Source organism: Neltuma alba, unplaced genomic scaffold (genome assembly GCF_004799145.2).
Source record: "Neltuma alba isolate B1F8T4 unplaced genomic scaffold, ASM479914v2 tig00011441_pilon, whole genome shotgun sequence".
In the NCBI taxonomy this organism is placed as follows: domain Eukaryota; kingdom Viridiplantae; phylum Streptophyta; class Magnoliopsida; order Fabales; family Fabaceae; genus Neltuma; species Neltuma alba.
In genome coordinates, this window is record NW_021636123.1 from 268,381 (window position 1) to 412,559 (window position 144,179).

At 33.9% G+C, this 144,179-nt stretch overlaps 1 pseudogene; it reads left to right on the forward strand.

Moving 5' to 3' along the window:
- Positions 1 to 29,281: 29,281 nt before the first annotated feature.
- On the forward strand, positions 29,282 to 116,724 carry LOC114713630 (putative leucine-rich repeat receptor-like serine/threonine-protein kinase At2g19230; annotated as a pseudogene).
- The last annotated feature ends 27,455 nt before the right edge of the window (positions 116,725 to 144,179 follow it).

Here is a 144,179-nt window from a genome sequence, read left to right on the forward strand (position 1 = left end):
ATGAACATCATCAAACTCAACATCATCTAAAATACAAACCTCAACACACCTCAGCTTAATATTTTATTCAGATCACATTTATATAATTCGTATCTCATTAAATCTACGCTTAGCCTGAACTACGCTTTATAAGTTTACTCAAAACCCTTGATTCATTGGGGACTTGAACTTCATATCTTAGTACGCCTTAGTTCTTCTCTAAGAATTATAACAAGTCTAACATATAACAAGAACATAAGCAGAGCATTCTGCCTAAAGCCAGAACCTCATGCTCTGATACCATAAATGCAACACCTCACTTTTATATACTAATAGGATCATTTTTAACGCCTGTGAATCACTAACACCAGGTTTCCATCCTGGGAAAAGACAGGGAATTTTTTTTTCCCTTTAACATTGGAATCCGTTGATCAAATATTTCAAACCTTCAAATAACTGATGAGTGATCCAATATCAACCCTGCTTTCAACTTAATCTATTATCACCTAAAATGATTTCATTCTGTGCAATCTCTATTATGTTGAAAATATAGTAACCATCTTGGTTAATAGTACATGCTTGCACCCGGCAGTGCTCTCCTCATTCTTCTAGAGGATACAAAATAATATTTCCATAGAGCAAGTAAAGTTACTTGCCCATATATTTTGCTATACAATTTACAGAATTATAACAGGTATCTCTGATCTTCAACCAGCCCATCTTCTTCTTAAATAACCTTCTTGTCCTTCTAGCTACTAGCCTTCACTGTTCATCATAAATTGGGGGGTGAGATTCCGAAGAATCCCCGTAGTAGTAATTTCCATCAAACAAATGTGCAGATCACATAAAACATGCAAAACAAGCCATATGGAACAAAACCTTGCAAGCTAATGCAATTAAGCATTTATGCGCAATGACAGATAGACAAGCTGAATAAATAATGCGCAAATAATAGGCAATCACTGCCGCGCATATAATTGGCAATCACTGCCCCATGTCTGTTAGACAAGCTGAATAAGTAAAGCGCAAATAATTGGCAATCACTGCCCCATGTCTATCAGCTACACGTGATCACGGCTAAATAATCCTGCAAGGAATTAAGGATTACATGTTCTCATGCTTTTTGAATAGCAATATGGCACAAACAGACATGCAGCAATCATACACAAGTGTAAGGGAGGAAAGAACTACTACCTGGTCTGCTTCCCTCCAAACCAAACCTTACCGTTCTCCTTTCTTTCTGCTTCTTGGTGGGCTTGACCAGATATCAAACCTATCATATCCATAAGGATAGATTAACTCTTGATCCAACTGTAATTCATAAATTAAATAACTCTTTAAATTCCAAGTCTTCTTTAATCTCTACCCTTACATAGCAATGGATCATCCTGGACAATTTTTCTTATTCAAACTATTCTCATTGGAATGTTTCCTTCCTTATCTCAACCCAAACAGTTACTTTACTTAGTAACTAGTTATCTTAGTCAAATATATTATCTTTAATTATTGTATTTAAGGGTAACGCCATGTCTCCCTATTCCAATTTCAACTCCACTATTAAGTGGTTGGTATCGTGGAAAAAGAAAAATATACACACACACATTTATTTGAATTTCATTCATCTCTTTAAATTTTCACGAAACCTGACCAATCTTTAGCAAACTTGAAAATCATAAACAATTCCAAACATGTACCCGTTGTTCGGACAGCAGCACAAATATATATTCATACTAGGCTCTAAACATCTCCTTTCCATTGAACCCATAGCTTCATTACAACCAACAAATATACATATATAAAACCCAAACCGATCCCTTCTCAGTGCTTCGCTCGAACTTGCTCATCAGTTCATTAAGGAACGGATCTAATTGAAGAAGGACATCGTTTAAGAATGACCCAAACACTCCAAATGCTCCTATATGACAAATCTGGAAATTTTCCAGATTCAATGTCATTAACTTCCAGCTCCCATGTTCAGTACACAAGCACTCGAATATGTGTGTGTGTATCACACTTCATTCTTATCCTTCAACCTGAACCAACTGAACCTATATAGATATATATATATATATATATAAAAGCAAGAGACAGCAAGTTTGGATCAATTTTGAGCACTGCACTTCATCTCTATCGAACCCGATACCCTTGATAAACTGAACAACAAAGTTCAGTCTCACAAAATCATCATTAACAGAATCAAATATCAAGCAGATTCATATTTAAATAAATCACATCTTCTTTCTTCGTTTCCTTTATGATTCAACACTCATGCACACCCACGCACATCTATATATATATATATATCTATTCTATTACTTTAGATTATAAAATTCCAATCCCATGACAGCACTCAAAGCGACACAGCCAAGAAATATTGAGTCTGTTACAGCACTCACTTCACAGCCATAACATGCTCTGTCGGGGGATTCAAGAAACAGAGACGAAGAGAAGGACCTTTAGACCGAATACACGCACGCAAAACATATATATGTACACACTTATATTTATCAGTTTCGGCCACCAAGAACCAGAGCACCGACACAGCCTTTCAGATATCACATGCAGATAAGAAGATCAAAACGCAACTCTGTTTTCTTTCTTTCCAAGATCTTAGAAACCGACATCCATAGCTCCAAAAATTAAGCCCCTGTTCGGTAATCTCAAAACAGAGCATCAACACTACATGCAAGCCCAAAAACTGGTATCATACACTTCAATCGGCCATAAAACACTAGCTCACCGAAGCTCTTCTCCTTCTACTCACTTTCTCTCACTACCCGTCTCTCACTGTCCCACTGTCAAATTCCATAACCATGCAACAGAATCCAGAAACAAAGACAGCAAAGGAACACATGAGGCTCACCTGAATACTTGATCGGTTTGCATGCAGTTGAAGTATCTCCGATCACCAAGATTCAGTACAGCTTCTCCCGTGCTCTCCCTCTCTCGCTCGCGCTCTCACTCTGATTCTCTATAGAAACCGAAACGAATGAAGAAGTGGGTGAGTGTCTGATGGTTAAAAGGGCAGGGTACACGTATGAGGTGAGAGATATTCTTGGACCAAATTTCCCCTCTAACCATTCTTACTTCCAATTTCATCCTCTCACTAAATTTCTGAAATCATAGAATAAATCCAAAAATTTTCCATGATGTTTTGTTTGGATTTTCCTTCTCCATTATCTTCTTTGACCCATAAAATAATTTCTCTAAAAATTTCGGGTCAAAAGTCAATTCCTAACTGTTTTTCTAGAATTTTCAAGAAAATAGTTCTTAATTTCAGAAATTAATCCTTAACCCATTTTAAGGATTTTATGCCTCAACTATCTTCTTTACTATCTCAAATGATCATCCTAAAATTTTCAGATTAAATATAAATCTCTAAGTATTTTTCCATAATTTTCAAAGAAAATAAACCATTTTTCTCTTAAAATTATCTATTAAAAATATTTAAGCTATTTTTGGGGAAATACCTTTTCCAATATGTCTCTAAATCTTAAAAATCAATATTTCATAATTTTCCCCACTTTATTTTGCAAATAAATAATTTTAATGAATTTCTCTCTTTTCTGCTCATCTTAAATCATAAAATTCGGGGTGTTACACGACTTAAATATTGCTTCACATGAGCCAACCCGTGGTAGCCACCCGACATCCATAGTTTTCCCTACAAAGCCATGGCATAGCAATTCATCAATATGGACGTTATGAAATGTAATGCCAAGATTTTTACTCTGACCCGAAGTCAGTCATAGTTATGATGGAGCATGACAGAAATGGTCACATCGCTACTGCGTGTTGGCCAATGCACCTACATAAATTGTACGTATTCAAAATTTCAAACCAAACAAATTAAAATTTATTGGTTAACACTGAATGCTGTGCGATTTTCTACACCCCCATCTTTTACGCATAAAATAATTTTGACTTCAAATCGAGCAGTTCAGGGCAAAATTGAACTGTCCCAATTTAATATGTTTTAGTTTGTTGTTTTTATTAACATTTTAGTGTTTTCAGAATTTAAAGTAAAAATTATTTCTTAACTAATCAATTTTTTAAACAAAAATTGTTAGTTAAAAATTTTAAAAATTATTTGTTCGACCTAATCCTTGACATTGTAACTAAGCATATCAAAAAAGAAATTCATAAGTGTATGCTTTTTGCTGATGATATAATTTTATTGGCCGAGTCAAAAGAAGAGATTATCGCTAAACTTGAAACATGAAGAAGAATCATGGAATCAAAGGGTTTTCATTTCAGTAGAAGAACAATAGAATATATGGATTATAATTTTGATAAGAGACAAGATAGAACAGATATGAAGATTAGAATGGGAGACCAAGTCATCACGCAAGTAGATAAGTTTAGATATTTGGGATCAATTATACAAACAAATGGTGAAATTGATGGTGATGTTAATAATAGAACTCAAGTTGAGTAGTTTAAATAGAGAAAAGTGACATAAGTTATTTGTGATTGAAAAGTATTTAATAAGGCTAAAGAAAAGTTTTACTGAACTGCTATACGACTGGCAATGTTATAGGTACCAAGTGTTAGGCTTTAAACAAGAGCACATAGTGAATATAACAATCAACAAAAAGCTTTTAATGACAAGATACATGAACTCTAATCCTTTTATTTTTTCTAGGTAGATGTATCCTCTAATGGTAATCCTGTGTCACTGTCAGGCATTAAATATGGGTGTCTCTCCCAACAGAGATTCGAATGTTAGTTTACGATGTTGTGAAAGACTAGTCCCTTCCACAATTTTTAAAATTTTCTTTATAACTCTGAACAATTTTCAAAATTAGTAACATGCCCTTGTTGCTGAAGAAAGAATATAATTACAAAAAAATCTAAATGACAAGTAAATTGCATGATCTTAAGGCTATTTCATATTTTCATGTATTGAGACTTAGTTATGAAGCTTTTTAGTAATTATATTCCTTCTTTGATTAAGGCTACATACTTTTTTTTCTAATTAGTTTTCTGATTTCTCCATTTTTGTACCAAGTTTTCCCACCTGATCAAGACCAAAGGTTCAATCACAGACAAGTCGTCATTCTGTTGGCAAAAAAATATTACTCACCCTATTTTTCTGCTTCCGAATGCAGTGATAATCCTTTAATCCACCCCACTCCAATTCTCTCTTCCTCTGTCCTGTAAACACAAAAACATGAAAATTTAAAAAAATAGAGCCATCATCATAAAAATAAACCGTATGCAACTGTTTCAATATATCGGTATTTAAAAATTTGTAAAATGGACATTAATTTTTCTAAAACTTGATGCTTAGTGAAATATAATAAATTTTTAACAATATATATAGTTAGTTAATGAAATAATATATTTTAATAAAGGAAAAACTAATGTATTTAAACTTATATAATTTATTTTTTTAATTAAATTATAATAGGGTAAAGCAGCATCTAGCATGCACCCTGATCCTATTTCCTGTAACATCCTAATTAGAAACCCACCAATACTTAGCACACCAAGAGATGCTAACGCCAATACCATGGTAATTAAACAAACAAGTTATAAAATTTTTCAAGTTTTCTTTTATTTGTCACATAACCATGATATAAAAAGAATGAAGTAACATGTCCATAGTATAATATATTATGATTATAAAAGAATGTTGCTTACGTCTTGCATATAACCATGTTAGAAAAGGAATAGACCCCTAACATGATTATAAGAAACTCCCCTATACCTAATTAACACAGTTTATAAAAGAGTAACAGATGATTTATAAAGTAAACCAAAATTCCAGGTCCACTTGTTTGTGGATTTCAATAGAGCCTTCAAAATACAAACCCTTGGCCCGTGGACTCCTTAAGACAAAAAAAATAAAACACAAAGAAAGTGGCAGTCCAAAACTTACAGTCGCAAAATAATCAACTAACAAATGCCTAATGAAGAATCAACACATGCTCAAGATCCTAGGTGGCAAATAAATCATAGAACTAAACATAAACAGAAAAAAATTATGAAGTTGAATCCCAGTAACATAAATTCATACTTACCTCACCTACTTGCACCCCTAAGAGGCACCAGGTGGGACTAATGGTTAAAGCAGCCATTAAATAGATTATTATTCCATAACAGATAACATATATTCCAATGTATTAACCAGGAGAAGAGATCAATAGATAGTATGCCATAAACATTAATCACTACTCGTTAATCAATATTCAATTTCTACGTTATATCCTCTCTACATCTACTGACTTGATCCCCATGGGCTGAGCTTGACCATGTGATTGGTAACTCCTACGAGTTTTCCACATATGTGATGTGGACTGGTGAAAGTTGGCAAAGTACATGCAGGCCATAGGCTCCTCTTGAAAATGGTTACATTGCCTCAATGGGTTTACTGTACAATATCCTAGTGAGCATGCTACTTTCAGTGTATATTGCCTGAAACATCTCAAATGTTGAATACTAGGACTTAACATGTATGGCTATGAATTGAATAATCATGAGCAATCTTTGATGGTATAATTTTCTTTGAATGTAGCTTAGAAACACTAAAGATAATGATTGAAAATACTAGGATGGAAGTTGAGAAAGAAAACTTATTAAAACTAAATAAAATTAATGAATAGACACTTAGAAGTCTTTCTTCATTGTCATATATGTAGCTTTCTTAAGCAGTCTTTTTTCAATTTTTGTCAATCGCGACCTTAACTCCTTCCTATTCGACCATTGACTTTACCTTCTTCTTAGTCTAGGAACCAATCAACTAACCTAGAACCTAAAGCTTGCAATTCCATCTTTTTCAGCCACTAACATCTTATATTTTAGACCACAATTTTCTTCTAACTAACTTCTTATGTTATGGGCCGAAGAGAGTATGGTTTATATTCTTTCTTGACCTTGATAGTGATGATTGCTGGGTGATGGTTTTCTTTTCTATCAAGGTTAGTAAGTGAACAACAACGTTTTCATTAATCCTGTATTATGATACGTTATAGTTGTCATAAATTCAAGTAATTTTTAATTTTACTCTCATTAACTATGATAATTTCGAACATGTTATTATTTTTCACTCTCCTACTATCCTTATTAAATATGGACATATATGGAAGACAGACATTTAGTGCTCACTGAAGCTACTATAAGGTCTTATAAAAAGAACCAAAAAGTTCTTCTTGAAGGGATCTTATAATCAAGACTAGAGGGAGTACTACAAAAAATATAGGGTTAAAGTGCATCTAACATTCTGAAATATTTTTTAAGGTACATCAAGTATTTTCAAGTATTTTGTGGTATATCCAGTACCATAAAATATTTTTTTAAGTGTGTCTAGCACCTTGAAACATTTTTTGGGAAAATGACCAGAAAATGATTGTTGAAATTTGAAATGACAATATGGGCATACAAATAATGAAAATCACCAAATGGGCCTGAGGTATGAATCTGGAATTATTACAATTCGATGGAAAGACTAAAACACCCTTGAATATCTGTGAACTCGTGAGTTGAAACAAGACATGTTAAGAGAGAGAGTGGAGAAAAGGAATTTGGAGCAAGAGTGAAAGTCTGAAAAGAAGAAAAAGGTAAGCAATTTTTCTGTTAAAATGCCACTATCGTACTCCTCCAACTATTACCATTTTGCAAACCTGATTTATTACGGTGGATTTTACTTGTGGCCAAGTTGGTGTGTAGTAAAAGAGAGGTTGAACATGGGTATTACATAAGAGAGTCAAGGTTAATGATGGGTTTGGGTTCTTAACTCGCTTTGCTACTGCATACTCAAATGGGGATGGGCTTACGCATGTAGAGGGTTTAGATGAAGAATTTGACTAGGATGAGAGAGTGATGCATCGGAAATGTAAAAAATGGTGGCAACTAATAATGTGGGCATGGAGTTTGAGGGCAAACAATAAGTAAGAGGTAGTTAGTGTTGTTAAATTCATTAGTGGTATTGTGAAATCCTATATTTAAGTTGTTAATGGAGGAAGTGAGTGTGTGCATTTTTTGGGTGTTTTGGAAAGTAAATGAAATTGATTATTGGGGATCTAAAATATTGATTTATGCTTATTTGCTGTAGGTTAGCAAGCTTTGATGACATCTAACACTGGGTCTAATATTGAGGGGTAATTTTTTGGTGTGAATGGAATGACTTTTGAACCTTTCTTAATTTTTTTTGAAGAAGGGTTGATAGGTAGGCTATCTTTTTTGTAAATGAGGTTAACTAGGTAGGATATGCTTTGTAATCTAAATGACAAGAAAACATTAGGTGGTAATTTAATCTTAATGTTAACTTGTCATTTGAATATAAGTTATGCAGCTTCTGTCATAGGCCTACTGGTTTTTGGTAAATATTGTCACTCCAGTGGTCAATTCCATTACACATGTAGTAAAGTCTGAAAGTTAGTGTAAACATATTATGATATTTTTCAAGTGTACTTGTATACTGTTTTGTCAACACATTTTACTATTTGTTTAATTCCTCCAGAGAAGATGGTGGAAGTTGCCAATAGGCATGACTAGAGTGGTTAATTTGATTACAAATGTTATTATTCACAGTACAAATGTTGTCATTATCATTACCGGAGTAGTGTAATTGGCTAAAAATAGATGTTACTTGGGTTTGAAATAAATGAGTTGTAAATGACAATAGCAAGACGGTAACTCTCATTACGAAAGTTATAATTCACATTACAAATATTGTCATTATCATTACCAGGATAGTAAAATTGGCTCCAAATACATGTTACTTGGGTTTGAAAGAAACAAGTTGCAAATGGTAATAGCAAGATAGTAACTCTCATCATGAAAGTTGTAATTCACATTACATATGTTGTTGCTCGATCTCCATAGGTAGATGGCAAGCCTTGCCATAGAGCAACCGGAAGGGGGACATGCCTATAGGGGTCTTGTAGGCAGTCCTGTAAGCCCAAAGAGCTTCCTCAAGCCTTTCACTCCAGTCCGTACGGGACGGTTTCACGATCTTCTCGAGTATTCGTTTCACTTCCCGATTAGAGACTTCAGCTAACCCATTTGTCTGAGGGTGACAAGGAGTGGCCAGCTTGTGATTGACTCCATGTTTAGCCAATAGAGACTTGATGGTCCTGTTGCAGAAGTGTGTTCCTTGGTCACTGATGATTGCTTTTGGAATGCCATACCTGCAGAATATATGAGAACGTAAAAACTTGGCAACAGTAGAAGCATCATCTTTCCTAGTTGGCACTGCCTCTACCCATCGAGACACATAATCTACTGCAAGTAATATGTATGAAAACCCAAAAGATGAAGGGAAGGGACCCATAAAGTCCATGCCCCACACATCAAAGATTTCACAAAAATGCAAAGGTCTTAGAGGCATCTCATGCTTCCTACCCAAACTCCCAAACTTCTGACACTTATCACAAGACTTGCAGAAAGAATAAGCATCCTTAAATAGAGAAGGCCAATAAAAACCACACTCTAAAACCCTCCTAGCAGTCCTATTAGCACTAAAATGCCCCCACATGATAAAGAATGTGCAAAGGTAAGGATAGAGTGGATCTCATTATTTGGAACACAGCGTCTGATGATTTGGTCACTGCATTGCTTCCACAGGATTGGAGCATCCCAGATATAGTATCTTGCCTCCCTCTTCAGCTTATCATATGAAATTTAGACATAGAAGGAGGTACAAGGTCAGTGACAAGATAATTAACTATATTAGAGTACCAAGGCTCATGAACAGCCAAGGCAAAAAGTGCAGAATCAGGAAATGAGTCAATAACAAGATCAGAAGAGTCAACTCCCTGTGTGCCTTCAGGTAACCGACTAAGGTGGTCAGCTACATGATTCTCCGCTCCGGCTCTATCTCTAATCTCAATATCAAACTCTTGTAGCAGCAAAGCCCATCTCAGCAGTCTAGGTTTAGACTGAGGCTTCTTAAATAGGTACCAAACCGCTGTATGATCTATAAAGACAAACACTCGAGAGTTTATAAGATACTGTCTAAACTTATCCAAAGCAAAAATAATAGCAAACAGTTCCTTCTCCGTAGTGGTATAATTCACTTGAGCGGAATCAAGCGTCTTGGAGGCATATGCTATGACTCTGGACTGTTTCTCCTCCTTCTGTCCAAGCATGGCACCTATTGCAAAGTTAGAAGCATCACAAGACAACTCAAAATGTAAATTCCAGTTAGGTGCAGTGAGAATAGGAGGTGAAACAAGCATAGGTTTCAAAGCGTCAAAAGCATGCCTACACTCATCATTAAATTTAAATTAAGTATCCTTTTTCAATAAGGTAGAAAGAGGCAGAGCAACTTTACTAAAATCCTTAATAAAGCGCCAATAGAAACCTGCATGCCCTAAGAAAGACCTCAAATCTTTTAAACAGGTAGGATAAGGAAGGGATGAAATAACTTCAATTTTGGCCCTATCAACCTCAATCCCCTTTTGAGAGATGAGGTGACCTAAGACTATACCTCTATCAACCATGAAATGACACTTTTCAAAGTTTAAAACCAATTTCTTATCAATACACCTCTTAAGAGCCTGCTCTAGGCTATTCAAGCACTCATCAAAACTCTCACCGTAAACAGTGAAGTCATCCAAAAAAACCTCTATGTTCTTCTCTAGAAGATCACTAAATATCACCATCATACACCTTTGAAAGGTGCCTGGAGCATTACACAACCCAAATGGCATCCTTCGATAAGCAAAGGTACCAAAAGGGCATGTAAAGGTAGTCTTGTCCTTATCTTCAAGAGCGATAGGCACTTGTAAATAGCCAGAAAAACCGTCAAGAAAACAATGGTGAGACTTTCCTGAAATTCTTTCCAACATCTGATCTATAAAAGGTAATGGAAAGTGGTCCTTTCTCGTAACATCATTCAACTTCCTATAATCTATACACACTCTCTAAGCATTTTTAACTCTAGTTGGAATCAGTTTATCATTTTCATTTCTTACTACTGTGATACCGCTCTTCTTTGGTACTACCTGTACTGGACTTACCCACTCGCTGTCTGATATGGGATAGATGATCCCAGCACTCAACAACTTTGAGACTTCCTTCTTAACCACATCCAGAATGAGAGGATTCAATCTCCTCTGTGGTTGCCTAACTGGCTTGGACCCTTCATTCAAAAGGATCCTGTGTGTGCAAACTGATGGATTAATTCCTGGAATATCCCCTAAAGACCATCCTATAGCCCCTTTATGACTCTTCAACACAGAAATCAATCTTTCTTCTTCAGAACTACTCAAAGAACTGGAAATAATAACAAGCAATTTAGAATCAGCAGCAAGAAAGACATATTTCAAATTAGGGGGGAGGGGTTTCAATTCTAAATCAGTAGGTTACACATTCTTTTATGTCAAGTGCATTCAATGCAAGTGGCATGTCCATGTGGCTTGGGAAAGGAGATATAAGCTCATCATGATGTGTATGTCCTCCACTTCCCAACTCAGTGCCATTCTTGGATGACCTACAAAAAGAAGGATCGGTATCAATTTTATCAACAGAAACATTAAGTAAATCACAAGCAAGAGTGGGATTAGAAGTGACTAAGTAAGTAGCAATCTTGTTGCTAGCCTCTTCTAATGTTCCAGCACCACTCAAAGGAGAAGCTACCGGTGTAGCTTGTGTAACAGCTCCTTTATGATCAGCACCTGCAAAATCAACAAACTCCCCTTTCTCAAGGCTATCATCAAGTGTAATGTTCAAAGCAGAATCACGGTTAAGACAAGATGATGCATCAAAATCATGAGAGATAGAAAGGAGGTGATCAACTTCCAAACAGTTAACACACACCACGTCACCATAACATGAACAAAAAGAAGAAGAATAAGGGGTAGATAAACAACTAAATGTATCATCATGCTCAACAATCTCGTCATATCAGTCATGTTCATGCATCTCAGATTCATGCAAATCATCAACATCATTAACAGCACAATCAATCAAATTAACACCCAAGTAAGAGCAATCTGCATAACCTTGACTCATAGCATCAGAAATGTTGAAGGTAATCTGTTGGTCCCTAAAGGCCATGGTAATGACCCCGTCTTTCACATTAATTATGGTTTGGGCGGTTCTAAGAAAAGGTCTTCCTAGAATCAAAGTGCTATCGGCTTTAATCTCATCAGTCATATCTAGCACATAAAAGTTAGCTGGGAACACAAGACCCTTCACTTGCACAAGAACATCCTCAAGAAAGCCCTTAGGATGTCTCACAGTCCTATCAGCTAGACCTAGCATAACACTGGTGTCTTTCAAGGCATGAATACCCAAACTCTCATAGATAGAGGTAGGCATAACATTTATGGCTGCACCTAAGTCTAGTAAGGCATGTGAAATGTTTGTTTTGCCTATGGTACAGGGAATAGTGTAGGAACCCGGGTCTTTACACTTAATAGGTAGCTGTGGCTTGAAGATAGCACTAACACTAGACCCCAGTTGGATTCTCTCACTATGCCTATACTTCCTCTTGTTTGTCTTTCAAAAACTTAGCACACTTAGGCATCTTCTTAATCAAATCAAGTAATGGCACATTAACCTCAAGTTTGCTAAACATTTCAAAAAGCTCATCATTATCTTTCTTTTCAACAACTTTCTTACTCATGAGATATGAATGAGGAAAAGGCAAGTCAGAAATGTTTACCTCATCACCTTTGGAAGTTGATTCTTTCTCTATTGGCTCTTTGGATTGAATGGAGGTCTCTTGAGTAGTCTTGGGAATGTCTTGAGTGGTTTTAGAAGGAGGAGACTCAACTTCTATCTCTTCATCAACCGGTTCTTCATCCTCTTCATCTTCTTTGAATTGCACTTTCTTAGGACCAATTTCCTTACCGCTTCTCAATGTAATTGCATTCAAAGATTTAGGATTTATCACCGTGTTGGAAGGCATTGAACCACTAGCCTTAGCTTGTTGTTCACTCACACCATTTGACAACTTAGTGACATAAGAAGTCAAATTAGAGGTTCTAGTTTCCCATTGCTCCATCCTATTCTCTAGGGCTGTAAATCTAGCTTCATATTTAGCTTCAGACTTAGATATGTGCTCAGTCATTGCCTCTATGCCCTTGAGTATTCGAGAGAACCGCTCATCATCCTTAGATTGTGATTGCTGTGGGGTAGACATGACTCTAGAAGATTCTCCTTGTAACCCTCCATAGTAAGATTGCCCTTGAGGAACCATATTCCCTTGAAACCCTTCTTGAACCTGCCTATTATCACCTCCTCCCCATCGAAAATTTGGATGAGCTTTCCATCCTTCATTATATGTGTTTGAGTATGGGTTCCATTACTTGGATTGATTAGCCCTTCCTTGATACATGGCAGAAACTTCCTCATATCTATGAGGGCAAGCAGCAGAGATGTGCATAACAGAGTTACAATGCTCACAACTAGGTGTAGTAATCTCCATGGACTTAGGATTCCGAGTGTCAGTAGGGGGAGTGTGAGATGCAAGCTTATTCAACTGTGTAGTCAAAGCAGCAATTTGAGAAGTGAATGCATCCAATTAAGGAATGTGGACTGAAGAAGGATTAGTATGCATTGCATTGACATGTTTAGACTCCCTGATGTTATACTGTTGATAGTTCAAGGCCATTTTCTTGATAAGTTCCCATGCCTCCTCAGCAGTTAAATCAATGAGAGAACCCCTAGAAGCAGCATCCAACATTCCCTTATCTTGGGTCTTAAGTCCATCATAAAAGTATTGGACTAACTGCTCATCTGGAATCTGATGGTGTGGACATCTAGAAAGCAAGTCCTGAAAACGGTTCCAATAATCATAAAGTGACTCATCATAGTCTTGCTTTGCAGAGTAGATCTCTTTTCTCAATGTAGAAGTCCGGGAAGCAGGGAAATACTTCTCCAAGAATGCTTTTCTGAGGTTGTTCCAGTTATGATAGGCATCTGTCATATGCCTCGGCAAGCTCATATACCATTCTTACGCTTTGCCCTCCAGAGACAAGTGGAATACCTTCCATAGAACCTCATCCAGATTAGCTCCAACCGGCTTCATGCTAGCACAAACCATAGAGAGAGATTTCAGATGATTGTACGGGTCTTCACCTGTCAAACCATAGAATTTAGGCAAAGAATTAAGCAGTGGACCTTTAATCTCAAAATTAACATCAACATTAGGGCATGCAACATTAAAAGGATCATAATTTGCATCAGAAGTAGTGGCTTCCCTAATGGTTCTTCTTCTAGGGTTATCTCCATTATTCTCTCCTACTCTATCATGCTCCCCATTATGTCCATTGCCCCCTCTGTCATTACCATTAGAATTATTAACTGTTTCCATTATGTCATCTAAGTCAACCACCAAATCTAGACCAGTTAAATTGTCTAGTTCAACCTCATTAGTCCTTTCTACCCTTTGGTCTTGTCTAACTTCTCTTAAAGAACTTTGAAGCTTAGGATTGGAAGGAACTAGGGTTTTAGACCTATCCCTTCTTGGCATAAACAATCAACCAACCAGAAGCAATTAAGCAAAAGAAAACAGATGAATGCAGTGCAATGCAAGTGTATGTGTATGAGAATGAAAAATGCAATGAATGAAAAATCAAGATATTTAGTTGTGTTTTTGAGAAATTTTCTATGCAAAGGAAAGAAATGCTATGAAAAATCAAAAGAAACAAATGCAAATTACTAAAGAAAATGCAAAAACTAACAAAAATGAAAACTAAAAAGGCTCAACAAATGAACCCCAATCAAGGCTTCTTGACACTTAATTACTAGGGAACCAATTTCTTGGCTCCCCGACAACGGCACCACTTGAAGTTAACTTACCCTTAATTTGTCGTTTTGGGGTTACTCCAAAAATTAACTGAATTAATGCAATATAGTGCACAATCCGGGTCGTATTCACTTTGAGGCGCCGAAAATGAAATTAAATCATAGTAAATAAATGCAAGTAACCTAAACTATAAAAAAGGATTTTTTTTATTTGATAATTGCTAAGTAAACACCTTGAATTAAATCGAAATTAAAATAGCTTTTTTTGTTTTTATATAAAATGATTAAAACGAATGAAGATTAAAGAACTGAAAATGAAACACACAAATAACAATGATAAAAATCAATTCTCCAATTCAACAACGCAGGAAATCCTCACTCCAAAAGATACGGGAGTTAAAACAACGAATTAAGAATTATAATTAAGCTTTTAATCCAACAACCGAGCCACCTCGAATTGCCACAAAATATTTTCCCAAATTCCTAATTTACTAACTGCAACCAGAATAGTAAAATAGAATTAAGGATGCTAAAAACCAATGCTTAATTAAAATTCTTAAATCCAAAATAATAGAATTAAAGCTAGCAAGAGACAATATGATTCAAGATTCCAAGCCACCTCAGAAAATCACAATATATTAACTCCAAAATCAATACAAATGTCATAACCACAACATCATAATTGAAATCAAAGCTATAAACAACCCAATATCAAATGCTAAACAATAATCCAGCCACAAAAATCTCCACAGATAATCAGATTTAACAATACAAAATTTTCTAATAATTAGAATAACTATCCTAAGACCTAAGAATTGTTAAACAATTATTACACAGGAAATTAAAGTAACTAAACTCGCCTTTGATGATTCGAGCTCCTGCCATTATTGTTAAATTAGAGAATTATGAATTTCTAGCCACGCTTAGCCATGAAAAATGCCACAATCAATGCTCTTTTACGGTCTGCCATGGAGGATACGTGACGGAACAGTGCAAGAGATGATTAAGGATGACACCATCGCTCCCTGTTGCTGCCTCTGTTGTATTGCTGGTTCTGTCACGCCTTTGGTTGCTGTTGCGCCTCACTCTCTGTTCTTCAGTTCACGCCGCCTAGCTTTTGTTTCGCTTCACGTCTTGCTTTGTTTTTCCAGGTTCCCCGCGTCGTCTAGCTCGCCTGGTTTTGCTACGCCCAAGAGAAGAAGAAGGTGAAGGCGCCGGTGATGATGGACTGGACCGATAGAAGGACCTCTCTGTTCGTTCACGCTGAATCTCTCTCTTTTTTTTTCTTTTTTTTTTCATCGCTAGCTCCCTCCGTTCGCCTCGTGTCTGTTCCTGGAGAAGATGAAGAATAGTTGAATATTAGGTTGGGGCAAAACGTTGATTATTATTTTTATTTTTTTCTTTTATTTTAAATTTATTTTTCTTTCCTTTTTCTTTTTCTTTTTTTTCTTTTTATATTTTTGAATCTTCCAAGAACCTGCAAGCAAATTCAAGGATAAGGTAGCATTAATTGTCCTAAAAAATCAATTAGTCACAATTAAACCAAAATATGACAATTTTGCCCCTATAAAATAATAATTCAAAATAAAATATATTAAATCAATTAACAATCAATTAAGGCAAAAAGAGACCAATTAAGTTGACAAAATCCATATAAAAGATATCAAAATATATAACAATAATTGAGTTTGTCAGTTATCATTATCATTATTGATGTGGTGAAATTGGCTAAAAATATATGTTACCTAGGTTTGAAAAAAACGAGTTGCTAATAGTAATAGTGAGATGGTAACTCTCATTACAAAAGTACTAATTCAAATCACAAATATTGTGATTGTCATTACCATTACCAGGGTAGCAAAATTAGCTCCAAATACATTTTACCTGGGTTTGAAAGAAACAAGTTACAAATGGCAATACAGAAGTAGTCACTTTCATTACGAATATTATTAATCCCATTACTTGTACCGTGAAATTGGGTCCAAGTAGATGTAATTTGGGGCACAAATAATCGAGTTGCGAATGCCATCATGGAAGTGTCATTATGCATGTTATAATTACCATTACTTGTTCAGTAAAATTATCCCAAAAAAGTTTTAAATTAGGCCAACAAATATCATAACTTGCATCCTACAATCATAAGTCAAATATCTTGACAATATCTGAACATTGCTTTCATAAGTACTGATTGCTTAATCTACTAATCTTTACTACTATCACAGATGTCGTCTTTTGGTCAGTGTGATGGCTTCATTTGATGAAAGCAAGCTCAATGCTTCGTCATGTTTTGAATTGAGGTTATGATTCACTAGCCATCACATTAAGGCATAATTGAGTAACTTGAAACTGATTTTTCAGCTTCTACTTTGAGCTCACAGGCTATAAAACAATCTGATTCAAAGAGCACAACCGTGATTCACCACTTAGAGACATAAATCATTATGTCCATATCAGTTTTTAATCTCTAGCTCTTCAATCCTTAAACCAGCAAATTTGAAAAAAAAAATCAGTTTTATGCCTCGATAATTTAGCTCCACTAGCATCAATTCACAAGCAATGACCCACATACTCACACACATACAATTACTTTACAAGTGTACAATCAGCTTTTAACCTTCAAAACATTTCAGGTAGCAATAATATATAATCTATAAATTATTTCCACTTTCAGAACATGCTAATATATAATTCAGATTCATTAAACAGTCTCTTAATACCACCGTATCAGCTTCTTAATGTCCAAAACTTGAATCCCGCAACCTCAATCATCAACCGCCCCAACAGCAATGAACACACACATGCTTGTAAGATGATATACCATTGCAAAGATAACCAAATTCCCATGATTTTCACAACTCAGAGAACTTCAAGAATATTGATTTCGGAATCTGTAGACATCCTTTATTCATTTAGCATCAGAAAACACAGTCCCCAAATGACAACCGATTAAACCCCCTTCTGAAATTGAAAAAAAAAACTCAATCTTTCAACCATATCCAAATCATAAACACACATATATATTATATCTTGCAACATTACAGCAACACAGTAATCAGAGGGAAATCTCATTAGGTAGTGACTATGACTCAGAGGAAGGGAACAACTCAAATAATATGTACACACATAGAAGCAGCAACCCCTTCTTCAAACTTCACAATTCAGAGCAATTCAAGTACTGATTAACATAGCTATAAGTTTTAATCTACCTTTAGATTTTATTTTAAGCCTTTACCATTGCTTCCCCCACTTTGGAACCAAGATTCTCCGTTTTTTCCAAATAAGACCACTCCAATTAGAGAAGTAAAAGACGGAGAGATTTTAACAGAATGGTGATAGTTGGAGGAGTACGATACTAGCATTTTAACAGAAAATTTGCCTACCTTTTTCTTCTTTTTAAATTTTCACTCTTGCTCCAGCTTTCTCTTCTCCACTCTCTCTCTCTTGTGTGTCTTGTTTCAGCTCATAAGTTCACAGATATTCAGGGATGTTTGAGTCTTTTCACCGAATTGTAATAATTCCAGATTTATATCTCAGGTCCATTTGGTGATTTCAGTTATTTGTATGCCCATTTTGTCATTTAAAATTTCAACAATTATTTTTTGGTCATTTTCCATATTTTTTTGATACATCTAACAACTTAAATTATTTTTTTGGTACATTCAACAACCTAAAATATATTTTTTTGTGCATCTTGCACTGAGAAAAAATATTTCAAAGTGCTGGATATTTATGAAAAACACTTTAGAGTGTTGTATGCATCACAAAATACTTTAGGATGCTCAATGCATCTGAGCTGGATGCACCTTAACCCAAAAATATATTATATTTTATTAGAATTTGAATTATAATTTTTTTAAAAAACTATTGTTTAATGTTATATTTAAATAATATTTATCTACAAAGTATGCAGTCTCACGTTGAAGCATGTAATTTTCTGAGAGAAAACATTAATGCAAGTCTTCAGACGTTCTAATTTGACAGTCAACTTAATTTATTTTACAATTTGCTCTCTCTTTTTTTTGGTGAACAAATGCAGCTTGTTCTTGACATATTAAGATATCAATCAAATATAAATATAAATTTTCATTCAATTAAATGATCCTGCAAATTTGAAATCATCATATTCGACTTTTAGTTATCCAGCTCCAGCCAATTCGTTTTTCTTCAGTTTTATAATAATATCGTTCGTCTTAAGCGCTTGTTTGGATTTGTGTTTCATAAGTACTTATAGGCACTTTCATATAAATTGAGATAAAAATCCCTTCACATACTTATCTCATATTCTGTAAATTAAAAAAATTATATGCTATTCTATTCCTATCTATAGGTCATTTATAAGAAAAAGGTTTGTTCTCAACACAAGTCACTTGTTGGGTGATTAATGAGTTTTTTTTTTTTTTTTTAAATTTTACCTAACTTAATAAATGTAAAGAGAGATAAAGTAAATAGGGGAGATGAAACATAAAACATATTTTAATATTCTTTTTTTAATAAGAGTATTTGAAAAAATTATTAATTTAATGTATTTCATATTTACGAGCTTGAAGTATAAGTTACTTAAATAGAAATATAGTGGTATACTTGACAACGATATAATAATCCACACAACGACTAAAATTCGAAATGACGAAAATTGCCCTAGCCAAATCAATTTTATGAGAAGCAGGAGAGGAAGAAGACTTCGCACGTCAACCCAGAAGCGAAAGGGAGACGCAGGCGACTGCTCAGGTGCCGTGCTGAGGGCGTTAAATTAGTGCGCGGTACCAGACTAGTCAGTTGTTTGATTTCAACGTTATTTGCTGCCTTGCCAGAGCAGCGCCCTAAAGACGACTTAAATATGGTCCCACAAAGTTGGAAATGATCAAAGCTTGAGTAAAGTCAATTTGTCTTTCTCTGATCCCAAGTAAAACGCGAGAAAAACAATATAGCGAAAATTCCATGCGGGTCATTTCATTTCAAATGAATAGACGGGAAGCTGCCAATCTTTTGTGAGAAGCCGTCCACTGATTTACTCTTTGCAAATCGTTATTTGAAAAAACTTAACCTTCATTGATTTTTTTTTAAAATTTAATAACTTTTTAATTGTATTCTTAGTTACTGTATATTATATCTCATATAAACAAAGCCAACATACATCAATACAAAAAGTTTCTTTCAGTTATCTATAAATAAGATCAAAATTTTTTTTTTTCCTCTTGTCCTATAAATAAATCTAGGGAAGTATTGCTCTAGTTCTATTTTATAGGGCATTTTCAATATATTCATATAGATCAAAAAAATTTTAAACTACATTAACTCTCCTTTAAAATATAGTAACTTTTCAACTTTACCCGTATTTAATATATATACATTTTTAAAAAATAACTATCTTAAAAGAAAGACAAAATAATACATTTATGCTTAAAAATTAAACAAGGTCATTTATAAATAGGACTAATAAACCCTAACAAAAAAAAAAGGATTAAGAAAAACTTTTTTCTTTATGCCTTATAAAGAGGACTAGATGATTATATTATACGAAGTCTTTTCAAAGATATTTTTTAATCCATTTCTTAATATTCCCTTTGATTCTTATATATTATAAGTTTCAAATAACTAATTTGTGGATAACAAACAATTAGTTAAAAGTAATAAATAAGTTAGAAATATATCTTTGTTTCTAATATATCTTTGTAATAAATGAGAAAAAGAATGAAAGAAAATACGTGGAGAAATATGATAAGAGAGGGTATGACAAATATGAGAAAATAAATAATTAAGGGAAAAATTAGAAAAAGAATATTAAATGTTAAGATAAACCTAAATTAAAGCTTATAAAATGGACCATAATTCTTTTTGATTTTGAAACTTATAAATAGGTCTGGAAGGAGTATATTTTAATAGTTTCGATAAGCATTAAATATTTTTTTTTCATATATACGCATACCACTTTGTTTCTGTTTATAATTCACTTGTAGAGAAGAAGTTTGTTCTAAATATAAGTCACTTGTAGGATAATCAATGAGTTTTTTTCAATTTTATCTTATTGACTTAAATTTGTGAGAGAAAATATATAACATGTGTTTTTAATGCCCCTTCTTTAATAAACGCAAATGTAAACAAGATTATCAATTTAATACAGTTATTAATTTAGGGGCTTGGGGTGTGTATAAGTGAGTTATAAATAACAGCAGAATGGTATTCAATAAAGATAGTGAGAAAGAGTGAAAATTAAGATAATGTTAAAATTTAGTGTGGTTAATAAGGGCAACACTAGGAATTACTTAAATTGTATGACAAATTCAATCATTTTATAAAACATTATTTAAGTTTTTTTTTACAAATTTAGTTAAATAATTAAATGTGTTTTAAATTGATAAAAGTTAGCTATTTTATCCTCATTAAAGAATGTCATTGGGAACTTTTCTTTCATCTCTAGATCTCCTACATTTAAATCTCTATCTTCTTTGTAACAAAAGGTAAAAGTAAAAAGCTATCATTAATTATTATGTCAACCTCTCATATTTTGGATCAAAATTTTCTTCTAAAAATTTTCTTATATATGAATAAGAGAGAGTATTTTTATAAGTTGGTGTAAATCAGTTACAAAGGCACATTATAGGCAGGAGGCTTATCCATTAATGCTCCCAGATCACCTAACCTTTTTTTCGAATTAAAGAGATAGGTGGCTTGAGATTATAAGTGGGAGATTCTCACTTACAAAGCACTAATGCCACTACACTACAATACTTTGAGCTTCCTGATCACTTAACATAAAGCCATCCACAGCCGGCGAGTTCTTCAAAGTCTTTGATCAAGTCAAACCATGGATTTATGAGCTAAATAATGAAGTGGAAAATGCACTTTTTTATTTTAAAAAAAGTACTTTACAATATAAGAACGCTTAAACATGAGATATGGGGTTTGAATGGGTATAAAATGAATATATATATATATATATATAATGAAAAACTTCCTCCTTTTTGGACAATTCTTAATGCTGTTGAATATCCCAATAGATGGACAATTTTTATGTAACAAATCCCAATAAACTTACTTCTTTGACTCCTCCTCCGAAAGGGCGAGGAAGAGAATTTCATTAGAAGAATTATAATGAGGTCCTAAGAAAAGAAGATAACTATTAAAAAATCTTAATAATGAGTTAAAATTTGTCATTTCTTATTCTAAAACTGGTTGTAATTGGGATTTTTAATTTTCATTTTTCTATTTCACATTTTGATTCTTCAAGCATATATATAATTCGATCTGATAGTTTATACATATTCCATAACTTTTACAATATTTATTCCACTGACTATGCTTGTGATCTTAAATGAATAAATAGCTATACTACCTTTTGTTATTAACATAAGAACTAATTGAGGATTGGATTTAGTTCTAAACATAAGACCACAATTCACTTTATATCTCAATTTTATAATTTGTTTTTTAAAATATCCTTCTTGATTTTACACACGAGTTTCCATCAAGGGGCCCTTCCAATATGCACATGATTAAAAAGAGAAGTTTAGAAAAGTCAACTCACATTTGTTACAAATAAACCAACTTAACTAATTTTTTTTAATATTCTTAGATTAGTTATCAGTTTTTATATTAAGGATAAAAGGCAGCGTAATTAAAAGGTGCAACACCTACAATGAAGTTATACAACAATTATGAAACAGATTTGCAGAAGCACATTTTCCTATTAGTACATTTCAGTAATGAGTTTATGATTTTCGTTGTATTGTATGGAGCTAGTTGATTTAAACAACTATTCACATCCTATCTCCAAAAAGGCAAAAGAAAATGAAATAGTAATAACCGAAATAATAACATTAGCTTTCAAGTGTTGAACTGTTCTGCATGCACAAGAATAAAGATCCGAACTCATTCCCCAAAACATATTCAGTCCGTTCTTTATTTTACAAAAGATAACTAATCAAATTACATTGTTTTAAATGTTAGCTAAAATTAATTGAAAATAATGAATGAGTGAAAAATGTAACGTTGTTCTGTCAAAAAATAAAAATATCCTCATTTATGTAGTAGAGAAAGAATTTGTGGGAATTAAATACAATTACATGAGTAATATAATTAACTAAATGGGATAAAATAGGAAATCAATAAACAAAATTTAGGACAATTTCTAAATGTCTCTTATAAAAAGAAATACCACTTTGGCCTTTTTTAATCGTTACTTTTAAGAATTTTTTGCATACTAAGGAGAGTATTACATAGATAAAATCTTCCTGTTTTGCCCTTAGTAGAGGAGCAAATGAAACACTATCTCAATTGATTAATTTTTTTTATTATAATTGATAGGGGCAGAATTGAAAATGAAGCATTAAAAAAGATATAAGTAACAAATAAAAAGGAAAATAAAAAGGACCAAAATCCTTCTCTATAAGTGATGATTAAAAAGGATCAGAGTGGTAAGCCGTACTTCACAATTGTCTCCTATGGAAAAGAATGAAGCGAGTATTTAGGGATCAATGAATACATTAATTAGTGGATTTGTGAATGATCCAACTGAATTTGAAGTAATGGGAAAGTAAAAATATTAAGAGAGGAAAACCAGATGTTAATCAAGAAGGACCATCTGCACTTTCCAAAGAGGTCAAAGGGTTTTTTGGTTTACGACCAAGTCAATTAGGGGTTTTACGGGGCCCATGTTATTTATGGCTGATGTACATGTGCATGACACATTTAACACAATTAACCAAAATGGGTCGACCATCATACTTTTTTAAAATTAAGGATGTATCATTAATTATAAATTAATAATGGTTTAAGGTATTCACTTCAAAAAAAAAAAGGTTTAAGGTACAAATTTATTTTGAAAGTTTTCACTCTAAAATGTTGGGCTCCCGGAATTTTTTTGGGTACAAATTTGTCATGAAACTTTAAAATTGTAGCAGTTTTGCCCCTACTATTAAAAAGTAACATTGTGTTAAAATAGTGACATTGATTATTAATATTTCTAATTGTATAGGGCCAAAAATACTACAATTTTAAACTTTCACTAAAACAAATTTATACCTAAAAAGACTTTTGCTTGTCCAATCCTCCTAAGGGAAAACTTCATATTGAAATTACACCTTAAGCCATTAATAATTCAGAAAATACATCTAAAGAAACAAGGAATGGAGACTACTGTAATATCCTAATATAAAAAAAAATTCAAAAAAATAATTGAAAAATAAAATAATATAATAATATTTTATGATAATATTTATTAAAAAAAAAAGTCTAACTTTCCACCGATATTTCGGTGGAAAGTTGGGGGGGGGGACCATGGGGGTGGGGGTTAAGTTTGAAAATCCCCCTCCCTCAATAAATGTGCGGGGGGTGTTAAATACACCCCAGCAATTCATTCCCCCCCGGCGCAATTCATCCCCCCAGGCAGGCACAAGAAGAAAAGAGGCGCAAGAAGAAAAGAGAGAGAGAGTTGGATTGTGCGTGAGAGAGAGGAGCATACTGGTGAAGGAGAGAGCAAGCTTTGAAGATATTTTAGGTATACAAAATTACTTCTTTTTATTAAACTTTCTTTATGAATATTTTCTATATATTTTGAGCTTCCTATTTACATTATTACTGTAGTGATTGGAGAAAATTTTGAGACTTATATATGATATAAGTATTGAGTTTTAATAAAAGATGACTATAAAAATTTAAAAGTAAATGAGTTGTTAATTTTAATAGGTTTAAATTTGTCTATTTATTAATTTTAATATTTAAATCAAATTATTTAGTTGAAAATCTGCTATTTATGGGATATATCATATTTTTACCGATTAAATTCAAGTTAAGTAATTTATTTGGGTTGTTTGACATATTATTAATATTTTAATCGGTTTAGTTTTATTTATTGGGTGACTGGAGATTTTAAAATAATTATTGTAGCTAAAAAGTTTATTATTTATGGAAATATATATATATGGTAGTTATACCATTAAAGTTTTGATTAGATTATTTATTTATAAATACTTGAAGTATTAATGAATTTTTGATAGTTTGATTTTGAGGTTTAAACTTAAAATAGGATTTTTAGAATTTAGAACATAATAATTTTATATTTGGAAATTATGGAAAATCCTTTTTATTAAGGTAAATAATTTGGAGGTGGTAGAAAAATACTTTGGGTTGTTAGAAATTTTAAGTTGTTTCTAAAATACTTAATAATTTTTGGGTTATGAGAGTTACGGGAATTGGGAATAAAAATTTAATTAAATTAGAAATTTAACTAATATAGAGAAGTGTAATTAATTAATTAGTTTATATTAATATGTGGTTATATTAATTGTGTAGATTAATTATTGGTTGAGCAAAAGATTGACCTTGTGGTAATCCTTAGTATTGCTTTGGTGAGAGGTAACCACTTTCCACTTGTTATATGTGCTAATATGTTGTTTGTGAGCATTTTGCTATTTTGGTATAATGATTTGTTATTTGAAACTCGAATAGATAAATTATATCTTTTGAGCTATGAAAATTGTCTTGTGGGATTTTTGGAATTGTTATTGAGAAGTTTGGAAAAGATATATGGTTTATATCTTATGGATTATATTGGGAAAAGATTGAGACATTTTTGTTATATTGTGAATGGTTGGTTGTTATTTGGATTTTGAATTGAACGCTATCCTACCACGTGGTAAGGTCGCCATTAGTGCACATTAGTTGGCTTCTTCCTTCATCCCTAGAGTAAGGGATAGACCTTTGTGGCTTTTTATTCGTCTCCCAAAGTGTGAGATAGGCCTATAATAAGGGATGGACCTTTGTGACTACTTAATCGTCCCCCAAAGTGTGAGATAGGCCTATAGGTCGGTTTGATCCCCTATAGTGAGGGATAGACTTATGTGGCTTGTGTTTTAGTCCTCGTAATAAGGGTTTGGATGATTGAGATTATTTGAATATACATATTTGTATTTTCATTGATATATATATTGAGATATAATAATTATCCCACTTGACACCTCACAAGCACATGTTAGTATGTATGATGAGTTGGACAGTTGGTTACTGAGACGTTTGTCTCACCCTGTGGTTTTTACTATCTTTAGGTGATAGTTCAGGTGGTGGCCCATCAAGAAAGGCTTCGGAGGCATAGTGTGCTGTTGTAGCTTGTATAGCCTCCCTGCTTTTGTTTTATGTGTTGACTTTTTATATATTGCCACATAGGACCCATATACTCTAATGCTGTAAACTAATACTTTTAATTACTACTATCTAAGATGGGAGGTCATTGGAAGGCCAAAGATATTTAAGACTTTGCGTATTACACTCATTTGATAGTGTTGACTTTTGACTAATGGGCTCTATGATTTATATTAAAATGTTTTATCAGTTCATGTGTTTGAAAGTGTAAGTTTGGTTTGGGCTAACGGTTGAATGATATTTCTAGACTTTGAAAGTCCAAGGCCCGAGTGAATGATTGATGTGGCTCGTAATATTAGTTTATTTCTTTTAACCATGATAGCGATTTTAAAATTTTAAGGTTTCTTCTTTTCTATCATGGTTAATCGTTCGAATAGATTGAAAATTTTGATCTAAATGAGTTTTAAAAGAACGGTTGTTACAACTACGACCTCTCATCAATCCACCGAACCTCTACAAGAAAATTAGGCAGTTGATTAGAGCATAAATAGTCGTATCCATGGTCAATGCGTGTGGAAAAGTGAAAAATAATTCTTCTAGAAAAAATTAATTACTTTCTAGTTATATAAACACCCCCCTCACACAAGCCTCTGCCCATCATCTTGGTTTGAGTCTGAGATATCTCAACCTGCACGGTTAGATCATTTCTATTGTTTTTCTTATCCTCTACTTAATTATTAACTGTTCCTATTTCATATCTATATCTTCATAGAATTCAACTAGTCTCATGGAGATGGCAGCACAACGGCTTGTATGGTTCGTCTGGATCCAACTTTTCCTTAATACCTGCGATGCAATATTGTCAGATGGAAGGAAACTCACCACCAGCGACGATGCTACTCACCCTGGTAAGCCCACAAAGTTTCTGTATCATAATATTTTGGGGTTAAGGTGTAAATTTGTTTTGGGAATTTTTACTTAGGATTAGGAGTACTGGGTAATTAAAAGTTTTTTGGGGAGTTATTTTTAACAGTGGGAAGCAATATTGCTATTATTTTAAACTTTTTGAGCAAATTTGCTCTAAAAATATTTTTGGAGATGCAGTGCTCTTGAGTAAAAATTTTGAGGCAAATTTGTACCTTAACCCTGTTATTATATTATGTTTCCACTAAAGTTTATGACACATCCAACCTTTTTGTTTCGATGGTTGACAACTTCAGCTTAAATAATATTCTTCTGGTTCTTATTATAAGACCTATTTAATTAATTTGATTAGATTAAGAAATTTATTTAAGTTAATTAATTATAAGAAATATGATATGTTTTTTTTAAAACACCATAATCATTTTTCTTAATATCTTCCTTCTCTTGCTTGATTATTGTTAAGGAAATATAAATAGAGATCATTTAGAAAAAACTGATAAATATGAGAAATAGACTTTATGTTTAGAACTAAAATCAACTCAATAATTAGTTGTAATATATAAAACTAATCATGCATATAAACTACTGTACTTGGACAGATTTTCCTTACCTACATTTCATAAGCATTGACTGCGGAGCAAGCATGAGATACATTGATCCACAAACTGGAATTTTATATCAAACAGACGAAGATTTCGTAGAAACAGGAACAAATTTCAGGGTGGCAACTGAGGAAAGATCTGACCTAGATTTTCCTCTTTTTGGAAGACAACTCCAAACACTGAGGAGTTTCCCAGAAGGAAAAAGAAACTGCTACACCATCAAACTAAACCAGAGAGCCAGAAACAATCATTTCCTCATCAGAGCTTTCTTTGCATATGGACTTTATGATGCCAAAAATCGAAGTCAAGCATTTGACTTGTACCTCAATGTCGATTTTTGGCGAACTGTGCGTTTTAACGATGACACTCGTGGTTATGAATTTGCAGAGATTATCCATACTCCCATAACCGACACCATCCTCGTTTGCCTAGTCAACACTGGCAGAGGAATACCTTTCATTTCTGTATTGGAACTACGACCTCTTAGCGATTCTAGTTATCTGACTCAGTCTCCTTCTCAATCATTATTAGTCCTTGATGGGAGAATCGATGTCGGTTCCATTCAGTCGACTTCAGGCTTGTTTACAAGGTGACTCTATTCTTATTTGTTGCCAGTGTTTGCATGTGAAAGCATTTATAAATTTATTTCTCTAATACTACAAACATACAGGTTTAAGGATGACATCTATGATCGTGTGTGGCGTGTGGACAATATTTTCAAAGATGAACGTTGGGAAATGTTCAATAGGTCGGAAGATATTGATGTTGAAAGCAGAAACAATCCTTACAAATTACCGGCAGAAGTGCTTATGTCCGCGACCAAATCATTGAATCTCTCCGTTGATTTAAGCCTTAACTATGAATCTGTCCGGACGGAAATACCTGAAATGTCCTTCAGATATTATGTCATCTTTCACTTTGTTGAAATTGAGGAGCTTCCGGCTGGACAAAAGAGAGTAATTAATATTGCTGTTAATGGTAAATATATCAACACAGAGCCGATAACTCTTGAATACTTAAAGCCAGTGACAGTTATTAACGTTACAGATAAAGATGATCTTAGTTTCAAGATAAGTGCAGCACCAGAATCTGATGCTCCTCCAATCCTTAATGCCATCGAAACTTATAAACTCATATCACCACTAACATCTCCAACTATCCAAACAGATGGTATATTAATTCCTCAACCAATTAGTATTTTCTATTGTTTTATGATCTCTGAATCTGTATGTGTGAGTTGGCTTAGACTTCTGAGACCCTCTTTAATATTGGTAACTATAGCGGATGCCATTCGGGACATAAAAAACACATACGAAATCTCTAAAGTAGAGTGGCAAGGTGACCCATGTGTTGACGAGGAATTTGCATGGAAGGGACTTGGTTGCAGATATAGCACCAACAACATTAACGCAAGGATTACCTCACTGTAAGTATATTTCACTTATTGAATTAAAGCAGACGTTCCTTGAAGCATCTCACTGTAATTAGATTTAGTTCCACTCATTCCATAATATTGGCATGTTGGACACTTAAATGATGTGAAATTGACTTGGGTTAATTTAATGTTAATTATTCAAATGCATCGGTCATTTAAACTATATACTTCTTAAAATTTTACCGTCTCCTCCCTTAGTATCTATTGATCATTATCAAAAACAGAAACTTGAGTGCCAGCGATCTAAGAGGACAAATAACCGCTTCATTTTCAAAACTTACGGAGTTAGAATCCTTGTAAGTATATAATTAATAATTTCAACAGGAAAAAATCTCAACTATAATTAAGAATTTTGTCATATAAAATATTGCTTCTGTTTTAGGGATTTATCAAGCAATGGCCTGTTTGGACCGATACCGGAATTTCTTGCTAAATTGCCAAACTTGAGAATCCTGTAAGTTTTACAAAATGCATTAATATTTTTTTTAATACCTGATATATGTTCATAACTTGAAGACCCCATGCTAATTGAATGCATTTCACAATTTTTTTGCAGTAATTTGAGTGGCAACAAACTTACAGGTTCAATTCCCAAGGCTCTTAAAGAAAATTCAGATTTGAAAATGAGGTTTCTCACCTTGAATCTGTCATAGTTGCTCAGCCGTGACTGCCTTTTTTCACCCCTTGTGTTAAACTAAAATCAGTTTACATTGGCTCTTGCTTTTCTTGAGGCTATTAATGGAAAAGATTTATAAAACTCAATAAATATTACCGAGTCAAATTCAATTTGTAATTTTACCTCTACCCATTTGACTTATCTTTCAGTTTGGACGATAATCCTGGCCTCTGTTTGAGGGATCCATGCAAGAAGAGAAAGCACAAATTCCCTCTTCTATTAATTGTATCTGTTTCAGCTTTGACGGTTGTAATTCTGATTTCCCTAGGAATTTGGATCTTCAAAATGAAAAAACTGGAAGGTACATACAAAATATTGCTTGTTTTTATTACTGTCTCCTCACGTGCAGCTTTTTCCTTAGCAAGCAAAGGATGAGATGAGAAAGTATGATTAGGATGTAGGATGCACATCATAAAATTAAATAGGGTGTTGGATTCACCTAAAAAATAAAAGTAGGATAGTGGATGCTCATTTATCCTTCATTATATAACATGTTTTGATAATAGCTTTTTCCTAACAGCTTTTTTAATCTCTAACTAATAACTTTATTGACCGTAATTTTGAAGAAGTCATATTATTTGGGAACCAGTTTCAGTACTTATCACTTTGATTGGTACTTTAAACTCATTAGATCTTGATCGTCCATATCTCATTTGAATGGTCCAGATTTGATTTCTTTTTCCTTTTTATTTGTTCAAAATAATTGTTTTAATATGCATAGAATCTAAGATAAAGATAATCTCTTGACTATGATTTTTTCAAAAAATAGTTTTTCCTATTTAAAAATAATTAATTAAATATCTTAAATTCGGACCATCCAAATGAGATATAGACAAGACCTGATGCGTTTGGGGTGCTCATCAAGGTGATGAGCACTAAAACTAGCTCCTATTATTTGTTAAACCAAGTAAAAGTAATAAATAACCTACTTTCTTATTGGAATGAGTTTGGGTGTTCATCATTTGGAATGTGTCGTCTGGAGGTCCAAATCTGATTTGAAAGGTCTAGATTTTATTTTTAAATAATTATTTTAATTGATATAAAATCTAAAATAAAAATAATCTATTAACTATTTTTTTTAAAAATATGGATTTTATTTAAAAATAATCCTTTAAAAATTTCAAATCTAGCCCGTATTTGATGAGTTTGGCATCAAGAGTGATTAGCATCCAAAGTCAGTTCTAATTCTAATTTATTTCCCTCATATCAAGTGACCCTAATTAAGATGTTACTCTTACCATGAATTTCAATATATACCTTTTATATTCTCCTTTTCCTTTTGCGTCAGAATAACTGTCTGTTATTAGTCATACCCCTTTGAAATGCAGAAAAAATATCCTAGTGCTATTGTCCACTTTTTAAATTCTCCTGACATATCTTGTGCAATATTCATTTCCCCAATTCATAACACACACCTGACGTGCAGTTCTGAAAACCCCTATTAACATTTGTAGTGGATTCTACTGTTTCAACAAATCAAGAAGTATCGGAGTATTTAAGAAATCGTGCTTTTTCTTACTCGGAGGTTCTTGAAATCACTAATAACTTCCAAAACTTGATTGGAGAAGGAGGATTTGGAAAAGTTTATTCAGGCACTCTTAAGGATAATACTCAGGTTGCAGTGAAGTTGCTTTCTCAGTCATCAAGGCAAGGTCATAAAGAATTTCGATCAGAGGTGAAAACGAAATCTAACAATGAAATTATATTTTTGTTTTCTCATGGAAGTCTCGCTCTATTTAAGTAGATTCTTATTATAAAAATGATAAAGTTGAGTATAAATTGCAGGTAGAACTTTCGATTGTTGTTCATCATAAACACTTGGTTTCTCTGATTGGATACTGCGAAGAGAGTGGTGCTAGGGCATTAATTTACGAGTACATGGCTAATGGTGACCTCCAACAACATATAGCAGGTAAGAATTATTGCTAAAAAAAAAAAACAAAAGCTTTGGTTTCTTTTATTTGTTTTTTAGACTGTGGAAAAAAAAAATTTTGTTGGTTTTTTAGACATGTTCCAAGTAGTAAACAACTAATACCAAAAGTACTTTATTAATATAAATGTTACTTAACTAATTTGGATAAATCAAATAATTAAATAAATTAGTTAATTATAACAAATATGATATGATCTCTCAAAAATACCACTACAAAAATTGACTTTTAATTAATATTTTTTACGATGACTTTTAGAGTTATCATTGAGAGTTAACTTTCTATAGTAACTTTAAAAGTCACCGCAAAAAGTATGCTCTTTGGTGGCAACAATATAAGGTGCAAATGAAAGTCTGATTTTTTTTTTTTTTTGAGTAAAAAAAATGAAAGTTTGATTTTCAGTTGACTCTAGAATTTTCCTGCTGAAAACGACACCTTCTGCAGTAATTCTAAAAGGTCGTAGTTGAAAGTAAGACTTTCAATAACCAGGTGAGGTGGTGAACACGTGACAATCAGTGACCCATACTTTTCTTTGAGAATAATTGTTTAAAAAACACTTTCAGCAACATTTCTGTCAACAATGAAAGACATCTTCAACGGTAACCTGTTTTGTCGCTCCTGAAACTAGCTTTCAACTGTTACAAATGGGCTGTCAAAACTTAAAAATGCCATCACTAAAATGCACTTTTGGCAGCGATTATCATTGTTGCCATTGAAAACTTTCAGCAACTTTTTGTTGATTGCAAGTTGCCGCCAAATGTTAATCTTTTCTTTTTATAGTATACATTTGTATAGCATTAGATTATATATCAATTCATACGTTAAATAAATTAGTTTGAAAAAATAATAAATATGAAAGATAAAATGATAAATCTAACCCTCAACTTATAAATGGGAGCTCACAAAAATTCTACAATAAAAAGAAGCTCCGTCCCATATGAACAGATATCATATATACCAATATATATCTCCCAACCTGTTCCTTAGCACAAGAGATAATAAAAATGGACACACAATCGACAAAGATAACTAATCAATCATGCAGCTCAAAGCCACCCAACAAACGCAGGTACAAGACCCACAATTAAAAATTGCGAGTGTGACACTCATAAATATTCATTCCTCCATTTCAAGTGCGTTAGTTATTACACAGGATTAGCACCTCTCAAGCACCTGCTAGCTAAGCACCCTCCACATCCCATGCGGGATTTATGGATTGTACCCTTCCGGTTAGTCCATAAGGATCCGCATAACTAGCGCTCAAAATTCAATGCCTTGACCTCTTGTAAGCATGCATGGAGTCTGTAACATCTACATGTCATCTCTTTTCAATACCATTGATGATATCTTGTATTAAAAATGATAATGACGACATATTTCACTAGATCATAAAATTAAGTAGTATCTTCCATTCTTAGCATAAGATCTAGTTTATAGTTCAAACTACAAACTAGATCTTATATCAAATGTTGGAAATAGTAATTTCATTATATTTCACTACTTTAAACACACGATTTAGGTGCAAATTTGCTGCAAAAAGTTTTACTAAAAGTGCTGGGCACCTGAAAGTTCTTTTAGGTGCAAATTTGTCCCAAAAATTTAAAATCGTAGTAACATTAAACTTCACTATTAAAAACATTAATGGTCAACATTAATTTTTTAATAGTAAAAGGCAAAATTGCTAGATTTTAAACTTTCAAAATAGATTTGCTCCCAAAAAAAAAACTTTTAGTTGGTGCCTAGTACTCTTGAGTGAAAACTTTTGAGACAAATTTGCACCTTAAGCCTTAAATATAATGATAGTCTTTCATAAAATAAATCTAACTTCCTCTCCAAAATCACCCAATATATGTAAAATACTTCAAGTAATACAACAATCAATAATATAATTAGAATTATATTATAGTACATGTAAATTATTTAAACCAATTTACTCCTCTATTCTTATTTATAAGGCAGAGGAGGAGATTTTTTGGTCCTATTTAAGTTACTTCACTAAATTTTTAGCATGAATGTACTATTTTGTTTTTCATTTATTATAGTGTAAATAGTTATATTTTTAAAGTTGTATATATTAAATAAGAGTAAAGTTGGAAAGTTATTATATTTTTAACAAAGAGTTAATACAGTTTAAGTTCTTTCTTGATCTATATAAAACATGCTAGAAGTACCTTATAAATATGACAAGAAGAGTATTTTGATAAGAGAAATTTACTTATAAATTAATTAGGACGGTATTCACTCACCTAATGTATTCCCAAATATTGTAATTCACTCCTTATAAATTTCGATAAGATTTACTCTCTTGAAGCATTTGAATGTAAGAAAAACATGGTAACAAATTTTAAATTTATGGTGCTCCCCTTTACACTTTTATTTGCTCCTAAGGGAAGGAAAGGCACAGTTCTTTTTCACACCACAAAATTTTAAAATTTTCCATTCTCACTCCAAAGTCATATACTCCATCCATAATTCAACTTTAACCCTAGCCCATGTTGTAATCATTGCCTACCTTATAACATACTTCTCTGTCCTTAATATAAGACACCATTAACTAATTCTTCACCTACATTAGTTAATATGATATGTTTTTCCTAAAACACCATAATCATCTTTTTTAATTCTCTCTTTTTCTCTCCTACTTGATTACTGTTGAGGAAATATTAATAAAGTTAATTGAAAAAAATTGATAAACATGTTAAATAGGCCTTACATATAGAAGCAACATTAACTTTCAAATTAGGCACCACACTAAAAACTGGAGCAGTACTTTAATGAATCACAACCTTTGCTAAATTCTTTGGTCACATTGCAACCCTTAATTTCCACATCAACTTGTAACCAAAACCCCATATTTAAATGAAAAGAAGTATTTTTCATTATATTTACTTTCATTTACGTATTTAAACAACCTCCTCAAAGTCAAAATCCCTTCCTCCCACATTTATTAACTGCTCAATTGAGTCAAAAACTCTTAATGAAAACATCACCCATGTTTATTAGCTGCTCAATTGAGTCAAAATCCCTTCCTCCCACATTTAATCAAACATGCGCATCCTAAAATCATGTCACAAGACAAGGACGACAGTCAGTAAAATACCAACCAAAATTCATTCCACATCATCACAAGGTTGTCAAGCTTCTCAATTCTATATTTATGGAAGATTTAAATCAAAACAATTCAAAACAGAATCTAAATTCATCTCGACCAAAAAATATTCAAGGAACACTTATCCACATCAGTCTTTTCCTTTCAAACATTTTAGCAAACACTTGATATGCGCTAAATAATTAGCATGCTCCATTCCTCTTCTTATGACGACCCCCAAAACTTATATGCCCTAAATATAAATCCAGTTTTATTCAATAACCAAACTTGGGACAGCCAAAACAAGTACCAATTAGAAGAAAGACGACAATTTTCCAATCCACACAAACGACATGACAAAGGTAAAGACAATGTTCTGCACGCGCACATATATAGCAGCATTATGAAAAAAACAGAGGAGGGAGAAGGGATTTGGACATACCCTGCACAAACTGACGCACGAGAGAAGAAGATGACAACGACCGGGCAACATACAAAGACTCACTCACTCACACACACACACACACATTGGTGACGGGGAGGGAGAAGGACAACGAGCGCGCTGAGCCCAGACGAAGATTGAGCCTCCTGAAACTTCCTCAGTTCCTCCCTCTCTTCCTTGTACTTTGACAGGAAGGGAGGGAAATGAGGGATTGAGGTAAAGAAATTCTGGTGGTTATATTATTAATATTATTTGAAAGACAGGCCTTCACAACTGTTGTTATAATTTTCCTATGGTTTCCTTGCCTCAAATACATTTGTTAATTATAGAATTCATAAAATCATTGGTTGGTGTTAAAGGCAAGCTGGCACATTGAACCTTCCAACCATGTGAAATATGAAGACTTTAAAATGAAAGAGCTATTTTTTTCTAAAAGCTTGTGCATGAAATATTTAACACTCATGTTCTTCACCCAATTTCAGTATCTTTACAATTGTTCCGTTAATTCGTTGCCATGTTATTTATTTTACTAGCTCAACTTGCTAGATAATTCATTTGCTGAGATTGCCTCCAGACATTTTGTAGTAAGTTTTGGATCATTGGTCCTACTAGAACCTATTAATATTATTTTCTAGTGAAAAGAGAAATCAATGTGTGTGACTTCTACAATGTTAATCATTTTGATTCCTATAAATGAATATGGACGCCTGTGTATTTTTAACTCCAGGGAAAATGATTGGTTTATACAATATCAAGTAACAAAAAGTATACACTTTCCAATACCGAATTACATATATTAAATACCGTGTAGATGTGATCTGATTTCTTATGCCATGCCAAGAGTATGTCAGGGGAAGCAGGACTTGATTATTCTCTTACAAAATTATACACTTTCCAATACCGAATTACATATATTAAATACCGTGTAGATGTGATCTGATTTCTTATGCCATGCCAAGAGCATGTCAGGGGAAGCAGGACTTGATTATCCTCTTACAAAATTATAGTAAAAGTAGAGAACATTTGAATTATGAAACAGAGGAAAAGTACATGGCTTTTAATGGCAAGTCTACATGGAAAATTTCTCGAATTTCTACTTGCCATACTCTTTTTAACCCCACTTTTCAGTCTCCTTCTTTTAACAAATTATCAGCGTTGATCCAACCTTGACATTTAGCTTTGCCGCTCATACTGGTCTCGTACCAGATTCATATGTGCGTGCGTCTGTGTGTGTAACTTCATTCAATCCCTACACACGAACCATTATCATCATATGCATGTTTTGGTTCCTAAGGCACTTTGACTAACAAATTGATGTCCACAGAGAAAAATTCAAAAGTTTTAAGGTGGGACAAGAGGCTTCAAGTTGCTATAGATGCAGCAAAAGGTTAGAGGACTAGTGATGTTTTTTCACCTTAACAATCACATACTACACTACCTTACATAATCTAATGATGTTGCAGGGCTGGAATATCTCCATATTGGTTGTAAAACTCCTATAATCCATAGAGACATAAAACCATCTAACATTTTATTAAATGAGCACATGGTAGCTAAGATTGCTGATTTTGGATTATCTAGAGCATTTGAAAATGAAATGGATTCTCATCTATCAACTCGACCAGCTGGTACACCTGGTTTTATTGATCCTGAGTAAGTCACTGCATTTTATCAAATGCAGGAATATTGTTATTGCTTTTTTTTAGGAGGAAACATATCATTATATTTCTTGAAATTCAATTTAATAGCGTTGTTACTGCTTTCTTCTATGCTAAATATAAAACCTAGTTTATAGTATAAATTGCACTATAAAGGAAGTTTTATATTTAGGATCGGAGGAAATATTAAATTAGGAATTTACAAAAGCATGTTAATCCAAAGAAAATAAAGAACTATTATAAACTAATTGTTTGTTGGAAAAATTATAAACTAACTGTTTATTGATATTTACAGATTTCATAGGTCTGGGAACCTAAACCAGAAAAGTGATGTCTATAGTTTTGGAATGATTCTTCTTCAACTAATCACTGGCCACCCACCAATAAGAAGAGAACTTGAAGATATATGTTTTATTATTGATTGGATCCGTCCAAAAATTGAGTGTAGGGATATCCAAGGCATTGTTGATCTAAGGTTGGCAGGTGAATTCAATGTTAGTTCTGCATGGAAAGCTGTGGAGACAGCAATGTGTTGCATTGCGCCACAGTCTACTCAAAGGCCAGACATTAGTTCTGTGTTGTGCGAACTAAAGGAATGTTTAGCTATGGAGATTGGTAACACCAATTCAAATGGCATACCAAGCCATCAAATCAATTCTGGACAGCTTGATCCAATCACTACCCTCTCAGCTAGGTAGTTCATCGTCCTTGAGAGTCACCATATTAACACATCCTATTTGCTTTTCTTTTTTGGCTTTGCATATGAAACAGAAAGAGGATATTCTTCGGTGTAATATATAAAGGAATTTTATGAACTTGTTCCTTAAAAGTTATGTTTTGTTGGATTAAGAATGTCGGATCCCAGTAGTTAAGGGGTAATCCCTTGAAATATGAGAAATGTCGTATTCCTTAAGTATAGAATGATGCATAAAATATCTCGAATCTTTCTATAGATGCAGTACCATACTGAAGATTTTCCATAGATATTTTCCTTCTAGCAAAACTTACAAGTTTCATCATGTAAATGAGACCTCGTGAAATCTCAATAACAACAACATCACCATAATGAAATCAAATTGAAGCTCTGTCACAACTTACCATCTAAGGTGAGAAATAATTTTTCAGGGAATAACTTTGAGTAACGAAAGCATGACAATTATTTTCAACTTCTAAAAATAGAATCATAACATAAATGAAATTATATGAAAAATTATTAAATGAACAAAATTGAATACATACATCATGAAAAAACAAGTCAATTATAAAAAAAATATTTTACAAATAATTCAAAATCTCATTTGTCATATCTCATATTTGGGTCTGGAAACTGAGAATAAACTTAAATCAATTAGATTATTAAGCAAAATGAGCAAGTCTTAAGAGTGCCATAAAAACGTAGAATCTTTCATAGGGACTAAATTACAAAAGTTTCTTTCTCGGGCTAAACACTACTATATATTTGCTTATATTTAGTGGTTATTTTCCCCATATTTAACGTTTATTCAATGAATAACCCTTAAATACAGCAGTAAAAAAAAAATGCATTGCACAAAAAAGTGGCCTTCAGGAGCAGTCTAAAAGTTGGTAAACAAATAGCCTTTCTGATATATGTGATGAGATGTTCAACGATTAGTAGAGCACTCATCATACATGCTGGCTTTTCTCCTTTTCTCTTAACATCCGCTGTCCCTTCTTTTCGCATAATGGCACCGTTTTCCGTTTTGGTACAAAATATTCATGATTGCTAATCACCTTTTAGAGAGAGAGAGACAGAGAGACAGAGAGAACCAATTGCTTTGTACAAGCTGATAGACTCTCAAAAGTTTAAATTAGAACTGATTAAAAAAGGTTGAAAGTACTATTAATAAATTAATCAAATTTTTAAAGGACAGTTTTAGCTGAGATAGTTTTTTGGCTACAAATGTTTTATTTAAATAATAAATTTGTGTCATTGAGAATTAATCGCCTCATCGAGTTTCTCAGAATTTGCAAGAATACTGCGAAATTCAGATATCATTACAAAAATAAGCAACCACGTGATCAATGCTGTGTGAAATCTGTGTTATGCAAAATCTTACTTGGATAGTCCAAATTAAAAATTTTTTAATCTGTAATTTTTCAATGACACTACTACAAAAAGATCTATTTTTGTCTATTCTAGAAGCCTTTTTTCATCTGTTTAAACGGGGACGTAGATAGAAGTTAGATATTCATCTGTTTTGTGATAGATGAATGCACATATTCGTCTGTTTTTACGAATATGTACCTTGCATATTCATCTATTCTGGGCACATATTCGTCTGTTTTACAAAAACAGATGAACATGTGCCATCATATTCGTCTGTTATTTGTCTGTTCTGGCAGAACAGACGAACATAGTGGCCTTTTTAAAAAAAAATGTAATTATTTGCACCGTCAGTTTTTACTATAACCTATAATTCTAAAGTGTATAAAACAAAACCAAAACAGTGCAACAATGATAATAATTCTGCAGAACCAAATTATGTTACACTTTTCATACAAATCATAATTTTAAGAGTCAAAGCAAATAACAACAATAACATCTAAATTAGCTTAGTTAAAAAAAAAAAAACCTTAATTCAGTCACATAACATAAGAAAGTTTAAAACTAGAAAATCTAATGACATCCTAACTTCTTTAATTAGATATTTTAACTTTTAGAATCCCATACCTTTCTAAAACATAATATGAAGATTAAACATTGGGGACACTTAATTAACTATCATATTCCAATAGATTCTCTCCTTTACTTCCTCACAAACACCTTATGTATACAGAGAGAGGACTTATGCAGTTTATCCTTCCTCTACTTTACTTTTTAGTATGAGTATACTTTAACATGCATAATGCCTGGTATTTCAATGTAAGGAGTGCAAGCTCTTACTAGTTGCTATGTCTGTAGCATGCCATCCAGACATCTTATCCCTATAAAAAGGAGCCTCTCTTTCTGTTCGCAGTTGCTCTTGGAAGTCATAGGGAGAGGACTTATGAGGTTCTTCTTCTTTCTACTTGCTCTAGTACTCTGCTAAGCTCAGGTACATCCAAGCTTAGCTTTGTTCTTGGCTAGTCATGCTTCCATTGGGTAAGATCAACTCCGCTTGCCTTGCCTCAGTTGCTTCCCTTTCCTACTCAGATAGGGTATCTTGCTCCATCTTGAGCAACATCAATTCTTACTCAGAGGACCAATTCCCACTTTCTCTAGGAAGATTCCTGGCCAAGACCTTATCTCTTGACAAAGGGTGCCTCTCAACCTAAACTCCAAGTGACTGAGTATCTCTTAACATTAACAGTAACATACCAACCTCTAAGCTAGTTCCCTACACAACCATCTATCTCTTTCTCTTCTTCTTGATCCTTAAGAAATTTCACTAGGGTTGTCCATCTTAACTTCACTATCCCCAAGTTCTTATTGGTCTATTCTAGGACTTGAGATAACTACTCTATCATGGTGGCCCAGCCCTAACGAGGCTGTAAGAGTTTGTCCAGCTTAGGTGGCTACTACACCTTCTTAGTGGTGTATAGACTCAACCTCTAACCATCTTGTTTAACTCCTTATCATTAGTTTTCCTTTTGAAGGGGAATATGATAACTCCTAAATAGTGGCTACCTCTCTCTTTTTGATCTTTAATAATCTTACTCTTTGCAACCTCCGAGAGTCATTGTGTCTCGTTGAGTTACCATCTCAACATCTAAGAGTTATTGTGTTCGTTCGTCATAACTAGAATCCTTGTTTGCAGCAATGAAAGTTACCACCTCTTTTGGTAATCACTCTATATTCATTCATCACCATTAATTCCCTTGGCTCCTCATGACAAAACACATTTTTCTCTTAACCTCTACTAGTCTTACTTAGCTCCATTTATTGTACCATTGCTTGTCTGGGCTTCCATTACGAAGTTCAACTTAACTTTTAGATTTAACTCCATTTCTCTTGGGGGTAGGATCATGGTTTTGTCCTTGCTGTTATGGGACGACAAACAATTCAATCCAATTACCACATCAACTTCATAGAAGGCATACATATCAAGTCTAAGGCAGTATAATAGTGCTCATAACCAACTATACAGTTTAAGCACACATCAGATGTAATTACCCTATTATGTGTTGGTGTGGATACATGTATGTCATAAGGCAACATGTTCATAACCAAGCCAAGTCTTTTAGAACAAACATATGAGATAAGAAAATAACTAGCACCCTAATTAAACATTGCAATCACTGGGGAGTTGTTAATAATGATTGTTCCTTGGATCATTTCCAGTGACTTCTGGGTTTCTTCCCCTGTAAGCATAAATACTCATCCTTGGGTGCGCGACCTTGCCTTCTTTGTATTCTATGGGTATTCCCTTGAGAAATGTCTGGGTTTGCCACAAATGTAACAGACATTCTGTCCTGCTATACATGGTCTATCACTGTGATTCTTGCCACAAGTTAGGCATTCCTTGCCCTTCGGTGGTTTGCCTCCTTTTTAGTTCTTTCAGTTGTCCTATGGCCTCTTCCTCTTTCTGTTCGCATTAGAAGAGGTGCCACCCTGATCTCCCTTCTCTGATTTGGGAGTAGACTTAACTATCAGATAATGGTTTAGGCTGTTTTCTGTAATTTGGTAGGTTTCAACTGCCTTATTAAAGTGCTCGAAATGCATGGGAGAAATCATCTCTCTTAAGGACTGCTTCAGTCCTCTAACTATTTTCTCGGTCATCCGCTTCTCATCCTCTCAGTAATAAAGATAACTGGAGTAGTGAGAAATACAAATAAACTTAGCTAAATACTCGTCAAATTGCTCGCTATCCTTCTGCTTCAGGGTCAAGAATTCGTTCGCCGATTAGCTAAACCACAAGCAGATGGGTCGCAAGTATATAAAAAGTATCGTTCCTTTAGAGACTAAGGCTAGATGAGTTAAAAATCATAATTGTGTTCTTGATTAGGTTAAGTGAGACAAATGTTGTAAAAGAGTTGTGAAATGAAATTAGGAACACAATGATTTAAGGCAGTATAAAATCAACTTGACTTTGAAATAATTAAGATACTAGGGTTATTCTTCACTAAAATACTTCATAAAACTAGATTAATCACTTCTCAAGTAGTAATTAACAATAAGTTCAGTTAGCCGGGGTTTGCAGAATTGATTAAGCTTTCTCAAGTCAAAACCAAATGTTTGCAATCACAATAAAACATAGCAATCTCTTGCATTTGTTTGAAAAGGTTGCACTTTGAAAACCAAAACCCATTTAGTCTATGCTAGGTTAACAGATACATTTCTGTTCTATCAACAAACCGTCTATTTACTTAGTTAAATTTCTGGACTAGCACGTTTTTACCAAAGTTCACATATTAACTTAACTTTCTCAAGTTTAAACTAATCAAACAATCAATCCAAATGATGGCCAACATAAGGAAGCATTAAGCTCAAGGTAAAAACAACTGAACATTATTATTAATACTCAAGAGATAGTAAAACCAAGACTCAATCCATACAATAGATAAAAATAACCCTAGAAAAACTGATTTAGCTATACATGTTTAGTAAAAAGCTATAACTATAAGAATAGCTAGTAGTCATTACATAAACAAGAAGGGAAGAAGAAGGAAACCCAAAAAAATTGAGTAAAAAGCTTCGAATCTCTTCTAGCTTTGAACCCAAAGATTCCAAGCCTCCAAAGCTCCAAACCCTAGCAGAGCAAGCCTCCAAAATTGCCCCAAAGTTGAAGTGTGTCTCGCAAAAACCCTGTCTCCCCCTGTATATGTCCTAATTTTTAAGTTACATCATAAAATGCACAGCTGCGAGGGGTCAGGCATCGTGGCGGATGTGGTCATCCGCCGTAGTGGATTACACAGAATGGGTTTCCTAGAAGTATCTTTGGTGCCGTGGCACGTGTGATCATAGGCCATGGCAGAACAAACAGGGACTTCTTTATGACAGCTTGGGCACCGCAGTGGATGTGGTCAGAAGTCGCGACACCTCAGACAGAAGTGCACTCCTTCCTCTCTGTTAAAGCTATCGTGGCATTTGTCTCCATGTGCCGCGGCAATTGGTCTCTTTTCAGCCTCTCCACTTCTAGTCTTTATTCCTTACTCGCTTCAGGCTTTTTCCTACAAAATTGACTTCCAAACCAAATGAAAGAGTGCTAAAACAAGTTGAATAAGTAGGAATTTTGAGAGGTTATCAAAATTCTACTTCCCTTTCGTCCCTGATTAATCTCAGGAAGTACTTCTCGTAAAATTGCTCCAAGAACACTTTTCATGTCACTCTCATGTTCCAAGCATCAAGAATGAGTTCGGTGTTCTTCCATGGCGTCCTTTTCTAGCTTGTGGATTGCCATCTGTGCTTTCCGCTCAGTTAGATAGTCCAAAACTTTGAAAATCTTTTCCAAACGGTTAATCCAGTCCTTTGCTACTTGGACATCAAACGCTCTGTCAAAGGATCACAGATTGTGCTTGCAACTGGTGGATGCTATCATCCATTGGTAGATGCTATCAAGGTCTACTGTCAGCGTTGCTGGTCTAGGCTGTTGTTCTGATGTTTGAGCTATGAAAATTTCTTCTTCTGGCTACCTCCTATCGAGGTTAGCCACTGCTGCTGCTACTGTTACAGCTAACGCGTCGTCACTTTCTTGTTCTTGGTAGGCTTATGGCGCCCTCAATTCCTTAATGGTCTTCTGCTGCCATTCTAAGCGATCCAAAATTAATTGTAATGGATCGGGAGGGACCCTTACATCATGTCTTGAGGGTCTCTGGTGACACATTTCGTCAGGTTCTAACCGTTACGCTAACTAAACAAATACAATAACCAAGGAACAAGAAATAAACAATATTCTTATATTTCATTTAACAACATATGCATTCATAATACATCATTCAAGCATCAATTATTAGTCACAGCAATACAATTCAAACATACATAGCCATCTTAGAAACATATATAGCAATCAAACATGCCAGAACCAAAACAAGTCCTACATCAGTGCTACAAAGGTCCAACTATTCTAAAAGTAGTGACTCATAACAAAGCTTTCAAGGCTTTGGATATAATCCTCTATGTCTGAACTCGGTATCTCATCCAAGCGATAGAACTCATGCACCCATAAGGAGGTATATGGAAGCATTTCCATCATCATATAAGTCCAATCTTCAGTATCCAGGTAAGGGTTTGCCTGGTCCATGAGTCTGATATAACACCTTCACTCCCTGAAGGTAATCTAGGTAAATGTTTGGGTCTTGCTGGACCTCATCTTGCCTGATATAACATGCCAAGAATTTGAACTTCTCTCTCAGTTGTTCCGGATAGTAGATCTCAAGCTTAGGTGGAATTGGCCAAGGTGCTACCAGTACTGGGGGTACATGTGGCACAGCACTAGGGCCAGCTATGTCACTTAGGTGGGAGCTTGGGAGTAAAGGCTGACTAAGCTTTATAACATCACACCCTTGAACTTTCAGTGCTTGGTTAGGCCCTACGAGTGGGTATCCTAGGCTAGTATCACTCTTCTACTCAGTCGGGTCTCCTTTCTTATTAGGGAGCTGTCTGACCTCACTTGGTCCAGCCCCTTCGTTATCCGATATTTCAATAGCTTCAATCTTCTGAGGATTATTGGAAGCAATTGTGGCTATGTTAGGCGGAGGGTTACTCTCCTATAAGGTATCAATGTGTCCGCTACAAGGCTGTAGTCCTCATTCTCATCAAACCATTGAGGGAAAGGTTCTGCTGGTCTCTTCTTATTAATTGAACCTTCTGATTCACTATTGTAGCCACAACAAGCCATTCTACTTTGCTCTACATTGTAATAAGCGAACCATCCAATAAATAGACAGTAATATTCTTCTGCAACAATATGTCAATTTTCCTTTTAACTGACACATTATCTAAGTAAAGTGTTCTATCTTATGTCAGAACCTCCGCTTTGATATCAAAAATGTTACATCTTACTTCTAGTATCATTTAGAATTTATTATGAGGTATTTTAGACCACATTGGATGGTCTTGTGCTAAAAAAAAAACCAAAAAATGCTGATTTTTGGATTTTTACTGTTCATGTGGTAAAAAATCTAATTTTCTAGTCCAACTTTGAAAAATCATAACTTAATCTAAAAAAATTGAAATGGAGTGGTTCAAAATTCTATAAAAAGAAATTTGAATTCTCTTTCAAGAAAAAATAATATTGTGAACCAATTCCATTTGAAAAAATTTCAGGTTTTTGTGAAAGCCACCTCTGTCTTTTTGATAAAAACTCTTTTTTCAGATTCTGAACCTTAACTTTGAAAATTCATTAAAAATCAAATAGTTGGCCATTTTTAACGTGTTGCATATCAAAATAAAGCTCGTGATGTGAAATTTAAGAATACCAAATTTCGTGATCTAAAGCATTCAAAAACTCAGTCAAAACGTCACTCAAATATGACGGTGTAGTTAGGTTTACAGCATTGATCAAGCAGAATAATTACATAACCAAAAGTCCATGAATTTTTATGGTTTGGCACCATAATTAAACTTCAATATGCAGCTTGCCCTTGGAAGTTTCAGGTCCTAAAATGTTAGATTACATATGGGGGGTGAGATTTCAATGAAATCCCAGTAGTAGGATCAATCAACCAAAACATCAACATACATCAATTACAAGCATTCCAACCTTTTGCTATTAATAGGGAACTACTTTACCTCATACATGTAGCACTCTAACATGCAATAGCCAAGGCACTTAAAGCAAGGAGTATAGCCACACAATCATCATCATCATTTAGCTCAACCACATAATGGCACACGAAATTGCATAGCAATCAATGCAACATTCAATATTAAAGTTAATTAAATCTTACTACCTTAATCTAATGCTCTTTGATTCTTTGACCTTCTTCCTCTTCTCCACAATTAACAAGCTCTAACATCACAATCCATAAAAAGGGCAGCAAGATTACCAGTCAAACCATATAAAAATCAATACCAAAACTCAAGTAACTCCTTAGCTCTTAAAGCTTTAATCTTTGTTCTTCAATTTTGAGCTTTGCTTCCTTAAACCCTAAAAATTCTCTCTTGACCCATTCCTATATGATTTTTCATGTAAAATCCAAATATGAGCTTGGATTTAAGGAAATAAAATTCCTTCCTCAAGAACCAAGTTGGCCGAATAGGGTTTAAATTTTTCCAAAAATCACAACTTTGATTATAATGCTTCCAACACTTGTTATTAGGTTTATCCTACACCATTTTCCATTTTGAGCACAATGGAAGCATAAAAATTTTAAAAATCTCATCCAAGGTTAGAGTTCTCATCTTGGCCGAATCATATCTTTAGAGAACTAACCATAAAATCTTTTCAAAAACACATAAAACCACTTGAAGCTTCCATGATTTAAAGTGTTCTAACTATGTCTAGCAACCAAAACTTCCCTCCCTTCTCTATATTCATTTCGGCCAGCACTCAAGAAAAGGATAAACAGAATTGTCCGACCATCAAACTCAAGAGAATCAAGCAAAGAACAATATAGAATCAACTACTAATCTTAACTCTAAACTTACTTGATCCAAGATGGTTGTTTTCTCCTTGGTTGCACTTCAAGATCACTCTTTTCCTCTCTTGTTCTCTCTTGGCTGAAACTCAATCAGCAAAATGGGGGAGGAAGAGCTCATTAAGTGCACAAAATACCCCAACTACCAACATTTAATAAGTTGCCAAGTGTCACCTTCCTACTTAGTCTTGAAACTTCTCTCTTAATTAAGTAAATCACAATGTAATTAAATTCCAAAGTCAAGATCCTCTCCATTTAATGCTTGACACTTGGAAAGTCTAATTACCATCCATTAGAGGGTTGACAAATGGCAACTTGTGGGCTAAGTAAAGTGTAAGACTTTAATTTACACTTTACTGGTGCATTTTTACTCTAGGTTTAACTTCTTTTCTATAATTATAGTACTTTGGCCTTTGTAATTATTTTCTGTCAAATCCATAAATTATTCTCCTCATTTTTCTCTTCCCAAAATGCTCTCTTTGTCTCAAAATCAATTTCTCAATAATTAAATAAAAAGGAAAACTATTTTCCTCCTATCTAGTGATTTTTTTCACTTTTTTTGAATAATTAAGAAAATCATGGACATTTGAGGGTCTCCTTTTAATCCCATAATGTAACACCCCGAATTTTATGATTTAAAATGAGCAGAAAAGAGAGAAATTCATTAAAATTATTTATTTGCAGAATAAAGTGGGGAAAATTATGGAATATTTATTTTTAAGATTTAGAGACATTTTGGAAAAGGTATTTCCCCAAAAATAGCTTAAATAATTTTAATAGATATTTTAAGAGAAAAATGGTTTATTTTCTCTGAAAATTATGGAAAAATACTTAGAGATTTATGTTTAATCTGAAAATTTTAGGATGATCATTTGAGATAGTGAAGAAGATAGTTGAGGCATAAAATCCTTAAATTGGGTTAAGGATTAATTTATGAAATTAAGAGCTATTTTCTTGAAAATTCTAGAAAAATAGTTAGGAGTTGACTTTTGACCTAAAATTTTTAGAGAAATTATTTTATGGGTCAAAGAAGATAATAGAGAAGGAAAATCCAAACAAAACATCATGTGATTTCAGAAATTTAGTGAAAGGATGAAATTGGAAATAAGAATGGTTAGAGGGGCAAAATGGTCCATGAAATTTTCTTATATACGTGTAGCCTTCTTTATTAACCATCAGCACCATGCGTCTCCTTCATTTCATCCTTTCCGCGGCGTTGAGAGAGCTTGAGAGAGACAGAGACGCAACAGGGGAGGTCGAAGGTTCGGAGTTAGTGATCGGTGGCCGGATTCTTGCATGCAATCCGTGTTTCCACCCAAGGTGAGCCACCTGGACTCTCTTCCATTCTTGTTTCTTTCGATCTGTGTCTTAATAAGGTGCAATAGTTAAGTGAGAAAATCTGGTTTGTGAGAGAAGGAAAAGGAAGAGAGAAAAGAGAAAAGGATCGGTGAATGTACGGTTGTTGGCAAGATTGAATTGTGTAGAAGTAGCTTTTCCTGTTGCATGTGTGTCTTTTCGGTTTGAATGTTCTTCTCCTCGTCTCTGTTTTCTGAATCCGAAACAGGGTCTGTGATTTCTTGGCTTAATGGTGTCGGATTCTGAAGTATAAAAAGGGAAACAAACTACTGATATATATATATATATATATATATCTGAGACTGCATGTGACTCATTAGTTTAGTGCGGTGATGACTTTTGAAACTCCCAAGCTTTATTTTAGTTCAACGGCGGTCGGTTCTCTGCCTCAGGTGCTATAAGCTTCGGTTACTAGTGATGGAAAGGATAGGAGGTTCGGTGAGTTTATGTGCTATGGCAAGACTGAAGTGTATGAAGTTAGTTTTTAAGCTTGCATGTGTTGTTTTTCTTATCTGTTTTGGTTACCGAAAAGCAGAGGTTTGTCGCTGCATGTTGATCTTCGGTGGTTGGAAGCTCATTTTCTCCTCTCGTTCTTGCTGGCCGAACTGATATAGTCTTTATATATATATATTATATAGGATTGCGTGTTGTTGCTCGTTCTGGTTTTAGTGAGAGAAAGTGAAGAAACGAACAGGAGGACGGATGGGTTCGTGTCCTATAGCTAGATTGAGGTGTTTGATGCTGGGTTTTGAGCTTGCATGTTGCTGTTGTCTCTGTTTCCTGAATTTCCGAACAGGGATGGGTTATAGTCGCTGGTTTAGGATGATAATGAGTTAAGAATGGAGTATTACATATGTGCGTGGGTGTGAAAACTGGAAAATGTCCAGATTTATCATATAGGAGCATTTGGAGTGTTGGGTTTATATATATAGGCATGCATGGTACTGCTGTAAGCGTCAAGGATGATATTTTATATATAAATGTGAGTGTTTGGTGTTGACCGAGAGGTTTGGGTATAAAATAATTTTAGGATTTTGGAGAAGGACCCCGGTGTAAATGCTTGAGGTAGTTAAGTATGATTAAATATTTCAGAAGGTTTTAAAGAAAAGTAAGGAATAGACTAATAGTTATAGAATGAAAACAATGGTAGATTTTGGGGATTTAATGACTGGAATTAGAATTAAACTTGGTGGCTGTTTTGAGGATCAAAGAATTTAAACTAGGAAATTGACTTGAAAATTATTGCTTGAGGTTTGTTAGTGGTGGAGGAGATTTTAAATGTATAAGTTAATAGTTATAGTGTTTGGAAATTATTTCAAAGGTATGGGATGAAATTTGTAATGGATAAAAATCTATTAGAAGAGTACGAAGATGAAATTGTTTAATTTGGATTTCAATATTTAAAATAAAGTATATACTTATATCTCGGCCCAGATTTGAGAAAAGATTGAACATGTTTAACCTTGAATGCATATGTGTATATAGGTGTGTCTCTGCTAAGCCACTAAGAATTCAGCTACCTGATTGAAACTCAAGTAAATGAATTGGTAAGCATATGCATGTGTATGCGATTGAGATGTAAATAGTTAGGGGTTGTAAGTTGAGTTGCGGACATTGTCCTTAAAATATAATAAATAAAAAAATAGTATTTTTGACCAAGATGACCAGTTACTAAGTAAAGTAACTATATGGTTTGAAATAAGGAAGGAAACCCTCCAAAGAGAATAGTTTAAATAAGGAAAAATTGTCCAGGATGACCAACTATTATGTAAGGGTAGAGATTAAAGAAGATTTGAGATTTAAAGATAGTTATTTAATTTATGAATTACAGTTGGATCAAGTGTTAATCTACCCTTACCAATATGATAGGTTTATATATCTGCTCAAGCCCACCAAGAAGCAGTAAGAAAGGAGAATGGTAAGGTTTGGTTTGGAGGGATGCGGACCAGGTAGTAGTTCTTTCCTCCCTTACACTTGTGTATGATTGCTGCATGTCTGTTTGTGCCATATTGCTATTCAAAAAGCATGAGAACATGTAATCCTTAATTCCTTGCATGGATTTTTAGCCGTGACCACGTGCAGCTGATAAACATGGGGCAGTGATTGCCAATTATATGCGCGGCAGTGATTGCCAATTATACGCACGGCAGTGATTGCCAATTATACGCGCGGCAGTGATTGCCAATTATACGCGCGGCAGTGATTGCCAATTATAGGCGCGGCAGTGATTGCCAATTATTTGCGCGGCAGTGATTGCCAATTATATGCGCGGCAGTGATTGCCGATTATATGCGCGGCAGTGATTGCCAATTATTAGCGCATTATTTATCCAGCTTGTCTAATAGACATGGAGCAGTGATTGCTAGGTATTTGTGCATTATTTATTCAGCTTTTCTATCTGTCATTGCACATAAATGCTTATTTGCATTAGCTTGCAAGGTTATGTTCCACTTTGGCTTGTTTTGCATGTTTTATGTGATCTGCACATTTGTTTGATGGAAATTACTACTACGGGGATTCTTCGGAATCTCACCCCCCAATTTATGATGAACAGTGAAGGCTAGTAGCTAGAAGGACAAGGAGGTTATTTAAGAAGAAGATGGGCTGATTGAAGAGCAGAGATACCTGTTATAATTCTGTAAATTGTATAGTAAAATATTCGGGCAAGTAACTTTACTTGCTTTATGGAAATATTATTTTGTATCCTTTAGAAGAAGGAGGTGAGCATTGCCAGGTGCACGTATATGCTGTCAACCAAGAGCGTTGCTTTATTTTTAATATAATATTATAAGATTGTATAGTATGAAATTATTTTAGGTGATAATAGATTGAGTTGAAAGCAGGGTTGATATTGGATCACTAATATGTTATCTGAAGGTTTGAAACATTTGATCAACGGATTCTAATGTTTATGGAAAAAAAAAATTCCCTGTCTTTTCCCAGGACGGAAACCTGGCGTTAGTGATTCACAGACGTTAAAATGATCCTATTAGTATATAAAAGTGAGGTGTTGCACATAATCTCTTATAATTTCTTAGGACATCATAAGAATTTTCTTGAGATTTTATTCTTCTTCCAAATATTTATTTGGAATTTTCTAAATAAAAAGGCCTTAAACTAGCTTAAATCAACCTTACATTCCTTTGTAATTTTTTCAAGGGTAATTTGGTCATAAAACTGATTATATAACCTCATATAATTCTCAAATAATATTATCCTTATTTTTTCTTAATTTTCTGAGATTTAAAAATATTTTTCATAATTATTTTTTGACCAATTTTTCTTAATTAGTCAAACTTTCATAATTGACTTGGAAAATCATAATAATTATTTTCCATCATAATTCTTCTATTTTCCCTTATCCTTCTTGGCCCTTGAATATTTAGGAATATCCTTATTCTTAATTGTCATATTACTGGATGTGATACCTTTAAATATTCTGATGGCCGGGGGATGTTCAGTTAAACACATAGAATAGATAAAAGTAATAATAATAAAACGGTGAACAATATGGTTTTGATAGTCTAATCCTTTAGCTAGTGATTTGTTTGTTAAACGATTTGAAAAGTCCTAAAATGATCTTTATATTAAGCATATTTATTTTAACAGTGTTAAGCGTATTTACGGAATGGAATCGACGCTAATCGATTCATCAATTAAGCTCGTATTTTCGCAATCCACTATTCAGATGAATATTGCAATATGTTGATATAATTCCATTGATCAAAATAAACGATTGAAAATTGATTTTTGTTTTCTTTCAGCTCGATTCTTGATCAACATTTAAAATCAATTTTCTACCGAAACCAAAAGGGAAAAAAAATTCAATCAATGTCGACGTCAAATTTAAAGTTCAACAATTCCTCGGAATGACCTACAAGTGTCATTCATGCGTTGTTTGACTTTGGTTCATTAGTTTAAGTTGACGCGTTTAGTTTTGTTGATCATATGACGGACTAATCAATTAGCCATTAGGACTGTTCTCTGATTCGTTTCAGTTGTAGGACTTCAATTTTGTTGGCATGAATGGGCTAATTAATACTTAGGAGTGTTATCAAATTTAGACATTTCAATATTTTTTTTTTTGCCGACGTAGACATTTCTTTCTTCTTCTTTTTTTTTTGAGCTGATTCGACTTAGACATTTCATAATTAATTACAAGAATATATATTACTAAAATGTTTCAATGAAGACAAACAACTTTGTACATTCAAAATTTGTACAAATGCTTCGTACAATAATTGGAGATAAACTAGCAATGGGGATTGATTCTAGTAGTAGAGAGGGCTAGCTGTTCATAATGTGATGAATTAAAATTTGCATCCCTATGAGGATTGGGGATATACTCATATTTAGTGTCTGATAACTAATAGTGGCTTAGGGCTTCTTTGGTATGAGAAGAGACGAGGGGAGAGGAGAGGATGGGGTAGGAGAGATTTTGCTCCCCTTCCCTTGTTTCGGTTGGTAAAAGTTTTAGGAGGGGACAGAAATTTTTTTAAGATTTTCCCTCCTCTTCCTTCATAACCCTCCCCTCCCAAATTAAGGAGATTTGGAGGAAAAGAATAATATTTTAGTTTTCTTTTACTAATATGCCTATAATTAGTTTTTAATATTCCCATGTTATCTTTCTGATCTTACGTCACATGGGGAAGGGATGGTAACTGTTGCACTTTTATCAGATCATAAAAAATCCCTCCCTGATTTTTTTCCCTCATCAATCCAAACAAAATAACATTAAAATCCCTATTCTTCCTTCTCTTAACTTTCTCTTCATTAAAATTCCTCCCTTCCAATCTCCTCTTTTGAGCCAAACACACCCTTAAATAGTTTTTTCTTTAATAGAAACTGAACAGAGACAAGACAAAGTAGTTAACAAAGAAAGTCAAGACATTTATCCTTCATCAACCTTCCCTTCTTGTCTAATAGGTAGAGGTTGATCAAAGATCTTGCCTTGAATAGTATTACTTTCCATAAAAGAATACTTGTAAAGGGAAAAATGGAAAGAATTGGCGATAAGCTAATCGAAGTGGGAAGGTCTGCCGAGGATAGCTAATGAGGGGGGAAAGAGAAAGAGAGAGAGAGAGAGACAGAGACAGAGAGGAAGGAATTACTCAATAATCCCGTTTGATATGTATCGGGCAAGATTAGGAAAGCATTTAAGAACATATATTGAGTACGTTGCAAGGGTAATTTATTTCATTGTTGCTGTTTTTTTTTTTGGGACTTTTTTAATTCCCACAAGGGCAGTCTATTATGTAAAGTTGCACCACTAATATAATCAAGTTATTTACAGTGCTTCTTAATATATGTAAGCTAAAAAAAGAAAAATCAGGGATAAATTTCTCATTGATAAATTAATTGGTAAATGGTCTCTAAGAACTTTGTGTCACTTAACTTCAATGATACACAATCAATATTCCCTCATATTCTTTCATATGCAATCATCTTCCTTTGTATGACTTCTCTTTGTGTTATTGAACTTCCCTTTTCAATCCATCTTCCCTACGCATATGCAAATTAGTTCTCTATGTCTAAATAATCTTTTGGGCAAATTATTCTCTCTTTGTGCAACTCAACTGCTATTGTTTGCAATTTATCTTCCTTTGTGCAATTTGTTATCCTAAAGACCATTTGCTTATTAATCTTTTTACTAAGAATTCATTCCCAATTTTCCCTTAAAACATTAACCCGCACTTGAAATTTGGCGGAGGGGTAACTAGCTTTAAGGAATAAAATCATCCACCTTCGCCAATCGATTTTTTTTTATATATAAAAATTTTAAATTTCATTCTTAACTAATGTATTGATGATTGATATTCGTATTACATTATTGCTTAATTTATGTGTAAGTAGGTATTTCCACAGCATGAATGGCCCAAATGGCTATTATTTTGTTCTTCAATTACCAAATGTTCTTAATTAATTAGCTTATTTTTGATGACAGAATAGGTTATGGGTTCAAATTTCATCTTGGTGACCTCGAAGAAATTAAGTGATAACTGGTGTCAAAGCTCTAGCGGCCGCCTACACTAGCTCTAGTAAGTCATCCGTGTGGATGGATGAATTATTGTTATTTTTTTAAAAAAGGAAGGGGAATTTTAGTAATTGACTAAAACATAATTATATAACAAATTAAAAGTAGATATATGATTAATATTGAATTTCATACTTCCCCAAAAAAAAAGTCCTCAGTTATTTCAACCACCGAAAAATTCCAAAATCTTATCCAATGACCAAACCAGATAATTTCCCAACAAAAAAAAAGCGACAATTTTTCAGTTCAATCTGGCTCCCCGGCTCCTTTACTGGTTAGTGTTTGGACTTTGGACATACCTATAACGAAATTACACAATTCTGTAACACAAAAATAACACATATCCATATGTTACCTCCGGTCCTGAATATATTAGATAACTAATTTAAGGAGTGAAATAATATCCTTAATTTGTCACCTTGGGATTATTCCAAAAATAAACCAAAATTATGCAATATGCACATTTAGGTCATTTCGCTTTGAGGAGCCAAAAATGAAATTTAATCCTAATAAATGAATGCAAGTAATCTAAAGTATAAAAAGGAATTCTATTTGATGAATTGCTAATTGAATGCCATGAATTAAATTAAATTAAAAAGACTTGTTTTTTATGTTTTTATATGAAAATGATTAAAAGAAAATGATGTTAAATGAATTGAAATGAAACACACGAGTAGACAATGATACTAATCATTCCTCCAACTCAATAGCGCAAGCAATCCTCACTTCAACACATATAGGAGTTCAAACAATGAATTAAGAATTATGTTAGGATTATAGTTTTGATGATAACAAAGTCAGAATATCAGGTTAAGTATTTTGATCGATCAACTGATCGATCAATCGTTTATCGCTAAGGTTTCAGATAATTGCTCAAATGTAAATCAGGTTTATAGTAGGTATTCGGATCGAAGAACTATTCGATGAGCAATTAATCGATAAAGTGATCGATTATCGCTAACGTGAAAATTACATAAGAGTATGGTTAATTATCGATAAACTGATCGATAATATCAGATAAACAATCGAGTTACTGATAAGAGAACCAAATCTGAAGTGTATTTATCGATCAAGTGATCGATAAATCAGTCATCAATAACGACTTCGATAAAAGGTAACACAATCTACTTGTTCTGCACATTAATTCTGTTACCAATTTATCGATCATATTCTCGATCATTTGTTTATCGATTACGTGTTCGAACTTTATGCTCTAACTCTCTGAATGCAGGTAATCAAATTCACTGATGGATCGATAACCTTATTGATCATAAAATTATCGATCACATGATTGATAATCAATGTCTTTATCTACTCTTATTCAGTTTTTCCTACAACCAAATTATCGATAACATTATCGATAAATTTAACTTGTTTGCTTAAATAAGTTTTCACATAACATGATCGATAAAGAGTCTAAGGATTGATATATTCGCATTAAGTTATGGTGAACTATTTTTTGATCACCTAATCGATCACTGGTTTTTCGATAATATGATCGATCATTCAATTCCCTGGAACTCATGTTTTCACAAAACGTGATCGATAATCTTTTTCTTTGTCCTACAAGGTTAAATTTCTCTTCTTACTTTATTCGATCATTTGTTCGAATGTTCATTGATCGATCAACTGTTCGATCATTTCAGATAGCCTGTGTCTTTCATTGAATATATACATATCCATGGTTTATTGATGACATTATCCATCATACATTTATCGATAAGATGTTCGATCATCAATGACTGAAGCTTCATTTCAATAACATTTGAATTATCGATAATCTGTTTGATCAAACAAGTGTTCGATCACTTGTTCGATCATGGAACGATTTCCTCTTGCTATGATAATTCTTAGAGTCAATGATCCAACACTTGATCGATAATATTGGTGATCTAATTCGAAAAGTCTTCATTCTGTTTATCGATAACTTGATCTATCATCAAGTAATCGATCATCTTTTCGATCAAACTAAACCAGAATGACTTTCTGTTCTTCTTACTGATAAATGATTTCGTCACAAATCTTTGAATGATAAATTTGTTTTCTCTCTTTGTTCAAGATTAAAGTATTCACCGCAAGACTCTCATTTGTTCAAATCTTAAAATATGCAGATTAATGAAAACGAGTGCAACGGCTCTTCAACGGGATTACGTAGACTGCGACCTACAGTGTCAGAAGCTCAGACGCATTAATGGGGGAGCCGTTAAAACCAGCAAAACACGCAAACGGAGTCATAACGGCTAGAAGCTCTTCCGTCTAACGGCTACTTAACGATATCAACTATAAAAGGCGCGAAGAAGCATTAATGAAGAGATTGAATATCGGAACTACCACCTGCGATTATTTAGTTTAGCATTCAATACTCTGTTTTCACGTTACTATCGAGCATCAGTGGTTATCATTAAATCCACTCTGTAAGAGAGCCAATTACTACTCTTATTAAAAACTTGAGTGACACTCAAGAGTGTGGACTCTTGAGAGGGGTTGTATCCTTACGGGAGTAAGGGAGAGTGATTGAGCGATTCAATTACTGTACCGAGGCACCAAGAGCCCTGAGGATCTTGGAAGATAGTGAAATACTCAGAGGTGTTCTGGGGACTGGAAGTAGGTCACGTGGTTTAGACCGAACCAGTATAAATCTTGTGTCTCCTCTCTGCGGTTAAAATTCTCCATACTCTGACTCTCTGTTTTTATTCAATACTGTCACGCTTTTGATTGTAAATTTTTGTAACTCACCCAATTCACCCCCCTCTTGGGTGAGATTGTTTCTAACAAATTATAATTAAAATTTTAATCCAACAACCAAGCCACCTTAAATTGTCACAAAATACTTTCCAAAATCCCAACTTACTAATTGCAACCAGAATAGTAAAATAGAATTAAGGATGCTAAAAACCAATGCTTAATTGTAACTCTGTAATCCAAAACAACATAATTAAGCTAGCAAAAGATAATATGATCCAAGATTCCAAGTCACCTTAGAAAATCACAATTTATTAACTCCAAAGTCAATACAAATGTCATAACGACAACATTGTAATTGAAATTAAAGCTATAAACTACCTAATGTCAAATGCTAAACAGTAATTCAGTTAGAATAATCTCTAAACATAATCAGATTGAACAATACAAATTTTTCAATGATCAGAGAAACTATCTTAAGACCTAGAAATTGTTAAACAACTAATGGGAAAAAGATTAAAGTAGCTAAAACTCCCTTGTGAGGACCCAAGCTCTTGCCATTGCTACTGAATTAAAGGATCATGAAGCTTTAGGCATTGTTTGCCATGAGAGTCACTGCCACCAGCATTCTACTATGAACGCGAATGAATGACATAACTGTGGAAGCTACAATGGTTAGCAACAGAGATAATGAATTTTGATAGAGCTGGAAGAAGATGATGACAATGGTGATGGATTTCAATGGAAATAGGAGAGATGGTTTCAGTGGTGAACCGAAGAATGGATGAAGTGGATGATTTTGTCGTCAAGCTCCTCTCTTTCTATTGCAAAGAAGACGATGATGATGATGAATGTTGACGAAGCTGGAAGGGACAGTGGTGGAGACGGTGGATTAATGGTTTGGTTGATGGGAGATGAGAAATCGGTGGATAGTGAGATGTGTAGATGTGATTTTGCTATCAAACTCCTCTGGTCTTTCACCAATCCTACTTTCATAGGTTTGCCTAATCCCATGTAACAAGTAATTACTCAAGTTAAAAACTTTTTTGATGATTTTGTTCAATTGTAGTCCTATACTAGTGCAAAATACCCCATTTGGCTTCTGTTAAAAATAGCTTTTCGCTACTGTATACATGCTGTAGTAGAAGCAACAGTAGCGAAAGGTATCATTTACGACTTCTGTTATGAAAGAACAGAAGCCGTAGGATTCAGCACTTATGGCGACTGTTCCGAGAGCAACAAAAACCATAGGTACCCACATATGGTTTCTGTTTCATGTATAACAGAAGCCGTAGGTGACCTTTTTTAAAATATATATATATTTAATTAAATATTAACCTCTTATTCAGGAACCTACTATTATATACAACCAACTATATATAATATTAAATACAACCACTAATGCACAGCATATATGTACAACCATGCCAAATAGATGGTTAACAAAAGAATGGATCTAATAGTAGCATGCTCTACAAAAGGATAAACATGTACAACTTACTATATCTACCCTAATTTTGTTAAAGTTAAAAAGTTCTCTGACGAAATTTTTGGTCAAATATAAAATCTGGAGAATTCTGATTATTCCAGTGGAAAGTGAAGAATTACAACTTCCTAAAATGTTACTGATAGATACAATCACAAAAGCTTTACACACAAGGTAAAGTAGGGATCTCTATGTATTTGATAGCCTAGAAACTTGCAATCATTGCCGAATTCATCATGAACAACATCTGCAAATTGGCAATTAAATCCAACAGAGAAGTGTGAGTACCCACAGTTGTAATAGCAAGCCTCGTGAATATGATAGAATAATTGATGATCATATCAGAACCAAATCTGCTATATGCTCCAAAAATCTTCATTAGGAAACTAATGGCACCTTAATTGAAGTTGAAAGAAAGAATAAATAGCATCAATTGTAAATCAAAATAGCACCTTACCCACATATGTTCAGCAATTTCTTATAGTTGGAGAAATCCATGTATGTGATGCTAAAAATGATTTAACATCAATAATCAGTAAGTACATTATGGTGAATTGAAAAGATTCAGCAAAGAGATTACAGGCAAACATAAAGTATTCAACCAAGGCCAAAAAAGCATTAGTTTTTCGTTTTTCAAGCTATGATTGATATATGAATTAGACCAACAAACTGATATAGTGAAATAGCAGAATGACGACTTCCAAGTGTCCAGTATGTGCAAGTCTCTAAGGGGGTTCGTCCTATCTGTACCCCCAAGCACAAACATATTATGACCAACAGTTGTACAGCTATGGCTGTCCCTAGGAGTTGGTGGGGTGCCTTTGATCACAGGTTGACTCCAAGTCTGCATGATTGCAAATCAGCAACAGGGAATAACATGAACAATGTTCACATTGAGTTGCTAGAGTGATAAAATAAGCCAGTAAATAAATAAGCAAATACATCAAAGCCATTCACATACGAACTAAATAATTGCTATATGAAACCAACCACTAAATGTATCCAATAATTTATTCTCGCATTTCTAAAACCAATAAAATAAAGAAACAATGTCGTCCTTAAAAGGGAGAAAAAGGCAACATTTTATCAAGCTTGCAAGAAACCAAAAAAGGAAAGAAAGAAACTATATTTTCTCACAAGATACCAAGCATGTTGCTGGAATCCATGGGAATGAATCCACTAACAAAAAAATGCCGAAAAGAAAGACGAATATATCCCCTCAAGAGCAAGAAAACTTTGATTCAAAAGCATGACAGCACGCATGCAAGAATTGTTTGAGACCGGGGGGCGAAAACAAAGAGCGAGAGTGGCAAAAAAAACTTCAGCACCTAGATTTATTTCACATTTCATCTTAGAACACCGAGCAAATAACAATGCGAAATCAATGTGCCAGAAATTTCTTATTCCAAACAAGATAGCGTGAAAATGTAGTTGGCTCTGCTCTCTAGCAACTTATGCACGCATACATACATACTAAAGTGTCTGAGATCAAAGTTGATTATTTGTGGTAATGACATGCTAACACTATTGCAGAGTTAAGATAGCGATGATATATGCAAATGAGGCAGCAGGAACCTCTAGCTTCGGAGTTGTAGCATGGGGCCATTGAGACTGGTGTAAAAGCGGATCCACTTTCGGTTATGGTTATCTAACTGGAGTGAGTGGCTTCCTAGATTTTTCTTCTAGCGACATGAAGCGAACACCCAAGACATGAAGTCATAGAAAAGATGTCCATCCTTCTTTTCCCGGATGTGCCTTGTGAAATTGAACAAAGCTCAATAGGCCAATCACCTAGGGCTGGTAGTAGTGGGTAGACGTGTATTTTCAGTTATTGGCATGATGTAGACCTTCTTAAAAACCTGCTTCCCAACCAATGATAGGAAGCAAGCGAGACCTAACGGAGACCGCAGCACACTGAAGAAGCAAGAGAAGAAAACAAGAGCAAAGAGTGATCTCAAACGAGCTCGAGACCCACAGCAAACTGAAGAAGATTCTGGTAAGACCCACGACGCACTAAAGAGGACTCTGACGAGATCTAGGAACAGCCACGCGCAAAAACAGAACAAGAGGAATGGGTGCTGTGAGACAGAGGGAGGAGGGCTCGAGATGAAAAATTTTAGAGGGAAGGGAAAAATTTTTTTTTTTATAATAATAGGCTTATGATATTGGGTCTAAATTTTAAAAAAAATTATAAACCTATGACGACAGGCTTAACTTGGCCCCGACGCCATAGATGAAGAAAACCCACGGTGGCTGTTCCTTTATGGACCAGACGTCACAACCTAAAAAACTAATAGAAATAAATAATTTTTTTATGTAAACTTTTTTCACAAAAAGATAAGCTTTTAACTGGATAAGTTATAGAATCAATTAAGAGAAAATTTCTCATAAAAAAATTTTCACTTTGTGAAAATAAAAAAAATTAAAACGCTAATAAAAATTAAATTATTTGAGTTTAAAAGAACTAAAAGCTTTTAGTGGCATGAATTAAATAAAAATAAAAGCAAAATAATATTATTTCTATTTTATAAAGGAGAAAGTGCCATAATACTATTGTTTGAAATGAAAGATGATTTAAAATTAGTTATGGCCTCTGTTCAATTTTGAGCAGAAGCCATAAGTAAGCTTATGGCATCTGTTCCAAAGAGACCAGAAGCGAAAAACACCTAAAACACATGCAACTTCTGTTCCTTATCTAACTGACACAAAAGATAGTAGTTAATATGGTATTTTGCACTAGTGATATATATAATGCTTCATACCAAATGGAACCTATAAGTTCAATAGCTTTCCATACCTAGACCGATAACTATAGACATTAAGAAGCTTTCCAGTTGGAGAAAGAAATTGCTATGTTGTAAAACCAAAACAACAACAACAATAAGCAATGAATCAAACATATCTGATCAGAGCAATATTTGCGCATGGGAATTACGACAAAAAGGACATAGTTCTAATTGTCAATCTCTATATGAGGGCCAATTATTGGATAACCATTTAACCACCTGATGCGTCCTATTTGGAAATCAAAGAAATTATAATCCAACAGGTTGCTTCTGATCACTTGGTTCAAGTGTGCTTGGTGAACACTGGACAAGGCACTCCTTTCATTAGCACTCTGGAATTACAACCACTTAACAACTCTCCCTATTTTGTAGTTTCACTTCCCTTGTTGCCAAAGTCCAGAGTCAATCGTGGCCCTATGCTTTACTGTTTTACAAGGTAGGTGCTCTTTCCATTTTATGCTAGCTACAGTAATATACACTACATAATTATCTATCTTGTCTCAATATTTTAATGAGATATAAACTTTTACAAATATTATTTATTGCATAACAAGCCCTTGTTATTGATATTATTAATACTGTGAAAGCTACTTGTTCTATTTAATTGAACTATATGAGCCAAGGCTAAGTATCCAAGTCTTCTTCCTTATATAGACATTTTTTTCTCATTTGAAATTAAACTAACATATATGCGCACTATATCACAAGTACAAAGATGATGTATTTGACTGCTTGTAGGAGGCAGATTATGCTAATGGTTAGGATGACTTGGAAGCAAGTGTAGAAGGAAACACAGAGAATTCCACCTATGAATTGCCATTAGAAGTATTACGCACTGCATCACAACCCCTAAATGATTCCATTAATGTCTCAGTTGTGAATTGGAGTTCGACAATACATCTCATCAATATCACTTGTTTCTTCACTTTATTGAAATTCAGAAGCTTCCTTCTGGCCACAAGAGGATTATCAAGGTCACTTTTGATGACAGCAATTCACTCTCTCATGAACTTACACTTGAATACTTGAAGCCTATCACCTTATGTTCCAACAAGATAAGTAATACAGATTATGTTAGCTTCACAGCCATAGCAAGAGCTGCTTCAGATGCTCCTCCTATATATTCTGAATGCCTATGAAATTTACGAAGCGCTTCCACAATTCAATTCCCTCACGACAACACATGATGGTATTTCTATTATTTTTCCCCCTTTTCATTCATTTGCTTTTGGTTTCATTCTATGAGGCAGGGGTCTCTAATGCTTTATTTTCTAATGCCTCTTTTAATGTCCAAAGCTCCTTTTTTCTATTGATCATTGCATTCTACATAAAATTAGCAACATTTTGATATCTTACAGGCATGAAATAATGCAGTTTTAACTTTTTTTTTCAACTTTAAAAAAATAAAATGCACACTTTAAAGTATTTTTCTTTGAAATATTGTATAAAATTCAAAATTGAATACTTTCATACAAGTAAGATATTAAAAAAAAATTATGTAGCATCCAATGATCAATAAACAAACTAGACTGTATATTGTACTTATGATTGGAAACTTTTTAGTTAATACTATGTTGGAAATCAAGCATACGTATGGGATCTCTAGAATTAGTTGGCAAGGTGACCCATGTGTTCCATCTAAATTAGCATGAGATGGCCTGATTTGCAGCTTTGGCAATAGTATAAGGATCCTTTCATTGTAAGTAGTCTCCTATTGCTGCTCTTATTTATTATGATATGTTATATTTGATTCATTCAAGGATAACATCGTCGCATGCAATATATAATTGAGGAGGATATCTCAATCTTATATTTAAACCTATGGCCTTTAGATTAATTCCCTTTGTTTCTCTCTCTTGGTTGGTTAAAATGGTCGATAAATTGTGAAATACAAATTGTAGAACTTGAGCTTAAGCAGCGTTAAAGTTGAAATAAGTGAATTCTTTGCAAGATTGCTAAAATTGGAGTCATTGTAAGTTGTTACATAAGATAGTCTCTAAACTTCAAATACTATTATTGAGCATGCTTTTAGATTTTATGAATAACACTCACTCCTGTTCACAAGGATTTATCAAAGACTGAATTGATTGGACAACTACCACAGTTTCTCTCAGCTCTTCTGAATTTGGAATTCATGTAAGACCTCAATTAAAATTACACAAGAGCTTGACAAACTTAATTATTTTTATATATTTTAATATCTTTTCTATGGGTTTTGTTAACTTAATTAGTCTTTTTGGCATTACTTGATTGTTAATTGATTTAATATGTTTTATTTTGAATTATTATTTTATAGGGGCAAAATTGTCATATTTTGGTTTAATTGTGACTAATTGATTTTTAAGGACAATTAATGCACCTTATTTTTGAATTGTTGATTATAGGTTTTTGGAGAATTAAAAAAATGAAAAAAAATGAAAAAGAAAAAGAAAGAAAAAAATAATTAAAACATAAAAAGAGGGAGCAAAACGCACCCTAAAACCTACTATTCATCATCATCATCTTCATTAAAGGAGACGACAAGGAGACATGACAAGAGGGAGTGTTGGCGAACAGAGACAGAATGAAGGACCAGAGGGCGATGCTGAATCACAATTCTAACCCTCAGCTTCTTCACCTCCATCAATCCAAATTATCATTACCGTCACCTTCATCTTCTTCTTCTGGGCATGACACAAAACAGAACCAGAGGAGCTCGACAGAATAAATGACACAGGGACCAAAGGAACTCACTAAAAATCACACCCACACTCCTCCATTCTCACTCTCGCCAATCCAAACCATTGTTTCCACCATCACCGTCATCATTACCTCTCATTTCTATCAAAATTCATCACTATTGTCACTGTTCTTCACTGTGTGTACTGTTCCGTCACTGTCTTGGATATCTTCATCATTTTCTCCATGGAAGCTTGTAGCAGAATATTGATTATAGCATTTCTCATGGCTAACCGTGGCTAGAGCTTCATAATTCCCCAATTCAATAGCAATGGCAGGAGCTTGGATCATCAAAGGGGAGTTTTAGTTACTTTAATTTCCTATCCAATAGTTAATTAACAATTCCTAGGTCTTAGGATAGTTATTTTGATTATTGAAAGATTTGTATTGTTTAATCTGATTATATTTGAAGATTATTGTGGCTAGATTACTATTTAGCATTTGACATTAGGATATTTATAGCTTTAATTTCAATTATAATTTTATGGTTATAAAATTTCCATTGACTTTGGAGTTAATATATTGTGATTTTCTGAGGTAGCTTGGAATCTTGGATCATATTGTCTCTTGCTAGTTTTAATTCTGTTGTTTTGGATTTAAGAGTTCTAATTAAGCATTGGCTTTTAGCATCCTTAATCCCATTTTACTATTCTAGTTGCAATTAGTAAGTTGGGATTTTGAAAAATATTTTGTGACAATTCAGGGTGGCCCAGTTGTTGGATTAAAAGCTTAATTATAATCTTAATTCATTGTTTTAACTTCCGCATCTATTGAAGTGAGGATTGCCTGCGTTGTTGAGTTGGAGGATTGATTACTATTATTGTTTACTCGTGTGTTTCATTTTCATCTCTTTCACCATCATTCATTTTAATCAATTTCATATAAAAACATTAAAAAAATATATATTTTAATTTCAATTTTGTTCATGACATTTAGTTAGCAATTCATTAAAATAACAAATCCTTATAGTTTAGGTTACTTGCACTTATTTACTAGAATTTAATTTCGTTTTCAACTCCTCAAAGTGAATACGACTCGGATTATGCACTATATTACATTAATTCGGTTAATTTTTGAAGTCATCCCAAGGTGACAAATCAAGGGCTTTATTTTAGAGCTTTTAATGCTTATTGTGAAGTCTTGCCTCTTAAATTGGACTTGCAGAAATTTAGTGGGAAACGAGCTCACTAGTTCAATTCCTAAGGCTTTAAAGGAAAATGATAAATTGTAGCTAAGGTTTACCTTTTTTTAATGTTAAACTCTAATTCCAATTAGTCTCTCCTTTGTCTTAAAGCATTAAGGGATAAAAGTAACCCTAAATTGTAAGCATAGAAACAATTTACTTCAATATAATAAAGGGTTAAAGGTTATTTTTGCCCTAAAAGTTTCACAAAAGAGTACTAGCTGCCAGTAAGTTTTTTCTAGAGCAGAGTCACCCTGGAAATTGTAAAATTAAAGCAATGTCACCCTACATTAACAGATCCAAATGGTCAACTGTTAGTTGACCAATTATGCTAACATGGATCTACCAGGCAGGACATATTCTACCACATATTGTAACACATCATCATCTTCCTTACTGAGATTATACAAAAATCAAAAGAAAAAAAAAAGAGCTTTAACAATAATACCTAGCTTCTTTCTTAGCTTCCCATATTCATTATTTCCACTACAAATAAATCATCTTTTCACTGTGATTTTATCTAGTAGAAGATCAATTTACAATTTGTGAATTTTCACAAGGCAAGCAATTACTTAATTGAAATCAATCACTGGGCATATCAACAAAATTAAAGAATAGAGGGAAGATCAACCAAAAAAAAAAAAAGCCCTTTCTCCCTCTATCATCTTCATCAACGTCCATGAAGAGGAAAAAAAATCAACAATATGGAAAAAAAAAACCTAGTCTGAAAAAGTTGCCCCCTTCATTACATCAAGAGTCAACAATAAAGAAATTAACAATCTGAAAAAATTGGGAAAAAAACCCCTTCTCTTCGTCATCATTAGCATCCATGAGTTGTGAAGAAAAGATAAAACCATGAATTTTACAACCTTGGATTCAATTGCATAGTTCAAACACACTAATGTAACACTAAAATCCACTAGATTGTGAAGAAAAGATGGAATATCCCTATAAATAAAATCCTGCTCATGTTCACATATGGATGAACCTTGAAGAGAAGCCCCATTCCCACTTAGCTTGACCTAGGATTGACCTGTTCTTGTTTAGATAGAAGAAAAACCTCTCCAACGACCTCGTACTGCAAAGCATTGTTTCCATCCTTGTCACATCTCAAATTTTGGACGTAGAAGTACTGAAATTAGCCTGAGATGGGCAGGTTACCATACCTTTTTTGGCAGAGGTCCAAGAGATTCCCTGGAAGAATAGAAGGATTCCAAAGGACTAAATCACAAAGAGAAAGTTTTCTAGGACTAAAAAAAGAGGAAGTTAGAGACTCAAAAGACATCTTAGGGCCCAGGAATGAGAAATAGAGATAAATATAGGCCAAAGGTTATGTTAGAGGCCTCAATGAGGTGAATTTTGAGGTTAAGCCAAACCAGGGGCAAAATCGTAATTTCATAAAGTTTTGAGCTGGTAAGGGCAAAAATGGAAATTATGCCCGAAAATCCTAAAAAATGGACTTTAGAAAAATTTCAAAAAATAGGAATAAGGTTCAAAGGCCTGTATGAGGCTAAAAATGACGAAAATGCCCCTAGAAGGAAATTATGGAATTTCAAGTGTTTTGACTAATTTGGAATATTATTGAAAGCGAATTATTTAAAGTATAGGAAGGCCTTAGATAATTGAAAAAATGAGAGAAAATACTTGAGGAATTATCACAGGTTTTAAAAATAACTCCGTCCCCAGAAAGCAAAGAGGTTGGCTTTAATGGAATTTAAAGCCTATTTATACACTATCTGGGGAAAGTCAAAGTCAAAGTCAAAGGTCTAGAGGTCGGCTTTAGACTTAAGAAAAATTAGAGGAATTCTCCGTGATGAACAAATAGTATTGGTACCCGAAGATAGATTCTCAGAGTTGTGGACCAGTAGAAAGAATTTAGTCAAAATCACTCCGAAATAAATATTATTAATTATTTTAATAGAAGAACAAGAGAAAAGCACCACTCTCTCTTTGGGCATGTTATATAATGCCATGTAGAGTTATTTGAGGTAAGAAAACGGTACCATAATATGTCTCGGTGGTCCCGGAAAAGTTAGGACCCCAAAAAGTACCCTACACGGTATAGAATGGCAAGATAGGTAGAGGAATGCCTAAGGGTTGTATTTTGTACTAATTTTATATTAATTTCCCCCTGTTTTAATGCTAAAATGATGAAGGAATATGGAGGAGACAAGTGTATGGTTAGATGGGAAATGAACGTATTACGTGTACGGCTGGATGCAAGATATGTGCATGTTTGGATGCAAGACACGTGTACAATTGGATTAAAAGCATGTGGACTGATGATGTAAGCATGATGTCATCAAGATGATGTAAGCATGGTATCATAGGACACTTGTCACCACAAGATTAAAAGAGAAAATGAACGGTTCAGATCAAGTCACATATTTTTAAGATTAACAGCCCAGATTCAATCTTATTTTCTATAAATACCCCCTCCCCCCTCATTTTCGTCCAACCTAGAGGAAACCTTGGGGAAGTTCTGGAAAAATGGTTTCTAGAGAGAGAAAGAAGAGGGAGAAAGAAAGGCCAAGTAGTCCCATGCAAGATCAAGCTCTAAAACAAGGTATATTCATGGTTTTTGATGTAGCTTTCACTACTCTGTTGTTGTTGAGCTTGGTTATGGATTTTAATGATTTTTGGGAGCTTGAAACTCTAACGGGACATGTTGCACGAAATTCTTAAGAATAAAGGAAGATGAAATTGACATTAGAATGATGTTTAAAGGCTTGAAAGGAACAAGAATCAAGTGGCTTTATGTTGAAATTGGTTGAATTTCATAACTATGTAACTTGAGTTATATTTTGGCCAGGGCTTGTTCTTGGGGCTAGGATTGGATTTTGATAATTTTGATGCTTTCGATGTGTTTGAAATGAAAAATTATGCGGGGTAAAGGTGAGAAAACAAGTTTGGAAGCATTAAAATTGAAAATAGAATTTTTGAGCCTTAAGACCCAATGCCGGTCAAATTAGGTTAAGTAGGGAGGAGTTTGATTTTGATTATTTTGAGCTTGGAAATAGATTCTACATGCAAAATTGTATAGGAATAGCATGTGGAATTAATTTTAGAAAGGTTGGAAATCAAGCTCAAAAGTTAAAAGTTAATATAGTTCAAAGAAAACAAAGTGTTGATGTTGTTGATTACCATGGCTCTAATGAATGAATAGAATTTATGTGTTGATACATTTAGGGTCATGAGACATTGAGGAAGATGAAGAGCAAGTAACCTTAATGGTTGGTAGCAAAGGGAGCAAAAGGAAGTAAAGAGAAAGTTTCAAGACATAAGGTACACTACCAACAAAAAAAAGTAGAATTACTAGTAGAACATTTCTAGTGGTTAAACAAAACCGCTACAAATTCATACATTTCTAGCAGATTTCAAACAAACCGCAAGAAATTCGCAGTGCTTTGACCAGAAACAGCATGGGCCCATAATTTTCTACCGGTCATCAACAAACCGCTAGAAATTGACCGTCATAATTGTTCACGTGTTTTGGCGTGAATTTCGCGCCAAACTTCTAGCGTTTATTTTCTAGCGGTTTAGATAGTAGAACCGTTAGAGAATGCAAATCGTCATTTTATTCTCTAGCGGTCTCTAAACAGCTAGTAATTTAACCAACTTTCTAGCGGTTTAACTGCTAGAAAGTTTTTATTTTTCCCGAGGAGTTGTGACACATGGATGAATATAGGAGGTGGCACAGTGTAACAACCAGAAATTTCTAGCGGTTTTAATAGAACCGCTAGAATTTTCTAGTGGTTCTTGTAAAACCTCTAGAAAATCGCAGCTTATATATACCCCCTCACCGCGTCATTTTCACTGCTTTGGCTAATTTTGAAGCGGAGCTCTGCCGAATTCTCTCCACGAAGTATTTCCAGATCCAGATCCAGATCCAGTTGCAGATCCATATTTTCATATAAGAATAGTAATTTATTTATAAATAATGTTTGTTTTTATTTTTTATTTTATTATATTTTTTATATTAAGTTTGATAGACTAGCTTAAGTTAGAGTTAATATAAATTTTTTTATAGTAGACTAGTTTTTATAGAGTTAATAGAAGTCGTTATATTTTTTTTATGAGTTAACAGTAGATTTAAATATAGGAATATATGTTTTTCAATTAATATTATTTGATATTATTATTTAGAGTTAATAGAAATAATTATTATTTGATATAATTATTTATTTTGAATAATTGTTAGTTGTAAAATATATTTTTTTCATTACAATTGCTATTTGCTAATATTAGGATGAGTCGTCGACTAGGGAAGGAGCTGATTGATCTTAAGAGAGCAGGACCCAGTGAGGATTGTGGTTGTGGGGGTCATGATGCTGGTGAACCATTCCTGAGCATTCATGAGTAAGATCTGAATGAGGAGGATATCCTGAGCTTTATGGAGCATGATGATATTCAGTGGACTGAGGAGGCTCATTTTTTGGGAGATAAACAACCCCATGATGATGCTGGTGAGGAGGAGGAGAAGTAGGTTCAGGGGAATGAGAATCCCCATACTGAGCAGCATCTTGCTCCCAGACGCCAGACCGGTTTTGAGGTAGAATTTGAGGGTAAGTATATATGTAACTTTTTAAAATTTGGCAACTATTTAATTTATACAGAAATTATTTTAATTCATTAATATATAATTAATTTTTTAATTAAATTTTGCAGACTCTGAGGGAATAGGTCCTGTAGGAGGATGACAGCCACATAACTGTCTATAACAACAAGCGAACGGGTGGTTGTACCGCTGAATGCATTGGGCCAACTGACCAAGAAAGGTAGCTAGCTGTATAACAAGTATATGCACCTTCTTGGTTAGCAGTAGACCCTATTTTCCATTTATGTGAAGGATTGGAAGAAAATCACTTAGGAGAAGAAGCAACAAGGTTGGGAAATGATGAAGGTAATATCAAATTATTATTTATAATTTTTTAATTTAGGTAAGTGAATATATATTTTGTTTTTAAATTATTTAATTTTTTGATTGTAATTTTTTATTTATTTAATTAATTTGTTATTTATAATATTTTTAAACTTTTTTTTATTTAAATTACTTAATTGTTTGATTATAATTTGTTATTGATGTAATTTATTTTTATTCATAATATTTTGAAATTAGTTAAATGAATATATATTTTTTGTTTAAATTACTTAATTGTTTGTATTTGAAATTTTATTTATTTAATTAATTTATTGCTTATCATATTTTTAAATTAGTTGAATGAATATATATTTTTATTTAAATTACTTAATTATTTGATTATGATTTATTATTAATGTAATTTATTTTTATTGATAATATTTTGAAATTAGTTAAATGAATATATAATTTTTATTTAAATTACTCTATTGTTTGATAATAATTTGTTATTTATTTCATAAATTTATTACTTATAATAATTTTAAATTAGTTGAATGAAAATATATTTTTATTTAAATTACTTAATTATTTGATTATGATTTGTTATTGCTATAATTTATTTTTATTGATAATATTTTGAAACTAGTTAAATGAATATATAATTTTTATTTAAATTACTTTATTGTTTGATAATAATTTGTTATTTATTTCATTAATTTATTACTTATAATAATTTTAAATTAGTTGAATAAAAATATTTTTTTATTTAAATTACTTAATTGTTTGATTATGATTTGTTATTGATATAATTTATTTTTTATTTATAATATTTTTAAATGAGTTAATTGAATTTTTTTATTTAAATTGCTTAATTGTTTGTTTATAATTTGTTATTTATTTAATTTATTTTTTATTTATATTAGTGAAATGAATATAATTATTTATTTTTTTAATTATAGAGTAAATTTATATTGGGAGAGGAGTTGAGAGCGAATATGATTAAGAGACTTAGGGTGGCATGGAAGAATAGGAGGGCTCACCTGTGTCGAGAGAAGAAAGGTGACGGGACGAGGCCCCTATAGGAGATACTGGCAGATATACCTGGTGGAGGCCCGAAGCAAGAATGGTCGAGTTATGTTTATTTTAGGATGTTGGCTGACCAGATGGTATGATAATATTGTATTAATTATATTTTTTTTAATTTTTTGTCCAATTTGACTAATTTATTTTAATTTTTTTACATTTTGTTTTAGGCTCTTTTCTAGAGAAATACTAGGAGCGTCAAACATCAGACAATACGTCATAGAGCTGGATCTAGGAGCTTTGCTATCAATTATGACGAGATTGTAAGTACTTGAAAAGAATTTGTTAAATGTATATATGTATTTAATTTGTAATTAATAATTTCTTTCATTTCATTTACAAAGGGAAAAGATGCGGTAGGAGCAGGGATACACGCCCACCTATAGTGAGATGTGGTCGATTCTACACAGACCTTGAGACAGGCCTGTATCAGATGAGGTTGAGGAGATGGCGATAAGTAATTAATTAAATATTAATATCATATTGCAGTATAAATATTGTTTCATACTAATTAATATCTTTATATTAATTTCGATAGGCGCGGATGACTCAGGTCAATACCGAGCTGCATGAGTCTCACGAGTCTGCCTTGGATCCCGCCGCCTCACTTTTAGCGGGTCGTGGCCCAGCGCAACACCCTAGTCGAGTTAGCAGGCTCGATCTTGGATCCATACAGACTAGGTTGCCCTGCTCGAGTTGTGCTGGCCTTTCATACACTACAGGGAGCTCTCAGGCGAATGCAGGAGCGAAGCGGCCGGGTTACTCATCCTCAAACGAGCTGCGACAGGAGCTCAAGCGAGAGATGGAGGCCAGGAAAGAGTAGAGTGATTGTTAGTTCCAGTTGCAGCTTGACCAGTTGAAGGCAACTATTATGGCTATACGTGATGTGGTGATCACTATTACTCCAAACATCCCGATTCTTGAGATCCCTGATGTATGCCTACCACCAGTCCCGCCCCTACACGACTAGCAGCCAATCCAATCCAGCATGATCAGCAGCCTGCCCACCCCTAGCAGAACCAGTAGGACAATCCAGTACCCGATGATTGATAAAGCCTAAATTTTATATATTTTATCCCATATTAATTTAGGATTTAAATGATAATTTTGAGCTTAATTGGATTTTTATGCATTATTAGATTAATTGGTTGATTTTTGGATTTTTCATAAAAGTTGAGATTTTGGATTAAAAATATAAATATTTTGTGATTTCCTATTTTTGACTTGGAATTAATTTTTCCTATTTCTTTAGAAACAAGTCTCATATTTTTAGAAAGATTATTTTTAGAAAGTTTTGTAATTTCTTGCCTAATTTTTGTGCAGATTTGATATTTAATTTTTGATTATATTTGGATATAATCTACATTAATGGATGCACTTAAATTCTTGTAGGTCAAGAAAGAACACATAGGAAATCTAATGGTGCAAGATTGTTTCTTGGGATTTAAGCACAATCCAATAGCTAATATCAAATGGGCCAATTAATTACTAATGGGCTTGAACTTTGGATCCATAAAAATTTCCTTTTTTCTGATCAAAATAATCCCTCCAGGCATGCCTAAGATCACTTTCTCCTTCTCCATCCAGACACACACGGACAAAATTCAATGTCAAATCTCCCCCTTCACCACTATTCCTCTAGTCTCACGCCCTCTCATAATTCTTTCATTCCATTCTATAGTCACACCGCAACATCCAGTCTCATCAATTGCTCCACACGTGCTTTACCCGTAACTTGAATCATCCACCCCGCGTCACATGTCCGTGAATTGCACCAAAGAGCTTGGAGAAGGAGATACGTTAATGGCAGCTTAAGCTTGTTAGGGACACAACTTGGGAGGAGTATGGAGGAGACTTGAGCCTTCAGCTAGCACTTGAAGACCATAAGACAGTGATATTCCATTTATCTTTTTAATTCAAGGGCTTGAAATTATTTAATTTTAAATAATTTTAAGTTGTAATTTTGTGAGATAATTTAGTTCTAGATTGTCACTTTTATTCTTGGATTTGATTGATATTTGGATTTTACTTGTGTTGAGACATTTGATGGAATTTGTGTTTATGAACCTTTGCATTGTTAATTGAATTTATAATTGAGTTTTCATTATGAGTTGAATTATCAATGTGGTTTGAATTGCAAAATTTGGATTCTTTTGCCTCTTAATTGTTTAATTAAGTTGGTTAATTATCTAATTGTTTAATTGGATAATTTCAAACATACTTTGCTGAATTAATTTGAATTGTTTTTATTGGTTTTAATAACCTTAATTAACTAATCTTATACTGTTATGAGTTCTCTAATAGTTTAATGGTTTTTGAAATTAAGGGTTCTCTTTGTTTCAAATAGGTGATTAAATTTATTAATTCCACTCTCTTATTACTTCTCTTTAGTCAAATTAACTGATTAAGGTTATGAAGATTAAATCTATGTGAATCCTAAGTTGTCCCCTTTATCTTACCTAAAGAGAACTTCTCCATTTTTACTTGTTAATTTTCTTTGCTTCCTGATTAATTTTCTTCATTTATCATTTTAATTTTGTTTTCTTAAAAAAAAATCCCCCCAAAAAATTACATTGCATTCATTTAGTTTAATTTAATTTTCATATAGATTTTAGGACATTTGCATCTTTCATTTAGAATTAGAATTTTGCATTTTAGTATAGGTCTAATTTATTGCATTTTTTTTATCACCTAAATTTTTACCTAAAGAAACCCATAACTTGCTCCTTAGAAGTAATGACCTAGGTTGATCCTAAACTACAAATTAATTGAGACCTAGTTTAATTGAGTGCTTTGACGACAGAGGCATCATCAATTTTGGCGCCGTTGCCGGGGAGCAATGGTTAGACTTTAAGTTTGAGTTCTAGGTGATTTTGCATATTTTCTCTACTTTTTTTTTGGTTTTTTTTTGTGCTTTTCTTTTTTTCTTCTTTTCATTTCACTTTGATTTGTGATAGTTGTTGAGTGCATGACTAGATCCTCTACCAAAGAATTGTTTGAATTTGATCCTGATAGTAATCTTATAGAAAATGATTCTTCTGTTAAGTTAACTGTTCATTTCTCTAATTCTTCTAACTCTTCTGATTCTGATAGTAGCATGGCTAATTCTGCTAGGACTATCAAGGAATTAGTTTCGCCCGATTTGCATTTTCAAAATTGGTGCATTAATTATCGTGATATTGACACTGATTTGAGTTAAAGTCTGGATTGATTCACTTACTTCCAAAATTTAATGGTCTTGCAGGTGAGGATCCATACAATCACTTGAAGACTTTTCATATGATCTGTAATGCTATGAAGCCTATTGGTGTGTCTAAGGATCAGATTAAGATGTGTGCCTTCCCATTTTCTTTGGAAAGTTCTTTGAAGAATTGGCTTCTTCGGTTACCTCCTGGATTCATTACTTCATGGGACCGGCTGAAAGGTTGTTTTTGGAAAAGTATTTCCCAGCATCTTGTACTTCCTCCATCAGGAAGGATATTTGTGGTTGCTGACAAATGTTTAGGGAATCCTTATATGAGTATTATGAACGCTTTAAAGCATTGTTATCTAATTGTCCTCACCACCAAATTTCAGATACATTGTTGATTCAATATTTTTATGAAGGGCTCTTGCCTCTTGAGAGAGATTTACTAGATTTTGCTATTGGAGGTGCTCTTCTTGACTTGACTGTTGAAGTTGCTTGGAGATTGATTGAAAAGAAAGCTGAAAATACCCAACAGTTTGGTACTAGGCAGAAAGCTAGAGTAAATGAAGTTAGATTGCATTCATCTTATCCTGAGTCTCGTCTTGAGAGCAAAATTGATAAGTTAGCATCAATTATAGAGAAAATGGTTGTATTTTAGATGAAAAACTCCCAAAATATGGCTCCTTCCGTGGGATCTTCCTCTGCTTTCATCCCACAAGCTGACTCTACAGCTCTAATTAGGCCACTTTGCTCTATTTGTTCTCTAGCTACTCACACCACTGATTCTTGCCTTTACCTAAATGATGGAATTGACTCGTGTAATGCAATATACCACACTAAGCCTATAAATCAAGGTGGCCAGAAATATGATCCTTACTCAAATACATACAACCCTGGATGGCGTGACCATCCAAATGTTAGATATGGGAGTGGCCAGCCTCAACAATCACAATTCAATCAAGGTGTAAACTCTTCTGGTGGTAAAATGTTCTAACAGCTTAGGCAAACTATGCCTAATCAAGATGAGAGTTCAAAGTTAGAAGGCATGATGAAACTCTTGATGAATAAGTTTGAACAAAAGGATTTGCAACATAGCCAAGAAATTCAGAATCTTCCAACTCAGATTGGGCAATTATCTAATGTACTTAGTAACATACAAAGTCAAGGCTTAGGGAAGCTGCCATCTTAGGTAGTAGTTAACCCTAATGTTGGCACCCAGCAGAATCCTAACATTGGTGGAGTTAATGCTATATCTCTCAAAAGCAGAAATTCAATGACCTCCATAGATCCTATCACTGCCTATGCTTATACGGATGAGGAAGCTATCATTAAAGATTCTCCCCCTGCTTCCACATCACATAATAAGTCTACTTTATCAAAACAACATGTGGAATTGAAAAAAGAGCAAGAAAAAGATGGGGAACGAAAGAAAGTGAGCAAGAACTCTTACCTTTTCCTACAGTGGTGATTAGGGCTGAAAGGAAAAAGAAAGAAGTTGAGATGTTCAAAGAGATTTATGATATCTTCAAAAAGGTGGTGATCAATGTTCCATTGGTTGATCTAGTTGCATAAGTGCCCAAGTATGCAAAGTTTTTGAAGGAATTGTGTACCACCAAGAGAAGGCTTAAGCATGATGGCAAAGTTGACTTAAGGGTAGTTGTCTCCTCTCTTTATCAAATGCCAATGCGAGTGAAGTACAAGGATCCTGGTAGCTTTCTCATACCTTGCACCATTGGTAACATTGAGTTTTTAGATGCTCTAGCAGATCTAGGAGCGACCATCAATGTCATGCCAAAATCAGTTTTTGCTCAACTACAAGTTGTTGATCTTAAGCCTACAAATCTAATTGCTTCTCTTGCTGACAGATATTGTGTAGTTCCAAAAGGAGTGTTGGAGGATGTCTTGGCTAAGGTAAAAGATCTTATATTTCCTACAGACTTCTATGTTCTTGATATGGATGATGCTAGATTTAGGCAAAAGGGACATTCATCTTTGATTTTGGGTAGACCATTTCTTAAGACTGCTAGGGCTATGATAGATGTGCATACTAGTACTCTTACTATGGAATTTGCTGGTAAAATCATTAGATTTGATGTGCTTGACTCTCTGAGACATCCACCTGATAGTTGTGCTAAGATTGATGTTAGTTTTATTGATGTTATCACTGATAATGTTGTCATGGATTTTAGAGATAGTATGATAACTAGATCATGTGATATTGTTGGCTTAGATGATTCTATCTCTTGTTCATGTTTTGAAATTGGTAGTTGTGATACATGTACTGGTATAGATGCTGCTGATATTGATGTTTTTACTGATTTTATTGAGATTGTTAAACATTCTAGTTTTGATTCTTATATGCTTGTCCATAGCCGTAGCACTTTTAGTGATTCATCTAGTACTTCTGTTGATTCACATGGACTCTCAATTATTTAGTGTGATTGATGCGATAGATGCAATTGATTGATCTTTATTACCTGATTCTGAGCTGTTAGTTAATATTGATCATGTCCCTGATATAGAGATCTTTGATTTTGACCCTAATGTTGCTTCTGACATGAGTGCTACTGATGGCACTTTTTTTGTGAATTGTGGCGTATTACCTGATCCTTTTGTTGTTACTATTCCTGCTAATGATCCCCAAGTTGGGAAAGTATACTCTTCTGCTTGTGAGTCTTTAATGCAAGTTTCTAGTTTGACTAACATTGATCTAAAGCGCCTTTTACCCTTAACTGAGAAAGCTCCCTCTTTAGAGCTAAAGCCACTTCCTAATTCGCTGAAATATGCCTATTTGGGGGAAGATGAGACATTGCCAGTGATTATAGCTAGCAACATAGCTGTTGACGAAGAAATTTACCTCCTGGAGGTGGTGAAAGAAAGGATGAAAGCTATTGGATGAACTCTTGCTGATATTCCTGGAATTAGCCCTAATGTGTGCATGCACCGGATTTTGTTAGAAGATAGTGCCAAAGCTGTGCGCCAGCCATAGAGGCGACTTAACCCATTGATTCTTGATGTGGTAAAGAAAGAGGTTTCTAAACTACTTTCTGCATGTATAATCTATCCTACTTCTGATAGCCAATGGGTTAGTCCAGTTCAAGTAGTTCCAAAAAAGATTGGTATTACTATTATTTGTAATGATGAAGATGAGCTTGTTTCAACTAGAGTCTAAAACAACTAGAGGGTATGTATTGATTATAGGAAGTTGAACTCTGTGACCAGAAAAGATCATTACCCCCTTCCCTTTATAGATCAAATGCTTGAAAGACTGGCTGGTAGGTCCCATTATTACTTTTTGGATGGTTTTTCTGGAAACTTTCAAATTTCTATTGCGCCTGAGGATCAGGATAAGACCACATTCACATGTCCATTTGGAACCTTTGCATATAGACACATGCCGTTTGGCTTATGTAATGTACTTGGTACTTTTCAGCGTTGCATAGTTTCCATATTTTCTGATGTTCTTAAGCATTGTATAGAAGTATTTATGGATGATTTCACTGTCTATGGTGATTCTTTTGATGCATGCTTAGCTAGTTTGGATAGGGTTTTGGGAAGATGCATTGAATATAATCTTGTGCTGAATTTTGAGAAATGCCATTTTATGGTTAAGAAAGGCATTGTTTTAGGACATGTTATTTCATATGATGCCATTGAGGTTGACAAAGCCAAAATTGATATTATTTCATCTCTTTCATATCCCTCTTATGTGAAAAATGTGAGCTCTTTTCTTGGACAAGCTGGATTTTACAGGTGATTCATTTAGGACTTTGGTAAAATTGCATTACCATTGCCTCGTTTACTGCAAAAAGATGTGGGCTTTGTTTTTGATGATGCTTGCAGGTGTGCTTGGGATGAGTTGAAAAAGTGACTCATTACACCCCCTATCATTCAGCCACCTAATTGGAGCCTTCCCTTTGAGCTCTTGTGTGATGCTTCTGATTATGCATTGGGTGCAGTTCTTGCTCAGAGAATAGAAAAGCGACAACATATCATAGCATATGCATCACGGACACTAGATGCCACACAAGCTAATTACACAACTACGGAGAAAGAACTTTTTGCAATCGTGTTTGGGTTTGAGAAATTTCGCTCTTACATCCTCCACACAAAAGTGACTATCTTTACAGATCATTCAGCTATCAAGTACTTATTCAAGAAATCGGACTCCAAACCCTACTTGATTAGATGGGTAATACTGATACAGGAGTTTGATGTGGACATCTGTGATAAGAGCGGTGCAGAGAACACGGTAGCTAATCACTTGAGTAGGATTAAGGCCCCTTTGGTAACATCTTCTTTACCCTTAGATGATTTTCCTGATAATAGACTTTGTGGTGTTGATATTGTCACACTTTACTATAATATTGACTTAGGTTCCTTTTCAAAATCATTTTTGACCACATTGGATGGTCTTGGGCTCACTTTTTACCATAAAAACGCTAATTTTCGGATTTTTACTGTTCATCGGGTAAAAATCCAGTTTTTCTGGCCCAACTTCAAAAATTCATAACTTATTCTACAAAAATCCAATTAGGGTGATTCAAAATTATAATTAAAGCTCTTTAAGTCCTATTTCAAGGAAAAATAATCTCATTGTCCAATTCTTTATGAGAAAGCATCAGGTTTTTTAGAAAACAATACTGTCCATTTGCCAAAAACCCTGATGTCCAGATTTTGACCATTAACTTTGAAAAATCATTATAAATTTTATATTGGGCCATTTTTAATGTATTAGCTATCAATTTGAAGCTCAGGATGTCATATTTCATCATGCCAAATTTCATGATTTAAAGCATTTGGGAACATAATCAAAAAGTCACGTGAACTGGTCAGGGTCAGTGTGCTTCCAGCATTGTTAGTTTAATATTTACATAACCAAAATAAGCTCACGAATTTTGTGGCTAAACTCCACAAATCAACCTTCAATCTACAGCTTCCCTTTTGAAGATTCAGGCCCTAAAATGTTACATGATTCTTGGGGGATGAGATTTTTGGAAATCCCAGTAGTAAATTAACCAACTATATCACCAAGCAAGCATCATTATTATGCATGATCACATTAGCTACTATGGATGAACTAACATGCTTATCATTTGGCAAACTCAATCATGCAAAGGCCAAAGCAAGATACTATAAAGAGCAGCCACATAACAATCAAGAGAGCTCAATCACAATAATAGCAATTAACCATACAATAATCAACAATGCTAGTTAGTGGTAGTAGCTAGGTTTAACTTACTACCTTGCTTCAAAAGTCTTAGCCTTTCTTCCTTCTCCTCTTTCCCTTGGCAAATATCAAACCCTAACCATGTGATCCAACAAAAATGGCAGCAAGAATCATTATCCAACCATGAAAAAGCAAGAACATACATCAAAATGATTCTTGAACCATAAAGTTCCCTCCTTTGTTTACTAGTTTTAGATTTGGCTCTCTTTAACCCTAAAAATCACTCCTTGACTTGTTCCTACATGGATTTTCATGTAGATTCCAAAAATGGGCTTAGATTTGTGAAAATAAAACTGATTCTTCCAGCCACAAACCGACCAAACCACTAGAGGTTTTGACCCAAAATTTTCAGCTTTGCTTTTAGGCTTCCAACACTTGTTTCTTTTAGTCTACCCTACACCATTCCTCATTTTAAGCATCATGGAAGCCTTAAAACAATGAAAAGCTCATCCTAGGGTCCAGTTTTTCACTTGGCCGAAAATAACTCTCACAACAACAACCATGAAAAATGCTTTAAAATCACTTAAACTCACTTGCCAACACTGGGATCTAGCTTGTGTTGTTGTGTCTTAGCAAGTGTTATGATCAAAACTTCTTTCCCCTTTTTATTAATCAGTTTGGTCCACATTAAGAGAGGGAAGAGACAGATTTTAAACCATAAAAATGAAAGAAACCAAAGCAAGAACACTTCTAGGACTAAGATCTAACCTTGAAACCTTGCTAGGATGATCAAAAGTGCTCCCTTTCTCCTTGTTTCCTCTCAAACTCTCTCTTTTTCTCTATTTTTCTCCCTTGCACGAAATGAACATCTGAAAATGGGGAGAGAAGAGCTTGATTAAGGCTTCAAAATATCCCAACCACCTTCTTTAATGATAGTCCAAGTGTCATTACCCTACTAAGTCTTGATTCCTCTCTCTTAATTAACATAATTCCAAATGAAATTATTTACTAAAGTCAAAATCCTCTCCATTCATGGAATGACACTTGGCTAATTCAAATCTTCTCCTTCAAGAGCTTGACACATGGCTCAATAGGATCCCTTGGATTTGCAAGACACCCATCTTGCTTTATCGGTATACTTTAGGCTCTGAGTTTAACTTCTTTTTTATAATTACAGTAACTTAGTCTCTGTAATTATTTTCTATCAGATCCTTAATTTATTCTCCTCATTATTGTCTTCTCAAATTTTCCTCTTTGTCTCAAAATTAATTTCCTAATATTTAAATAAAAAGGAAAATTAATTTCCTTCTCTTTAGGGATTTTTCCACTTTTCACATTTATTTGGAAAAATCTTGGACACTTGAGGGTTTCCATTTAATTCCATAATTCCTTATAATTCCTTGGGATCTCATAGGAATTTTCTTGGAATTTTATTCCTCTTAAAATATTTATTTGGAATTTTCCAAATAAAATCCCTCAATTAGCCTAAATCACCCTTAAATTCTCTTATAATTTCTCTAAGGGTAATTCGGTCATAAAACCAATTTTATAATTTCATATAACTCTTAAAGGATATTATCCCTATTTTTCCTTAATTTTTCATGGCTCGAAAATATTTTTCCTTATTTACATTTGACCAATTTTCTTTAATTAGTCAATTTCCTATAATTGGCTTGGAAAATTACTGTAATTATTTTCCACCAAAATTCTTTGACTTTTCCTTATTACTTTTAATCCTCAATAATTTGAGAATATTTCTTGTCTCCAATTATCATAATACTGGACGTGACAGATATGACTGTTCCGTGGTATGCTGACATTGCTAATTATCTAGCTGCATCTGTTTTACCAACTGATATGAATAAGCATCGATTAAACAATTTTAAGAGTGATGCTAGGTTCTATATATGGGATGATCCCTACTTGTGGCACATTTGTAATGATCAGGTTATTAGGCGATGTATTCCTGATAGTGAGTTTGAATCTGTATTGACATTTTGTCATACTCTTGCTTGTGGAGGGCACTTTAGTGCTAAGCATACCGCTAGGAAGGTTTTAAAAAGTGGGTTATTCTGGCCCACTTTATTCCATGATGCCTATAAGTTTTATAAGAAGTGTTCCAGGTGCAAATTTGTTGGCAATATCTCTAGGAAGCATGAGATGCCTCAACAACCTCTGTTGTTCTGTGAAGTTTTTGACGTTTGGGGTATTGATTTCATGGGACCTTTTCCTACTTCATTTGGTTATGTTTACATTTTGGTTGCTGTGGATTATGTCTCTAAGTAGGTTAAGGCAGTCCCCACTCGTACTAATGACTCTTCTGTAGTGGTTTCTTTTGTCAGGTCTCACATTTTTTGTAGGTTCGGAATCCCAAGAGCTATCATTAGCAATCAAGGTACCCATTTTGGCAACCGAAGTATGCAGAGCTTACTTAGCAAGTATGGTGTGATGCATAAGGTGGCTACTCCATACCACCCTCAGACAAACGGTCAAGCGGAACTCTCAAATAGAGAAATTAAGCTCATTCTTTAAAAGACAGTGCAACCTAACAGAAAGGATTAGAGTAAGAGGTTGGATGATGCACTCTGGGCGTATCGTACAGTATATAAAAGCCCGATTGGCATATCTCCATATCGGATTGTCTTTGGTAAAGCTTGTCATTTGCCAGTAGAGGTGGATTACAAGACATATTGGGCCATCAAAAGCTACAGCCTTGATCTTGCTAGTGCTGGCGCTGAAAGAAAGTTACAATTGCAAGAACTTGAAGAGCTTAGGAGAGAAGCCTATGAGAATGCTTAGATCTACAAGGAAAGGACCAAGGCTATCCATGATAAGCTCATCTTAAGAAGAGAGTTTCAAGTGGGCCAAAAAGTTCTACTTTATGTCTCTAGACTTAAACTCATTCCTGGTAAGCTCCGTTCTAGATGGGACGGACCTTTCATTATCACTAATGTTTTTCCCTATGGAGCTGTAGTAAGCGAGAGCCAACTGGAAGATGCTTCACAGTCAATGGTCATCGTTTGAAGCCTTATTATGAGGGATTCTCTACCCAAGATATAGAGGTCATCACACTGCGAGATGCCACGTAGCCCCGGTTGTATTCCTTCCCTTCACTCTTTTTGCTTTGCATTGTCATATTATTGAGCTGGGCTGTGCTGGATACTACTTATTTTTTTTATTTGCCCTACGTGTTATGCATTGAGGACAATGCATTGTTTAAGTGTGGGGGAGGGATTTCATTCTTTTATTTTTTCTTTTTGGGTGTGTTTTTACTTTTGTTTTAGTGTCCTCTTAAAAAAAATTGGAAAATTTTTTTTTTGGTTTTATTTTGAATGTGAAGATTGCAAGTTTGAAGTGATTCAAGTATGATGCATTCTTGATTTGAAAAGTGATTGATCATGTCTTGAGTGGATAAACTAAGTGGCAATGGATTTGACTTAGGTGAATTTAAGCTAGTAATCATGTGCCTAATAAGATTTGGAGCCTAATTTATTTCTTCTTTTCGTGTGTGTACCCCCTATCTCTTTCCTTGATCCAGAACTTGACTTGATTCTTGTTTGAGACCACATTTGTGCATTTGCATTTATAAAGATTATAAAGGTATTCATTTAAATTTTTCTAGCCAGATAAGCAAAAACCCTACCCTTTTCTTGCATTTATCCTTTGCTTAACCCCTTTTGAGCCTTCATATTTTTTTCCTCTTAATCCATAGCAAAATGAAAGAAAAAGAAAAAAATCCTACCCTTTCTGAATGTCTTAAGAGTTGAAGAGTATTAAATTACATGTGCTTGGAATGGAAGAACACATTTAGAGTCATGGTTTGGGTCAATGTGAAAAAAGAAGAAAGATAAAAAAGAGAAAAAAAGAATACTATAATAAGATTCCGCTCCTCTAAGTTTAAGCTGTGCTTAGTAATCGGGGATCTTTATCACCATTGTTGATCTTCGCATCAAACAGTCAATAAGGGCTATGAGTGTGCTAGTAGCATCTTGGTGCCAATGAATTATCCATGCTTGAGTAACCAGGCCCTTGTATTACTAATATGAAGGTTCGCGTCAAAAGAGCATATACATAACGGCCTAAGAAAGTAAAAAAAAAAAAAACAAGAAGAAAAAGAGAAAGAGACAAAGAAAAAGAAGAAGAAGAAGAAGAATGACCCAATTTAAGTTTAATTTAGTTTCTTGCATTCCATTATATTTTTTCAATGGTTCTTTTCATTTCCTAAGATGTTCGTCTTTGTTTTCCCAAATACTATATCCTTTCTTTCTTTACCTTAGCCCCATTATAACCTAATAAAAGTCCTTTTAATTTATGTTTGTAATTGCTTTATGATTAGTAAAGAATTTAGATTCTTGTCAAGTCTATGGTAAGAGGATTGGATAGGATGATTTTGAGTGTAAACACAAGCCGATACACTTTTGAGTGATGAGTGACATACACATTAACCTTGGTGAGGGATTTTTGACTTAATTCCATTTTGTCAAATAAATTGCCGTGATGTTTGTTTTCTTGATTCATGAGAAGATTACTTGGATAAGAAAGATATTGATTGCTTTGACTTGCTTTTTACTTGTGATTGGAACATTCACTTTTGTTTGACTTTCTTTTGTTTTTCTTACTGCTCTTTGGTCTTCATTTGCTTTGCCCAGGAGTGCAAAGGCTTTTAAGTGTGAGGGAATTGATAAAGCCTAAATTTTATATATTTTATCCCATATTAATTCAGGTTTAAATGATAATTTTGAGCTTAATTGGATTTTTATGCATTATTGGATTAATTGGTTGATTTTTGGATTTTTCATAAAAGTTGAGATTTTGGATTAAAAATATAAATATTTTGTGATTTCCTATTTTTGACTTGGAATTAATTTTTTCTATTTCTTTGGAGACAAGTCTCATATTTTTAGAAAGATTATTTTTAGAAAATTTTGCAATTTCTTGCCTAATTTTTGTGCAGACCTGATATTTAATTTTTGATTATATTTGGATATAATCTACATTAATGGATGCACTTAAATTCTTGTAGGTCAATAAAGAACACATAAGAAATCTAATGGTGCAAAATTGTTTCTTGGGATTTAAGCACAATCCAATGGCTAATATCAAGTGGGCCATTAATTACTAATGGGCTTGAACTTTGGATCCATGAAAATTTCCTTTTCTCCGTTCAAAATAATCCCTCCAGGCATACTTAAGATCACTTTCTCCTTCTCCCTTCAGACACACACGGACAAAATTCAACGTCAAATCTCCCCCTTCACCACTATTCCTCTAGTCTCACGCCCTCTAATAATTCTTTCATTCCATTCCATAGTCACACCGCAACATCCAGTCTCATCAATTGCTCCACACGTGCTTCACCCGTAACTTGAATCATCCACCCCACGTCACATGTCCGTGAATTGCACCAAAGAGCTTGGAGAAGGAGATATGTTAGTGGCAGCTTAAGCTTGTTAGGGAGACAAATTGGGAGGAACATGGAGGAGACTTGAGCCGGCTAACACTTGAAGACCATAAGGCAATGATATTCCATTTATCTTTTTAATTCAAGGATTTGAAATTATTTAATTTTAAATAATTTTAAGTTGTAATTTTGTGAGACAAGTTAGCTCTAGATTGTCACTTTTATTCTTGGATTGGATTGATATTTGGATTTTACTTGGTTGAGACATTTGATGGAATTTGTGTTTATGAACCTTTGCATCATTAATTGAACTTATAATTGAGTTTTCATTATGAGTTGAATTATCAATGTGGTTTGAATTGCAAAATTTGGATTCTTTTGCCTCTTATTTGCTTAATTAAGTTGGTTAATTATTTAATTGTTTAATTGGATAATTTCAAACATACTTTCCAGAATGAATTTGAATTGTTTTTATCACCTAAATTTTTATCTAAAGAAACCCATAACTTGCTCCTTGGAAGTACTGACTTAGGTTGATCCTAAATTACAAATTAATTGAGACCTAGTTTAATTGAGTTTTTTTGATGACAGAGGCATCATCAACGATCACGATGATGCTGCTTCTACCCCTCACCCCTAATTTTCCCTGTTTTCCTTGTGTAGGATTTTATTTGGATTTGGATTTTATTATCTTATATTTTATATGGATATTTATTTAAATTTTATGTTTATTTGTTTACTTTTATTATTTATTTCTATAATTTTATTTATATCAAGTATTAATTAATATATTGTTGCATTATATAAAACATGCTAAACATATATTCTTTTAATATTAAAATTCCTTCTTGGAATTTTTATTTTAATATTTAACATATCATGGAATTTTTTAAATTTTATGCATACATATATTATTGATACCTTTTAATACCTATTTATTATTTTAATATTTTTGTAAAATTTAATTTAATAAATATTAATTTATTGTAATGGACATTTTTTAACGGCTATAAACCGCTACAAAACTGTAACATGTTAACAATTTCTAGTGGTTAATTAACCACTAGAAAATTCACGAGAAATTCAAATTTTCCTCCTCCCTTGAACTTTCTAGTCGTTTAAATAAATAACCGTTGTCAAAAAATTTCTAGCGGTTATAAACCGCTAGAAAATATATAACCATTATCATATTCAAATTTTTCTCCTGGCCCGAAACTTCTAGCGGTTTTAAACCGCTAGAAAATCTATAACCGCTATAAAATGCTTTTGAATTCAAATTTCTAGCTGTTAAAACCGCTATAAATTTCTAGCGTTCTAAAATTTGATCGTTATGTATCTGTTGGCAGCCTCCTTTATAAGCTGAAAAACTCCATTTGAAATTCATTTTAACTTCTCTTTGAGCTTCCTATGTCATATGTTCACAAAATTTGAGCAAGATTAGTGATGGATAGGTCGTGGATCAACTTGCACTAGTCAACTCCGCAATACTTGGCTGGTCTAAACTATTTCTTAGATTTTACTTTCACCAATGCCACCATAAATGGTAAGATTCAGCGTCTATGTCCTAAATGTAATTTCAAGAATGACATCCCAGAGATATTATTAGAGAACATTTGATCTTTAAGCCCTTCTCGCGAGAGTATGTATTTTGGCAACTACATGGGGAACGACCAGATACGGTTGCTAAGTCAGTTCCAGTAGTTTCATAGATGGGAGTTCGCGTGGATGAAGCTGATGCCATGAACAATGCTATGCGTGATGCTTTTGGCGTTCACAAAAGTAAAGATCTCAATGAAGATAAAGTAGAGGGCCCTCAACCGGAGTTTCTTAGAAACAAAACTGCTCGGGAATTTTTTGACCTCATAAGCGAAGCTGACAAGCCTTTTTATTCTGGGTGCACAAAGTATTCTAAGTTGTCATTCTTGGTGAGGTTGTATCATATCAAATGCTTGTGTGGTATGACTAACAAGGTAATGTCCATGCTGTTGGAATTACTGGGAGATGCTTTCCCTCAAGCTGAATTCCCTCCATCTTTTTATGAAGTAAAGAAGATTATTAACAAGCTTGGCTTGAACTATAAGAAGATAGATGCATGCTCAAATGATTGTATGTTATATTGGGGAGATGATGCAAACAAGGAGATTTGTACGAGATGTAAGACATCTCGCTATAGGTCAGTACGGAAGGGGAAAAAGCAGAAGAAGAAACCAGTCAAAATTCTCAGGTACAATTTATTATAACGTGTCACTTGTTCCATCTCTAAATATTCGATATTTGAAATTCTCAATACAATTTATTATAATGTGTTACTTGTTCAGTCTTTAAATATTCGATATTTAAAATTTTTAATACATTATTTCCTTAGATACTTTCCTTTGAAACCACAGTTGCAAAGAATATATATGTCATCAAAAATGACTCAGCACATGAGGTGGCATGTGACTAAGGAAAATCCAAATGGCAGGTTCAGGCACCCATGAGATTCAGAGGTGTGGAAAACATTTGATGCGAAATTTCCAGACTTTGCCAGTGATTCTAGAAATGTACGTCTTGTGTTGGCAACTGATGGTTTCAATCCTTTTAGAAAGATGAGCACAAGTTATAGTATCTGGCCAGTAGTGTTAATTCCGTTCAATCTACCACCTTGGATGTGCATGAAGCAGAGCTCCTTTTTGCTTTCCATGATCTTCCTGGCAAGAAAGCACTAGGAAATGATATAGATGTATCCTTACAACTGTTGATACACGAATTGATCGACTTGTGGATAAATGGTGTTGAGGCATATGACTCATATGACAAGCAATTATTCAATCTCCGTGCAGCCTTAATGTGGACAATAAGTGATTTTTCTAGTATGGGAACTTTGTTCGGTTGCAACGTGTATACTGGGTTGGCTTGTCTTGAGTGCAATTTTGATTCCGTGCCATGTTTCCTTCCACACAGTCGCAAGTGGTGCTTTGTCACATCCTTACTTTTATACCGTACTAGGAACCTTAGATAGGAGTACTATTCCACATAAGTTCCCAGGAAAGGCTGGTGGGGTCCCAGACGGTCCCACTTAAGTACCAGTCTCCTTAGACAGAACCTATCCGGGTAGTAACTCTTATCCTTAATTCCTATCGGTTCACCTTATCTGGGTCAGAGTCTGGCAGCAAAACAGAACTAAATAATCTTTTTCTATTACTGGAACCTCAAGGTCTTACATATACTAGATATAAAAACATATACATCATATATTCTACAGGAAAGCATACACAAAGGTTTCAAATTAAGCTAGCAGCAACCTTGACTCTCTCTTGAGTCATTCCTTGTGTTGCACTTGGTCTCTGCCCTGCAACTCTTCTCCTGTGGGTTGGACAGGGTGGGGTGAGATTTCTGGAGAAATCTCAGTAGCAACAATACCACAGTATGCATGATGAGTACTAGTGTGAGATGTGCTGTGTCTACTTCCTCATGCTGTATGATATATGAATATAAACGGTGCCTCATGTTAATGAATGGCCAGACAAAACAGAGCAAACTCAAACATATATCACAGCAATTATAACATCTAACATCATCATCACAAAGCAGCACATCAGTTATACAGGGTAAGTTACTACCTGGCTAAGGTTTCCTGCTTTACCGGCTTTCTAGCTTTCCTATGCTATCTGCTTTTCCTATATTAGACCAGAGGTTCCTTACTTTCTATTAAAGAGAGAATATTAAAAAGAGCTTGAGAAAATAATACTTACTTGGATCTCTAGCTCTTTCTCTAGCTCTTTCTTCCTCCAGAGCTTCCTTTATGCCTTTCTCTCTTTTTCTCACTATTTCTCTCTCTAGAATTCTCAGAGCTTCTCTCTCTATAATGCTTGGAGGGCCACGGTTTTGGATGCTCAAAATGAGGGGGAGGAGGGTCCTATTTATAGGCTTCATACTTTTCATAATTCCACATATGCCCTTCTTGCATAAGACTTGATCTTAGCCCTCCATTCAACCACCCTTTCCACGTGTACACATCTTAAGCAACATAGCCTAAGAAGATGACAAGTGTCTTGGTGAGTCATGACTTCAAGAAGCTTGTAGATGCTTCTAGAGATTTCTAGTTCCCTCTAGGTTCTTCTATACTCTTCTTGATTACTCTAGATTCTTCTAAATGGTTCTAGATTTTTCTAACAACTTGAACAATTCCTTTCATGTCCCTTCATCAACTTGGCATTAAAATAGGGAGGAAATAAATGGGAAATTCGTGCAAAAATATTTCCTTAATTATTTCTCCACCTATCAAGCCAATCTTGCGCCGTATCGGATATTTTTCGGGTCCTGACTTACCCTGTACCACCGGGACAACTTCTTCTTAAAATTTTGGCCAATAAAAGGTACATATATGGCGCTCTTTTAGAGGAGCATAGATGAAAATAATTAGCTCTACTGACAGGCTACTTAACCTTACTGAGTCATGCAGTAGAGATTTCACTATAACGAGTAGACAAAGGACTGTCTAAAATATACTCGTACTGCGTTCTAATTTTTATGCTGTCTATAAATATCTTCTTCTGACTCAGCGTGATGACTCGTCGGTGTCATGATTATGCTTGATGACTCAGCATGATGACTCGTAGGTGTCATCATTACGCTTGGTGACTCAGCATGATGACTCGTCAGTGTCATCATTACGCTTGGTGACTCAGCATGATGACTCGTCAGTGTCATCATTACGCTTGGTGACTCAGCATGATGACTCGTCATCGTCATGATGGCTCTTAGATATTTTCTTTCTCATTTTCCCAGAAATATTATTAAATAATACTTAATCGGGGTTACCTTCTCCGAATTCTTTCTATCGGCTCGTAACTCCGTTGATCTGTCTCTGGGTTTCATTCTTTCCCTTTCATCACGGGAAATTCCTCTGATTTTTCTCGGGTTAAAAGTCAAACTCTAGACAACTATTTTGACTTTCCCCGGATAAGGTATAAATAGGCTTTAAATTTAATTAAAGCTAACCTTGTCAGTTTCTGGGGACGGAATTAATTTTACAATCTGTGTAAATTCCTCAACTACTGTTCCCCAGTTTTTCCTGGTTATTTGAGGCCATCTCGTACCTTAAATAATTCAATTTGAGTTACTATCTCAAATTGATAAAAACCCTGGAATGACTTCAGGGCATTTCCGTCATTTCTAGCCTTATATCGGCTCTGGGATCCTATTCCCATTTTTCTGGAATTTTTCTAAGTCATTTGGGCCCTTTTTGCTAACTCTGAGCATTGGCCGACCAGAACTTTTATTATTTACAACTAGGTCCCTACTTGGCCTAGGAATCTTTTCTTTGCAATTTGGTCCCTCCTGAGGCCTACCCTTCGGAACCATCTCTTGCAAGTTTCTGGTGTAACCTCTGGCCCTTAGTTGTTTCTAGTTCATCATTCGTTAGTCCCCGAGCACTATTGTTTTACACATTTGCCCTTAGAAAACCTCTTTTTCCTTCCGAGGGATCTCTAGGACTTTCGTTGCATTGGACTTAGTAATCATCCTTTCCTAGTGCTATTACTTGTATCTATGAGCCAAAATTTGGGATGTTACATGCTTCATAGGACATCCATGGTTCCTTGATTCCAAGCACATATTTAGATTGCAACGGATTCGCTTTAATGGGAAATAAGAGAAGAGAGATCCTCCTGTTATTTTGTCTAGTGTGGATATTTTACAGCAATTAGAAGATGTTAATGTCGAGTTTGGTAAGAAGGTGGATCCCGAACGACTGGGATGACGATCTCGTTGGACATCTGATGGGTAACCTATGCAATAGCAGAAGAGAAGCATATTTTTCACTCTTCCTTATTGGGAATCTAATTTGCTATGACACAGTTTGGATGTTATGGATATTGAAAAAAAAGTATGCGATAATGTGCTATATACATTATTCAACAAAGCTGGAAAGTCCAAAGACCATGTCGCAGCTAGAAAAGATTTATGGGCTTGGGGAATTTGTGAAGAGGCTTGGTCTGATAAAAACAACAAGTTTCAACCAGCTAAATTCACCTTGACGAAGTAGAACAGGGATATCTTCCTTTCGATGCTGAAGAATATAAAAGTACTAGACGGATATTCTAGCAACATTTCAAGGTGTATCAATGTGCAGGCTTGAAAGGTTACTGGGTTAAAAAGTCATGACTCCCATGTTCTTATGCAACAGTTACTTCCATTGGCTTTGAAAAACACACTTCCTTCTGATGTATGAGTGGTTTTTGTGGAATTGTGTTCATTTTTCAAGAAGTTGTGTACGAAGGTCTTGATCAGCTGCAAAATAAAATAATTCTGACACTTTGTCACTTGGAGATGATATTTCCTCTATCATTCTTCACTGTTATGATTCACTTGACTATTGACCTTCTTCGAGAAACAAAGGTTGCTTGCCTAGTTCACTATCGATGGATGTACCCTATAAAGAGGTACTAGATTATCTTTTATCCCCGCCTCTTTAAATTTCACATTGTTATTTCATTTGCTCACAATTATTAATAGAATATTAACTTACAGGTACTTGGAAAAATTGAAATCATATGTTAGGAATAAGGCGTGGCCAGAGGAGTCAATAGCAGAAAGTTATTCTGGAGATGAGGTCCTAACTTTCTGTTCAAGGTACTTTAATGACATGTAGACATCTTTTAACCACCCACGTCATGTAGATGATTATTCTCTTGGTGCTTCCACGTCAACTTTATTTCCTCCTGTTAGCAAACCAGTTGGAGGATATGAATTCTTCAGACTTACTCCCACAGAGAAACTCTAGGCACATAGACATGTTTTGATAAATTATAGCAAAGTTGAACCCTTCATGTAGTAAGTATTATATAAGCCCACTAACTTTTACACTTTATATTTGTTTCTCACTGACTCTTCTAACAAATTACACTTCACTGTAGTGAGTTTAGAAATTACCTCAGGCGGTAGCTATGGGGGCGTGTGCATTCTGCTGACATTGATAAAAAAATCCACAAAGAGTTTCCCAATTGGTTTACACGTCAAATACGTAATGACAACAGCCCATACACAGATGAATTCAAAGATCTTTCCCTCAGTCCATTAGACTATGCATGAAGGTTTACAGCATATAATGTCTACGGCTTCAAGTTCTGTACGGTTGGACGTAAAGAGAGATTGCTCACACAAAACTTTGGAGTTTGTAGGACATTTGGGATGAGATGTTATGCTAGCAGCAGTGACGGTGATATGCGCTTTGGGGGCATCACTTACTATGGGAAGCTAATTGACACCATTGAATTGAGTTGCCAGTTTTTCACCGTAGCTCTGTTCAAGTGCTCCTGGGCAAATATGACAACTTCATGGGGACTCGCTACTAACCACATGGGCATCACCTCTGTTAATTTCTCTAGACTTATTCATACGGGGGAATCTGAAGATGATTAGTCATATATTGTTGCTTGCGAGGCACACCAGGTTTACTATGTCGAGGATGAGAAACATAAAGACTGAAATATGGCTATTCACCTCAAGCCACGAGATCTTTATGATATAGGTGATAGTGACATTATTTACGACAACGAACCCTTCCAACGCCCGAATTTTGAAAACTTCTTTCCTCAAGGAGATGATAATTTGGCGATTATCAGGTATGTATCTTTTCTTAAATTATTTAAATAATTAACTACTAATTATTAATTTTTTCTAAATATATTATAATTCTAACATAATTTTTTTACTATCTCCTTTCAGGCAGAATGATAATCAAGAATAGCAGTTTCAAAAATTTTTATCATTAAAAAAATTTGCCTTTCATAAATAAATATGTATAAATTAAAATTGGTTCAGTTTTTTAAAAATTAAAAAATTACAATTTGTATACTAGCGGTTTTATTATACACTAGAAAATGCAAGGCTGCTACAAAATGAATTAAAACGCTGCAAAAAAACCGCTACAAATGTCTCGTTGATCTCTATAAATATCACATCATCTCTTCATTCATTTACCTCATTTCTTTTCCTTCCTCTCCCATTCTTCTTTATAATTCTCTCTCTGTTTTTTTTACTCTCTGATATGGTGGTTTTTTTCTCTTCATTATATAGTAAGGTGATTTTTATTTTATAAGTCTTAATATCTTTTATTTGTCTTTATTTATAATTTACTAACATATTTATTTCTCTTTATCTTTCAGATTTTTCTTCTTCACATTGGTCATACCCTCCTCAATTGATTCAAGCACTTCTCAACATAACAGTTTAGGTTTAATATTATAAACTATCTCATCTTCAATTCAACTATCTTATTAAATTAAATTCACTTCATTTGACACAACCATAACTTAATTACTCATTATTTATTACAAAATTCAAATGTATAACATGTAATACATTAGTAATTATACATATTAACAAAAATTCTCTAATATAATCTACTCAATGGTTTTTAAACTTATAATATTATATTTTTTAATAATCAAACATCTTAATTTTTTTTTTGCCTGGAATAAACTTTCTAGTGGTTTTCAAACTGCTAGAAAATGAAAAAAAAAAAGAGTGACAAATTTCGTAAAATTTAAATTTGCCACAACATTTCTAGCAGTTCCTAACCGCTAGAAATATTTTGGAGCCAATTCCAAAATTTTGATTCCTGGCAAAATTTGATTTCCTTCGAACTTTCTAACGGTTATTAACGGCTAACAATTTTTGGCACCAAAATGAAAATTTTTGTTTCCCGGCAAAATGAAATTTCATTCAGAACTTTCTAGCGGTTACTTAACCGCTAGATATTTTTTTGTGATTTCTAGTGGTTATAAACTGCTAGAAATTTCGTCTCATTGCCGTACTACTACTTGTTTTTTCTAGCAGTTATTGTAACCGCTAGAAAGTTTCTGACGTTTTGACCATACTGTGTAGCGGGTCCCATAACTGCTAGAAATATGTTTCTTGCACTTGATTTTCTAGTGGTTTGTTTAACCGCTACAAATGTTATTTGTTGCAGTAAAAACCGCTAGAAAAGTCATATTTTAACCGCTACAAAATACATGTTTTTTTTGTAGTGGTAGCAAACTTGACCTTACTTTTATGTGCTTAGTATTTACTTGCATGTATGACATATTCTATGTTATATGGTTTTATGAACTCATACATTGTGATTGTGATTATGTTTAAAAGGTGTCATAGGCCTATATATTTTATGGTTAATGCATGATAACTTCCAAACATGTCACTATGTTATAGAAATGTTAAGTTGCAAGCATATTATGAATGCTAGCTTGCCATATATGCTTGGATGGTTATTGTTTGCTACTAAGATTCTTCTGAATCTCACCCCTCCCTAACCAACTATTTAGGTCAAGTATGATGGACAGTGATTGTATGAAGGAGAGCATGAGAGGGAAGGAGAAGAAAGTAGAAAATTATTCATATTAATGAATGAAGCTATTGGTTAAGGTATGATTCTCCAATTGTGTAAATTATGTATATGAATACCAATGATGCAATGTATTTGTTTAGAATGTTTATGGCATGAATGAAAATGTATAAGAATGAATGGGAAAGGATAGGGTCAAGCTACGCATGCCAAAAGAATTAAAGCAAGAATTGTCTAATGGATAAAACGTAGGTCTTGGAGCAGTCAACTTCCAGATCCAATTTGACCTATCAAATGAATGAGTTAAGCCATGAAATTTGGTAGACATGTTTTACACATCCCAAGCTTTAAAATGAGAGGTAGAACACCTCAATTGGATATGTACACAAGGAGATATGAATTTTCAAATTTGAGGCACAAAAGCTGAAAGTTCCAGAATTGACCAAATGAATAGTAACATTTAATGAATAAACTGTACGAATTGGGCAAGGATAAGTCCAGTTTCATATTTTTCTCCTCTAAAGAATTGAAAAACCCTCAAATAGAATTTTGAACCACCTCAATATGATTTTTATAGAATTAGTTATGATTTTTCAAAATTAGACCAAAAATATAAAATTTAACCAGTGAACAGTAACCTAATAACCAATTGCAAATCTTTAATCTACGGACTTGGTTCATGAAGCGCTTGAACCGTAACGCTTCCAAACATGTACTCTGAGAGGTTAAAGGAAGGATATTTCAATCCTCATCATCCTTTGTCGTAAAGTTGGCCGAAGTCGACTGCACATTCTACGAACACCATGAACCAAGGGTTGGGGTCTCGATGGCCTCAAAGTAGATGGAGTTGACCATTTTGATGTCATCGGTGGGGAGCGAGAGGTGAGAGTCTTGCCTTAGGGTGGAAGGCACAAGGAAAGAAGTGCCATGGATACTTTCTTGGAGGAGGTTTGAAGAACGAAGAAAGGATTTGTGATATCTTTCCATTATTGGCGTTTCTATCAAAAAAGGAAAAGGGAGAGAGGAGAGGAGCTAGTAAAGACTCAGTGAGCTGTCAATTGTTAGATTTTGGATGATGATATGGTATTTAGCAAGTGCCATGTGTATATATGGGTCAAAATTAACAATGGGGTGACATTGCTCCAATTTTACAATTTTTGGGCTAACCTACTCTGAAAAAAGCTTCTTGATAGTTAGTGCTCTTTCGTGAAAACTTTTAGGGCAAAAAAGGACCTTTAATCCCATAATAAATCAAATTTGATATGAACCCATAATTATATTGTTTAAGTCTAACCCCTGCTCTATGTTACCAATGTGGTCAACAATCCAGGTCTTTGCCAAAAAGATTCTTGCAAAAAACACAATTTTGTAATTTCACTTATTGCATCAGTTGCAGCCTTTGTCATCTTAATTGTTATTGTCTCTTTGGTGATCTAGAGATTTAGACATATAAGAGGTATTCATTCTTACACATGCTGCCAACTCATTAATAGAAACGTATATCCCCAAATTTTTTTTTTCAAAAGAAAAAATTTGCACATGCCTTGATGAGTCACTTTCTTCAGACAGTCTAATCTTTTTGGATGGGCAATAATATAAATAGTCCCAATTAATTGCTTTTACACTTTTATATGATAATGAAAGTTTCACAAATTTCATTTAATATTGTAGTCATCCTAAGTGAGTCTCCAAAAAGGAAAGATATAAAACATAAGAATCAATCATTTTCTTACTCAGAGGTTCTCCAAATCACAAACAATTTTGAAACTGCTATTGGAGAAGGAGGATTTGGGAAAGTTTACATTGGCACTTTAGAAGATGACACAAAGGTTGCTTACTTTCTCCATCTTCAAGGCAAGGCTATAAGCAATTTCAATCAGTTAGAAAGAAAAGTTATCAAGTTATGGTTTTCAATTTTTTTTTATAACTCAATGCTAAATATATTCCTATTGGCCGGTAGAATGACGTTCTTATTAAAAATTATATTCTAAAATAGAGATCTGACTAATTTTAATTTGCAGTCTCAACTCTTAACGTTCATTCATAATAGAAAATTGGTTTCACTTGTTGGGTTTTCTAATGAAACTGACATAAAAAATATATGGATCTTGAAGACCTTAGCGGACTATTGTCGGGTTCGTATCAAAATGATCAAATTAAAACTTCTCTAATATCTCATAATGGTTGATATAAATTTACTATGGTTTTCTTGCCTTTATAATATATCTATAAGGAAGAAGTTGGTGTTGAATACCTCCCATAGGAACCTGCGGAATATGACTTTGAATTGAAACATCTATTTTATTGACCAAAAACTTGTGCACAAGAAATTTACTGGCACTCACAACCAAGAAGCTTAAACTTTCTTCATCTGTGTCCATAACTCCTCACATGATTTCACTATCTCTAGCATTCTTCCATCAACTCACATCAAAGTTATTTATTTTACCGCATATAACTTTTAGAAAACTCATTTGCTGAGATTACTTAGACTTTTTTGACACCTTTTTTATCATTGATCCCACTAGAAATTTATTTTTTCCTGATATTATTATCCAACTAATCTGATTTGAGATCTGTGGCTTCTCTTCTCTACAAAGATGTCTCATCTAAGACTCAAACTCGAGACCCAAAAGAATCTAATAGGACTTACATCGCCAGACCAACTTTTTATTGTTGGTAGAAACTTTCATCTTTTTTTCTGGTGGAAAGTGAATTTGAACTCCTATATACTTCTAATATATTAACTCCAATGAAAATGATTAATTGTCCCGGCACTTGGTATCAAAAACTATATATACTAATAAAAAATTAATTATAAATAACTCACGGATATTATCTTTTGAAGTGATGTGGCTTCTCTTGCGAAGCCAAGAGTATACCAATGGAGATGGGGAGACTTGATTATCCTCTTAGAAGATAATAGTAAAAGAAGATAACAACTAAAAAGAAAAAAGGAGACAAAATATCTTTTCTTTTCAAGGGCTAGTCCCCTCACAAAGTTTCCAAAACTTCTACTTTACCATACTCTTTTTAACCCACTTTTTCTTTTTTCTTCTAAAATAAACTTAGGGTTGACCTAACGTTGACACTTCGATTTCTTGTTCAAATTCTTTGAAAAACTTCATTTATATTATCCATTGTATTGAGTTGTTTCATACATCATCATATGCATGTTTTGTTTCCTGGCTATCTGTTGACCAAAAACCGATGTCTTTGCAAAGAAAAACTCAAAAATTTTCAAGTGGAATGAGAGACTTCAAGTTGGTACAGACGTAGCAAGACGTAGAGAACCAATGAGTTTCTTCTCTCCTTCACAATCACATTTTACTATAACTTACATGATCTGATGAAGTTGTAGGATTGGAATATCTTCATAATGGTTATAAGACTCTCATAATTCATAAAGACTTAAAACCGTCCAATATTCTGTTAAATCAGTCTATAGTAGCCAAGCTTACTAATTTTGGATTATTTAGAGCATTTAAAAATGAAAGAGACACTCATCTATTAACTCGACCAGCTGATACACCTGGTCACATTGATTCTGAGTAATTCATTGCATTTTATCAATAAAGAATATTAATTCAAGGAAAATAAAAAACTATTACATTATAAACTAATTGTTTGTTGACACCATAGATTTCAAAGGTCTGGAAACCTAAACAAACAAAGTGACATCTATAGTTTTGGGATGATTCTTCTTCAACTAATCACAGGCCAGCCACTAGTAAGAAGAGAACTTGAGTATATATGTTTTATCATTGATTATCCAAGGCATTGTTGATCTAAGGTTGACAGGTGAATTCAATGTAAGTCTTGCATGGAAAGCTACGAAGACAGCACTGTCATGCATTATATTTCACCGCGGTGCACCCCAAGGCCTGATATTAGTTATGTGTTACATGAACTAAAGAAATGTTTAGTGACAAACCTATATTTTATATGCATTTTTATATCTTTTTAGTGGGTTTTTGTCATTATGATTTATCCTTAATTGTATTATTTGAGTATAATTCATATTAGATTGCTTTACGTTGAATTAGTCCATAACAGGGACAAATTTGTCATAATTGTGATTAATTGATCTTTAAGGACAATTAATACTACTTATCTTTCAATTTTTAATTGCAGGTATTTTGAAGAATTAAAAATTAAAAAAAAAGAAAAGAAAAAAGAAGGAAATATATAAAAAAAAAAATTGAAAGAGGGTCAGGTAGTAAAACGGTGCGTTTTAGTACCTGCCCTAAATTCACATCATCATCTTCGTTGGAGGAGGCAGAAGGCAGAAGGCAGAAGGCAGAAGGCAGAGAGTGAACAAAGGCACACGAAAGGGAACCAGAGCTCGACGGCGTGGGGAACGAAGGTCCAGAGGAGCTCGCCGAAAATCACCGTCGACTTCATTGTCTCCTTCTTCTTGGCTTGACAGCGGACACAACGTGAAGGACCAGAGCTTGACGGCAAGCAAGACAGAACGAAGGACCAGAGTATTGTGACAGAGGCAGACCAGAGGAGCTCGATCTGTTCTCCATCAATCTTCTTCCCCGTTGAGAGGTCCATAATGTGCAACAGGAGCCTCCAATCGTTCTTCATTCTCCATACTCCTCACTCTCGGCCAATTCCACATCTCCCTTGAATCCAAATATTCGAATCCACCACCGTCACCATTTCTGCCATCACCGTTAAAATCCATCTTCACCATTCCATTCCATTCAATCCAGCATCGTCTTCACCAACTCTCTCAGCCTCCTTCATATTTGACCTGAATCCATCCCTTTACCTCAACTTGCATGGCTGCTTGGTGCTTCACACGAGTTGTATCTGCATCGGGTTCTATGAGTAGCTGAGTTCGTTGCCTTTTGCAGATGGAGCAGTGGCTGGAGTTCCAAAAGCTAATAGGGGAGTTAATTTAATTCAATTCACTTTCTCTTATCTATTTGGATTCTCTGTTTGTAGAATGGTGCTGTGCAATGTTAGAGACTGAGATTTTGGTTGATTATCTCTGTTGAATTGAGCATTTGTGATTGTGATTGAATTGTGTGGCTTAAATGTTATGTTCTTGTATTCCGTTTTGAGTTTATTGATATTGTACTGTTTCGCATGTTATTGCGGACTATACAATTGATTTGAGCTTGCTTTTGAGTGTCTCATTTGAGCATTCGGTTAATGTCTCGGTTGAGCATTATTTTTTAAAAGGAAGAGTTATTTGATTTAACCACAGCTGCATACTAAGTGGTTTTAAATAACAACTCAAAGAGGTGCTTACTAACTACTGTTGTAGGAGTAACCACTAATTATAATTGCTAGACTCAAACGGTATTTTGGGGTTTTTCATTAAGACTTGGCGCATTGTTTTTAACTCTTAAAATATTTTGAACAAGGAAGGTCACTAATCCATTTTCAAGAACCATTCATTTCATACATTTTATCATATCCATTCACATTCACTTTTACAAAAGAAAATATAAAAAATTAGTAGTTTAGATTTATTCCATTACATCTTTAATAGCTAGTAAGTAAAATTAATTTTCAAAACCCAAAACCTTTTTCCCCTATCAATTTATTATTTTTGATACTTAGTTTACTTAGGATCTTTTTAGAGGCTCCTTGAAGTGAATACGATCCTGATTGTGCACTGTACTGTATTAATTCGGTTAATTTTTGAAGTGGACTTAAAGCGACTAATGGTTCGTTCTTCATATAGCTCTGGAGATTGGTCTTTTATTGAAATGGTATGCCAAGCCATCCAATCAATCATTCTGGGAACCTTGGTTCAATCACTATCCTCTCAGCTAGGTAGTGTCTTTACATTAATTTGTACTAAAATGGATATCGTTGTGTGTAATATAAAGTAGTTTATTATCGGTCGGACTTGTTCTATAGAAGTTATGTTCTGTTGGATTATGAAGCTTTTTGACTTGATCATTGTTGTGACATCTCTCTCTGTTAATTTGCCACTGAAATTTCAGCCGATTATTGGGCTTCTGTGGCTCTATTTCATTCTTTATTTTATTCCCAATTACTGTTTGGTTTGATTTTATGAATGGATTGATAAATAATGGTCTGAGCAGATGGAAAAGTGAACGAGACATGGCAACAATGCAACTAAGGACGCAAGGAGGATTAGCCGAATACTAAATGGAATCTTCCGTTGATGTCCTTACTCAAATTTTAAACTCGATTCATATCGATTTTCCTCAGGCCATCAAAACTTCAAGTTTTGTTCGGGACTGAATGATTCCACCTACAAATCATATCAACATTAATTTGGAGTGGAAAAGGTCAAACATGGTTTTTCCAAATTTTTGTTGGCCCTCCCGTGGAGATGACACGCGAATGGCACAAAAAAAAAATCGATAAAGATACGAAAAAAAATATTTTTCCAAAACGAAACGAGGGCTTACGAATCATATTATAGGGTCAAAATAATCCAGAGTTTGAGTTAAAAAAAATTGTCGGTGGATTGGTGATTTTGACGTTTCCTTTTTATGTCTTTTATTATTAGACTAAAAAATAAAAATTATTTAACACTAACGTCGTATTTTTATATATCATTTCAATGAGAAACTATCTTGCATGCAAAGTGACTTCCACAATCCAAATCATCTCATAGTCTTTTAAATCACCACGCTCTAACAACCACAAAAAGACCCACAATGATAATTTTACAGTTTATACAGGGTTCCTTAATTAGCAGATTCAAGCTTGTAACTATACTTTAATTAGTTTAACCGGAAGAATCTGACCTTATTATGATGTTTGGTGACTTCAAGATCTCAGAAATCATAAATACCCGAAAATTTTAGATATGGACTCTAAAGCATTTGTTAATTATTTCCACAATTATAACAAGGAGTTTTAATCGATCGTTCAATTCCGTACTCTCTTTTTTTCCAAATTCAATGTTATCATCCTTGTGATACCACCACATTTTCTCTTATGGTTACTAATAAGATCCCTTTTATCAAAAAAAAAAAAAATACTAATAAGATCCCACAGTTGGCAGATAATTAGGTTAACTATGAGTATGAAAAAGACTTTGTTAAGGCAAAACTTATGTGATGTCCACGTCTTAAAAGGGATTAGTTTTAAACCATCAGCTAATTAAGAAATATCCTTGGATACATCAAACAGTAGAATTTGTTATCAATTTTATATTTTGTATTAATTCATAATTAATAATATTCATGGGTTTGTTAATAACATGAATTATAATGAGACAGCTCATTGACTAGAATTCAAAAATTAATTAGTAAACATATTTATTTAGGTGAACCTATTATATGTCAATTGTAACATCCCGACTTTTGGGCCTAGAAGTATCAGAATTAGCCTGAAATGAGTAGATTACCAGACCTTTTTTTTGGCAGAGGTTTCAGAGATTTCCTAGAAGGACAGAGGGATTCCTAGGGACTAAATCGCAAATGGAAATTTTTTTGGGATTGAGAAAAGAGAAAGTCAGGAAGTCTCAAGGCCTAAGAATGAGAAATAGAGATAAATATAGGCCAAAAGTTATGTTGAAGGTCTCAATGAGGTGAATTTTGAGGTTCAGCCAAACCAGGGGCAAAATTATCATTTTGTAAAGTTTTGGGTTGGTAAGAGCAAAAATGGAAATTGTGCCTGAAAATCCCAAAAAAATCCCTAAAAATGGAAAATGGTAGGTTAAGGCCTGAACATTTCAGAAAAATTTTAGAAAAATAGGAATAAGGTTTGGAGGCCTGTTTGAGGTTAAAAGTGACAAAAATGCCGTGGAAGGAATTTGTGGAGTTCCTAAGGTTTTGACTAACTTTGAATATTATTAGAAATAAATTATTTAAAGTATAGAGAGGCCTCAGATAATTAGAAGGAAATGGTAAAAGATACTTAAGGAATTATCACAGGTTTTTAAAATAATTCTGTCCCCAGAAAGCGAAGAGGTTGGATTTAATGGAATCTAAAGCCTATTTATATATTATCCAGAGAAAGTCAATGTCAAATGTCTAGATATTGACTTTGGACTTAAGAAAAATTAGAGGAATTCTCCGTGATAAATGAATAGTATTGGTACTCAGAGATAGATTCTCAGAGTTGTAGACCGGTAGAAAGAATTCAGGTAAGTTTACTCCGACATAAATATTATTAATTGTTTTAGTTATTTTAATGGAAGAATAAGGGAAGAGCATCACTCTCTCTTTGGGCATGTTATATAATGCCATGTGGATTTATTTGAGGTGAGAAAATGGTGCCATAATATGTCCCAGTAGTCCCGGGAAAGTCAGCACTGCAGAAAGTACCTTATACAGTGCAGAATGGCAAGATAGGTGGAGGAATGCCTAAGGGTTTTATTTTGCACGAATTTTATATTAATTTCCTCTTTATTTTAATGCCTTAATGATGAAGGAATATAGAAGAGACAAGTGTACAGTTAGATGGGAAAAGAAGGTATCACGTGTACAGGTGGATGCAAGACATGTGTACAGTCAGATGCAAGACACGTATACAGTTGGATTAAAAGCATGTGGGTTGACAATGTAAGCATGATGTAATCATGATGAAGTAAGCATGATGTCATAGGACACTTGTCATTATAAGATTAAAAAAAAATGGACGGTCCAGATCAAGCCACATATTTTTAAGATCAATGGCCTAGATTCAGTCTTGTTTTCTATAAATACCCCCTCCCCTCCCTCATTTTCGTCCTAACCTCATGGAAACCTTAGGGAAGCTCTGGAAAAATGGTTTTTAGAGAGAGAAAGAAGAGGGAGAAAGAAAGGTCAAGCAAGCTCTAAAACAAGGTATGCTCATGGTTTTTAATGTAGTTTTCACTACTCTTGTTGTTGTTGAGCTTGGTAATGGATTTTAATGATTTTTGGGAGCTTGAAACCCTTGGGGGGCATGATGCATGAAATTGTTAACTGTGAGGGGAGATGAAATTGATGTTAGAATAATATTCAAAGGCTTAAAAGGAACACGAATCAAGTGGTTTTATGCTAAAATTGGTTGAATTTCATGGTTGTGTAACTTGAGAAATTGTTTCAGCTAGACCTGGTTCTTATGCCTAGGATGTGATTTTGATGATTTTGATGCTTCCAATATGTTTAAAATGAAAAATGTGTAGGGATAAGATGAAAGAATGAAATTGGAAGCACTGGAATCAAAACTGAAAATTAAGTGACAGCTTTCGGTTTTGGCCTAGGACCAGGGGAAGGAGCTGGATTTTGATGAATATAAGCTCATAATTGGATTCCTTGGGCAAAATTGTATAGGATTGGCCTAAGGAAACAATTTTTACAAAGCTAGAACACTACATTATAAATTAAGGAAAAAAGGAATTAAGTTTAAGGACATAAGTCGTCCATGTTGTGTAATTCTTGGTCCTAATGAGTAATGTGACCCTTGTGGCTGTGATTAGGATCTTGATGCATCTAAGAGAAGGTTTGGATGTGGTTGAGCAAGAAACTTTAATGGTTGGAAGTAAAAAGGAGTAAGAAGAGAGCTTAAGGACACAAGGTAGCAAACTTTATCCTACTCTTACGTGCTTGGTATTTTCTTGCATGTATAACATGTTCTGTGTTTATATGGTTTTATGAACTCATGCATTGTGATTGTGAATATGTTTGAAATATGTTATAGGCCTATATGTTTTATGGTTAATGCATGATAATTTCTAAACATGTCACTATGTTATAGAAATGTTAAGTTGCAAGCATGTTATGAATGCCAAGCTTGCCATATATGTTTGGGTAGTTATTGTTTGCTACTGAGATTCTTCTGAATCTCACCCTCCCTTAACTAACCATAGTGGGTCAAATGATAAAGAGAAGGCATGCATGAAGAAGGGCAAGAAGATGGAAGCAAAGAAAGTGGAGAATTTACATGCGTTTCAATGTAATGATTGACATAGCTAATTGTGTAATTAATTGTGGATATGTCAAGCATGAAATGTGATGTAATGTTTGATATATAATGTAATGGCATGCAACTCAAAGTATATGAATGAATGAGAATCCATAAGGCTAGTTGTTGCATGTCCGTATGAAGGGAGAATTAAAGCAAGAATTGTTTAATGGATAAAACATAAGTCGTAGAGCAGTTAGTTTCCAGCTCTATTTTGACCTACCAAATGAATGAGTTAAGACATGAAATTTACTATGATTAAAGTACACATCCTGAGTTTTAAAACAAGTGGTAGATCACTTAAAACGGATGTGTATGCTAAGAGTTATGCCCTCCCGAAATTGGACCTATGATCTGAAATTTAAACAGTGAATAGTAACCCGAGAACCAATTGCAAATCTTCAATCTATGGGCTTATTTTGTGAATTGCTTAAACCATAATGCTTTCAAATTTGTACTCTAAGGGGTTAAAGGTAGGATATTGATGAGAACCTTAACTATTTTTTCTTTGTGGCCAACGAGACCCTTGACATTAGTAGATTAAGAGCTCCAAGTCTGCCCACATTAACTACAACTTACCATCACCTTTTAATTTTCGTTTCTGACTCATTCAATTGGAATTGCAGGAACATAAAAGTTCAGTAGAATAGACTCCTAGAGATCCAACTCTCCCCTACTTGATATGGTAGTAATTATAGTATTTAATTAGATCTTTTCATATTCTTGGAATTTTTTCAATAAATGTTTTTAATCTCATTAATAAAGTAGTACGTTGATAAAGAAATATTATGCTGTTGCCGAAAAAATTACTCCACTAAAAAAAAAAAAAGAGTTATGTTTATTAAGAAAGGTAAAATCCACTTTAATAATCTTTATGTGTCAGAAGGATTAGTTTCTAATTACCAGTAAGGAGATTCTGCAATTTCAAGCCAAAAAAATGTTATATTATGTCAATATTTGATTATAAATATATTTTTAAAAAGAAACTATAGTTAAATGTTATATTTAGATAATATTTTGTTGGTTAAAAAAGGTTATATTTTGCACGTAGTCTCAGGCTGAAGCATGTAGTTTTCCGGGAGAAAAGAACAACACAAGACTTCGAATTCGCCGGTCAACGAAATTTGAAGCAATAAAGACAACTTAAATATGATCCCAGAAAGTCTGAAGTGATTAAACTTTGAGTCAAGTCAATTTGTCTTTCTCTCAGCCCAAGAAAAACACTATAAAAATATATTAGCGAAAATTCAAGGTGGGTCATTTCATTTAAATTGAATGGACGGGAAACTACAAATCTTTATCACGATCACCTATATTAATCCCCCCCGGGGCCCCGGGGAAAAAAAAAACAGAAAGAAAAAAAGAAAAAGCGCCATGCACACAACCGGTTCTTCATTATCTTTGATCAGGTCAAACCATTAATGCAAACTTGAAAACTTAGTTTACTTTTTTTTTTAAACAACTCCCAATTTACATGTTTACAAGTTCTAATAGAAAATTTATAATTACATATACGCATTTTATAAATTTTTACCTATTATTTTGCTATTAATAGTTGTTAAAATGCAAACATTTAAATTTTGCTATTTTTGTTATTAAAATACCTATGTATACTCGTAAATTTTTCTACGAAAGGCTCTTATAATGTAAATTGTGAGCTCTAAATTATGCTATATATTTTCACATGTGAATTTTGTTATTTTAATTTTTAAAATGCTTATGTATAATTGTAAATTATGTAAATTAAGATACTAAATTTATTACATATGTAAAGTTTTGAACTATAGAATCAAAAGGGTTTGATAGTTTGGTGGTCACAAATTTTTTGGTAAATTAAGGGGTTATGGGTTTAAATCTTTCTCTCGATTATCTTGGGCGGCAGTGGTTAACTTTTTTTTTTTGTCATTTCACATGAAAAAATATAATTTTATTCTTATTCTTAAATATTAAATTGAAATTTTAGAATCTTTTAGGACCTATTTAAAATTATTTATTTTTTAGGGATTCGCTGAAATTCTCTCCTTTTTTTCTCCAAGTTAAAGGACTCATTATTATAAATCTACGCAGGACCATCTTCACGTCCCAGATCAGCCCAAGGGATCTTGCGTTTACGTGGACCAAGTCAACTTGGAAGTAGGGCTTTTACGTGGCCCATATTTAAAGTCGATGTATATATGCATGATGCACGGTTGGTCACCATGACTAACCAGAGTGAGTCAATTAGCATAATTGTTCTTTATTTTTTCATATCAAAGATCTATCATTAATTATTAATTAGTAATTCAAAAAATACATATAATTAAAGAAACAATGAAAGCAGACTACGACCTCTCATCAATCCGCCACCTCTAAAAGATCTATCATCAATTATTAATTCCCTACAGTTTCTGCTTATACAAACACATACCCCATACTCTTTACTAGCGTACAATACCTTTGCTCATCTTGGTTTGAATCTGAGATCTCCCAAGCTGCATGGTTAGTCCATTTCTATTCTTTCTTTTTCACTCGTCTTGATTTACTTAACTTTTCCTATTTTATAAATATTTATGTTTATCATGACATAATAATATGAGCCAGAGATAGTGTCTTCATATAATTCAACTAATCTCATGGAGAAGGCACCACAATGGATTGTATGGTTCGTCTTGATCCAACTTTTGCTTAATATCTGTGATGCAATGCTAGAAGATGCTGCTCACCCAAGTAAGCAGACAGTTGGATTTCCAGAGTTAGCTACCTCCTCTTAGCTGCTCTGCAATGTTTCCTCACTTGTTTTTTTTTTGGGGGGGGGGGGTTTGTTATCATTAGATTTATATAAAACGAGCGACACTTTCATATCTTATAGGTATAAAATAGTGCAATTTTAAATTTTTTAATGATTTTTCAAAGAAAAAATACTCTAAAATTGTGTAGTTCCTTTTTAATTTAGGTACAAATTTTTTTAAAAAATCATAACAAAATTTAAAACCGCACCATTTTTTGCCCATAAAATATCAAAATATAACTCATTTTATATAGAGTCTAATATCATTGAAAAGTGGGGAAAAATCAAGAGGCAGAGAAGGGTTGTTGACACCCTAAATCCCACAAAGTTTCTGCTCTTGTGGACTGAAGCTTATTACTGGCTAACCTTTTGCTTCAATGGTTAAATATAAAACTAACCATAAATTACTGCACTTGTATAATTTTGTGTCAACTTTTGCGCACTCAGATTTCATAAGCATTGACTGTAGAGAAAGTCGGGGATACACTGATCCAGAAACTGGAATCTCGTATCAGGCAGACATGGATTTCGTAGAAACAAGAACAAATTCAATGGTGGCTCCTGAATCAAGAACTGACTTAGATGATTCTCTTTTCGGAAGACAATTGTAGACGGTGAGATTTTTCCCAGAAGGAAAAAGGAACTGCTACAGCCTGAAACCAAAACTAGGTAAAAATAACAATTACCTCATCAGAGCTTTCTTGGCATATGGAAATTATGAATTCAAAATCGAACTCCGACGTTTGATTTGTTCCTCAATGTCGATTTTTGGACTACTGTGGCTTTGGATTATACCGGTTATCAACTTGCAGAGATTATTCATACTCCCACAATAAGCGACACCATACAAGTTTGCCTAGTCAATACTGGCAGAGGAATCCCTTTCATTTCTACGTTGGAACTATGACCTCTTGCCAATTCTATTTATCTAACCCCATCTCCTTCTCAATCACTACTAGTCCTTGATACGAGAGTCGATGTTGGTCCCACTGAGTTTATTTCAGGCCAGTTTACAAGGTGACTTTAATCTTATATTTGTTGTTAGTGTTTTGCATGATTTCATCATCTAGTTTTTTTCAATGAATTGTGTATTTATTTATATAATACTGCAAGCATATAGGATTAAGGATGGCACGTATGATCGTGTGTGGTGTGTGGACGATGTTTTTGAAGATAAAGGTTGGAAAAAGTTCAATACGTCTAAATATATTGATGTTGGAAGCATAAACGATTCTTACAAATTACCAGTAGAAGTGCTCATGTCTGCGACCGCATCATTGAATCTGTCCTTTGCTTTAAGCCTTGACTATGATTTTGTTTGGACGCAACCACCTGAAAACTCCTTCAGATATTATGTCTACTTTCACTTTGTTGAAATTGAGGAGCTTCCCGCTGGACAAAAGAGAGTAATTGATATTACTGTTAATGGTGAAAATATCAAAATAGAGCCGATAATTCTTGAATACTTAAAGCCGGTGATAGTTATTAACGTTACAGATCAGGATGGTCTTCGTTTCAGCATAAGTGCAACACCAGAATCTAAAGCTCCTCCAATCCTTAATGCCACAGAAACTTATAAAATCATATCACCACTAACACCTCCAACTTACCAAACAGATGGTGTGTGTGTGTGTGTGTGTGTGTGTGTGTTTGCTTCTCTGTATTCCTCAACCTGCCATTTCCTATTGTTCTATATGATCTTCTGTGTGTGTGCACGCATGTGGTTTTGACTTTTGATACCCTATCTATTATTGCTAACAATAGCGGATGCCATTCGAGACATTAAAAAAACATACCAAATCTACAAAGTGGAATGGCAAGGTGACCCATGTGTTCCGGAGAAAATGGCATGGCAGAGACTTGGCTGTAGATATGATATGAATGACTCTATCACAAGGATTATCTCACTGTAAGTATATTTCCACTCATTCCAAAATATTAGCATGTTTTACATGACTTGGGTTAATTTGATGTTAATTATTCAAATGCATCAATGATTTAAACTGTATATACTACTACTCTTAAAACTTCACCATCTCCTGCCTTTGTATCTATTAATCATTATCAAAAAAAGAAACTTGAGTGTCAGTGAGCTAAGAGTGTCACATCCCAAATTTTAAACCTAGAAGTACCAGAATTAGCCTGAAATAGGTAGACTACCAGACTACTTTTTGGCAGGGGTCCCAGAGATTCCCTGAAAGGACAGAGAGATTCTCAGGGACTAAATCACAAAGGGAAAGTTTTCTAGGACTAAGAAAAGAGAAAGTTAAAAACTCTAGTGAAGTCTCGAGGCCCAGGAATAAGAAATAGAAATAAATGTAGGCCAAAGGTTATGTTGGATGCCTCAAGGAGGTGAATTTTGAGGTTAAGCCAAACAAGGGGTAAAATTGTAATTTTACAAAGTTTTGGACTGGTAAGGGCAAAAATAGAAACTATGCCTGAAAATCCCAAAAAAATCCAAGAAAATGAAAAATGGAAGGTTAAGGTTTGAACACTTGAGAAAAATTTCAGAAAAATAGGAATAAGGTTTAAAGGCCTGTATGAGGCTAAAAATGATAAAAATGCCCCTAGAAAGAATTTGTAGAATTCCTAAGGTTTTGACTGATTTGAAATATTTTCAAAAATAAATTATTTAAAGTATATGGAGGTCTCAGATAATTGGAAGGAAATGGAGAAAGACATTTGAGGATTTATCACAGGTTTTAAAAATAATTCCATCCCCAGAAAGCGAAGAGGTTGGATTTAATGGAATTTAAAGCCTATTTACGTACTATCTGAGGAAAGTCAAAGTCAAATGTCTAGAGGTTGACTTTTGACTTAAGAAAAATTAGAACAATTTCCCGTGATGAATGAATAGTATTGGTACCCGGAGATAGATTCTCAGAGTTGTGGACCGGTAGAAAGAATTCAGTCAAGATCACTTTGAAATAAATATGATTAATTATTTTAATGGAAGAACAAGGGAAGAGCATCACGTTCCCTTTGGACATATTATATAATGTCATGTGGATTTATTTGAGGAAAAAAAATGGTGCCATAACATATCCCAGTGGTCCCGGAAAAGTCAAGACCCCAAAAAGTACCCTATATGGTGCAGAATGACAAGATAGGTGGAGGAATACCTAAGAGTGGTATTTTGCACGAATTTTATATTAATTTCCTCCCTATTTTAATGCCTTAATGATGAAGGAAATTGGAAGAGACAAGTGTACAGTTAAATGGGAAAAGAAGGTATTACGTGTATGGCTGGATGCAAGACATGTGTACGATCAGATGCAAGACACATGTACGGTTGGATTAAAAGCATGTCAATTGATGATGTATGTCACGAATATCCTTTATACACCAATAGAGTTGTTCTATTTAATCTCGAATCATTAAAAGCCAGGTTCCAATCCTTGGGAAGACAATTTTTTTCTCTTTCTTTTTCTGTTTTTTTGAAGTTCCCAAATACAAAGTCTGATCCTGTTCAAAGTAACCTGTCTTGTGGTTTGAGTACCCGATTTAACCCTTTTACAAAAACGGTAAAAATCGTCTAAGACCCATGGTTCATATTCAACCATCGAACCCATTCTTTTTCCATCCAGCCTTTTGGATCCTATATCAAATCAATTATAGCCAATAGGATCTAACATTCAATATTCTGACCATAGGCTCATACAACGAGTTACATATACAGATACACATAATTTTAGGCAAAATAATAACTATACATCAAAATATTGATCATTTCCTTCAATAGCAGTTACCATGGTTTATTTGCCCTCAGCCACCTCCTTATGGAGGAATATTTACATACTAAAATAGATATACAATATATCTTCACTTCAAAATAAGATGCATTTTAAGCAAAATATATATATACAAAAGATCACCAGCTTCCTGCACCTTTAAACTCCACTGATCACTACACCCTTGCCCTTAGGAGTACTTGCTCTTGCTGTATTACATGGAAGAAGGGGTGAGATTCTAAAGAATCTCAGTAGTAACAAATTTCCTTCACGTAATCATACAAGATTATAAACAACATGCTACACAGGCCAAAGAGAACAACACTTTGCATCCAAATATAATAAATGATGCACATACACCATACACCCATACAGCCAACCGCTATCTATTGCGCCCACATTCCGAAATAAATGGAAACCAGTGCATATTATCATGACAATTATTATCATGCAAAGGCAACTTACATGTTCTAATGCACAATCAGCATAAAGGCACATCCAAGCATGTGGTAATCAATGCATAATCACATTAAAGGAAAAGAGTTACTACCTTTTGGTTTTTTTTCTGTACTAACTTCCCCTTGCTTCTTCCTTGGTTCCCTTCTTAATGGACTTAAACAAATATCAAATCCTATAAATTATATAGACAAGGATAGATTAATATATATATATATATATATAGGTATAAGTATTTAAGTACTCTCCCATTTCCCTCATGCTTCCCACAGTCATACTTCCAAAAGTCACACACACACACACGCATATATATATATATATATATAACAATTATACTACACAAACTCATAAACAAATTATCATACATTAATCTTTTCGGATATTTCCCCCACAATTCCAGCTTCATATTCGTCGTTCTATTTACTATTTTAAGGTCCAAAAATCTTGATTCAGTCCTCTCAAATCAGTATTCAAATTCTACACTAATCTCAACAACCTTGCTAAGCTGTAAGCTTTTTCAGGTTTCAATATCCTTCTTCACACTTTGATCAATTTCGAGCAGCACCCATGCTTCCAAAAATATTTTAATATGTCTACACTGCAGTTTAATCATCTCTCTTCCCTTCCGATATTTCATGCCATAGTCATAAGCAATTCTAGAAAAATTTTCCAGATTCTAAACATACTCCCAAATTTGGAACAGCACTCTTTACCTTGGTTCTAAAAATTCTCCAGCTTTAAAACTATTTTCTTACCATCACAATAGAGCTTTTAAACCTGATCCAATAACTCAATATACCAATAATAGCTGTAGAGCATCAACCCCTAATGATTCTTCAATTTTTCAGTTTGAGATCTTGCCACTAACATTCTAGATTTGACACGCAACAACACCCACATGTATAGCTGATGCGTTTAGCATTCAAGTGCTTCCTGACCAGTAAAATCAAACAGCATCCTTCCATCGTCAAGTCTGGAATTTTCTTCATTCAAAGCACACACTCTTCAATCCCTCAATAACCACACGAAACTTATACCAGCATATTATAATCATACTTCCAGAAAAGAATTGTTTATATTTAAACCTCATTAATCTTCTATTACCCAAAGCCTTTTCTTTAAACCCTTAAAGCCCTGTTTTAGAAACTATAACCAGAGCAATCAACCGTAAAAACCAAGTGCAGAAATCTCAACTGCAAACTTCATCCTAACCATTAAGCATGATTTCTATAGCTTGGCTGTCATACTCTTTACTTCCTCCCTCAAAAACCAGATTTCATCTTCATCATCGCCTTGTAACACATGACCAACAGAAAACAAAGATGGAAGAAGATTCAGGAGACTCACCGTGTTTGATTTCCACTTTGGTATAAATCGACTCCCTCCTCCGATTGCCTTTGCTCTTCTTGATCTCTCTCAAAGTCTCTCAACTCTCTCTCTGCTTTCCCTTCGAATACCAGAGCAAAATGAGAAGGGAGGAGGTGTTAGGGCATATTAGATGGATGAGGGATGTGAAATGACCATTTTGCCCTTTGGTCTTCATTTTCCCTTTAATTTGATCCTTCTCTACATTTTTTTTTTCCGGATAATCCAATAATTCCAGAAATCACACATGGATATCTATATGAATTTTGTTCTTCCATTATCTTCTTTAGTCTATAAGATAATTATCCTAAAAATCTTAGCTCAAAAATTATCCTCTAACTATTTTTCCTCGAATTTTCCAAGAAAATGGGTCCTAAATTCCTAAAATTAACTTTATAATTATTCATACCATATTTTAAGGGTCTTAATCTCAACAATTTCTCTAAAAAATTTCTCCTTCATCATGCTTTACTCAAATCCATAAAATTTAGGATATTATAATGTAAGTATGATGTTATCATGATGAGGTAAGCATGATGTCATGGGACACTTGTCATCAAAAGATTAAAAGAGAAAATGGACGGTCCAGATCAAGCCACATATTTTTAAGATCAACGACCTAGATTTAGCTTGTTTTCTATAAATACCCCTCCCCACCCCTCATTTCATCCAAGCTCATGGAAACCTTGGGGAAGCTTTGACAAAATGGTTTCTAGAGAGAGAAAGAAGAGGAAGAAAGAAAGGCCAAGTAGTCAAATGCAAGATCAAGCTCTAAAACAAAGTATGTTCATGGTTTTTAATATAGTTTTCACTTCTTTTGTTGTTCTTGAGCTTGGTTATGGATTTTAATGAGTTTTGGGAGCTTGTAACCCTTGGGGAAGGTGCTGCACGAAATTTTTAAGTGTAAGGGGAGATGAAATTGATGCTAGATTAATGTTCAAAGGCTTAAAAAGAACACAAATCAAGTGGTTTTATGCTGAAATTGGTTAAATTTCATGATTGTGTAACTTGAGAAAATATTTCAACCAGACCTAGTTATTGTATTCAGGATGTGATTTTGATGATTTTGATGCTTTCTATGTGTTTAAAATGAAAAATTTTGTAGGGATAAGATTAAAGAATGAAGTTGGAAGCATTGGAATGAAAACTGGAAATTAAGTGGTATATTTTGGTTTTGGCCTAGGACCAAGGAAAGGAGCTGGATTTTGATAAATCTAAGTTCATATTTGGATTCCTTGGGCAAAATTGTGTAGGACTAGCCTAAGGGAACAATTTTTACAAAGTTAGAGCACTACATTATAAATTAAGGAAAAATGGATTAAGTTTAAGGACATAAGTCTTTCATATTGTGTAATTCTTGATCCTAATGAGTAATGTAACCCTTATGGCTATGATTAGGACCTTGAGGCATCTAAGAAAAGGTTTGGATGTGGTTGAGCAAGCAACCTTAATGGTTGGAAGCAAAAGAGAGTAAGAAGAAAGCTTAAGGACACAAGGTAACAAACTTGACCTTACTCTTACGTGCTTGGTATTTACTTGCATGTATGACATGTTTCTATGTTATATGATTTTATGAACTCATATGTTGTGATTGTGAATGTGTTTGAAATATGCCATAGGCCTATATGTTTTATGGTTAATACATGATGATTTCCAAACATGTCACTATGTTATAGAAATGTTAAGTTGCAAGCATATTATGAATGCCAAGCTTGCGATGTATGTTTGGGTGGTTATTGTTTGCTACGGAGATTCTCCCGAATCTCACCCTTCCTTAACCAACCATAGTAGGTCAAATGATAAAGCGAAGACATGCATGAAGAAGGGCAAGAAGATGAAAGCAAAGAAAGTGGAGAATTTACTTGTGTTTCAATGTAATGATTGACATCGCTAATTATGTAATTAATTATGGATATGTCAAGCATGGAATGTGATGTAATGTTTGATGTATAATGTAATGGCATGCAACTCAAAGTATATGAATGAATTGGAATCCATAAGGCTAGTTGTTGCATGTTTGAATGAAGGGAGAATTAGAGTAAGAATTGTTTGATGGATAAAATGTAGGTCCTAGAGCAGTCAGTTTCCAGTTTTAGTTTGACCTATCAATGAATGAGTTAAGGCATGAAATTTGACATGATTAAAATACACATCCTGAGCTTTAAAACAAGTGGTAGATCACTTAAAACGGATGTGTATCCAAGAGTTATGCCCTCCCAAAGTTGGACTAAAAATCTGGAATTTAACCAGTAAATAGTAACCTGAGAACCAATCACAAAGTTCAATCTACGGGCTTATTTTGTAAATCGCTTGAACCATAACGCTTCCAAACATGTACTCTGAGGGGTCAAAGTTAGGATGTTTCAAAGAGGACAAATAGCTGCTTCATTTTTACAACTTACAGAGTTAGTGTCCTTGTAAGTATAGGAATTAATAATTTAATTAGGACAAAATCTTAAGTATAAGAATTTTGTCATGTAAAATATTGCTTTATTTTAGGGATTTATCAAGCAATGACTTGTTAGGATCGACACCGGAATTTCTTGCTAAATTGCCCAAGTTGACAATTTTGCAAGTTTTACAAAATGCATTTATATTATTTTTTAATACTTGATATACCTTAATAGCTTGAAGACCACATGATGAATGTATTTCACAATGCTTCTGCAGTGATTTGAGTGGCAACAAGCTTACAGGTTCAGTTCCCAAGGCTCTAAAAGAAAATTCACATTTGCAAATAAGGTTTGTCACCTTATTCGGCCCTAGTTGCTAATGTATGACTACGTACCTTCCCCCCTGGGAATAAACTAAAATCATTTTACAAATATTATTGGAAAAATGATATAAAAAGAAGTTAAAAATGCAATATTCCAATTCAGACACCCAAGAGGTCAAAATCCGATGAGAAAATGATGTCTGACTAGTATTTTGCAAATCTAGTAAAATGACAAAAATGCCTTATATCAAAAAGTTTATTAACAAGTTGTGAATTGGCTTAAACAACAAATGACAAAAAATATACTTTATTTAGTAATAAATTGTGAACTAATAATGACAAGTGTTGAATAAAAAATGACAAGAAATATACTAGCAATGACAAGTTTGATAGCTTTTCTTTTTTTAAAAAAAAATCTGATACAATGATATTTTAGTCATTTAATTATTTGCAAAATATCAGATCAGACACCACTTTCTTCTCTAGGATTTTGACCTCTTAGGTGCCTGAATTGGAATATTGCAATTTTCAACTTTTTTATGTCCTTTTCCCAATATTATTTCAATGTGATGAGATTGCTCTATATTTTTCATTGGCTCTTCCTATTCTTGAGGCTATTGATGGGAAAAAAGTTGTTATTATTAGTTAAACTCAATAAAGTTACTGAGCCAAATTTAATATGTGATTCTAATTATATCCCCATATGTGACTTATCTTTCAGTTTGGATGATAATCCTAGTCTTTGTTTGAGAGATCCATGCAAAAAGCAAAAGTTCCTTATGCCACTTGTAGCGTCCGTTTCAGCTTTGACGGTTATAGGCTTGATTTCTCTAGGAATTTGGATCTTCAAAATGAAAAAACTCAAAGGTACACACAAAATACTACTAGTTTGTATTATCATATGCTAATATAAATTGTTTCTTATGCATAAAAAATTACTACATCCAGTCCTCAATATAAGACTCAGTTGACTAATTTAGAGAGATTAGAGAAAGTAAATAAATTATTTTAAAGTATTTATATTTATTTTGTTTCTTTAAACTCATTTGCCTCACTTATAAACCGATATATAATCTAGTGATGCTCATAAGTATTTTTAAAGAGATCATATAATATATGCTATCATTAAGTCATTTATTTAACTTTTATAATCTCATCAGATTAGTTAATTAGGTCTCATATTAATAACTTGAGGTAGTATTTATAGTCTCTGAACTAGAAGTTCTGATTATTTTTATTAATATTGGCAGTTTCTAGAAAGCAAGGAGCATCAGAACTAAGAAATCGTGCTTTTTCTTACTCCAATGTCCTTGAGATCACTGATAACTTGCAAAACTTGAGTGGACAAGGTGGATTTGGAAAAGTCTATTTAGGCAACCTTAAGAATTGCACTCAAGTTGCAGTGAAGTTACTTTCTCATGCATCAGTTCAAGGTCATAGAGAATTTCGATCAGAGGTGAAATATCCAAATCTATTAGTCTTATTTCATTGCCTTATTTTGTCAGATATTTAATGATAAGCATAATTTGCTCTACATTAGTTCCTTATTTATCACATAACTGATAAAGTAATATTTGAATTGTAGGTAGAACTTTTGATGGTTACTCATCATAGACATTTAGTTTCTCTGATTGGATATTGCGAAGAAAGTGGCGTCAAAGCATTAATATATGAATATATGGCTAATGGGAATCTGCACCATCATTTATCAAGTATAAAATTTTTCTTTCTAGCTAGGGCTTGATTTCTCACATGTCAATATTTAGCATATCATAGCAGTCTAACCAATATGTTAGAACTAAAATATCTATAATAAAATTTATTACAAGGGTAGTAAACGTAATTTATTTCTTAAATTTCAAGGATTGCGCAAGATAATGTATTTATTAATCTATTATAATAAAATACGATAACTTGGAACTTTTTAATATATTAACATATATTTACTCATTCTTAATAAAATAAGAGTCCATAAATGCATTTAACAACTTTAAAGGCACAGATAAAAGAAATGTAATCATTCTGATTCTACAGGTAAGAAAGGAGGTCAATTGAAATGGAAAGATAGGCTTCAAATTGCATTGGATGCAGCATATGGTAAGAAACAAATCATATATCATATTCTAGTTAATTGTATATAAAAATAAATAAATTACATTTAGCATCAAGTTCTTTTGCAAATGACCTAAAACAATGATCATAAATTATGTCATTCTTTACGAGTTGAGATTATTGATATTCAAACTGGAATTTGGGTTCATTCTTTCTCTGACAATTACCTTGGTGATAAATATAACGAATCGAGTTGTAGGATTGGATTATTTGCATAATAGTTGTAAACCTGCAATTGTACATAGAGACCTTAAGGCCTCCAACATTTTGCTGGACAAGAATATGGAGGCTAAAATCGCTGACTTTGGATTATCTAGAGCTTTTGCAAATGATATTGATAGTCATGTCTCCACTCATCTTGCCGGAACACTTGTTTACCTTGATCCTCAGTGAGTATTCTTATTTAGGGAATACATATTTTCTCATCAGCACATTGGCGTAGTGTAATCCATATAATTGACTCCATCTGTTGCTATATTGTTTGTTTTATTTCTCGTCAGTCAAGAAAACTCATAAAATTAGTTTAAGATTGCAGTTCAGAAAATCAATCGATTACAAGGGGAACTGTAAATGAACACTAATTTAAATAGAAGTACAATTAATTAATCAGATTTTAATACATCAATTTTCTGTTTCTTTAGAGTATGAATTATATATAGACGATGATTACAAATTGAAGTTTTATTTAGAAATTAAAGAACTCTAAGAAAATTCTCATTGAAATTCGTTTTGAATTTTTCAAACTTAATTTAGATGGATGTGATTGAACGCAAAAATATTAAATCGAGAGATATATTTTGAGATCTATCTAAATTTTCTTTTTTAATTTTTCCTTGTAATAATAACAGATTTTAAAATTCTGGAAACCTTACAAGAGGGAGTGGTGTTTATAGTTTTGGAATAATTCTGCTGGAACTGGTGACTGGAAAGCCAGAAGCAAAAAGACAACCAAACAATACCTTCATTCTTCTGCTTGAATGGGTCACTCCTAAACTTGGAAGCAAGGATATCCAGTCCATTGTTGATCCAAGGTGACAGGGACAATACAGTATTGAATCTGCTTGGAAATTTCTTGAGATAGCCAAGTCATGTACCGCGCCACTCGCAATTCAGAGGCCTGATATAAGCCAAGTCATAGTTGATCTAAGGGAATGTTTGGCAATGGAGATAAGAATGGAAGGGACCAATCAAAACACCAATTCAAACAGTTCCTTGGATATGAGTGCTAATTTGCAATTCAAACTTTAGTGCTCCGTCTGCTAGATAGATAGATACCTGTTTACATTTCTAATATGTTAAACGTTACTTGTGTTGTTTGTTTTGAAATGTTTTGTCTTGGTCGAAATCTTATTCTTCTATTTGTATTAGTCTAATCCTTTGCTTAAAATGGTGTTTCTGTAAAACTCATTAGACGTTGACTCTATCATACGTATTCCTTTACGTTCGTTCCTAGAAAAATTTAGCTATTCGCTTACTAGTGATTAAACTATATTCAAGAGCATATATGCACGTTATGCTTATCTAAGAGTATCTTTTACTCGAAGATATTCATGACTGTTGTGCTACTGTTTCTGACAAGTACATTTAATGCTTCGCCTAACGGCTAATTTGGATAATAGATATAATATCTAAATCTTATATATAACAACTAGTTGCTCGGAAAAACTATAAATAGAAGAATCATTCAAGTTTAAGGGTTCCCAATTACCAACATGAGCCTCCTTATATTGCACACATACATTTGTGCGGTTTCACAATTATTCTGATCACTAAGGATCTTATCTCATTTGTATCCTTAGCGATACTCAAGATTAGAATAAATCGTGAGGGGATTAAATTAGTCTAAGACCTGATCAAGTTGCTGTGAGAATCCAGTTCAATAATGAAAAATTTTGAACGAAGAGTTTAGGAACTGAAAGTAAGCAAAAATAGCTGGAGCTGTACCCAAAACATATTCATGCATTTTATACCCATACATCGCATGAAGAAAGATGTCTGCTTAGGAATAAAAACATAAACAAATAGATTGAGTTCGTTACATACCACAGTAGCATTCAAATTTTTTCCTTTTTTAGAACTAGCATACACCCAATGGAAAACCATCTAACGTGGTGATCACAAGTTTTCAGCATTACATAAACAAGATCCATCTTCAAATCTTCGCACCCAAACAGAGAAAAAGAGATGGGCCTTGACCCTCAAGTCTGATGAAATGGACTTTAGCACAATATATAAACCACTGTAAATTAGCATCTACCTAGCTGAGAGGTTGGTCATTGAACCAAACTGTTCAATGTGATTGCTTGGATAGCTTGACATAATATTTGATTTGGCATGATCCATCTTCGAATATAGACAATCATTTAGTTCTTGTAACACGAAAACTGTGTCTGGCCTTTGTTTGGTCTTTGGTATAACGCATGACATTGCTGTCTCAGCAATTTTCCATGCAGTAGCAACATGGAATTCACCTTCCAACTTGGATCAACAATGCCATGAATGTCCCCACATTCAACTTCAGAACGAACCCAATCAATAATATAACAAATACTTCCAATTTCTCTTCTTATTGGAGGACGACCTGTGATTAGTTGAAGAAGAATCATCCAAAGCTACAGATGTCACATTTTTTATTTATGATTCCAGACTTCTGAAATCTGCAATAATGTAATGGGATATAATCAGTCACTCTACAGTAATATAATTGTTTGGTTCTTTTAGTGATAATATGCTTATGTTAAAAAAATTTTCCATCAATTTGCGACTCCGTGGATCAAATTTCAGAACCACAAGAAATAATACTAGCTCAAATCCTTAATATCAAGGCTAGTTGGAGTTGAATTTGGTTCTTATAAATATAAGATATTAATCCATTTTTTTTCCAACTTTATAATTTCCGCCAACCCAAAAAGTGTCTCTATTGATTGTACATATTAAACAGTTTCCACAAAAGGGTAGTTCACAAACATATGTTCAAAGAAAGCCAACATACATTTGTTAAGGACCAACTTAATTAATTTTATTATCCCCAAATTAATTATTAGCTCTTATATTAAGGACCAAGGCAATATAATTTAATGAATATTTCTTCATAAATGAAATGCAACCACTTACTCAGGATAAATATAACCTGACATACCAGCTAGCTGAGTTGATAGATGAGAATCTCTTTCATTTGTGAATGCTCTAGACAATCCAAAGTCAGCAATTTTGGCAACCATGAAATTGTTTAATAAAATGTTGGATGGCTTCAAGTCTCTATAAATTATGGGGTCCTACAACCATTATGAAGATATTCCAATCCTGCAATCACATCATATCATACAAAGGAAGCCGTAAAAAGTGACTATTAGAGAGAGGGGGGGAAGATCACAGATCCTCTAACCTTTTGCTGCATCAACAGCAACTTGAAGGCTCTCCCTCCGTTTTAAAACATTTTGGTTTTTATCTGCAAACATCAAGTTGTTGATCAAGAAATGTGCTCCACGAGCTAGCCAAGATATGTACATGATGATGGTACATGAGGATTCGGTCTTAAATGTGAGTTGGAAAATCCAAGGAGTGAAGTGAATCAAAGAAAGCCAAAGTATATATGACAGATTTTACTATATTGAAGGCAACAACCGCAAATACAATAATTAATGAGAAGTTAGTCGCATAATATAAGACAAACCTGATGATAATCTGCTGAGGTCTCCAAGGTCCATGTATTCATAAATGAAAGCTTTGACGTTGTTTTCACCGCAAAACCCAACAAGTAAAACTGGGTTTCTATGATGAATGACTGTTAAGAGTTGTGCCTACAAGTTAAAAGTTAGCTCTATCATTATTAAATAAGAACATCCTTCTGAAACCCAACTTGAATATATTCACCATTAATTGATTAGAAAAAATTGACTTTGAAAACTATTACTTCAATTTTATTTATTTCTAATGTCTGAATGAAACTCCTTATACCCTTGTCTTGAAGATGGGGAAACCAACTTCACAGCAACCTGTGCATGATCTTCTGGAGTGCCAAGGTAAACTTTCCTGAACCCTCCTTCTCCAATTATAGTTTCAAAATTGGTTGTGATGCGGAGAACCTCTGAGTAAGGAAAACCTTGATTCTTTTGTTTTAGAACATTCTTCTTTCCGAATTTTGTGGACAAAACTGCAATGTTAAATCAAACATCTTGACACTTCGTATATAATAAATGGACCAACAAAGATACCTCAACAAGTACAATGAAATGATAGCATGCATAAAATCAATACCTGCTTTCATTTTAAATCTCCTGATCACCAAAGATACAAGTACAATGATGATCACTAAAGTGAAAAATGAAGCAATAAGTGGAATTACAAACTCGTGTTCTTTCCGTGAATTTGATGGACCAAGACCTGGATTGTTGGCTACCAGTAAAATAGAGCAGCGTTAGACTTGAGTAATATAGAGATAATACTATAATTTTTAATATATTTAAAAAAAAATCCATTGATTATTATGGTGATTGCTTCATGTTGAATAACTAGCAAAAAAAAAATATTTTCACATAAGTCAAGACAAAATTCTTCTCATATGCTCGAACTCCATAAAATCACTTCTGACAAGCTATTCTAAACACCTCGTTAGTATTGGATTCTACTGTCTAGCAAATGAATAATAGGAGCAACGTCTTCTATAAAGTACACCTATTTTATGGTTGTCGTTATGGGGTGATGTATTGAATAAAACACAATTATAGACTTGTAGAGGTGGATATTGGATATATATTATTTGCAAACATTACTACAGAATTACAAATACTCGACGGTTATAACAAAAAGTGTCAAATAAGGTGAGGTAGAATTTGCCAGAAGAAAAATTGATGGTTTTAAAAGGAACTGTCAATTTTTCTTTGAGAATACTTGACCGTTCTAAAAGGAACCGTCAAGTATTCTTGACAAATATTTGACAGTTCCATTTTACACCCTCAGGTTTACTAATACTTGATGGTTTTTCATTATAACAGTCAAATATTTTTCATAAATACCTGACAATTATATAGAAAAACCATTAAGTATTGTCTTTTACAACCTCTAAATCTGTTCATTTTGCTCAACTTTGTTTTAAAATTTTAGGCGCCCTTTTGGCTCCCAAGCACTGCCTAGACCTCGCAACCCTCTAATCCACTCTCCCTACCTCATTTCAGTCTCTCCTTTTGATTGTTGTTGTTTGTTCTCCATCATCATCCCTCTCTGTGGTCCTCGTCCGTCATTGTCGCCTCGTCACACTGTGTGGTCATCCTCCAGCATCGTCATCATCGTGGTGTGTTCTCCAGATTTTATAGCTTTAAGTTGGTCATGTTTTTTTGTTAAATCCCTAATATGATTTTGTGGTTCCTTCCAAATGATTTTAGTTGAAACTAGATGATAGGATGAGCAATTATTTTTGGTCCATTATTGTGTCCCTATTCGGCCAAGGGGAAATTTTTTTCCGTAGTTGGATCAATTTTAGTTCCATGATCTTTTTAATTTCTGTTTTTGCCATAAATTCTTTGCTTTTGTAATTGAAATTGACTTGAGGGCCGTATGTTTTATGTTTTTCTAAATTATTGTTAATTTATTTGAATGTTGTTATTGAAATTGCTTTGTCGCTGGTTTGCTACTTAATACTTTATTTGAAGTCAAATGGAGGGCATAAAATGTGGGAAGTGCTAAGTTATAAGCTGGTATGCTGCCACATTAGTAGTAGTAAAATATTTTTCAAACTAAAGTTAAAGTGAATTTTTGTTGAATTACTAGTTGATAACAAATAGAATTAAATAGGGATAAATATGATCAATAGTGCCTCATGCATTGACTTAATATTTTTGTTTAATTCTTATAATATCTTTGAGTCGCTAATCACATCTTCCTCTAAATGATTCAAATTAGTTGGGGACCATGGACAAGGAATGGATGTTCGCCAATCGTCTATTAAAGGAATATTGAGATGGGGTAGAAGATTTTATTAAGTTTGCGGTGAGCATGCTGATGATCACAATAGGATTATTTGCCCCTGTCTTAAGTGTCACTTTCTAAAAGGGGTTTTGCCATCCATTTGTGAGAGCCACTTAATTATCAAAAGAATCAATCAAAGTTATAAGTGCTGGATAAAGCACAGAGAGACAAGAGATGTGAGTAATAGTAGTTGACGACATAATGAAAACTGTGGATCATTTAATTTTGACACAAGTACATATGAAGCTGACTGTCTTGAGGATATAACCAATGCGATTGAACAGGAACTTGAGGATTATCCAAAAATGTTTGATAGATTGAAGTGTGATGCTAAGACACCTCTATCTGAAGGTTATACTGAGTTCACAAAATTGTCTGCAATTTTGAAACTGTATAATTTGAAGGCAAAGAAATAGGTGGAGTGACACAAGCTTCACAGAACTGCTTTCACTTGTTAAATAAATGCTACCCAAAGAAAATGAGCTCCCAAGCAAAACATATGACATAAAGCAAGTGTTGCGCTCTGTTAGCTTCAGCTATGAGAAGATACACGCTTGCCCTAACAATTGCATTTTGTCTAGGAAGGACTATAGGTCACTAACCGAGTGTTCTAAGTGTAATGCATCACGCTACCAAGAGAATAGGAAGAGGCTGAAGAAGGCATCATGGTATTTTTCTATTGTGCCAAGATTTAGACACTTGTATAGTAATATAGAAGACGTGAGAAATTTAAAGTGGCATATGGATAAAAGGATTAGAGATGACATGCTTTAGCATCCTGCTGATTCTCTAGAATAGAAAAAGTTTGATAATGAGCATTTTGAATTAGGGGGAAGAAGATAGAAATCCATGCCTTGTATTAGCTACTAACAGGATAAACCTGTATGGGATGCAAAGCAGCACCCAAGCACATGGCTAGTGATTTTGTTTATAGATAACCTTCCCCTATAGCTATGCATGAAGTGCAAGTATTTGATGATGTCTATGATAATCTCTAGGCCAAAGCAACTGAGAAATGATATAGATATATCCCTAGCTCCATTAATTGAAGACTTAAAACTATTATGGGAGAGTTGGGTTGATGTATATGATGCGTATGAGGAAGAAACATTCAAGTTGAGAGCCATATTATTTGGCACAATTAACAACTTCCTGCATATGGCAATCTCTCAGGGTATAACATTAAAAGGCAACTTGGTTGTCCTATTTGTGAAGAGAGCACAAGTTCTATAAAGTTGAAGCATGGTATGAAAAATTCATATATAGGGCATTATAGATGGTTGCATCGTGATCATGCTTATTGGCAATTTAAAAAATATTTCAATGGGAATTCAAAAGAATGTAAGGCACCTACACCATTTGTCACGACTATCCTTTATATACCAATAGAGTTATTCTATTTAACCTCGAATCATTAAAAGCCAGGTTTCAATCCTGGGAAAATCAATTTTTTTTTTGTTTTACAGTTCCCAAGCACAAAATCTGATCCTGTTCAAGGAATAGGATTTTCTGAAAAGTTTTAAACTTTTCAGAAACTCACTTTTAAAGTAACCGGTCTAGTGGTTCGAGTACCCAATTTAACCCTTTTACAAAAATGGTAAAAACCATCTAAGACCCATGGTTCGTATTCAACCATCGAACCCATTCTTTTTCCATCCAACCTTTTGGATCCCATATCAAATCAATTATAGCCAGTAGGATCGAACATTCAATATTCTGGCTATTGGCTTGTACAACGAGTTACATATACATATACTTGTAATTTTAGACAAAATAATAACTATATATCAAAATATTGATCATTTCTTTCAATAGTAGTTACCATGGTTTATCAGCCCTTAGCCACCTCCTTATGGAGAAATATTTACAAACCAAAATAGATATACAATATATCTTCACTTCAAAATAAGATGCATTTTAGCAAAATATATATACACAAAAGATCGCCAGCTTCCTGTGCCTTTAAACTCCACCGATCACTACTCCCTTGCCCTTAGGAGTACTTGCTCTTGTTGTATTACATAGAAGAAGGGGTGAGATTCTAAAGAATCTCAGTAGTAACAAATTTCCCTCACGTAATCATACAAGATCACAAACACATGTTACACAGGCCAAAGAGAACAACACCTTGCATCCAAATATAATCAATGATGCATATACACCATACACCCATATAGCTAATCGCTATCTATCGCGCCCACATTCCAAAATAAATGGAAACTAGCGCATATTGTCATGACAAATATTATTATGCAAAGGCAACTTACATGTTCTCATGCATAATTAGCATAAAGGCACATCCAAGCATGTGGCAATCCATATACAATCACATTAAAGGAAAAGAGTTACTACCTTTTACTTTTTCTTCCGTACTAACTTCCCCTTGCTTCTTCCTTGGCTCCCTTCTTAATGGAGTTGAACAAATATCAAATCCTATAAATTATATAGGCAAGGATAGATTAATATATATATATATAGGTATAAGTATTTAAGTACTCTCCCATTTCCCTCATGCTTCCCACTGTCATACTTCCAAAAGTCACACACACGCATATATATATATATAACAATTATACTCCACAAACTTATAAACAATTAGCATACATTAATCTTTTCGGATATTTCTCCCACAATTCCAGCTTCATATGCGTCATTCTATTTCCCATTTTAAGGTCCAAAAATCTTGATTCAGTCCTCTCAAATCAGTATTCAAATTCTACATTAATCTCAACAACCTTGCTAAGCTATAAACTTTTTCAGATTTCAATATCTATCTTCACACTTTAATCAATTTCGGACAGCACCCCATGCTTCCAAAAATATTTTAATATGTCTACACTGAGGTTTAATCATCTCTCTTCCCTTCCTATTTTTCACGCCACAGTCATAAGCAATTCTGGAAAAATTTTCCAGAGTCTAAACATACTCCCAATTTGGAACAGCACTCTTTACTTTAGTTCTAAAAATTCTCCAGCTTTAAAACTATTTTCTTACTATCACAATAGAGCTTTTAAACCTGATCCAATAACTCAATATGCCAATAATAGCTGCAGAGCATCAACCCGTAATGATCCTTCAATTTTCCAGCTTGAGATATTGCCACTAAAATTCCAGATTTGACATGGACAACACCTACACACATACGTGTGTGTGTGTGTGTATTTACATATATTACATCTACACCTCCAAGGTTCTGAAACTACCACCGAGCAAACTGAACGTCCCTGTTTCGGTAACTAAAACCAGAGTAATCAACTATACAAGCAAGTGCAAAAATTCCAACCACAAACTCTATCCTCACCATTAAGCACGATTTTTATAGCTTAGTTCTCATGCTCTTCACTTTTTCTCTCAAAAACCAGATTTCATTTCATCATCGTCTTGCAACACATGACCAAATAACAGAAAATAAAGATGGAAGAAGATTCAGGAGACTCACCTGGTTTGATTTCCACTTTTAGATGAACCGATTGTCTCCTTCAATCACCTCCTCTTCTTCCTCGTTCTTCCCCTAGTCCACCGTCTCTCTCTTTCTTTGTTTCAGTCGTGCAGCAGGGGAAAATAAGAAGGGAGAAGATGTTAGGTCGGTGAGGGCTGTAGAATGACCATTATACCCTTTGGTCTTTATTTTCCCTTCAATTTGATCCTTCTCTATTTTTCCAGGATAATCAGATAATTCCAGAAATCAAACCTGGATATTTTATATGAATTTTCTTCTTCCATTAGCTTCTTTAGTCCATAAAATAATTTTCCTAAAAATCTCAGCTCAAAAATTAGCCTCTAACTATTTTTCTTGAATATTCCAAGAAAATAGGTCCTAAATTCTTGAAATTAACTTTATAATTATTCAGACCATATTTTAAGGGTCTTAATCTCAACAATTTCTCTAAAAATTTCTCCTTCATCATGCTTTACTCAAATCCATAAAATTTGGGATATTACACCATTAACTAGGGAGAACATATTTCAAAAGGTGAAAAATATAGATTGTGAATTTGAAAAACCTTTTGTGAGGCACATTAGGGCAAGTGGGTGGAAGAAGAGGTCAATTTTCTTTATGTTGCTATATTGGATGAACCTAAATATGAGGCATTTTCTTGGCATTATGTATATTGAGAAAAACGTATGTGAAACTCTGTTTGGCACATTCTCTATATTCCAGGAAAGACTAAAGATGGCATAAATACGACGCTAGATATGGTTGAGGTGGGGATAAGGGAGGAATTGGCATTAAAGGATAAGAGAACTTGTACATTTCTTCATCTGCTAGCTCACACACTATCTAAAAAAGAGAAAATTAGCTTTCGTGAGTTTCTTGTTGCATTGAAAGTGCTAGAAGGCTACTCTTCTAACATTAGTAACTTTGTTTTAATGAAGGATTTGAAGCTAAAAGGTTTAAAATCTCATGACTGCCATGTCTTGATAGAAAACTTTATTCCAATAGCAATACGGCCTATTTTACCTGATAAGGTGTGAGTTACCATTACAAAGTTATGTTTCTTTTTCAACTCTCTTTATAGCAAAGTGATTAATCCTAAGAAATTGCCAAGATTGCAAACCCGAATCATAGTTATGTTATGCAAAATTAAAATATATTTTTCTCCGGCCTTTTTTGACATCATGGTCCACTTAAGTGTCTACTTAGTTAGAGAGGTCCAACTGTGTGGCATAATGTGTTTAAGATGGATATACCCAGTTAAACATTACATGAAAATATTAAAAAGGTACGTGAAAAATTAAAGTCAGCCAAAGGATTGTATCGTAGAATAATATATTTGTGAAGAGGCTGCTAAATTTTGTATCCAGTACTTAAAAAATGCAAGTGATATTGGGGTTCCAGTGTCTCGTCATCAGGGAAGGACAGATGGAGAAGGGATTATGGGAAGGAAAGTTGTAACTATTTCAAACCAACAATGAGAGCAATCACAACTATATGTATTGCACAACTCCGAAGAAATTGAGTACTATGTGGATAAGCATATTGATGAGCTTAAGAGGGATAATCCCAATAAACTTGAAAGTTGGTATGCCAAAATACATAATAAACACTTTACAGCATGGTTGAAAGAGCACATGCATGGCAAGTATAATGTTGATCCTAATTTAGTTTTTAAGAAATTAAAGTTGGTGGTAGATGGACCGAGTAAACATGTAATTTCTTTCACAAGCCACCTCATCAATAGGTTCACTTTCTATACCAAAGAGTAAGATGATCAGAGTAAATAACAAAATAGTGGCGTAACTCTTGTAGCTAATACCATGCATATATCAAGTGCCAAAGATAAAGATCCTATCTATGCAAATATGTCATACTTCGAGGGTGATTAAGGATATTTGGGAGTTGGATTACATTGAATTCTGAGTTCCGGTATTCAGTTGTAAGTGGGTGGACAATAATAATGCATTAAGGATTGATGACTGAGGGTTCATACAATTGAATTTGAATAAGGAAGGATACAAAGAAGAGCCTTTCATTTTGGCTTCTTAGGCTAGATAAGTTCTCTATGTCCCAGATTTGGCTACTAAAGGATGGTCCATTATTTTGTTGATTAATAAAATGAATGAGGAGATGGAGTATGAAGATAATACAATTGAAGATGATCCATTTCAAGGGATATCACTTGAATCTCTTAAATGATGATAAATCCATATATGTTAGGCACGATCACAATGACAGAATATGAATTTCAAAGAGGAGGAAAGTGTTTCGCAAGGAGATCAAAACAATTCAAACCAAAAAGAATATACAAAAAGCTAAGAGTAGAAAAAGGAAAAGATCTAGTTGAACATGTAAATTCTCTATTATTATTTGAGTTAATTTTTATTTGTTACAATTTTGTTTGAGTCAGTTTTGCCATTAATGACTTTAGTTTCATTTAATAGGTTCTAATTCATCTTGTCTGATTTAATTTCATTACAGATGGCAAACGATAGTGGGTCTAGTACCCTACAATCCATCTCAGCATAGGGATGCCTCTGACCAAGAGAGACAGCTGTAGGAAGAGGTAGCACGTATACAGAGGGGGCTTTGTGTCATGCAAGAGGTGGTGACATCAAGGATAGAAGGAAAGAAATTTCAAGTACAGTGGAATAAGAAAGGACAAGCCGTACAGTTAAATAAGTTTATCAACTATGTTGGGGTAGTGGCTCGAAGCACCGTGCCCATCACTATGCAGTACTAGCAGAAGGTTGATCATTAAGTACGGGACACTATTTGGATATATGTATCGATAAGATATTATAATAATTCAAATTTTATTTTCTTACAAGCTGCCTTACACTAATGTGCTATTTTATGTATTTTGCAGTTTGGATTTGATATAGATGAGAGCAAGAAGAAGTTTGTTTTGGGGAAGGCTGGAAGGGCACTACGCTTTTTCTGATATTTTGTGACAAACAAGTACTTGAAGGATCCTTCTACAGCCAACGAGTCTAAGGTTTCAAGCTTGATACGGGAATTGGTCAAACCAAAGGGTTGGGCCACTTTTGTGACGTCACGTTGTGATAGTAAATTTCAAGTAATATTTATGTGTAGTTCTAAATTAAATAGTCCATTTTGTTTTATCTATATACTATTTAGCTAGAAACTGCTTTGTTTTTATAGGAATTCAGTGGCCAAAATAAGGAAGGGTAAAAAAGAATAAATATCCGCATCAAAAAGGGCGCTTCTGTTATACGGTCATCAAGTAAGAGGTGACTAAGAAGGAGGGATCAGATATCACTGTATCCCATTAGATGCTGTGGACATTGGCTAGGCAAAATAAAGATGGCCAAATTGATAATCCTCACGTCAAGGAGGTCATAGACAGGATGGTGAGTTTTATTCTATATTAGATAATCCTAGCGTTCTCAATAAACATCTTAAAGTATCAATACTAAGAATGTTTGTTGCATAAGACAGTTTGTCCTAGGAAGTTTCACAATGGGAATATTCTAACCAGGATATATTAAGGAGGGCATTGGAGACTCCTGACGATCCTGGTCTTTTTAAAGCCGTCGGTTATGGAGTCACCAAGAGGAATTACTTTGATTTTAAACAAAAGCCTTCTTCATCATACACATCTTCTTCTATTGAGTTTATGGAGCTAAAAGAAGAAACATGATAGTTAAAGAAGCAATTTAAAGCACAAGCACTCCTGATTGATTAATTGATCAAGAATCAAGCACCACAACTGGGTCTAAATCTCAACACAAGTGGGGAAGATAGCTGCACATTCCCTTACTACCTAAGTACTTCTTGTGTTTATATGATTACAACAAATTATTTTCATACCACATTAACTTGATCATATGTTTGTTCAATGTAAAGTAAGCATTCAATGTGTGGCAGATAGCCCTAAACATCACATGGTTGCAACATGCGGCACGTTTAATTTATTGGCGAGAGAGCACGATTCATAATGTGCCTCTCCTTGCTGATCATGTGAGGGTACGGTTGAACACTGCCATTGATCCTAATTATTTCCTTCCCATGCCCACCCCAGATACAGAGACAGTAGCTCAAGCTGTGGGTAGCTTTATTGCCTAGCTTGGTCATCTTGTTACATTAGGACATCCTACAAAGGTATATATGTATAGGTTGAAATTTCAATTGATTTAAAATAAACTCTAATTTAATTACTAATAGTGTGTTTGTCAGTCTAAGGGGAAGAAGAGCCTATTGGGCAATCACTCATTATCATCGCCACAAAAGCAGCCCTCTGAGCCCATTCAAGCGGTATCATCAAGATTCCAAATATGTCTTGAGGAATATGCAGTTGGGGCCAGAGTAGAATATGGCTATTCCTTAATGATTTTCCTAGATTTTGAGCCAAAGATCTATGGTCAACCCTCGTCAGACTACATCACAAATGACATATTGAAGGAAATTTTGATGCATGAAATGGCCAACACGAATGCATGTAACTTTTATATCAGGTATTTCTTAAAACTTTAATTAAATACTTAACTACTTAAACATTTATTCTATTGATTTGTTTGTTTATTGATTTGAGTATCTTTACAAAAAATTTATAATTCCCGGTGGCCTCAATGACAAGTTCAAGATTATCAACCCCCACACTTTTGCTAGCCACGACCCTGATATGAAGAAGAAAGAGTTATTCAGAGATTTAGCGGATATCTTCATTTCTAGGGCAGCAAAAACTAGGGAGACTTTGTTTTTGGTGCCTTACTATTAAGAGTAGTATACTAAACTTCCTTAAATTCTTTTATTTTCAAATATTTTGAAATTGTTCTAATTGTCTTTTTTATACTTAGGGGATACTGGATGATGCTGATTGTGGTTAATCCCACAAAGCCAAGGATTTGGTATCTTGATTCCCTTCATAGGGATCCAACTAATCTACTATTTATGGTTTCATTATTTAATAAGTAACATATATATCTATTATTCATATTTAATTTAATTTCTTGCTTCAATATAATTTTTGATAATCATTAATATTCAATTTTATTGTCTTCTTAGGGCTTTATGGATATACCAAACAGATCAAGCCTTACCCTACCCCTGGTCAAAAATGGCCAATTTAATGAAGCCTTCCCGTGGAAGAAAGTGAAGGTATTCATTACCATTATTTACTATTCTCCTAAATATGGTTTATTTATATGATTGACTAATATAATTTCCTTTCCCATTCTGTACACTACCCACATCAACCAAACAAAAGCTTTGATTGTGAGTATTGCATGATGAAATTCATGAAGAAAATAATCATGCACAATTCCAACACAATCCCTATGAAGGTAATATGCATTTGTTAAAGTTCAATTTATATATTTAAAAATTATACTTCGTGTAGCTTTACATTTATATCTAACTTCAATTTGATTTTGCATATGGTACTTTACTCACACATATTGCACAGTGTATTCATCTGCTCAGATGGAAGAAATTATTGAAGAGTTGGCAATGGCTTTGTATCGTCAGTGGGCACAAAATAGATAGAGAAGTAGAAGATTGCTTTGGTTTCAATATTATTGGTTTTGGCATTGAACAATTTTATTATGGTTTTTGACAATTGGCTAATTTTGGTTTTGCCTTTTGTACTTGTCCAAAATTTTGATTTGGCTTAAGATGACATATTGTATGACATTTGGTTTGTTATTAAGATGTATATAATGTAAATTTATGTCAGGTATATGGTTAATCAGGTTCATATGACTGAATTATTGCTTACTGTATAATGGTTTGAATGCTAGCCTAGTCTGTTTATCAAATAATGCTGCTTTATATGAAATTTCATAATGCAGGGGGTTGCTGGAAAAGCAATACCCACATTAAAAAAAAAATCATAAATACTTCACGGTTATTAGTCTAAAACCATTAAGTATTCTCAGAATACATGACGGTTTTATGAGTAATTATCAAGTAACTAAAGCCATTAATGATAAAATTTGTAACCAATACTTGATGGTTTTAATTTCAAAACTGTCAAATATTACCCAAAATATTTGACCGTTAATAACCGTCAAATATTATCCATCAAAATATATGATGCAGGCATACTTGACAGTTTTAAACTTCAAATATGAGCAAAAATAACCATCAATTATTATGTTTTTGTGGTAGTAAAACATAAAAGAGAGTGATTTCTATGTACTTTAGAGACTTGATATGAAAATAATAGCTTTGATATATTAAAGCCTATAAAACTAATAATAATTTTATAAAGTATCAATAACAATTTTAAACATAAAAATAATTAGTTTTGAATTTTTCAAATAATTATCATTATTTTCGGGTGCAATGCAAAGAGAGGACAGGGAGAGAGGCTTTCCGTAATACACTAATTTTATGTTCAAAGCATGTCGGTGAAAAAGTAAAGTAAAAAATAAGCTTAGTAGGAAGAAGTAAAATCCAGGTAAGATTTAGGTTCATCGTGGTGTGCTAGCATATAGGTGCTGTCATAATTGTAAACCCAACTTAAGGGGACTATAAGTAAAATAGAGTTTGATAATGGAGAAATATGTAAATCTTAGCTCCAAATTAGCCTTTTCCATCAAAGCCTTTGGAATTGCGCCCATGAGATTATTTCCTGTAACATTACTTTAAGATGGAAAAGAACAAAAGAGAATGGGAAGTTGAAGATTATTTGGCCTCACAATCCGAGAGTGAAAGCTGTAATGCAATAATCTTAGATAATCGCTGCCTTACACGAATTTCAAATTAGGAAGAGATGCAAGAAATTCTGGTAATCACCTGAGCTACGTACAAAGTTCTTCAACTTCATGGACATTACGAGCTAGGTTCGATGGAATTTGAATCAGAAGTTAGAAGTCAATGGGGTTGATTGGGGAGTCTGTTTTGCCATAGCTTGTCAGAATCTGTGGATTGCGAGGAACATGAGAATGTTTCAGGGTACCAGCGAGTCTCCGGCGGCATTTAAAGCTAGAACCTGGGCCTGCGTATCCTGGGCAGTATAAGAATGCAGGCGCTACAGGGGCTCCCCGTGGGAAATGATCTCTGGTATGCTCCGGCAGTAGGTTATGTGAAGATGAATGTTGATGGGGCTTGGAGCGAGGCTACCCTTGCTTCAGCCTGTGGCGGTATCCTTCACGACCATACAGGCCGGTTGCTACGAGGCTTCATGTTTCACATCGGGACTAGGAGTAGTGCAAACGCTGAGGTTTGGGCAATTCTTTGGGTTCTAAAAATTGCATGGGATGCTGGGTTTCGCTGCGTGGAGTTGGAGAGTGACTGTGCAGAGGTGGTGGATTGGATACATGAGGGTACCCATGTGTCAAATGAGAATGAGCCACTGGTGGGTGAGATTTGTCGTATGCTGCAATATGACTGGGTTGCTACTGTGTCAGTCTGCTCGAGGACCGTCAATGAGGCCGCTGATATAGTCACCAAACGTGCTCTTAGTTGCGTGCCAGGTCTCACTCACTTTTCTTCTCCAATGGAAGCCCTTAGCCGAGTGCTTAAGAAGGATGCGGGACCTTCTAGCAGTCCTTCTGTCGTTAGTTTGTTGCATGTGTAGTGCTGGTTTCTTTGCACGTTCATGCACTTGTTATCAAAAAAAAAAAAAAAAAAAAAAATTCTGGTAATGATTCAGTCAGTTCATTGTTTGACAAATCCCAATGAACAAAACGTAAATGTTATTCATAATATTGAACAGCCTCATTAATTGATACTATTTGAATGTTTAGAGTCTATCCAATGAAACAACTTACAAGGACTCCAATTTTTCCAAACTAGTAAATAATGGAGCTATTACTCCAGTGAATTTGCTTGAGCTCACGTTCCTACAATAATTTATATATAATTCACAATTTTGTCACAGTAGCTAACAAACTAAAGGAGAGGCAATCAGCAACTCATACTACTCTGATCTTTATTAGTTGTCACTTGTAGGAGTCTCTCACATACCAACAAAAGCCTTAAATAGATGAAATCTTTTACTTTTGTCCTTTCAAAGGAGAGCATTAAATACTAGTATTTTCTCTAACTCATTCCCTCTCTCTTCAACTTTACTATAATTAATAGGGGGAAGAATTGGAAATAAAACATTAAAAATGGTACAAGTGATAAATAAAAGGGCCAAAATCCTTCCTTGCAAGTGACAAATAATAAGGACTAGAGCGTTATGTTATATGACCAAAGAAATAGAAGCTCTTGGACATATTAATATAAACTCCTAATACTATATTTTTCTTGAATGCTTCAAATATAACAAGATAACAACTTACAGTGAAATGATTCTTATATTATTGTCATAACTGCAATTCATACAGTTCCAACTAAGTTAGAGGGAACCATGGGTCACCTTGCCAACCGACTTTGGAGACGCCATAGATTTGCTTGATTTCCATGATAGTTTTGACTACATATATAATTTCCAACAATAAACAGAACAACCACGTCAGGGTACTGTTGTTTTAAATGAAATTATTGATGACTAAGACAAAGAAATGATATAAAAAGGAGGTAATAATAAAAGGGAATTATATAACTACAAATTGACTAAAAATATAATGAACTTTGAGAGAGAGGGTCAATTGTTCTTTTATAGGTTTTTATTGAACTTTTTTCAGCATTTTCCATGAAGCCAAAAAATCATCCGGTTTTCTAAAAATTGTTCTTGTTCTCGGTTTTATTTCAAATCCCAGCTCAATAGCGGCTCAGCTCTAATCTAATCCAACTCAAGCATGAAAACAGTTTTTGTTTCAAATTAGGCCGTTAGCAAGTCCGGATGAGACGGTCTAACCATCTAGTCCTGTTCGGTTCTTCAATCACTGAGATGTAGCACCACAGCAATACACACACACGCACACAACAAGTTGGAGCTTTTAAAATACCAATAGATTTATTACAAAATGTTGAGTTATTAGCATGAGAATCAAAGCAAAAAAACGGGGAAGACAAAGGGAAAGTGAGGGCAAAGTTAGGAAGAGCATACCTGGTATAAATGGGCACGAGCCCAGAGCCCAAGTCCATTCTTACAGGAAAAGTGAAATCCATAATAAGGGGAAGCGGAGCTGGATAGAGAGAGTTGTTCAATGGACTCAATTCCAAGGCGTTGATGAAAGGTGTGCCTTGTTCCTTGTTCACCAAACACACTTGAGCCATCTCTCTAGTGCCATCCTGCTGCATTATTATCTGAGTTGGGAAGATTTGGGGACCATTAGGAAATGTTTTAACCGTGGTCCCCAGGTAAAGGTCGAAAACTGGAGTTTGGTTTTTCAAGTCATAATTGCCATATGCAAATATGGCTCTGATCAAATACTTCTGCTTCTAATGCTTCTCTTGTCTTGGTTTTAGAGCGTAACAGTTTCTTTCTCCCTCCACAAAACTTCTCACTTTCATTAGTTGCCCGTTCATGGTTGGAGCATAATTGTTGAAGTTAATGTTGGGGGCTAGTCCGTGATTGGTTCCGCTTTCAATGAAGCCCTCATCTGTCTGGTACCAAATCCCTGTAACTTCCTCCAAATAATCTTCGCTTGCTCCACAATCTATGCTTATGAAACCTGCTCCGATGAATCCATTCACACACATACAACCTCTCGTCCTTAGTTATTAATTAGGATTAATATGATTTTTCGTCCCTCAAATTTACCTTCATTTTAGTTGTAATCACTTAAATTTTAAATCATGGGTTTTGGTTTTTCAAGCTTCTTTTCATCTAAAACATGTATTTTTATAATGTAATAAAAACCTAAACCATTCTGTCTTTGAGGGACTAAAACCAAAATGATTGCAAATGTAAAGGATCAAAGATTGTATTAACATATGGGTTTTGCTTTTTTTAATGAAACTTTTATATTTAAGACAAAACAAAAACCTTCAATATATAACTTATATTTAGTTCTTATAATATAATAAAAACCTGAACCATTTTACCTTTGAGGGAACAAATCCAAAATGATTGCAAATTTAAATGATCAAAGATTGTATTAACATATGATTTTTTTTTTTCAAATGAAACTTCTATTGGGTTCCATTTCTTCTTGTCTTAAATATAAGGTCCCTTTAACTAATTCATGAATTAAAAAAGTAGGTAAATATTTGTCATCAATATGTAGAAAATTTGTGACTTTTTTTTCCAGAAGCATCATTGCCATTAGAGATAAAATAGTAATGTTATAATGAATAGGGGTATTATGAGAAAGATAAAATTAAAAAAAAAAAAGAGATTTTATATTTAAGACAAAACAAAAGCCTTCAAAAAATATGATAAAATAAAAAGAATGAGATTGTATATTTAAGACAAAACAAAAGCCTTCAAAAAAATAACTTATATTTAGGGGAGAGAGTATAATATATGTTGTGTTACAATACTTTCGAGAGAAAATACTCCCTCCGGATTCCAAAATTTGCATTGATTTGATCCTTCTTATAAGATCTTGTTAATGATTTTTTGAACATTAAATATGTTTTTAACAATTTTGTCCCTAATTAATTTTCTATTCTCTTTTACCTTTTATCTCCTAATTACCGTTTCCCTTTCTTATCTGCTCCCTCATTAAATAAGGATATATTTGAAAGAAAGAGTTTAATTTTTACATATTTATTATTTTAAACTAATTTTAAATATTTTTCAAAACCGTAAAATTTAATTAATAGGATGTTATAAAAAAGACCGAAGGTAGTATAACCTTACAGTGCATTTGATATGAAGGATTTGGAGGGGAAGAGAAGGAAGAGGAGGGTTTTTGATCATTTTACCTTGTTTGGTAAGGTAAAAATTTTAGGAGGGCAGGAAAATTTTTTTTAACATTTTCCCTCCCCTCCCCCCATAAGCCTCTCCTCCAAAATTAGGGGAATTCTGGGAGGGGGGAGGTAATATTTTGGCTTGTATTGACTCATATACCCATATTATTTTCTAATAATCCTATGCTACCCTTCGATGTCGAATTGTAAGTGATTTGGTATACTTGTGGATTCAATCATGCCTCTCTTCCCTCATTTATATGCTATCAAATAAAAGAAGAAGAAGAAGAAGAAAAGTTGCTATCAAATATATTTTAATTTCTAAACACAAATCAAGCACTCAAAACAAAATCATACAAATAAATCATCTATGTTGTCTTTCAAAAAGTTATTTGGCTACTCATACAACAACACAGAGAAGAATAAAAGCTGAAAAAACATACTCAAATTAAACATGTTTACTTCATTAGACCAAATTTTGGATATAAATACAATTATATTTATTATATAGTAGCTATTAATTATGTATTATCATTATATTTATTTAATTTTGCTAATTATAAAAATTTGACCTCATATATTAAATTTTATTGATAATTAGATTTTATTAATTACTCCATAAAGTTTGTAAAAATCAACTTAAAAATAATATGAGGGCAAAGTTATCCATACAAAAATGTTTTGCCTCCCCTCCCTTCATAAACCAAACAAGATAACATTAAAATTCCTCTCATTCCCTCCCTTCTTATTAATCCAAACAAGATAATATTAAAATCCCTCTTCTTTTTTCATCTCTTTTCCTCTTATTAAAATCCTTCCCCTCCCATCTCTTCTATTGAGCCAAACACACCCTTAGTCTTTGAGGGGTTAATATCACCTTTAGTTAGTTGCTTAAAGTTTTCTTCAATTAGTTTTTAATCCTCAAAGTTTGAAACTATTTAGGCATTTGGTCCTCCTAAATGCTTTTGGTCCCTAGAATAAAGCTTTTGGTTGTATCTGAGACGAGGTGTCATATCCTGAGTAATTTCACTTGGATATAGGGAATCAAAAATTGGGATGAGGGCCAATATAGAAACTAGATGGGAAGACGAACCAACTTGTGATGTGAAACCCCGGTCAAGTCTGGGCTGGTATTTCTGTAATTATCGGTTTAGGAAGGGCAAAATAGGAAATTTAGAAAACAAATTCTAGAAAATTCCTGAAAAATGGGCAAAGTATAAATTAGAGGTTTTGGAAACTTAGTTGAGACCTAAAAGGTGGAATTATCGTGAAAATAAATTGTTACGGAATTTCTCCTAAACGGAGGTTTTTCGAGAAAATATTAGAAAATAAAAAAATAATTATTTTAATTAGTTAAAGGCCTCAATAATTATGAAAAATGATGGGAAAATCATATAAATATTTTTTTGAATTTATGAAATTAGTTCTAGGCCTTAGAAGCTCAGGAATTTATTTTAAGGAATTTATTTTCCCACAACAATGCTAATGGAGGTTTCATTGGAGAAAATTCAAAATAAATACTTGGAGGTGGAAAAAATTTTTGAAAATTTTCAAATCATGTTTTAATATTAAAAGGTAAATTATCACAGAGAGAAATAAATTTTTGGAGGTCTAAAAAAATTATGAAAGATTACTAGTGAATAATAACTGATAAAGTTTTAAATTGGTTTGGGATTTTGATTTGGATTGTGGGCCATTTTTTGGATCAGCCCAAACCATTTGTGGAGCCCACATTGAGCCCAATAAGGTCCCAAATTTGAGCAGCTTCTAGACAGCTTCATATTTAATTAAATAAAATGCAAAATTAAGGGATAAATGTTGGAAAATCCTAGAGTTGGGACACATGGTTAAATCTGAAGCTATGAGGCATTTGATGGCTGCCAACACACTTCAATTCCTGCCACCTTGGACATCCAAATTGAGAGGGGAATGGCAGATTATATTTTCTATAAATACCCCCTCCTAAAATACAAAAAAATGTTGGAAAAATTGGGAAAAAAGGGGGAGGTGCTGCCATTTTTGTTTTGACCAAGGGAGACTGAATTTATGGAGGTTTTGAGCAAGGAATCATTCAGTTTATATTAGGAAAACATCAAGGCATGCTTAAGCCTCCTTATCCCTAAGTTTTACACTAATTTAATTAGGGTTTTGAGTTGAAAAATTAAGTGTACATGCTGCCCAAAACTTTGATAGATCATGTGATGTTAGGGAAGGATAGAGACTTTAAATATCAAGTGGAATAAGCATTTATAAGTGTTGTATGGATTGATTTTGGAAAAAAAATCCACCTAAGGTTCTAGGGGTTCAATTCAGCCAACAACAATACATGGGGTAGCAATTTGTTTTAGCTTGATTTGATGATTCCAATGGATTTAAAACATGCTTTTGTGTAGGGATATACTATTGGGAAGTGTTAAAATCATTGGAATAAAAAATAAAAGTTTTGGAAGTATATACCCCCTATTCGGCCAACATGATTTCATGGGGAAGGAGTTTGATTTTTAAAAATATGATTTCATATTTGGATTCCTCATGAAAAATTATATGGGAATAAGTCATGAGGTTATTGATTTTAAAGGAGGAATTATTTTGTTAAAAATACAAGAAAAGGGGGAAATTATTACGTTAAAGACAAAGTGTTATGTTTAAGTGGTTTGGTTATTAATGTGGCCTATATTTATGCTTGATTTAATAGGCTTTGTGAGGAGGAATCAAGGAGGATCATTGTTTCTTGAGGTGATTGAATTGGACAAGTGATAAAAGGTAGCTTTGAATTATAATTTGATTGTTTATCTTGCTTGTTTAATGTGATGTGTTGTTTGCTTGGATTGAAGAACTTGTATTGTGATCGTAGTTGGTTGGATACCCTTGATTTATGCTTTGGCCAAATACATTGAATTGTGTTAGTGTGGAAGTGTTAATGTTTCTTTCCTAACATATTGTTGGATATGATTTCATGTGACTTGAGGATGTCTTGAAGATCGATAACATGTCACATTGTATCTTGCTTGATTTGCATGATAATTATAATTCAATACTACTGAGATTTCTATCAAATCTCATTCCCCCTATACCAATTTATTTATCATTTAGGAAGTGGCTCATCCATGGATCAAGGCAAGGAGTTGGTATTGGGATAAAAAAGCTTGATGATCATTATGTTATTTTGGAATGTCATGTGATGTGTTACTAAATTTTATGCCAAGTTGTTAATGGATTATGAATGGTAATATGTTGTAAATTATATTGGTATGACATGCCCAAGTGTTGAAATATTGAGTGGTAGAATGCCCAAAGCGTATGGAAAAGGAAAAAGGAATATAAAATTCAAGAAAGAATTGATTAGGGGATAAAATTGCCTAAATTAGGGGCAAAATGGTGACACATAAAATAATAAGCAAACGATGGAATTTAAAATTTTGCAAGTGAATAGATCTCATTTTTAGCTTTAAAACAAGTGGTAAACCATCAAACTTGGAGTTTTGTGCTAAGAGTTATGCCCTTCCAAAGTTAGCATACAATCCTGAAAATTCAAAAATTGATCATAAAAACAGTACAATTTGTCAAATTTTCTGTTGCTGTTTTGGATGGAATTGAGTCCAGTGAATATTTTTTCTCTATAGAACTCTTAGCAAGCTTCACATCAAAATTGGAACCACCTCGTTTTGATTTTTTTAGAATTAGTTATAAATTTTCAAAGTTACCCCAAATTTAGATGAACATTGTACGGACAGAATTAAATGTGAAATTTTGAAACTAAAATTTTTTGCTTGGAAACACTGGGAAATGTATTATAATGGTTCTAATTGATGTATAATAGGGTAATAAAAGAGGTGTTACATGAGGTTTCAATTATCAAAATAATTAGCTTTAAATTTAAAGGAGTAAAACCAAAATGAGATCAAATTTCAAAATCCACATATACTATTTACAATTTTTTCAATTATCGATTAAACTCTTAGGCTTTGATTCATTATAATTCGGTCCTTATAATTTCGTTGGTCAAGAAATTATAGGAACTAGTTGCTCCAAGTTACAGTAAAAATTTAAGGATTGAATCGATAATTGAGGATCTACCTATTGAGGGGTTGGTCATTGAATCAAACTGTTCAATGTAATTGCTTGGATAGCTTGACATAATATTTGATTTGGCATGATCCACCTCCAAATACAAACAACCATTTAGTTCTTGTAACACAAGAACTGTGTCTGGCCTTTGTTTGGTCTCTGGTATAACGCACGACATTGCTATCTCAACCATTTTCCATGCAGAAGCAACATGGAATTCACCTTTCAACCTTGATCAACAGTGCCGTGAATGTCTCCACTTTGAACTTTAGAACGAACCCAATCAATAATATAACAAATACGTCCAGTTTCTCTTCTTATTTGGAGGACGATCTGTGATTAGTTGAAGAAGAATCATCCCAACGCTATAGATGTCACATTTTTTATTTATGATTCCAGACTTCTGAAATCTGCAATAATGTAATGGGATATGATCAGTCCCTGTACAGTAATCGTTTGGTTTTTTCAGTGATAATATGCTTATGTTAAAATTTTTTCCCATCAACTTGCGACTCTATGGATCAAAAATTTCAGAACCACAAAAACTATAAGATATTAATCCACTTTGTCTCCCAAACTAATTGGCATTGAATTTGGTTCTCATAAATATAAGATATTAATCCACTTTATCTCGCAAATTTATAATTCTTGCCCTCCCAAAAAGTGTCCCAATTGATTGTACATACTAAATAATTTCTCGATAGTTTGCAAATATATGATCAAAGAAGGTAGTTTAGAAAAGCTAACATACATTTGTTACAAATAACTAACTTAACTAATTTTATTATCCCCAAATTAATTAGGCAATATAATTTAATGAATATATCTTCACAAATGAAATGCAACCACTTACTCAGGATCAATATAACCCGGTGTACAGCTGGCTGAGTTGACAGATGAGAATCTCTTTCATTTATGAATGCTCTAGACAATCCAAAGTCAACAATTTTGGCAACCATGAATTTGTTTAATAAAATGTTGGATGGCTTCAAGTCTTTATGAATTATGGGAGTCTTACAACCATTATGAAGATATTCCAATCATGCAATGACGTCATATCATGCAAGGGAAGCCGTAAAAAGTGATTGTTAGCGATCGAGAGGAGAAAAAAAGATCACAGATCCCCTAACTTTTTGCTACATCAACAGAAAGTTCAAATCTCTTGCCTCACTTTAAAACATTTTGGTTTTTATCTACAATCATCAAGTCGTTGATCAAGAAATGTGCCGCACGAGCTAGCCAAGATATATATGTACATGATGATGGTATATGAGGATTCAGTCTTAAAAGTGAGTTTGAAAATCCAAGGAGTGAAGTGAATTAAAGAAAGTCAAAGTACATATGACAGATTTTACTATATTTAAGGCAACAACCACAAATATAGTAATTAACGAGAAGTTAGTCGCATAATATAAGACAAACCTGACAATGATCCGCCGAGGTCTCAAAGGTCCATCTATTCGTAAATCAAAGCTTTGACGCGGTTTTCATCACAAAACCCAACAAGTGAAACTAGGTTTCTATGTTGTGTGACTGTTAAGAGTTGTGCCTGCAAGTTAAAAGTTAGCTCTATCATTATTAAGAACATCCTTCTAAAACCCAACTTGAATATATTCACTATTAATTGATCACCAATAGTTGACTTTGAAAACTACTACTTGACTTTTATTTATTTCTAACCACTGAATGAAACTCTTTATACCCTTGTCTTGAAGATAGGGAAAGCAGCTTCACAGCAACCTGTGTCACGCCTCCTTTATTATCATATTATATATCAATTGAAACCATTAGGAACCATTGTTCAAGTCTTAAGTATGACAAGATTTCAACTTCACAATTCCCATTTTCCGGATTTCCGTACACTATTCATAGCAATTTAGGCCAACTTTGAAAATATATAACTAATTGTAGAAAAATCAAAATAGGATGGTTCCAAGTTCTATAGAAAGCTCTTGACATACTCTTTAGAGAAAAATACTCATTAGTATCCAGATCTCATACATCATTCCCAAATTTCGTTCAAAGTGGTACTGTTTATTTGGTTATTTTTCAATTTTTCAGAATTTATGCCCAACTTTGGAAGGGCATAACTTTCTGTACAAAATTCTAAATTTAATGAATTACCACTTGTTTTAAAGCTAAAAATGATATCTATAAGCATGCCAAGTTTCAGAACCAGACTCATCCAATTACTCAAAATCATATTGGTCAAATTTTGCTCTCAAAAAGTCAACTTTTACCCCCTTTATATCATTCTTGCCATTTCTTTTTCTTTTCCTTTCATCTAACTTTTCCAATCATGCAACACATGCATAGACATAATTCCTTAGACAATTGTTCATAAATAGAGTATCCTTAATCGTCAGTACAATCTTTCAACATTGTTTACAATGATACATAACAACTCCTAATAATTTACAACTCATAACTTCAATAACATTTAGCTTAATCTTCTTCCAATATGACTTCCAATCCTTTTCTCCTTGCCCTTGGCAACACTGCTTGAGGTTCCTATTATTATTTATACATTGAGGGGGGTGAGATTTCATAGAAATCTTAGTAGCAATGAATCGTAATTATCATGTGAATCAAGCTTCACAAAATGTGACACGTTACAATGCATAATAATCAATTTCAAGACCATGAATAGCATATTATTCCATCAAGAAAATTAGTACATATTCACATTTCATGTCAATGTGCATTTGGCCAAAGCATATCAAATGTCAAAAAGCATTCCATACCATAGTATAAATCAATCAATGCATAGAAACATAAAGCAAGCAACATATGCACATTAGGTAAGCAAGAAAAACAATCAAATTAGATTCAAAGCTACCTCTTTATACTTGAACCAATTCAGCCTCGTCAATTCCTTTGAGTTCCTTTTTGTTCTCTTGCACAATGTCTATCAATTCATACATAAACACATTCCAATTTATCAATGATTCAGCATAAATACTAATGCTTGACATTAAGCTTAATTAAACCCCCTTTTTCCTTGATTTTTAACAAAATGATTCCTCCTTTAGAATTAATAACCTCTCGACTCATCCCTATACAATTTTTCATGAGAAATTCAAATATGAAATTAGATTTTTGAAAATCAAACTCCTTCCCCATGAATTCATCTTGGCTAAATAGGGGTATATAACTTTCAAAAATTTCATTTTTCATTCCAATGATTTTAAACACTTCCCAATAGTATATCTCTACACAAAAACATGTTTTAAACCTATTGGAATCATTAAATCAAGCCAAAATGATTTGCTTCTGCATGAACAATGCTAGGCCGAATTGAAGCTCTAAAACCCTAGGCAGATTTTCTTCTAAAAACCAATCATATACCATTTAATGTTGCTTACTCCACTTGGTATTTAAGGTTTCTATCCTTCCCTAAACCTTCCATGACCAGGCCAAAATTTGGCAGCATCACACTTGAATTTTTCAACTCAAAAACTCAACCAAAACTACCTTAAAGCTTAGGGATAGGAAGGCTCAAGCATACCTTGATGTTTCCATGATGTAAGTTGGATGATTCCTTGTCCAAAAAAATTTAGTTTCCAACTCAAAAACGAAATGGGCAGCACCTCCCCTTATATTTTCCAATTTTCTAATATTTTTCCTTGTATTTTAGGGGTATTTATAAGCAAAAAATTTT